The sequence below is a fragment of the Pyrus communis genome, chromosome 1 (assembly GCF_963583255.1).
Source record: "Pyrus communis chromosome 1, drPyrComm1.1, whole genome shotgun sequence".
NCBI lineage: Eukaryota > Viridiplantae > Streptophyta > Magnoliopsida > Rosales > Rosaceae > Pyrus > Pyrus communis.
Window position 1 is genome coordinate 42,939,617 of NC_084803.1, and position 136,251 is coordinate 43,075,867.

Genomic DNA, 136,251 nt, shown 5'->3' on the forward strand with positions numbered 1-136,251 from the left:
GACTGTTCATCTTTTCGTCTGATATTAAAGAACTCAATTCTGTTTGCTGCAAATATTTTCAGCAGTTCGTGAAAGTAAGAATCCTGATACAGTTATTTTAACAGAGTTTTTATCATGGTGTTAGCTGGGGAATACATCTGTTTGGTTTTCATGCAGAGATTACAATGTTTTTTTTCTTATACGAATATTATGACAAAGTAAGATATCATAAATAACGAATTCAATGTGTTAGCTTGATATGTATCGTTGGCCCATTCCATACAGTTTAAGCTTTTGGGGATGGTTGTCTAACATTGGGTCATAGTTTTAGTTGCATGAGGTCTTGGGTTGGAAACCAACAATCTACATTTTGCACATGTTTGATCTCAAAGGTGTATTGTAGGCATTTGCCTGTGTCCGCATGAGTGCACGGATCAGGATGGGGTTGTATATGATGGGGGATGGTTGTCTATAAAATCTCATAACCATGTAAAAGTTAGACCACTAGGAGCTTAATGAGATGCAAGGCTTAGGTTAGGATCACCTCACTACAATGAGCTTCCAAATGGAGAGGCTCCTGATTCTTATATGTTAGAACTGTAATCCTGCCTTTATACTGGTGTGGGGGTAGCAGATCTGTGGGGAAGAGTAAGATATTGGGCAGCCTTCTGGGCTTCAGTTTCAAATGAATTTAAGAATTACTCTCTTTCTCACATACTGTGGGATATGTTAGCAGTTGTAAAATGATTTTGGTTGAGGTTGTCCTACTTGTAATCTGATCCTCTGGAGAGATTTTCTTGTTCTGTTCTTGGTGGATTTCTTATCCACTTCTGTGTATTACACTTTTCTTTTTTTAATAAACTGTTATAGTTTCTTCTCAAAAAAAAAAGAACTGTAATCCTGCCAGTTTTCTCCTTGGATGATCACTTATGCTTTGTATTATCATTTCATACTTTTCTAGGCATACGGAAAACTTCGAGCAATGGTGAAATGAATACAGAAATTTTCATGCAACTGGTCAATATGCCAAAAGATGTACAGGTGTGCGAGCTGTCAAATGATGACTTCTGTGAGGTAATATTGTTGTGTCAATTTTCTTGTAAGATGGTGAAAGTTAACTGACTTGGCTTTTCTTTTCAAAGAACAAAACTAAAAAAACTTGGTTCATTAGAATGGCGTTTATGTAGGTCAAGTTTTTTCGTTGAACAAGGTTTGTAAGATATAACATTTAGTTGTTCATGTTTGTTAAGGGCACTTACTTTGACTCTTGTGCATAATTGTCATTCCTTATGAGTCATAGAGATTATTCTTTCTTTTCAAACACAAATTATGGTTACTGTGGCTGAGAACACTTACCCCTATACCCAAGACTAGAGTTAGAGTGTAAACCTCCCCCTGTCCCTACCCTTTCGCCTCCTTTGTGCCAAATAATGAGAAAAACAAATTAAAGGTGCAAACTCAGAAACCAAAATTGCATGAATCAATTAAAGTTACTGCTTTCTATATTTTGCGTGTTTTTCACAGAATGAGCACTCAGTTGGATTGTATGTTATGCAGGAAGAGTGTAAAGATTTACATCAGAGAGTGAAAGAAGGAAAGCTTAAGAGGCCCACTATTGTAAGTTTTTGTTATGCATAATCAATTTAGTGTTTTCTGAAAACTTGTAGATAAATGAAAGCTTACCTTTACAAAAAGTTTTTATTGAACTTGACAAATTTATGCAAATGTTGAATAAGATTTTAACCTATCTAGAATGAAAGAAAGCGGTGGCTTAGGGTAGGTAATTTGGTGACGGGGTCCTTCTTGGAAATGGTCCCGGAGTCTTAATATGGAGAGGGGTTCCCTTTGGCATGCTCTGAGAAGTGAATATAGGTTACATGGTAATACGTTGGGATTCCAAATTAGTAGTCTTCCCTTTTTCCTTTCTTTTTTTTTAAAAGGAGTCCAAATTAGTAGTCAGGGGATCAATTTGTTGCCATGGAAAGATATTGAATATAATTCACTAGTTTGTGAATTATATTGATAATGACATTCAATCTGTGATACATCAAATTGATATTGATAATGACTCAACCAATTTGTCCATTGATTCATTCCAGAATTACAAAGATTCTTACTCTGATGGGTTATGACATTACTCGTTTTCTTCTTTCGTTGTTTTGTGGTGGGAAATGGATAAATATGTATGGTTTTGCAATATTGGGTGGGGGAAGACTGTTATTCATCATTTTCACGTTTTTAAAGACTTTCCAGTTTTCATAGTGTTTTCATGAATAGCATGTGTGTAAATTCTTATTTTCCAGCCTGTTGGGATCGATGTCACTTTTCCTTATATATTTACATTTAAAAACATATTTCTTGTACAAAATCAGATGATCCAACTTGATAAATAATTTAGACAGCCAATTACAAACTGTCTATATCTTTTATTATTTTGTAGTATTTCTGAAAGCATTCGTCTTTCATTTATAAATATATTTAGATCGCCTATATAATTTTTATTTAAACTCAATTAATATAACTTTAAGATAAATTAGATTAGATATAAATTATAAAACAAATACTTCTGCAATACTTGTGTTTGCATAGAGTATTTGATGTATTTCAACTTGTTAATCAGGACTTTCTTGTTTGATAGGTGGAGCTTGAACAGAAGGCTAGATGTCTGCACAAGGATATAATGGAGCGTGTGCGTTTTCTTGCTTTAACCTCTAACAAGAATATCTGTTTTCTATGTTATCATAATTTTGAGATTCCCAATAGTTGAAAGTGTGACTATGGATGCCTCACAAATAAGCTGGGGCATGCTTTGGAAAGATATTGACTTCATATTGTTTTCAGACTGTAATCTATGATTTGAAACTGTAAAAACGCAAATATGTTTTTAACTGTTAGACCAAAAGTCTATTTAGCGGTGCAATAATTTTTTCTGTTTCAGAACACTTGAGAACAGAAACGGTATGAAAAACAAAACACCATCTTTGGAAAGTTTTTCAAAATACCTACTTAGAGAAATAAAATTACAACGTCAAAATGAGCAAAATCAAAGAACAGTAAAAAAAAAAAAAAAAATCACATATAACTGATATAAGTATTATGTTTCTCCCTACTCTCTGTGTACTGTTTTGCCTAATATTTATTTAAAATTCAGCCAAACAGGCTTTATGAAATCTTGTATGGCTTTGTGCTAGGTAACTGTCAGCAACACATCTCTTGTTGTTTATATTTTCTACACTATGCCGTTATGGAGTTTTTGACTATTCAAAAAGTGTCTATTGTGCAATGATCTGTTTTTTCATGTGACTTTCATACTCCAGTATTTGCTCATCTTTCTGTTGTGTGTGGATTTTAACGTTCTTGCTTGCCTTTTGATTTTATGTACTTCTGAATCATCTGGTCAAAAACATCTCAGTGGATTGCTAGAGAGCTGTCTCTGTTGCAAAAGCGCATTGACCAGGCAAATGAAAAAGGATGGAGGAGAGAATATCCTTTCATTGATGTTATTAACAACATAACAAAAAAGTTGGTGTATGACATATGTTGGGAAGGTTTAGGATATTATGATTGTTATAGTATACATGTGTAGTTGTAGAAACCTGGAGATGTAGGGACAAGTTCATATTGTGAAGCAATGTGTTGACAAAATTTACTATGCTAGATAGTTCTTGAATATGGACAGATCTGATATGTTCCTTGGTTCTGTTGCATTTCATTCTTTTTAGATATTTCGTTGTGTAGATTGTCTCGAGCTATTAAGTTTCGCATGTGACCCTTTGTTTTTCAGTGACTAGGAAGTATCAAATGTGCTAGTTGTTATAAAATCTATATTAAGTTGAGATGGAACCAAATGTTTCTAGTCTTAGTTTCTCTCAATTTTACATTTTCAGAAAAGGGTATTGGTTCAGCCCTTTGACTAATCCTACTGCAGTGTCTAGCACATTTCCAGGTCTGGCCTTAATCAAATTGAAATTGTTTACATTGTTAAATTAGAATGTTTGCAACATGAAACAAAAAACGACATTCCTTTGTTCTTTGACCCCCTTGTTCATTAGTTTAGTTTTTTCTTTTCCGTTTTACGCTGGCCATGAGTGGTCGACAGTAGACTCATATAATTTATCCCTATGTACTACTTTATCTAGATAAGAAAATTGTGACCCTTGACCTAAATTTTCTGAATACGCTTGAGCAATACTTGGATAAGAAGCTGCTTCTTGAGAAACCATCAGAACAATTCCGATTAATAAATGAGGTTCCAGAAGTAATTGCAGATATAGAAAAACTTGAACCTACTTCTGAGAACTCTCTAAGCCAGGATCAAACAGAACATGATGGATCGCCTGAATCAGCCCCCAGAGCCAGATGGTCTTCTCAAACTCCCAGAACTGGTCTAGCCAACAGAACTGTCTACCATGCAAAGGGCGGAACAGATCCATCAGGTTTGTTAAGCTTGTAATTTTAAATATTGTTAAGAAGCTTCTCTTGGAACACCGTTGGAACAATCACGATCATTAAATGAGGTTCTGGAAGTGTTCGCAGGTACAGAAAAATTTAAACCTACTCCTGAGAGCTCTCCAAGGAAGGATAAACAAGAATGTGATGGCTTTCCTGCTTCAGCCTTCGAAGGGTCCTCTCCAACTCCAAACACTAATTTAGCCAATGGAACTTTGTGTCTTCCAAATGGAGGAACTGATCCGGCAGGTTTGTTCTAAGCTTCTGTCTCAGAATGATGAGTTCTATATTGTTCACTCGAGTTCATTATTATTTCCACTAATCAACGGGAATATGGACATGCTTGCATGCAGAAACAGCGTTCCTAGATCATGACAAACGTTACCATTTGATTCTTAGTTCTGAAAGTGACAAGTATTGGATGTAACTCTCACAGAATTTTTTAGTATCTTGACAATTTTAGACGTCCTAAAATTCTACTCTTGCTTCGGATTGAGGTTGATGAATATGAAATTGAAATTTATGTCAAATCAACTGTCACTCTGCATAAATATTATTTTTGTTAACCCATTCTGTTTTCGATAAATAGTGTTTTCTCCTTTCTTGCTTTCTGGTCAGTTTCACTTGGTAATGTGATTTGAGTAACTGGCTCTTTGTGAGGGCAACATCTTTTCTAAAAAGAAAGTGATTTCAAGTGTTAACATCAACGTAAGATACTGCATGATACTTTAGTATGTAAGAGTTTTATTGTTGGTATGTAAGTGTGGACACCATTTTGATGCATCTACTACAGAGCATGGTAGTAACATTTCTACCGGGACTGACTTCTGTAAAGTTGATTAGACAATTTCATATTTTGAGTCCAGAAGTTCGAGGTGGCATTCGTCAAAAGGAGCACCAATTCGTTCAAGTGAAGAACAAGTCTCATAAAGTCTTGTTCTCTGAAGAGTTTGAAAAAAGACATCTTGATTTTGCTTCTCAAGGTAAACCTGATGTCGACCTGCAAGAGCCGCACCATTTTAGTTCCCATGTCGATATTAAAAGGCAAAGTGAAGAATGTGTTGAGCAAAAATTGAAAAATGAAAGCACATCCAAAGCTGAGTTAATTGAGCTAAGCGATGATGATGAAGATGTACATGATGAAGTTAAAGCACCTGCATCTGAAGACCCAGATTCTGCACTGTGGCATTGTATGAGTCCTCTTGGTGAAACAAGGGGCCCCTATAAAATGTCATTGTTAAGGCAGTGGAACAATTCAAGTCGTCGTCCATTGAAATTCAAGGTTTGGAAGGAGGGTCAAAGCGAGGAAGAGGCAGTGTTTCTTGATGATGCCGTTCGCCAAAGTCTTCCCAGTACGTAGATGTACTACTTTGTCAGTCTCCCGTGCATCCAAGTTGAAAGGCGGTCGGGTGCCAAGTGATTTTCCAGAGGCTAATAGGTACGAGTTTTTTGAAGAAATAGAAGAAAACTTTCTTTGTGAATTAAACCTTCAGCCTTTAGGGATGAATTAAGCAGACATGATAGGGGGGGGCAATGTAAATAGCAAAAGCAAAAGTTGGGTATATTATGAAATTAAAGGAGTAAAATTAGGAAGAAGGCGATCAAGTGACAATTGATCTTGCATCTTGTTTTGGTTCTAAAAGAAAAGTTACTAATATCCGTACATCGGTTAAAGTTGCATGGAACTTAGGCTCATTTGAAAGTCTTTTGTTTAATGTTTAGTGTGTCTGTAGTGCATCTGTAGTGTTTTCGTGCTTGAGTAGTTCGTCAGTAGTATTCTTGTAGTGCGTTTTTAACAAGTGAGTCTAAAGTTTCTTGGTATTTTGAAAGTCCCTTGTTCAAACGTAGGCTTAAAGTTTGGAATGCGAAACCAAAATTACATCCCAAATTTGCTTCTTCACGAATGTAATGTGGGTTTTAATCCAGTCAGAGGATTTACCTCTCCTTATGGTGGGTGTGTGTGGGGTGGGGCCCATGGGGGAGGGACGGTGTGTGCTTAGCTTCACAATGAGCTAGTATTAATATGGTTCAAATTTGCCTTTAGCTTATCAATGTTAATTAATGAAGAAAAATATCGCAATTATTAAACAATATAATAATAATTTGCCTTTTGATAATCCAAATTGATTCCAAGCAAGCCCAATAATTGATTCTTGGGTTAAGAAGTAACGCAAATCATATTACACAAGCTGACGTGGAACAAGGGGGCCGCAAGGTTAGAATTTTTTATTATCTTATACAAAAAGATCTCCATGATTAGCGGGTAATCAAGGTGGCACAACTGAAAAGTCCATTATATTCCCATCCCATGTGGTGGTTTTTTTTTTTTTTTTAGGGAAACCCCATGGGGTGGTATCAGTCTCTCCATGTAGTTTATATTTGGCCAGATTGGATTATTAGTCTCTGTGGTGATATGATAGGTGGAAGATAGTCTTTGTGGTAAAAGAATTAGGATTTAAGCACCTGTGGTGAAATCTGTTAGGATTTGTGACCAAAATTGAAAATTCCGTCAACTCTTCGTTAATTATTAACACATGAGCTACACATATTTGTAACATCCCACATCGTCCAGGGGAGTGGATCATCTAAGCCTTATATGTATATTCACATCTCTACTTAACATGAGGCCTTTTGGGAGCTCATTGGCTTCGGGTTTCGTAGGAACTCTGAAGTTAAGCGAGTTCGCGCGAGAGCAATCCCATGATGGGTGACTCACTGGGAAGTTTTCATGTGAGTTCCCATAAACAAAACCATGAGGGCGTGGTCGGGGCCCAAAACGGAGAATATCGTGCTACGGTGGAGTCGAGCCTAGAATGCGGTGGGAGCCCAGACCGAGATATGGTATATTAGGCTAAAATGGAACTCTGTTAATTAGTAGCACATGGGGCTACATGTGAGGCTGACTTTATCTTTTTAGTCTCGCATGTGAGCCTTATGTGCTAACATTTAATGGAGAGTTGATGAAGTTTTCAATTTTGGATCTAAATCCTAACATACTTCACGATAAGAATTTAAATCCTAATCTTTTTACCATAGAGATAATCTTCTAACTACTTTATCACCACGAACTAATAATCTAATTAAGCCTTTTTATTTTTCAGATTTTGTTTGTTTTAATACTATAAAGTTGCACTATCGCTAAGCAAATAAGTGGTGGCACTGCAACGACACTAAAATGATGGCACGTTTTGTTGAGAGAGGATCCTCGCCGGATCTTTCAATCACGTTCGTTCATTGTACATCGTGTGGTCAGTTTTCGTTAGGTACTGTTTATATTCAATTTTAAATAAAAAAATTTACAATGATTTTTAACTGCACAATATATGATGAACGGATGTGATTTGAGGATCTGGCGAGGATCCTCACTCCGTTTTGTTGGCCATGTATAATATAAACAATGGTTTGACAGTTTGTTAAGGGTATTCAATTTTGTTTGCACTCGAGATTCTGTGTTAGAATTTTCTTTTTAGTAGTTTAATGTAGATATTTTATAGTTTGTCAAAAAAAAAAAAAATTAAAATCATTGTTGTTCTACTTACCTTAATATTTTCGATTAAAACAACAAAAAACATATGTAGGATGATTCATGCTTGATTGGAAGTCAAGTAATATCTTTTTCTTTCTTTATCATTCTGTTTTTTATCATATATAAAATGATTTATCATGTGATAGATTTGACTTTTATGAAAGGTGAGTTTAGTATTTAGTTATGGTTGACCTATTGTATGACTCAACCCCAAATATCGTTAATATCAAAATATAAATTTGTAACGCATCAATACCAAGTTAGTATTTTATCAACTAATACAATCGTCATTTGATAGTCGACCCCTAACTACTAGAGCGTTGTAAATATTAGGCATCTTGCCCAGTGGAAGAGCTACATCCAGTACCAGACCAATGATTTGAGTGATACACCCCAAGTTTTTTTTTTTTCAAGTGTAGGAACTCTAGGGCCAAAAGTAGTAAGATTTATTCTCATAAATATAATTCATGTGAATATATGTATGGATTAAGTACCTAACCCCCAAACCTTTTAATTTCATTCTAATTTGGTCTCAACATTTTTAAACATTCCAAACAAGTACCAAATATTAAAAATGTCACATTCGTTAAGTCCCAGTTAACTTTTCAAACATTGATTATATTCAAAACGCACCAATTGGGTATATCATCGACAAAATTAATATTAGCTGCCTCAATGTGACATCCCACATCGCCCAGGGGAGTGATCCTTAAATGTATATTCCCATCCCTACCTAGCACGAGGCCTTTTGGGAGCTCACTGGCTTCGGGTTCCGTGGGAACTCCGAAGTTAAGCGAGAAGGGGGCTAGAGCAATCCCATGATGGGTGACCCACTGGGAAGTTGCTCGTGAGTTCCCAAAAACAAAACCGTGAGGGAATGGTAAGCCCAAAGCGGACAATATCGTGCTACGGTGGTGGAGCGGGCCCGGGAAGTGATCCGTCCTGGGCCGGGATGTGACAATTGGTATCAGAGCCTAACCCTGGTCGCGTGTGTGCCGACGAGGACGTCGGGCCCCTAAGGGGGGTGGATTGTGACATCCCACATCGCCCAGGGAAGTGATCCTTAAATGTATATTCCCATCCCTACCTAGCACGAGGCCTTTTGGGAGCTCACTGGCTTCGGGTTCCGTAGGAACTCCGAAGTTAAGCGAGAATGGGGCTTGAGCAATCCCATGATGGGTGACCCACTGGGAAGTTGCTCGTGAGTTCCCAAAAACAAAACCGTGAGGGAATGGTAAGCCCAAAGCGGATAATATCGTGCTACGGTGGTGGAGCGGCACCGGGTCGGGATGTGACAAATTGGTATCAGAGCCTAACCCTGGCCGCGTGTGTGCCGACGAGGACGTCGGGCCCCTAAGGGGGGTGGATTGTGACATCCCACATCGCCCAGGGGAGTGATCCTTAAATGTATATTCCCATCCCTACCTAGCACGAGGCCTTTTGGGAGCTCACTGGCTTCGGGTTCTGTAGGAACTCCGAAGTTAAGCGAGAAGGGGGCTAGAGCAATCCCATGATGGGTGACCCACTGGGAAGTTGCTCGTGAGTTCCCAAAAACAAAACCGTGAGGGAATGGTAAGCCCAAAACGGACAATATCGTGCTACGGTAGTGGAGTCGGGCCCGGGAAGTGGTCCCGCCCGGGCCGGGATGTGACACTCAAAATCTAAATTTCACAAACAGATTATATAATATGGAACCTAATGATCAAATAGGAATTGAATCGAATCGAATCAAATTGAAAATGGACCCAAATTAAAATTACACCAAGAGGACAATCTCTTAATAAAGAAGAGGGTAAAGACATTGGATTCAAAGAGCTTGTTTTTGCTCATATGATTTCCTAATTCGCCTATTCTTGGCTCGTAAAGCTTCTAGTTCTTCTTTGTGGGCAGTGAAAATGGTGGAGGCCGCATCATGGCAATCCATATTATTTCAGCAACTTCCATGAACTTTTTCTCAATGTTGGCGGCTTGATTTGTAGGGTAGAGTCGGTGATTTTGCTTTTGGGTTTGGAGATGATGGCCTAATGGTGGTGGTGTAACCATTTGTTGATGGAGACTATGCTTCCATGACTTTCTATTAATTTTAGAGACAAAGTAAGTCTAGTTAATCTAACAAACTTTTAATTGAAGGTTAATAGATGTGACATTTTCAATAGGTTGGGTACTTGTTTGGAATCTTTAAAAAGGTTGAGACTAATTTGAAATGACAGTAAAAGGTTGAAGAATTTAGATACTTAATCCTATATGTATTTATCACCATCTAACCGTCAAAATGGTACATTGTATTAATGTATATAAATATTATAATTAAATCCCAAAAATTATAGTTTTGTATCAAGTAACTTAATTTCCTAAACTAAAATTCCAAATTTACTTTTGGCTTTCTTTTAATAATAATTCACTTTCTAAGTTGGAGTCTTTCTTTCCAAAGGATATTCGAATTAATCTCTTATGCAATGATTGAAAAGAAAAAAAAAAAGACCGAAATCAAAAGGAAAAAGAGAAGGGAAAGAGAAGACAGAATGATACCTGTTAGAAGCAAGTTAGGGCGAGTATATGGGAAAGTTAGACGAGCGAGTAGAATACGCGAGTGGTGGTGGCCCATTTCCCCTCCACTATCCAAACATTCCAGCGTATATAACACTCTCCCGCGGCTCACGCTTCGGGCTCAACGTCTCTTTCAAGTCGTCATCTTTATTTATTTTTTTTAACAAATGATATTATTTACTTATTAAAAGTAAACTAACATTTTGATTTTATCTCTAATGTAATTTAAAATATTGCTATTTATACACATATTTTAATCTTAAATTTATCATTTGATCATATTGGATAGCATCATCTTTTATGTACCTACAATAAGGGAAAATATTGAGTTTAACCTCATAATGAGCTAGTAATAATATGATTCAATTTCGTTTTTGGCGCTTACAAATGAAGAGAAATATCACTAGAACGTAATACTAAATTGCAAAAAAACTTACTATGTTATTTATTAGCAACACCCTTTCATTAAGGACATATTTTTGCTCATTAGCCTCAAATAATAGTTGTGCTCGCCACCGTATTCTTCATGATTTTTTATTTTGAAATCTATGTAAGAAATAAATCCTAAATTTAAAAATTTAAATTTATACAAAAATAATAAGTGGCGTCGTTACCACTACACAATGCACTCTTTAATTTAAACCCACTTCCATGCCTCTTCTTCACCTCCCTCAGTCTCTCTCCCATCCAAATACACTAATTAATTATGATTATTTATTTATTTATTTATTAATAGTTGGTAATCTGTCTCTGTCTCGTCTTTATCTTCACCTGCGTTTAGAATTGAAACTGGGAAGTGCTGGAAAACGACATCGTGTGGTAGGGGCTTGGCAGTTGGCACCCTCTTTGCATGCGTGCCTTTTGGCATATTACTGTATTCTCGACTTTTGGGTGTCCAAAGACCGACTTTTTTCTTTCGAATTCCTTTCTTTTCTTTCACATTTTGTATTTACAAAACTTCAAGCCCAAACAAACAAAGGAAACAAAACAGAACTTGTCTTTTCAACTTCTTTCTTCTTTTCAAAGTTCCCTGAAAGTTGCAGCGCCAATGATCAATCCTGTAAGCCTCCCTCTCTCCTCTCTCTCTCTCTCTCTCTCTCTTCTCTGATTATCTTTAACTGTTTTCCACCTACCAACTTGATATTTATTGTTTTCGGGTTTAAAGAATTTGGTTTTGTTTTGGAGTTTGAATGCACCCAATCCATTTTTCTTGTGTGCTGTTTGGTTGCTGCGAAAAAAGTAGTCGTTTTGTGCTGTTTGGTTGCTGCGAAAACGTAGCGGTTTGTGCTGTTTGGTTGCTGAGAAAAAAAAAGGAGTTGAAATGGAAGGAAAATGGAAGTCTGGGTTACCCATGAGTTCAATTTTGTACAAGCTATGGAGATAAGAACTTGAATGTTAGCTGCGACTTTTGGTTTGTTATTTTTTTTTCCTGAAAATAAATTATCTGGATGAGGCTTTGTTAATAGAACAAAGAAAAATCTTCAAATTTGAGACGGAGTTATGGTTCTCTGCGATTAAAGTTGTAGACTTACAGCACATTAACTAGAGAATTTATTCGGGATAGCGAAAGTTGTGTTGCTATGTAGAAATTGGAATGGTGAATCGGTTGAATTGTTTTTCTCTGTTTGCTTATTGAGAAGGTTTGGAGGAAACTTACCGTCTGTTGTCTTTTAACTGCCACGAGTTGAATCCCGCATAATTGATGGAAAATTTGCATGTTAAGTATTGACAAGAATTTCTTCGGCTAAGAAATGAATTCTTTTGGAAAATTTGCATGTGAAGTATTGACAAGAATTTCTTCGGCTAAGAAATGAATTCTTTTGCATTGATTTTAGTTTGGATTCTGGACGAATGTTTATGACTACTTGTGCATTGAAATGACTCCTATTTTCGTTCTTCCTTCATCGTGTTCTTTCCTATTTATCCTCTCCTGTCCTGATATCACCAATCAACGCCCTTGATGGGATCAAATGCAATACAGCGTGATTAACTTTTAAGATTACTTTTCTCATTGTTTTTCTCAGGCCTCTACGCTGTCAGACCCAAAGAATAGGTCATTCTACTGCAGTCTCTTCATTGTATCTTCATTGATCTGTGGGGCTTACTTCATCGGTGGTGCATCCATTGCTCAGGAGTACAAGGAAGTATGTCTTTTTGTTCTGCAAGTTGTGTACAGTGTGCACCTTTTACTTCTATATTAACAAAAAAAACAAAGTTCTGATACCTTTTCTGTATTATCTGTTATCAATTAAGTAGTCCCAGAAATCTTTCTTGCAGAAATTAACAAGATGGAAAGTGATCTACAATACACAGAATACAACTTTGCATACATGCAAGGTTTGCGTCTTACTGGGAAGATTAAGTGTTCTTTTTATGGCACTTTAAGTTACTTCTATTGCTGAAAATTTTTCCCCCCTTCATCCTCAGAATCATTGCCAACCTTCAGGGAGTGAGGCATTACCAAGAGGAATTGTTGTCAAAACATCGGACTTGGAAGCGCTGCCTTTATGGGGTTCATCTGTGAAAAATGTATGCTAAGCTATGGCGAGTTCTTGTTGATTGATAAATGATAACGCATACTTATCCTTTGTATGAGAAGCATGACTTTCATGTTGCTAATAAGTGTGTTATCCCGTCTTCCGTGTGCCTTTTATGTATCATTTAATAAGTGAAGGGCATATTAGTATGCTGGAAACATCTTAGTTGGATGACGTGTTTTATTAAACATCACAGTAATTTCAAATATAAAGACAAAGCTCTAAAATGTAATGAACTGTTCAAGTCCCTTTTTTCTTTGCAATATTTTTAGATGCAAATTTTCATCTTACCTTGCTTAGTAACCTTAAGATAATATGGTCCCGTGTGATAATATTTCATTTTCTTAGTTTTAGTTTCACTTTTTGTGTGATATCAGAGGAACAGATATGGGGAAAATGAGGGACGAAGAAGAATGATGGAATGAGAGGAAAATAAATAAAGAAGCATGAATGTAAACAAATCTTAAAACAACTTAGCATTCATTTTATATGCCTTTTGCATTTGTTCTACCTCTCTTTTACCATCATTTATCCAATCTTCTCTATCCCTCATCTTTCCATTTCTACATCTCTTCCAATCTCTCCCAACTTAAAATGGTTGCTTGACTGGATTTGTTGTGTTTTCTATTTCCTTCCGAACAAAATTGCTTGTGGCATCTACTGTCCTCTTAAATTAAACATGCCCTTGCACCTGTTTACTTTGATGTAAATCATTATCTCAAATCAGTACGGAACTTTTTAACATATATGTTTCTTTGCAATAGACTGCAAAATGTTGGAGAATATTTTTTTGGACTTTTCGTGCAAATAAGAAAGCTTGAAATTTCTAGTTTAGGGACACAAATTCTTGCTTCCACCTGGTTCATTCCTATTAGTACTCATTATCTGCCTTGTTAATACATTAAAATGTGTTTGTTTGCGTATATATCTATATATATTTTTCTTTTATTCTTTTCAGGTGTTTATACTGCCTAAAATTTGCAAAATTCTTATTTCAGGAAAACTCAAAACCTTCTAAGAGCTTGCTGGCAATTGCAGTTGGAATAAAGCAGAAAGAGATAGTGGACAAAATTGTCAAAAAGGTAGTGATACATTTGGCTCATACCCTTCACATTAGAATCTTTTCTCCATATTATTCTAAATATCTGCTGTTGTAATGCAGTTTCTATCAAGTGATTTTGTTGTAATGCTTTTTCATTATGACGGTGCGGTGGATAAATGGAGGGATTTACCTTGGAGTGATCATGCCATACACGTGTCTGTGATGAATCAAACAAAATGGTAACGGTTATTCTCTCACATGGTTACTTAAACTATAGCTAGTTACCCTTGGGTGGGAATGCTCTATACGTGTGCGGATTTCACAGCACTGTATGATGACATAGGTGGTTCGCCAAACGTTTCCTGCATCCAGATATAGTTTCGGAGTACAAATATATTTTTCTTTGGGATGAGGACCTTGGAGTTGAGAATTTTGACCCGATGCGGTAAGCATCGTCGCTTAACTTTTTAGAATGATATTGGCATCTGTATAGTGATTACTGATGAATATTGCATATCATTCTTGTCTGCTATGATCCTAAGATAAAATAGACAATATGACACACACATACTTTTATTTTCGGCTTACAAGACTTCTGACTGACATCTGTACGGATAACTTAAAAAAATTCCCATTTGATAATGTTCATGTTGACGGGAATATGGTAATTAAAATGTAGTTAACTGGACTATGAAATGGTGTAATCACAAAGTCATTCAATCAATGTTTGACAGACAAGAAAATAGGAAACTGATTTGATATCACACAGAGATATAATGCATTGTGTTTTGAACATGTCATGCAGATATCTATCCATAATTCAAGAAGAGGGACTGGAAATATCACAGCCAGCACTTGATCCTGACAAGTCAGAGGTGTATCATCCAATCACTGCACGTGTGAAGAATTCAAAAGTGCACAGGTTAGTGTAGGATGTTTTCTGGAAAGTGGATTTCCTTGGTACCTGTAGTGTCTAATGTTGAAGAGACCAATGTAACATAGGACTCTTAGTACTTGGGCTGCATCCTTGCTTTAAACCGATCTCTAAATATACTATAGTCATGAACTTCCAAAATGAGAAAACCTAGAAATTCCAAATTGTATCGTCTCTTTTTATTCCAAATTCTCTCTTCTTTGGTTATCTTATTCAAAACCTAGTATACATAAGTTCATTTGGAGGTTTCAGTTTTGTGGAGTTTTCTTTGTTCTGTTGGAATGACAGTTTTGTAGAGTTAGAGCTACAGTTGACTTTGAGAAGAATGGCCAAACCATATGTATTTGCTTTGTGCTCTTGTACTGTTACCTTATACTCTCTCGCTCGGTTCTTTTGCTTTCTGGCATGGCGACCACTTTTTGGGATTTTGTATTAACTTGTACTTCTCTCAGTATAAGATTTTATTTCGCACTCTAGGATATCAAAGTATACATAGAACTGACTTTGATCCATCTTTGCCTACTTTTTCAACAGACGGTTTTATAAGTACAAAGGCAGTGGAAGGTGTGACGACCATAGCTCTGCTCCTCCTTGTGCAGGGTAAGCAACTGCCTATGCGCTATTCTCTGCGTTGTAACTCTATCAAGCATTACTTTGCTGAAAAGTTTCCTTCGGGTGTTTGGTATGGTCTGTTATAACAGTTGGGTGGAAATGATGGCACCTGTATTTTCAAGAACTGCTTGGCAATGTGTATGGTACATGATCCAGGTACACAACCCCCTACAAAACCAATACCAACCACCACAGCATCATTACTTATTTTTGGTAGTAAACAACAGTATACGACAGAAATATTGATGAGTATGTGCAAATAGATTTCGTTATTTGAGCCCTGGCATTTTTTTAAATAATGGTGATGCTGAATAATCCATGCAAGTTAAACACAAAGGGATGGCTTGTAGTAGAAACAACCATTAATCGGAAAAGAAATATTTTGGAGAATTTGTACTATTTTCGAAGAAGAGAATCTGGTTGATCAGGTCAGTAGCCTTGCTAGCAAGTAAACAGTTACTATGCACTGTATTTCTTCTGAAATTTTGGAAGTCAAATTGGATATGGTGAATCTGTACTATATTTCTATTTGTTCTTTATAGTAATTTGCTTAGAAGAAACTTTATCGTGATTATTCTCTGATTATTTATTATCCCTACAGAATGATTTGGTCCATGCATGGGGCCTGGATGTGCAGCTTGGTTATTGTGCACAAGTAATTTTCCTGCCTCATTGCTTCCATTTTTAATTCTCTTAGTTATTGTTCACAAGTACTTTGTGATAACAGAACGTTTTATCTTTCAGGGAGATCGAACACAAAACGTTGGTGTGGTTGACTCAGAGTATATAGTTCATCTTGGTCTTCCTACGCTTGGTGTCTCAGATGGAAATAAGGCAAGCATCATGGCATCTTGGGTTGTTTAACTATTTAAAATAGTAACGTGGAAGACTTGTCTTGATTGTTATTCCATACATCCATAGCAGATGCAGCATCATTAGTGTGAAATACTTGGATTGATGCAATATGCAGTCTATAAACATTTCAAACATATTATTTATTTTGTTCTAGCAGGATAAGCTCGCCTATGGTCTTGACGCTCCATATTATTTTCTGACCTTTTTCTCTTTCCCATCTATTCCTTTGCATAGGTGACTAATTCCCCAGACCCATCTCAGAAGGGGGACTCGAAAGCATTGGTGTGTTTTGAATTTTTCCTGTACTTGATTGTTTTGTTATTTGGGTCAATGTATTAGATTCTTTATTGACCTATAATGTGAGTTCTAATGTGAGTTCATCATTTGTAATTTCAGGCCCCATCTGCCTCTGATAAAGTCAATGGTAGATCTAAAGTAAGCATTCTTAATTTGTCTAATTTTCGTAGACTGCTCTGTCCTTTTACCATCTCGTATTATCTCCCTCTCCGTGCACACCCACACATTTGCAGATGATGTAAATATTGTGTAAATTCATATACATTGTTTGCGACTACTTATCCGGCGAATGTTATTTGCTGGCAGGTTAGGATGCAGTCCTTTATTGATATGCAGATCTTTAAGGAAAGATGGAGTAATGCAGTAAAGGAGGAAAAATGTTGGGTTGACCCGTATCAACTAACAACAAACTGAAGCGAGCGTAAATCCTATTTATAGGACATCCATCATGCAAAATGCAAGGTTGGTGGCCATTCTTATACACACAACAGAAACCAGAATAGCGTAACTGTGCATACATTTATCGCGTGAGAATATATCGCAATCGGTGTATAGAATTTTGTGGTGAACCAAATTGAACTGCCGACTGACATGGAAGTTGTGATGTGAAATTAACTCACCAATGTTGTGTAGCTGGTGTTGGTGCCTGGTGACACAATGCATTGTTGTATTCCAGGCAGGAACGATTGGACCAGCTTTCGTGTTGTGATCATTGTAAATTTCAGCATATAAAAGGATCTTCCTGTCGATGTGTGTAAACCTATTGATTCATTGATTTTTGAAAACGTGTGTAAGGCGGTTCAGAATAATGTTTAGGGTGAGGGAGGTTGTGAGCTTCTGTTTTGTTCTGCGAATTTGCTGTCTGTTGTGATGCATTTGTGAGTAAAGCCACCTGTTTATCTTTGTTGGTTTCTCTCAATTACAACACAGATACAAGATTATATCTCAATACTGAATGACATGTGCTTTCGAAATACAAAAATGATCTTTAGGGTTGCGTAGCGCCTGTGATAATACGCAGGCTCTTGTACGCGTGGGAGGCAAGTAGAATCCTACCCTAATTACAGTTAAAAATTATATTTCTGTAATACATGTGATAATTACGGATGAATATACACACCACAAACTGGGAAAGCCTGATTGGACAAGTTTGGAACGAAGAAAACCATGGTGAGGTTCATGAAGCGCCTTGTTAAGGAGGTCAGCAGGCTGATTGTAGAAGAAATATAGCAAACTCAATGACTGCCAAGAGCTACATTTTCAAGAACAAAATGCTAATCAAGTTCAATACGATGTATGCGAGCATGATGAACTGGATTTGAAGCAAGGTAAGCGGCATTAAGATCGTATCAGTGCGGTAGCTGGGGCATTCAGGGAAGCTCGAAAATTTGCTTCTCATAGAAACTACAAAATGTTTTTATTGAGGGTGACTCCAAACTTGTCATTGGCACCATACCGGGTCACTCCTCAATTTGACTCTACCTCGGCGGCATGTTTTAACGAAAGCAAATTTCTTAGCGGATGCCATTACAAATGTTTGCTATTCTGTTGGTGAGCACTATTTATGGATTTAAAAAAACTATATACCGTTGTCTGCTAGGAATGCTGTTTTTTTTTAAGACCAAGTTTTCATCCATCTACTTGTACGAACGCGCAATTTCTAGAGGAGCAGAGAACCCACACTACTGTATCTCTCGCTTGTAAACAGAGCCATAACGATTGTTGTCGAATAGGTCAAGGATTCGGGGTGGTAGAGGGATTAGAGACGACGCTTTCATTGCTTTCTTTACCTCTTCGAATTGGACACCATACATGATTTGCATGGCACACCGGTTTATGCGTTGCACCGACTTTATGAACGGCTAGATTGAATGTTTGGATTACAGCATGCAAATCTCACCGTCCATTTGAGCGGTGCATCCCATACACCGGTGACTCATGCACTGTAGAATTTTCGTGCAACGGATCAAAATAAATGTAGCCGATAGCAAGAAAAGTTAAAAACAATCTCTTCCAAAGAAACAAGATACAGGTGCAGCTAAATATGTAAAAACCACCACATATATAGATGTCTTCTGTATATACATCACATAACGACATTCCAACATCGACTTAGTAAACGGAAAATTGTTCCCAACGTTTCAACAAAAGCACGGAACACCAGGACTGGGTTTTCCGGTCCCTTATTGGATTTACTCAACACTGCAACTAGATATACCTATTCTTAGATGGGAGAGTTGCGGTATGGGAAACACCGAGTTCTCGAGGGTTATAAACGTCTAAAAGTCCAGCAGATAAAGAAGCAACTAAACATGACAAAGCTTCTTTATTTGCTCAACCGTGTAAACCACCCGCAAACACAGATTTGGGTTATGACATATTGGCATATAAACATCTAACAAGTCCAAAAGATAAGAGAAGCAAATAAAGTTGAAAAGAAGCTTCACCTAAACTGTGGGACTCCAACGCGTATATATTGGAGCAATCAATATAAGAATAACCCACTTCATGGGAACCAGGGGTCTTGGTTCAGCGGCGGGTCCACAACATTATAACCAACAGGCGCCAAGTGCAAGGGGGAGCCAAATCTTATGTCGACATCTTCGTTGGAATTGTTACCAAATGGAGAATCAAATGCCATCAACTGATCGAACTGAATTTCCGGGGATGAAAAATCTGGATGAAGCATAGGCATGGGGGACTGTTCCGACATGTTCATGTTGTGTCCTATGTCCGGCCCTTGACCATATAAGTTATCATTCATCGGAAATTGAAAGTTAGCCTGCTGCTGATTGCGATCATCTACATCATTTAGGTTTCCAGGATTGCAGTTCTTGTTTTGCTGTATATTACCATCATAGAATGACATAAGCTCGGATATCATTTTCTGCCCATCCTCAGCAATTCCAAGTCCCGAAGAATCAAACCTACCTGACTGGTTCACTGGTTGTTGAATTCCAATTCTCGAAGCATCCAATCTACTTGACTGGTTCACCGGTTGTTGAATTCCAAGTCCCGAAGCATCGAACCTACCTGACAGGTTCACCGGTTGTTGAATTCCAAGTCCCGAAGCATCGAACCTACCTGACTGGTTCACCTGCTGTTGATTTCCAAGTCCCGAAGCATCAAACCCACTTGACTGGTTCACTGGTCGTTGAATTGCTGGTGTTGGTGGTTGAGCAATGGGTAGAGAGAAGCCCACAGGTTTCTCATTGTGAATCTGAAAGCTTGACATTCCCAGAACTTGTGAAGAATTATTCCGGTATGGACAATTCAACTGATGATTGTTTCTTGCAGTTATGTCAAGAAAACCTAGGCGGTAATCATGATACGGGCACTGCAGATATTCGCAGGTGTAATACTTCTGATCTAACATCATTTGTGGCTCGTCAGCCAGCTGCTTCCTCTTCGGACCAAAATCCGAGTTGATCTCGATGAGCTCTCCCTTAACCTGAGGTAACACCTGCCTCTCTCTTTGTCCAGTGGCTCCAATGTTGAAGTGATTAACAAGAGGTTTGCAATCCTCTATTTCAATATTTTCATCATCATCAACCCCTTCAACATCATAATCACTAGTACCACTGATTGCGACAGACTCACTCCCACCAGCAAATGGAGGTGGACATCTATCAGGATATAGCCTCCGGGCCAAAGCTTCCTCCTGGTTTATAATGGCTAGCCAAGTGGCGCTCTCCTTAGCAGTCATTTTGTCCTGCAAACATTTGGACTGACGAACAAGCTTGCGGATCTTTGCAACATCTGGCGACATGTGCTTAATCACAGCCGTGAGAACACCAACCTTCCAAGCCTTCTTCAGATCATGAGGCTTCTTGTATGGGGGAGGACCCTGATCCTGGGAGAGATTTAGTTGAGGCCACCATTCCTCGTTACCAGTAGGCCACCAAGGAGGAGCAACACCCTTCTCCAACGGGAAACGTCTTTGGGGTGGATTGCAGTGCTGCATCAAAGCTGACAAAAGTGAACCAAGAGTGGTGTCTTGGAGCTCCTGTAAGGTGTGAGGAGTGGATGCCACTGCACCGAAGTCTTCATTCTTCCCAGGGATTGAATGATCTGCCTGGTACTTAGCAATCGCAGCCGGGCCATTACGATCAAATCTTACTTTTTCCTTCCACCATGCTCGCAGATTGTCAGAGGCGCCACTCACTGGTTTTCCTTTTTCAGGGATAATTCCATAAACAAAACCCTGAGCTTTGCAAACTTCCATCATTTTCAGCATATATTTCAGGATTCCATCTTGTGCCCGTGACATCTTCTTCCTCCGCGCTTGTTCCTGTGATTGACGCTGTCTTGCATTATCAACTCCTTCCCTTCCCTTAGTTTGTTCTTTCAGCCTCTTCAATCGCATTCGATCTCTCCACATCCTCTTCTCGAGCTCATCAACATCCATTTCTTCATCACTATAATCCTCCTCCACAGTTGCCTCTTGTTCATGTTCTGGAGCTGCATCCCCTTCCCCAGATGGAGCCAAAAGATAGTCAAGATTACCAGAGAAACCTAACTCCTCAAAGATCCCCATTTAGCACCGACACAAACCACGTCAACTTCTCCGCCCTTCTCTCACTATTAAAAAGATTTCCAATCTTGCGCACAGTACTTAGCTTTAAAACTTCTAAGAGCCAAGATTTGCCACTCAACCAGGAAACGTAAAGAAAATCAAAGCTTCTGCAAATGAAATAAATTACAAAAAACTCAGTTCAATCCAAAATTGTAGCAAATCATAGATCAGGTACAATGAACTAGCAGTAATGACTTTAATTCAATGAACGTTTTAAGTTTACGAGGGAAAGTTATAACTTCATAAATACGGCTAATCACAAATATAATACCCTAAAGAAATCAGAATCACTACCATATATTAGATGGGTATCAATCCAGCAACTAATCCAAGCAAGCAAACAAGGGAACGTAACGGATCTCCTTGTTTTCACATTCAGAATGAAAAAGGAAATAAAAGAACCAAAAGATAATCCCAACACATGGCCCTCATCACTACAAGCAACAAAAGATGTGATTCTCGAATAACCCAGAAAAAACGAGAAAACAACAAAATGAAGAAAAATATATGATATCCACCAGGGTCACGAAAATCGCGAGGTAGTAGCAATAAAAACCAAATTTAAGTAACACGTAATACCCTTCAACTGCAAACGGACTAAAGCTGAAAGAACAGAGCCAAGCACCTACAGATCTACTATCATCCAGATTCATTTTCTTCACAATGACACATTATTAACGAGTATTGACAGCACCAAGTTTCGGGTTTTTAATTATTGTTTACACAAACTGATACAGCTCATAACGCCGGTTTACAGCAAATATACCACCTATCAAAGCAACCTGATTCACTTACTAATCCATTTTCATCATTTAATATAAACCCGGAAATTCAACGGATCTATCAATCGAGATCCAAACATATCATTTCCAAATTTTGCAAAACAAAATATTAAAACACAACGAAATAAAACCCTGGAAATAAAAATCAAACAGAAAATTAAAAACTATAGTAAACAACAAGGAACACCAAACAAAACCCAGAGAGAATCTATTACATATACCTGGAAATGACCAAGAGAAGAACCCTAGAGTGTAAGATACAGTAGAAGCAAACAGATCAACCATAAAATACCTTGAAAAGTCACAAAATTGAGAACAAAAATATTTATTTATTAATTAAGCAGATAAGAACAGATTAACCTAAACAATAAACAGAACAATCAGATATGGAAAAAAAACTAGTACTTAATAAAAAACATAAATAAATAAAAAAGTAGAACATGAAGGTACCTGATTGATTGATATCATGTGTTTGTAGGAGGCATTGGAGCTCCTTAAGCACTCTCTGATTGCTCAGACAGAGAGAAATGAGAGAAAATTTTCTTTTCTTTTAGTGGTCAGAGGAGAGAGAAGAAGATAGAGTGGCGGCCACCAGCTGGCTGTGGGGACAAGGATATCAGGAGAAGCAAGCAACGGTGACCTATTTAACTAGGGTTAGGTTACGTTTTAACCGCGGTTGATGCGTGGGGTAATCTCTTGTTTTTTGGATATGGAATAAATGAAGGGGTAATTGATTTCATTTTTGTTTGTTTGGGTTGCATCTTCAGAGAAATGTCAAAAAATCCATTCAGTAATAACAGTAAAATAAAAAGACAATACTAATGTTTTCTAATCGAAATGTCAATTTATAAGTAAATTTATACGTAGCATAACGTGAAATAACAGCAAAACTTTAGAATTTATGAGAGTGTCACATGGCCATGAAATTTGATATGCCGAGTCATATTTTTGAATTTGGATATAATAGTTTACAACATTCACTAGGATATAGAATAATTATTTAGAAAATTACGTAGTTTTCTTTAGAAATGTTTATTTTATTGAGGTACACATCATTAGTGTACAACCTCTTTTTTTTTTTTTTTTTTTTGTAAAACAATATTATCTATACTAAGACCATCTCCAACCTTTGGGGATAAAACTTAAAAATTTAAGCCAAAAAATTTTAAGTCATAACCTATAAAAGAACAAGAAGAGGAAACGGAAAGAAAAAGAAGACGAAAACGATGAGGAAAAGGAAAGAATGAAAAATAATAAAAGTTTCCGGTTTTCAAGGCGTCAAAATGGTCTCCTTCGTTTGGGAGTCTCTAAGTTGATGTGAGTGATGGGGACTATGGGTGGAGGGGAGGGGTCACACCTCACACGTGGTGCTTTATGAAATGGGGAAGGATGCATGCACCTCTTCATAATTGTCTCTTTATGATTTCTGACCTCAACTCTCAATTGCTATATAGGGTTTTGACCGGTTTTGGTGCTCCAAAGTTCAAAGTGGGACACCAACCCAAATAAAATCATAAATAAAAGAGAAAGGATTTCGGGGATGATACCAATGTGCATGGTTTGATTAAGGGATGCCTGGCATGGCTTCCTAGTAGTTTTATTATGGGAATTGGATCCTCTCTTGAGCAAAGGCTTGGGATCCTCTTGACCTAATAACATGGGTCGTTGGATTTTGATTCAACGGCTATAAACAGAGGACCTTTCTAAAAGTTATAATAATTTTAGTCGTTGGATCAAAATCCAGTGCCCCATGTTAGTGGGTCAAAAGGATCCTGAGCCTTTGCTCAGGAGAGGATCCAATTCCTTTATTATGAACCACCCAACCCACTATGTGGGATTTCTACTTTTTTTTTCTAAATTAGATATAATCATTTAAAATGTCTTAAGTTATATGGCATATATGCTTAATGTGTTTTTAAATTTTAGACTTGTTGGATACTTTTTTTGTATTTTATTATTCTTTTATTATCTTATTCATGAATTTCATACAAGTATAATTTTTTATGTGTCAATATGCACTTATTTACAAGATATACAGGAAATTTACCTAAATCCGCCTATGCACCTGTCTAGATCCCATCTAGCCGCCTAGGCACTAGGCGCCAACCCACCGCCCGACTAGCAGCTAGCATTTTTTAGAACCTTGGTTAGAAGTGATTTTTCGTCTAAAAAAAGTTAGAAGTGATGCTAGTGCGTATTTTTTTGTTATTGATGTCTCTTGATGATATCAAGCAACATATTTTTAAATTAAAAAAAAAAAAAAAAAAGGTTTTCTAAATATTCACCTTTGAGTTTGGATGGATTGGACAAGGATCCTCTCCGGATCTTTTTTGTGGGGATCCTGGAATCAATCAATCATGTCTGTTCATCGTATATCGTGCGGTCAATTTTCGATAGGTGCTATTTATATTTAATTTAAAAATAAAATTTAAAAATAATTTCTAACCGCATGATGTACGATGAGCGACACGATTAATTGATCATTCAAATCCCCACAAAGAGAATCCTATTCCAGATTTTTATACTATCTTAAGTTCTGTCAAAATGAGTCATGTAAAAAAGACTATTACTACAATTGAATTAAAGTTGATAGACCATTGCTCCAATTGGATTAAAATTGAGAAACAATTTCTCCAATTGAGTTAAAGTTAAGAGACCATTACAATTTTCTTATTTCATTTTTCATATTTGTCATTTAGTTTAGCCTTATGCGCTTGGCATTGACTTTTTTTAACAAAAAAAAATCATAAATGCACGTTTTGATTACTATTGCATGGCCAGCAAATAGTCTTATCTGATATACTTGCGAGCATAGAACTCAATGAAACACATTATTATGAGGTCAATCTTGGATTTATATGGCTATTAGATCCGTCCAAAGGTCAATTTTGAGAGACAACGAATAAGGCACCAGAAATGTCAACGTTGTAGTTAATGTCATCCGTATAATCGTATTCATTAGATAAGATACTGTCAATGTAACGTTGATTTTTAAAATTAATACATTTTTAGTACTAGAACGTCAATTTATTTTTTGAACAAAGAATAAATATTTGTCAAATAATAAATTTGTTAAATTAGATGTTAGATTAAAAAATCAATGAGATTCAAACCCCCTGTGATAGAGAACCACTTGCACTAGCACGTCCATGTTAAGTTGTTAATATAACACAGGTCGACTTTTAGCGGGTCAATTTCAAAAAGCCTACTCATTATAGAAGCTTGGGAGGGCCGGAAGGACCCATGAGTTGAGCCCACAGTCCACGAGGTGTCAATTCCCCATACTCAGCAGCAATCGAGAAAAACTTGTGCGAGACTCAACGTGCCATTTTCAATAGCACTACGATTCAATCAAAATTTGACATGTGATTAAATTTAAGTAAAATATCTTATTTACATAAAAACTAAAAAAATATTATTTTCGACATTAAAACAAATAAAACAAAAACACACATCCAAAGTTCATCCACAGGAAAAGCATGGAAGATAAACTTTTATATGGGTTGATGTTGATCAATTTCCTAAGTAAGGGATTAATTGGAATTGTATAGACTTTGGTCATGAAAACAATTACATATAATCGAATTCATATTCGTTTTTTTTTTTTTTTCAATGATGAATCATTTTCTACAAACACAAAACATTTCTCCTTTATTTTTCAAAGAATTAGACTAACCATGACAGGAAAATCTATAAGAATGGAAAATATAAAGCTTATTACCTCAAATTTTAGTCAAACGATACCGACATCCGCGCGGGAGAGTGAATTCTCAGATGATAGAGGATTACTTTAGTTGGGTGATTGGAGTCTACTTTTAATTTTACTAATTTTTATAATATATTTTTAATTTTTATGTAATTATGAAATCTTTAAAGGGTAACATAACTCTGAAATCATAATTAAAAATCTTACCATATGTTAAATTTTGATTGAGTCATAGTGCCATTAGGCATTATCCAATGGCAAGTTGAGTCCACACAAGTTTTTCTCGCAGCAATCAGTACTGGTTTGGTACTAAGGTGTTTTTATAAAAAAAATGGGTATAAAAAAAACTGGGCTCAAAAAAATGTTTGGTAAATACTTTAAAATAGCTTATTTTCACAGTTTTGGATGAAAAAAGTTGAAAACGTGAAGCAGCAAAAATGAACTTATTCTCACAGTAGAGCAAAAACAGTTTTTTTTTTCAATGCACATCAATACCAAACCAATCAGCACATCACCAGCTGTAGAGATTTCTCTAAGGGCGTGTTTACGTATCCGTAATCGGAATGAGAGTGTGGAATTGAATTCCGATTACGGAGTACTCCAGTATTTACTAAACATGGAGGGATCAAAAAAGCAGTGAGGCCCACACAAATTTTGGAATTCAATTCCTTGTATTGGTGGATTCCCTAGATATAGGTGGTAATCTAATTCCTGATTGTTTGGGCAATCGGAATGACACTTTTGTTCCTTTTATGCCCTCACTTACTTTTTTTATTTCCAAGACTATCCTTTATAAACCTATTAAAGTATATAAAATATTTGATTTGGGACAAGGGCATTTTAATAATCATACTAGTTTACATTCCGATTATGCTGAATTAGTAAACCGCTTTATGAAATTCTATTTCGATTCCAGAACATTTAAGTAAACAGCTTCAACAGGAATCTGATTCTGACTTCTCCTCAATTCAATTCCTCCTCAATTCAATTCCTCATATTTTCATTACTGTTACGTAAACTCTCCATAAATTCCAAAACGAACCCCAAACAAACCAACTATTTTCTCTTCCCTCCACCTTCCCACTCTCCGACTCATACAGCATTTCTTGGTCTACACACGATGAAGTGAATTGGGTCGGGTCTTCCACCAATGTCCGAAGAAGAAGATGATGAGAAAACCCATGGCCGTCATCTGCCACCCACCTGAGCCTTCCTCTTCCTCCTCCTGAAACCCTTTTATTCCGTTTCCTCCCCCGCCACCGCTCCTCTTCCCCTCTCCCCCGAACCGCACGATCTCTCCACCTAGCTCTTCTCCCTTCTCTCCCGCCCCAATTGGCAGCGCCACCCTTCCCTAAAAAAACTTGCCCCCTCCATATCCCCTTCCCATGTCTCCTCCGTCTTCGCTCTCAAACTCGACCCCCAAACGGCCCTCGGATTCTTCAACTGGATTGCCCTTAAACCCGGATACAAGCACACTGTCCAGTGCCATTCTTCCCTCCTCAACATTCTCCTTCCCAATGGGTTTCTCCAGGTCGCGCAAAAGATCCGAATTTCCATGATTAAGGCTTCCAGTTCCCCTCAAGATGCCGTTTTTGTGCTCGAATATTTGCGGGCATTGAATGGCGCCGAAGAGTTCGAGTTTAAGCTCACCCTCAGGTGCTACAATTTTCTTCTAATGTCATTGTCTAGGTTTTCCCTGTTTCAAGATTTGAAAGCTCTGTACTTGGAGATGTTAGACGATATGGTTTCGCCAAATCTGCATACTTTTAATACCATGATCAATGCTTACTGTAAATTGGGTAATGTGGCTGAGGCAGACTTGTATTTCAGTAAGATAGGGCAGGCGGGTTTGCACCCCGATACGTTTACCTAAACTTCTCTGATACTGGGGCATTGCTGGAATAAGGATGTGGATAGCGGTTGTAGTGTTTTCAAGCTAATGCCACAAAAGGGTTGTCAAAGAAATGAGGTTTCCTATACTAATTTGATTCATGGGTTTTGTGAGGCTGATCGGATCGATGAGGCTCTCAAGTTGTTTTCTCAAATGGGGGAGGATAATTGTTTTCCGACTGTGCGTACATTTACAGTTCCTATTTGCGCCTTGTGTAAATTGGGAAGGAAAATAGAAGCTATGAATCTGTTTAAAGAGATGATGGAAATGGGTTGTGAACCAAATGTTCATACTTATACCGTGCTCATTGATAGCATGTGTAAGGAAAATAAGCTTGATAAGGCAAGAAACTTGCTAAACAAGATGTTGGAGAAAAGGTTGGTTCCTAATGTTGTCACGTACAACGCAATGATTGATGGGTACTGCAAGGAGGGAGCAGCTGAGGCTGCACTTGGTATTTTGGCTTTGATGGAATCGAGTAATTGTTTTCCAAATGCTCGGACGTACAATGAATTGATTTGTGGATTTTGTAAAAGGAAAAATATACACCAGGCAATGGCACTGCTTGGTAAGATGCTTGATTGGAAACTCTCACCAAGCCTATATACATATAACTCATTAATCCATGGGCAGTGTGAAATAGGTCATTTGGAGAGTGCTTATAGGCTGCTTAATTTGATGAAAGAAAGTGGTTTGGTTCCTGACCAATGGTCTTACAATTCTCTCATAGACACACTCTGTAAGAAGGGGAGACTGGAAGAAGCTCATGCCCTGTTTGATTCTCTCAAAGAGAAAGGCATAAAGTTGAATGACGTGATCTTTACTGCTTTGATTGATGGTTATTGCACGGTTGGGAAAATCGACGATGCCCATTCTTTGTTTGATAGAATGCTTGCAGAAGACTGTTTGCCGAACTCATACACTTACAATACCTTGATAGATGTGTTGTGCAAAGAAGGAAGACTGAAGGAAGCATTATCACTGGTAGAAAAGATGGTAAGTATTGGTGTGAAAGCTACAGTTCATACTTATACAATTCTAATTAAACAAATGTTGAAGGAAGGGGACTTTGACCATGCTCATGGGCTTTTAAACCAGATGGTTAGTTCTGGCAATCATCCTGACCTATTTACTTACACCACCTTTGTTCATGCATATTGCGGCATAGGAGATGTAGAAGAGGCAGAGAAATTGATGATTAAGATGAATGAAGAAGGAATTGTAGCAGATTCGTTGACTTACACATTACTAATTGATGGATATGGACGCATGGGATTAATTGATTGTGCATTTGATGTTCTTAAGCGCATGTTTGATGCTTCTTGTGATCCTTCGCATTATACCTATTCCTTTCTGATCAAACATTTTTCAATGAAAAGTTGACAGAGACAAGGAATAATATAGTGGGAATGGATTTGATCTCAAATGTCTCCTTAATTGATGTTGCTGATGTGTGGAAGATATTGGATTTTGACATTGCTTTAGACCTTTTTGAAAAAATGACTGGACATGGTTGTGCACCCAGTACCAACACTAATGACAAACTTATAGTAGGTCTTTGCAAAGAGAGGCGCTTGGAAGAAGCCCAGAAGTTATACAGTCATATGAAAGAGAGGGAAGTTTCTCCCAGTGAGGATATTTATAATTCTCTTCTTAACTGTTGCTGTACATTGCAAAAGTATGGAGAGGCAGCAATCTTGGTGGATGCGATGATTGAGGGTGGTTATTTACCGACATTGGAGTCCTCCACGTTGCTTGTATGTGGGCTTCTTGATGAAGAGAAGAGTGAGAAGGCAAAAGCAGTTTTTTGTACTTTGCTTCATTGCAAATATAATTACGATGAAGTAGCTTGGAAAGTTCTCTTTGATGGTTTACTTAAGAGGGGTCTTGGCAATATATGCTCTGAGCTCGTAAGCATCATGGAGAAGATGGGTTGCCGGCTTCATCCTCAGACATATTCAATGTTGATTGAGGGAATCGATAGTCTGTAAAACTGCTGGATTTTTTTTTCTTCTGGGATTTAATTCTTTATCTGTGAGCACTACTGCAAGCAAAGTGATTTTAAACCTTATATTCCCAGAGATCTGGTAAGCACTGTGAATTGTGAATACAGAGTGTTCACACTATAAGATGCCACAAAGCTCATTATTTATGTCTCGGGAGAATATGATGCTGGATTTGTAGTCTTTATTTGCGCTGTGAATGTACCGTCTCTTCAGTGAGCGCATATATGTTTCTCTGGGACGAGGACCTCAGCATTGAGGATTTTGACTCAAAATGGTCAGTATAACCAGTACAATCTGGTAAAACGTTCTTAGCATCTATGTGGTAACTGCTGTTATATTTCACTGTTTTGGCTGATTTGATTTTTTAGATAACTGATGCATGAAATAGCCAGAGACTTATGCATCCTTATTTCCTGCTCACTAGCCAGTAGCCACTAGGTACTAACTGCAAATTGGGAATTGGAAATATTAGAATTTTATGCTTTTGTTTGATGTGGGTGCACAAGAAGTTAAGACCTAAAATGGTGGAATGTCAAATAACAGTTTCAAAGCCATTCGGCCAACGCTTTATATAAAAGAAAATTGGGCACTGGCTTTACATTTGACACATAGACAAATGTGAATGTACATTTAGGCATGATAAATTTCCCACACAAAATTAGAAGGGGGATATTGAAAGGTGTTTGATGTATAAAAGTGATGGTGAAAGTACAAATCCTTTGCTGCTTCAGTTTCAACTTCACCATGCTTGGCAAATATTTGTTTTGGGAGGTAACTGATTGCTTATTTTGTGCTGGCAGGACGATCTCAGCTTTGGCGCTGATGTTCGATGTTGTTCACTCTTCATTCCATGTATTCGTTTGCACAAGTGAGTAAATTAGTAATGCCCTTCCTCCTCAGAAAAAGATTCGAAAACATGTGTGCTTGAATTCTTTGTTAATTTGTTTTCTTGCATTGACAATGGAAACGCGTCATCTTTTTGTAATTTCAAACAGTCTCGGTCCCTTTAAAGTCAATAATAGGCCAAAAGTAAGCCTATCATTTTCTTCCAGTGCAACCACTTATCTAGTTAGTGTGACTTATCGGGTTGGTAGGATGCTGGTCCTGTATTGCAATGAAGATCGCGTGCGGTAAAAGGGGTTAGCAGTGTTTGTTTGCCCCATGCATATGCCAACTATATTAGCAAACCAAATGCAAGAATGCAAGGTCGGTGGTCGCCATTCTTATACTCATCAGAAAACAGAAATCAGTACTGTACGGCTGTGATTGTGCGTGCAGATTATCGGGCGCAGAACCAGCTGAGCTGGGGGAGCTTGGACGGAATTGGCTGGTATTTATTCGATCGTACAGCCTTACCTGCTGACATGATATATCTCAAACAATGTATAGTATTTTCCTGATGATTTCAGACAGCTGATGACAAATATTTCAAGTAAAGGACGACGTATGGTTCCCACGTAATGCAATCCCGTTTAAAAAGATTGTCCAGTAGAGGACGTATGGTTGTACATTTCTTCAGGTAAATTATTAGTGTTCATCAAATTGCATTTGTGTATACAGCAACCTCATTATCTCTGCTCCTACAAGCTTTCGTTTCTTTCTATTTGCAACGGGTTCGATTTGTGCGTGTCATCCTCATCCTTGTAGTTGTTTCGACCCCACCCCGACTCATGAGGACATCACCAATCTGGAAGCTGAATCAGATTGGTTGTTGGCTAATTAAAGCAAACTAATTGGTAATCATACTACTAATTCTCAACAAACTGGATTTGGATGTGGCTTACACCAAGAAACCAAAGTTGATGGAGGCGATCATTAACGAGACATTGCTTCAAATTCCCAAGCATAAAGTGGCAGCAATGAGAGAGGAAGTCATAAGATTGATTCCGAGAGTGATATATGCAGATCCAAGGGCATCCAGATTGGAGACAGTTGAAGATGCATTCGAAATAGCAGTTAAGTGAGTGCTTGGCAAAGTACAGAAAACTAGGAAGGACATGAAAGAGGGTAGAGATCCTGGTAATGCTTTCTGGGAAACAAACCCTACTGAATTCGATATGCCTAAGCTCGGGATGAGGGGAAGAAAATTTAAACAGAAGTATAACTGAGTGTTTATTAATAAGCGACAATCGTGTTACAATGCAGGTATTTCCAAAAGTTAAATCACATTTGAATTTGGAATTAGCTTTCTCTACATTTATGTAGTACCTTCCCTTACCTAATTGTATACCAGAAAAGAATGTAGAGTGATGAATGATTACTTTTATCCGCCATCGAGGTCCTTAGCATGAGCAAGCATACATTAGGTTACAATGTTGGCAAACCTGTCTCCTGTTTGGAACTTCAGGACCTCGGTTTCCACACCAGCAATTAGCTACTGGGGCTAATTAATCAAACCTTACAGCGAGCCGATTTAGCTGCTACTTTGCTTTGCATCGCGGATGTGGAACATAAGCTGCAAGATATGCAACTTCAGACCAATCATAGAAATAGAGCAGACACACGCACTACGATATATATACAATTGTCTGCTTATGTAAATGTTCGAGTTTAGAGTATATATCAGAAACAAAACTGAACGAAATCCTGAAACGTCATTTTGATACAAGATAAATATAAGCCCAAAATACATAAGAAAATATCTGGATTCCTGATGACTAGGTTCCATTATATTTAGGCATGCGAAGAAATCGTGAAAATAAACTATAAAATAAATTTTTTTTATGCATTTTCCATCTCAAAACTTCACATTGTGCCTTAACTCTGCAAAACTAATTCTTAAAGGCGACATATTTAAACTTCACCGTTAAAGAAATAAGCAGATAATTGAGACATTACCTTTGTCCCTACATAAAATGTCAAAAGCATGCCTGCCAAAACGGGAAGCCCTGTACAAAGAATATCATCAGTCCCCTCAGAAGCAGCATTGTATAAGGATAACAAGAAACCTCAGGAAATGAAATTTCAAGTTACCTTCTCGTTGAAGGAATTGAGAAATCAACCAACTAATCCCAGATGGTCCAATAACAAAACCAACAAGGTTTGCTACCTGCATAAACATTGAATGCTTGTATTGTTAGCATTTACGAATTCTTGTAAACACATAAGGTGATTTCCAGTTTGCAATACCCACTAGTTTGGCAAATGCATATAACACAATACATTTTTAAGTGCTAGGACACTGAAACCAGTGGGATGTGCAAAAGAACCATTGCAAAAATGAAAATGTTAGGCTACCCTTCGCTCTTTAAACGCATATGTTTCAATAAACTGTCACTGTAAAAAAGGCCTTATGTGGCTTGAATCATTTAGCCTTTCAAAAGAGAAAAAGGTAGACAAATTTTGCAAAGGGAAGGAAAAGACTACTAAATGTTTATATTTGACAAGTGGAGAATTTCAGATATATAAGCATCATCAAATTAGTCTGAAAAAAATAGAGCAAAATGACCTTATTATTACTTCCATTTCACTCAAGTAAAAGTGCAAATATCTAAATTCAATACCAGCATCAACAGGAATATAAAAATAGTTATGATTGGTATATGCTTTAATCAAATACAGGATACAGACCATGAGACAAGTGATAGTAACTGCACCAGCAACCGCACTAAGTTCACGAACAACAAATTCCCCATGAGTACTCTTAACCTGACAACAAATACATGACAAAATAATTAGTAAGCTCGACAGATAAAAATAAAGGTTAACATACTCCTCTTCTCTTCGTCTCCCTCCCCTTCTCATCAAATAAGCTTCGCATATGTGTAAGTATAAAATAATGAACTACAACGAGAGAAATCACAAAGCAAAAGGGTTGCCAACATGGTCGAGTTCCAGAGCAAGTTTGCGATTTTTCTTACAAAATCTTCAGGGTGCGTTTGTTGCACCGGACTATCTCGGACTGGACTAGCTTTATAGACTCAGTTGGACTGGCTTAGACTAGACTAAGACCTGGTTTGGTACTGAGGTGATTCTGAAAAAAGCTGGTATCAAAAAAAGCTGGGAGCTGTTTTTGTGTTTGGTAATCATTCAGCTTCAGTTTTTTTTTCACAGTTTTGGGTGAAAAAAAGCCAAAAACAAGAAGCTGCAAAACCTAGCTTTGAAAAATCGGCTTTTTTTCACATCTGTTTTGCATAAAAGTTTACCAAACACTATAATACTGTTTTTTTTTTTCAAAAGCACTTTTACAAAAAAGTTTACCAAACACTCTGCTGCTTTATTTCACAGCCGCTTATTCTCACAGCACAGCAGAATCAGCTTTTTTTAAAAGCACAGCAATACCAAACCAGCCCTAAGCTGGATTGACTTAGTGAAGCATTTCGTTTAAAGTCGGACTAAAAAGCATAATTAAGGACAAAAAGGAAAAAATTAGTTTTTGTTAACAAAACTTCCTCCAGAATTTTCTAATGCAAAGAAATTGAACCCAACATCAAAATTTTTCTGTAGAATCCAACTACACCTAGCAACCAAATTTTACATTCTCTCAAAAATGTGATTTGAACCCTCAAATTTTACATTCTCTCAACCCAAAAACAAAACTTTCCAATAAATCAATGGAACCCAAAAGCCTAGCTGAAAACCCATCGAATTTTTCGATTGGGAACTCAACTTTCTATTGAATTAACACTCATATGAATTAGAAGAACCCAGATAAAAATCACATTGATTTTTCGAACTTTCAAACTCATCTTTCCATTGATTTTCAATCTTTCCTCATTTTCCAAATTACCCCTCCAATCCTCTCTCTCTCCCTCCCCCCTCAAACTGTCAAATGTGCCCCAAAAACTTAACCCCTTTTCAGGAAGCCAAACATCTGCTTTCTCGAAAAGAGAGAGAAAGCACTGAAATTTCCACAGAGCTCCAAGACTTGTCGTCAAATTCATTGCGATTTCTCAACTGGGGACTCGAAATTCAACCTGGAAGTGGGCGTCCGCCATGGCCAACCTCTCGATCTGCTTCTCGGCTCGCAGCGTCGGCAGTTTCTCCACCAACACGCCGATTTTTGCTGTAACATCCACCGATAGTGGCGCCGCTTCAGCTGTGAGCTGCAGTTCCCCTCCCCCCCGACTTGGGCCACGAAAGAGCAAGCAACGCGACGCCCTGGTGACAGCGCCATAGAAGAAGCGGGGACTGTATGTCAGTGAGCAAAACTTGGGGATTGGATGTCGGCCTTCCTCTCTAGTCCCCCTTAATACCAAGCGAAAGCTTGGGATTAGATAGCCTGCTTTAGCGAACCCCGGAGGGCCTCGTAATCGAGACGAGTCCCATTTATTTTAGTCCGAGGACATACCAAACATAGTATTATAGTCCTACTTAAGCCAGTCCCTCCTAAGGAGGTGAAACAAACGCACCCTCAAAGTACAAGATTAAGTCCACGATTTTTTTTCCCCTAAAGCTTGAAAGTCAGGGTACATGCTTCAAATTGATTACCATCCAACAAATCAGAAACCCCTAATCCGCAAGCCAACAACAGCTAACTGATTGGGTTTATGGGAGGTACGAGAATTGGGATGATCATCCTCCCATTAGTAAAACCAAACAAAAGAAAAACAGCAAAGGTAATAGGAACAAAGAGGTCACCTGAAATGCATTGGTTGCTGATTTCAGTATCATTTCCGGAATAAAAAATAAGCATGTCAGCCATGCCCACGAAAGAAGCTTCCTAATGCCAAAGATAAAAATTAAGTTAGAATAAGGAACAAATTTCAATAAGGCTCTACTCCCATTTGACAGAAAGCTAAGATGTATTCAATAAGAAAAATTCAACAGCCAGCAACAAGTACCATTCTAGATCATGCCAAATGGCAACAAATGTGAATACAACCCATACATTGAGAAGCTTCCTCCGAGTGCCCCCAAGAGGAATGTACAAATACCTATTGTTTTCATGTCCCAAACAAACATGTCAGAGTTAGAAACAGGATTACAAGAGAAATTCAAAGCACAACAGGTTGAAAGTTTCACCTCACAAGCCATTTGTTGTAGGAAGCATGCCAGTTCTTCCAAAAAGTTTCCAAGTTGTAGCAATTATTTATACACCTCGGCATATTCTCAGGGGCCTCAATGCCACATATCTGCAGTAATTAGAAAAAAAAATCATTGTCCCACTGCAAAGCAATATCAATAATAAAAGATACAACTAATTTATAGTAGACGGACAATCCAGCAGTAAACGCCAAAGTTCAGAAGAAATATAAAAAAAAATATTATTGACATATACACACCAGTGACCAGAACCGGAAATAGCGCCATATCAGAAAAAACTTTAGCCACATGAAGATTAAAACCTGCACCATCATAAGAAAGTAAATCACCTTTACCTAAGCCAAAACAAATAGATGAAGTCACCTAACAACTAGAATGGAAATCCAGACAAAGTGAAACGAAAATACTAAAAGACCCAATTAAAAAAAGGGTCTGATAAAAGTTCACCAAATAAGTTATTATATCTAGGTAAAGTAACCAAGTAAATTTACTTTGCGGCAGACTGCAGAGTGTATGAGTATGGTGAGGAACTTGAAAATACTTGCATAAGCAATTCTTACATCATATCTATGAGGAATGTAAAGATTACAATTTAATGATTGATAGTATTACAAATGAACTTATTACAAATAACAATTTGGGGATTGATTTAACTTTTAATAACTAACTCTCTCATGCATTTTCTTTGCTCAAAGAAGGTTATGGATACCATGTATTTTAAGATATACTTGTTCATTATTTTTTATATTCTCATAAGTAGGAACTATCACATTATTAAACATTTAGTCCATGCACAAAGAGTCCAAGGTAGGTGTGTTTTGTATATTCTGGAATTAATTACTACATTACCACCTCAAATTAAAAGTACATTATGCTGCTTCATAGTGTATTTCAATCATATAAAAAGCTTGAGATAGTAAAATTCTAATCATCAAAGACCTTGATACTGTAGGATCATCTCTTACCCCATATCCAATAATAAACACATCCATAGGGTATAACTCTTTCCACATGCCACTAATAGGTACAGAAAAAGAGAACCTAGTTAATATCCAAAAGATAGAATACACACATGCATGGGTGTGCGGGCAGACACACATACACGATACAGGGTGTATCTTTAACTAGATACTCACCTGATTGCAAACGCATTGTAATAAAAAAGATGTGTCATTAATTCCATCAGAAGAAGACTGAACACCCAGCGCAAACCATACCAAGCAATGTCTTTAGCTGAAAAGTTATTTTGAGGAACATCCAACTGAAAGAACATTGCAATAAAGGTAAATACTGAGACTCTGTAGAACAAACAAGCACGGACTATCATCTCCAACAATATGGGAAGCACGTCCAGTGCACTTGGCAATCCATAAATGACCAAATATTTCAAATTATTAAAAAAAAAAAAACAGTACCAATATTGAAAGTGACAGACCTGTGAGGCAAATGCATTGAAGCTTACAATCGGCCCAGTAAGATAAAGAGGTGCATACACCAAATAAGCAAGGTAAGTCGTAAAGGCATACATGTCATTCTGGACACCTCTCTCCTGAGTATAACAAACACATTTATGAACACATGGAAAATCCATTTGGATGAAAGTTGATTTAAGGATCCACCAACTGCAATAATACTAGGCTCGCACTTAAGTAGAAGGCATAAGCTAACCTGTAAAACATGGTAACAAGTTTTCCCTGATTTACAAATATTGCAACGCTGAATGTGTTTCTGCATACAAGACCAAGAAACATTAGCACTTTGTAAATAGCTAAAGTGCAAAGTATTAAATCCTTGACAATAATCGGCATGCATGAATAAGCAGAGAAAATCCATCAGAATGAACTAGAAATCACCAAGATTCACAGTAATTACATTAAACAAAAGAGGGTTGCTGAAAGTATGTTAATGGATACTGGCACATGAATTGGCCTAAGAATTTGTAGTTAATACTACACTAAATTCTGTTAACATAGTAACTGGCAAGCCTGTGAAGGACAATGTTAAAGTACCATTGAGTGCAACCACAGAAAACTAACTAGATATCAACTTCAAAAGCAAGCTGCAGAGCAAGAACATTGAAAACATGCAGGGTTGAGTGATGTGAAAGTAATAACCACTCTTGACTCTCATCCATAGAACAAGCTGGAAAGAAAAATACCATAAAGTTCTAAAACAAAAAGTAACACAAGTTTTTTATTATTTCAGTTTCAGGCCACAATCATAGGTGGGCTGGAGACTAACCTCTAAGTCAAACCAGTTTGGCATATACAAAGAGGCCTAATAGGCTTTCAGAGGAAAAAATTAATCTCCTAAAAGGGTTTTAATGTATTAATTACATGGTGTATTTTAGGTTCATTGTTTTGGAGTCTCATATTCAATGTCTTTGAGTCTCTTATTGTCACATGATTAGGTGTTGTGAATTTTCTTTTAGGATTTCAAAGTGTATTAGCTGTGAGGCTAGATTTTTTTCTAATTTCTATGTAAAGTGAATCCAATACACCAATGGTTTTTGCCAAAGGCCAGAGAGTGATCCCAGATCACTCTTTTCTTCCTTTCTCTTACTAGTGTCCCGCATCACCACCATAACCAGAAGCGTTGGACGGTTAGTAATATCGTTTCCATGTAGACTCCGTGACAAAGTAATCCTATAAAATACATGCTAGAAAAAAAAGGGGGAGGGACAGAACAGAGAAGATAGCATACAGATCACAGCTCAAAGGAACACAAATACCTTATGGTCAAAACGAGAATCTCGATGTGCCCAATGGTAATCATAGCCAAAGCTTATCATCCGCAAAACAACTGTCACAAACAACCAGAATAAGAGATAAAAAAAAATATCACAAATATATACTAAAGTATAAAAGCAGGTTGCAACATAGATTTGTGGCTACATGGTAGATTTGTGTCTACATAGGTATGCACGTATTTCATGAAAGGTCATATGCACATGATATGGAAAAGAAGATGAATACACAGTAATGAAAGTATGATAACTGGAATTAAAATGTCAAAACAATAATGAGGAAAGCACAATACCAAAGTTAAAGCAAATGTGCCATCTAAAGGTGCCCCGAAAGTTGTCCAAATATGCCCAGCGTTGCCTACATAATAATATGCAGAACCAGTAAGCAGATATATCACAATTTATCTGTTAAGTACCCAATGAAGTGCTAAATGGCCTAGCCCAGCCAACAAAACTCACCCAATTATGGAGAATGAATATCCTTCATAAACACGATTGCACAGAAGAAAGAATATGTTGAAAATCCAAAATACAAAAGGGAAGTACTTTGTTCGTGCAAATATCTGCAAAAACACAAGTCCAGTAATGTATGGCAAGAACTCAAAACAGTAGTGCATAACTCTAACAAAGAAAGAAGCAAAATGAACTATTGGAATAGACTCAAAAACAGTAGCCCATATGATGAATCTGGTAAATCATACAAGAAGTTTGCAATTATAAATTTTTTTTTTTTTTGTGGGGTTGGAACTAGAATATTTCCATCAAAGCCCCAGTAAATTTTTATTTTTTATAAGAAACACAAAATTTATTAAAATGAGAAAGAATGTAATTGTATATAATAAGCTTAAACAGTTAACATTTGAGCAATAAGGTACAATGCAGAACTTTTAACTCCTAGAAGCACAATGAGTATGATGGCATAAAGTGCACAAACCATCAACTGTTACGCCAACAATACATAAAAAACAAGTTTTGACCTTTTAAGCCTAAAAATGTTGGAAAACAAATTCTTCACAAGAAATCACGTTGTTTTGGAAGCTGACCAATATTCTTTATGTATTCATAACACATACTTTAGACTTTATGTAGGACCTGTATATATCAGAAAACAAACCTAATTCAAGAAAAATATTGCAATACAAATATAAACAGAAAAAAGATTAACGATAATGTGATAAACAAGAAGGGAACTATTATTGGCAGTCGGCACCCCAAAAATCTAATTGTACACTCCTCATAAGAGTATTTTTCTTTCTAAATATAGAAAGTGTGGAGTGCACTTTTAGATTTTTGGAGTGACAATAACAACTCCCTAAAAGAAAATGCATTGCATTATGTATCCAAGCATGAATGGAGCTCACCTTTACCAAAAGAAAATTCATTGAAGCGATTGCAAGGATAAATATAATGCTTGCAAAAACAACGGAAGTCAGATAACTGCACCTCCTACAAAAGAGCATATAATCCAAGTACAGTTATGAAGGTAAGACATACCAGGCTTCATGCAGATATGCTAGGTATGTGAAAGAAATCAAAATCCAAATAATGGACATCCCTCTTGCTTTTAAATGAAAGCTTGTCCTCAGCAAATTAGCAATCAACGTGAACATTGTGAAAACACCAGTAAGAACAGGAAAATTTCCTCGAAAGTTTCTCCATTGAGCATCAGAAACATCCTAAGCAGAAAAAAGAAAGGTGCTTTTCAGGTAAGAACAGGAATATCAGAGAATAAAACTTGTATCGTTTTGTTAGAATTTTCAGTACATCCAATGTTTTTAACACCATGGTACTGCAGTAAATCAACACACGAACAAGAGTCATATATAGAAACGGAGTAATGCTTCTGGAATTTGAAAATCTATCTGCTAGTGATAACTTCTGCCTCAATCTAATTCACATTTCCAGCCTCAGGAAACTTTCCAAAGGTTGAGCATTAATGTGCTCTGATCCCCTATTTTCCAAACCATTATTTCCAAAGATAATAATTGCGAAGGAATAGAATTTACGTACAAACATACATCATACACACACACACACACACGTTATATATATATATATATATATATATATATATATATATTCAAACACCATGCCATTTGAAGGGCACCACTGGCCCTTCGGGCAACACTCTAAATTTCGTCCAACTCCTTGTTTAGCCAGCTCAAAACTCAAGAGCTAAACGCTAATCCCTAAAACCCGACTCCACACCACAAACAACTAATCGAAAAACTTAAAAAAGAAACCGGGAAACACACACACACACACACACACACACAGAACTAAACCGCCCGAACAGCGGCATGTCACAGTCCACTTCAGAATTTACATATACAGAACAGTTAAACTGCACCAGAGCACTTTCCCAATTATCTGAAGTAGAATTTCCGACGTTATTTTTGAACAAAAAAAACTGAATTTATAAAAAGAAAATAAAAAGTAATGAAATTGAAGGAAGAAACCCACGTTGAGGCGATGAGGAATGAGCCATCCAGGGCGCAAACCGAAGAGCTTAGCATGATGATCTGCGTATCAGAAAAATGGGTTTTCAATAAATAAATAAAGACAAAGAAGAAAATAGATGAAGAAATGGATGATACCGCACCGCGCGAGAGTTGGAGGGATCGATGGATGATGAAGGCATAGAAAGCAGCTGCGTAGAGAATGAGAAATCCCACCTCTCCTTTCAACAACTTCATAGCTGCTGCTGCTGCTTCTGCTTCCTCTCTCCTGAATTTCAAAATTTGATTTTGTTGTGTGGTTTGATCTTGGTGACCAACAACGGCACCATCTCTCTCGTTTCTGATCTGCTCTCTCTGTTTTGTTTAAAGGGGACAGTTGAAGTCCTTCTACTGCCACCTAATAGTAAAAGAGATCTTATAATGCCGATAATTACCAGTCTGCCACTATTTCACTACCAAAATTCGGAAATTCTTACACGAGAAAATTGTAGTAATGATTTCTCAATTAAAAATTCGTGATCATTGGTGCTCTAACTCATCAAAATGTGTAGTTATGATAATTTTCCTCAACTCTTTTAAAACTTTCGTTAAAATAAGTCATGTGTTACGCGTGAGGCTGAATCAAGGGTCAAATATAGAAATCTGAGAAAAATTATAACAATGTTTTTTCAACTTTTACCCGATTTGAGAAATGGTCACTTAGTAATTTTGAGAAATGCTCCAATTGAGTTACTGTTGAGAAATCATTTCTACCATTTTCTCTTATAGGGACTTTCATTTACACGCTCAATTTTGAAAGAAACATTTCAATGTGTCGGGAATACGATCTGAAACACAAAAATTCTACAAAGCGAGTGGTTTTTATTTACATTAGCAAGTGCCCACACACACTGTATAAAGAATTTCATTTTATTTTATATATTTATTATGAAATGGGATTAGTTTTTAAAATTCTAAAAAAAAAAAAATTAGTTATGAAAATTGAAATAACGATGAGAACTTTCTTGGAATACTTTTTGTTTTTCACTTTATTTTTTGTTTAATTTTTAAATAGAACATGTTATACTCATTTGGTTGTGAGGAGTCAAATTTATGTTCATGTAATTACTAAATTTATCCTATTTTCTTATTTGAGTTCAATTTTGGTAAGGAAGTTAAAATGGTAATTTTATAGTATTTTGATTGTTGTTGAATATTTATTTTAAGAAAAATCAATGAAAATAGTTTGAAAATTTTGAGTTTTAACGATAAAGATCAAATAAATAATACAAGGATTAACTTTTTAGTGTAAAAATATAAATTTTCGTTCAAATTAATAGTATTAATAACTTTTCGTTAAAATTTCTATTATTTTAATAGGCAGGTTAGATTAGGGGTGGAAAAAATTCCCAAAAATTCTGAACCGAACCGAAAAAATCCCGATCCCAAACCAAAAATTTCCCAAACCGAAATTCCCGAAATTTTTGGGATGCTATCCCGAACCGATCCCAAAATTTCGGTATGGGATTCGGGATTGGTTTCTCGATATTTCGGGAATCCCATACCGAACCGAAAATATATAATATTAATTATTATATATATATTATTCTTTTATAATTGATGCTAGTAGTTTCTAATTCATGCTCTGCAACCTGGAATGCCCTACACCTTGCATATTTTTCATGTTTTGTTTGATATTCATGTGGATTTTATTATTGCTGCTGCCATGGCTGATGATTTTAGAAGGCTTGATTCTTTTGTCTCTCAACATATTGCAAAAAGGGTTTAATTAATTTGAATTTTGACTATGATAAAAATAGTCAGGCATGCCAGTGTTCAATTAAATGGTAGTGTGAATGAAATGAAATTCCTAGTTCATGAATGTGTTCTTGAATTATATATTTGAAGAACAATTCATAATTTCATATTTCAATTTGGGATTCCCAATTTGTCCCAAAATCCCGAAAATATTTCGGGATTCCTGAAATTTGGGATTCCCGAAAATTTGGTTTGGGATTGGTCTTCAAATTCCCGTCCCGAAAAATTTTGATTTGGAATTCGGGATACTAGTTTCGGTATGGTATCCCATACCGAACCATCCCTAGGTTAGATAGAGGGTGGGTGTGCCTAGCAAATGAACGGGTTCAGTTAGTAGACCTCGTCTTCCTTCTTCATTAGTATAAAAGACGCTCACAGTCCGGGACACACAGATACTGATTGAAGGAGCTGGGGAGAGAAAGAAAGCGCCAGCCTCTCCCTCGGTATGTACAAAAGCGCGCGGATTATATCTCCAACAACCCTAAAACCCTAATCCCTCGAATCCCATATCTGAGACTTTGACAATTTTGATTGATCGATTCGAAATTCTTTTGATTTTTGAGAAATTTTGTGCCCGCCAATCGCGAACAACAACAAGAAGATGTCGTCGTCGTCGTCCAGGCGAGTCGTGAAGCGTGTAAAATACAAGGATGCAGTAAAAAACCCTGGCACTCCCGGCGTTTTAACTATGGTGCCCTATTTTTACTTATTTCTTCAAGTTTTTCTCTCATTCGATCGCATTGTTTTTCGCGTTTCACTAATTACTGCTGTTGTTATTCTGCAAATTTGTATTATTTTCTACGATTGCTGATAGATGGTTAAGATTTATGGGATCAGGGACATAGTTCAAAATTTCTTACATTTAAGGACATAGTGGATGAGGATAAGCTTGCAAATCATGCACCAACAGTTGGGTTGTATTAATGAGTTTTGTCCTCGGTTGTAAGGATACCTTTGCTACAAGTTTTGAGCCAAGATATAGTTTTTGCTGGGGTCTATACGTCAAACTTCCCTAAATATGCGGCAATCGGATTTCATTGGTTTAATGTCGTTTTTGTGAATATGTTGGTCTGTGTAGGTTGAGAACAGGTTTTTGTTCAAGCCAAACGATCCCACGTCTGCCAGAATGCTTGATGTGGAGTTTAGACATATTAAAGGTACTCGTCATATTTGCAGCGGATTTATTTCTATGAAGCAAACACCTTGTTGATCATTATTTTGCTTCTTTTTTTGAAAAGTCTTAGTACTCCTAACTAAAAGACCCATATCTTTGCTAATCTTGATATTCAATCATTTAATTTCTCTGGATTATGTGCTCGCTATTGGAGGTGTTTTTTAAATTCCTTTTTCTTGTTCTTGCTCATGAACTTTCAGGTCACAAAAACACTAAGGAGGGATCCAAGCAACCACCTTTGCTTAATCTCAGCAGCAGCAGTCGTGAGGTTTTCTTTTAGTTGTAATTTATGTTACATCCTACCACAATTTATAGCTTCTCTGATGCAGTTTCTTAATTCTTTGTTGACGGGATTCTTGCAACTGTGATGCTCCAGGGTATAAGTTACATTTTTGAGTTTCAAAGTTATCCCGATCTTCATGAATGCCGAGATTTTGTAGGTAAATCCCAATCACATCCAGAACATGTATGAAATTTTATGATGATTGTGTCCAAAGGCTTATTTTCACATTTCTCTTTTGCTCTATATTGCTTCTTGTTGTTATAAATGTTTAATCTTGCGTGGACTGCATCGTAAGAGATAGCCAGTATCCATTGTATTTCTTTAGAAACCACTCAATGACTCATTCATCTGCAAATCTAACATTCTGCTGATTAATTCAACTTCTGTTTCTAGTTGAATTTTGTGAGTTTTCCATGCAAATACTGCCTGTAGATGCGGCCGTGGGAGGAGGACTGTTTTAATGCCTTTACCTTTTTTTAGTTATCTACAAGATTCTACATAACATTCAGTTGCCAACAGTTGTTTTTTATGCCACTGCTTTCCTTACGAGCTTTGTCCACTGAAACTTATTTTGTTTTGTTCTTGTTAGATTATTTGACTTTTCTGTCTGGGTGTGTTTTAGTTAATTATTTACTCTTAGATTGTGCTATTTGGTGTCTTTGAATAGGCAATGCCCTATCTAAGGCTACAGAAACTGCAAAAACTGCTTCTGAGAGAGATGGAGTTACATTCCCTGATGAACAACTCAGTGCAGCAGAAATGGAGCTCCGTATGAAGTTATTGCAAGAAGACAGGTAGCTTTGTCTCCTCCCGATCAGATAGCAAACACCAGCATTTCACATTTTGTAGCGCCATGGAATAGTTTTGGATTAATTTTATTTCCTTATAGAGATGTTTTATTTTTAATAATTCTTTGGCTGAACTATAATATGGGTTTTTACTTTCATCTTAATGCAATAGAATCTCAGCAGGAAAGAATTAGGATAACGCACCCTTTCTACAAGTTCACATGTTTTTATTTTCTATTTTGTACCATATTACATAATACAGTTTTCTAGTCATAGACTTTTGCCCAGAATAAACTACTAAAGATTGTTAATGACAAAGTAAATCTGATGATAGCTATTTAAGAATCAGGACAATACACACCACCAACTCGTATGTTGTTTATACAAGATTGCCACTTGTCTTTATTTTCTATGTACTTCTTCTATAATAATTCTTACATTCTCCTAGTCATAACTTACCCCTAGAATCAACTTTTAATGAAAAATGTTGAAATAAATTATATAAATCTAATGACGGCTAGTGAAGAATCATGAAAGCACTCCATCAAGTCGTAGATTGTAAGTTCCCACCTGTTTTTCTAGTCAAATGTTTTCCCCCAAAACCAATTAATAACAGTTAATGTTGAAATAATTTAATGTAGATTCTGATTAGTTTGATTCCTAGCATTGATTGGGTACAACTCATACTCACTTAAAGACCAAACCTGGATGGACTCCACTTTCAACATGCTTCAGTCCCTTTTCAGTTTCAGATTGCTGAATTCAAGCATTTGGTTGATTTCTTGTCTTTTCTGCAAACAATTTGGTCCCGTGGTGTTTTCGACGAACCATCTCCTTCTTAGGTTTTTTTGGCTCGTCAAAGTGTCCTGGTTGGTTTAGGATTGTTTTAGGGAAAATTAGAGGTATACCGATTCTTGTCCTAGAGGGTTTAGGAAAGAATTTCAGTTTTCCTTACGTTATGTTTGGATGATGGAAATAAACTTGGGATTTTGACAAAAGTCAGATTTTATAAATTGGTATGCACCAATTCCCTTGTTTGGATTCATAAACATAGAAATTTGGAATTCCCACATGGAAAAAGAACTAGGAATTTGGGACCTCCAATTCCCAAGTTTAAATTCTATGTAGGTAGGTGTCATTTCCCAATTTTCATGAGTGAGAGTTTAAAAATAACAATTTCCGTATTCAAAATCCATTTTTCTTTTAGGTTACCCAAACAAGTAAATTCACAAATTCTAGATAACAAAATTCCGTCATTTCAATTTCCGTCATTTTAAAATTCTTTAGTAATCTTAAATTTCCTCATCCAAACATATCGTTATTCAATTTAGGTTTGGATTTCTAGAAGTCATTTTGGATTTGGATAAGTGTATTTTCCTAATCCACTTAGAATAGGAATTCAATTAGCCTTGTGACATGTAAGCCGAACCTATGCCTATAAATAGGTTGCGGCAAGGCATAAATCTGTGTGAGAAAAAACTGTGACAGCCGAGACAAGAGAGAGAGAGAGATTAGTTCTAGGGTTTTGCAAAAGTTCTGTAATTCTCTATTATTAATCAAAGGAGCAGCGATTTCTCTACCTAGAGAAATCAGAAATCACAACTGGATGTAGGCAAAAGTTCTGCCAAACCAGTATAAGTCTTGTGTGTTTCTAAGTTTTCTATATTTGCTAGTTTAGTCTATTGTTGGTTACATTAAAGAACAAGGTCTAGTGTGTGGTTTTTTCAACACTCCTGGTACAAGCAGTCCACCAAAAAAAAAAAAAAGAAAAAAAAAAAGCAACTCCACATGAACAAAAATATCCAACTATCATGTTGCCTTGTTCTGTCTACAAGTTATTTCCTTGGCCTTTGTTTTCTAGGTGGAAATTTGGACGGTAATGATAGTAATAAAATCTTGTAATTTATGTTTATGATGAGCTGAGGTTTTGAGAAGGGATGTTGCAATTTCTTGTTACTAGATTGTTTGCTCCTGAGCTTTCTGTGTATAACTACTGTTTTAAGTCACTAAATTTTACTCTTCACAGTGAATTGCAGAAACTTCATATGCAGTTTGTAATCAGTGGTGTCTTGACAGAATCTGAGTTCTGGGCAACTAGGAAGGTGAGATACCGTAATGAAGACAGATTCTTATTCATGTTTGTATAAGTTGTGTTTAGTTTTTATTTTCAACTGCAAGCCTATACATAGTGTTGGTTCCCCTCTCCACCCACAGTACTACACTGACAATTGAAACAAATTTAGGAGAAAGTGTATGGTGGTTACTGTGACATTTCTGCCTTTCCAAATTTATTGCAGAAGTTGCTTGATGGAGATAGCCGTACAAAGCCAAAACAACGGGTTGGTTTTAAAAATTCAATGATTTTGGACACCAAACCTACAAGTGACGGTCGGGTAGAACATTGAACTCTCTCTCTCTCTCTGATCCATGATTTGTTTGTTCTTGCCAATAGTTACAGCTGGCACCTCCTTGATGACATTTTAATAGAACTAATTTGTGGATAATAAAGGGTTCCTTTAGTTATCCATAACTTTTTCATATCATCAACTTGTGGTGCTGAAACTAACTATTTTTGTTTTTTTGTTTTGGGAATTGTCCAGATGAACAAGGTTACATTTAATTTCACTCCAGAGATTAAATATCAGGCATGGTTATCCATTTTTCACTTCTTTGAGATAATACTTCTTTCATTTCCAACAAATACAAGTACTCTGAATGATAGTTTAGCTATCCATATTGAAAACCTCTCTTTGGCGCTTACACTTAAAGTTTTTGTTACACTGCTTTTCAGATCTTTGCTCTCAAACCAGCTGTTCACCAGGCATTTCTTAAACTAGTGCCCAGTAAGGTAGTGAGGATATCCAAACAATTCCTTACATAACCACACTATTCCATGTTAGTCATCACTCTTAGTTGTTTGCGGATGATAAACTGAAATTGAGTAGTTTGTTATTGGCTTTCTTACTTCGCACAAAGCATGTTTTTCTAGCTTTTCCTGTTTATAATTCCAGATGACAGAAAAAGACTTCTGGACAAAATATTTCAGAGCTGAATTCCTCCACAGTACCAAGAATGCCGCTACAATTGCAGCAGAAGCTGCCGAGGATGAGGAACTGGCAATTTTTTTAAAGGAGGATGAAATAGTGGCAAGGGAAGCTCGTCAGAAGGTGCTCTTAAAAAAATTGTTTCCTTTGCCCTCTAAGTCTTGATTTACCTTGGATGCTGCTGGTGCATTTGTTTATATTCTTATTTTTATGCCTTTCTGTTTTTCTAGATTCGACGGGTTGATCCAACTTTGGATATGGAAGCTGACCAAGGGGATGATTATACACATCTTCCTGTATGTTTTCTAGAACCTTTCTTGAGTCTCTGATTTTAGTAGCCTCTATGTTTGCACAAAGGCAGCCTTCTAATTTTCTTCTTACCCCCAAATTGTATGGTCGTTTGTCATATGATTTGCAGTCATAGACGTGGTACATTGGAGAAACATTCCTCAGCAGTTCCCCTATTTCATATTGATATTCAGAATACCCACTTATGCCTTTGATCCACAATGAATTTTTTTTCTTATCATCCTTAACGTCGTCTCTATGATGCCATAAAGTTGATTTCATTTTTTTCCGTGTCTGATCTGGTTGATATGTCTTAAAAATCAGGATCATGGGATTTTTCGTGATGGTAGCAAAGACATCACTGAACTGCAGAATGAGCAGTACAGGAGGACTTTATTGCAAGACCTTAACAGGCAAGGGGCTGTTGTTCTTCAAGGAAGAACTGTCGGTTAGAGTTTCTCCTGAATCTATTCTATTTTCATTCCTATAATTAATAAATGTCGTGAACCACTTCTATCTACTTGCATTAAGTATAAATGATTTTGGTGTTGTTTGATTAACTGGCTGAGCTATATTTTTCATCTATTATTTAGTAGATAACTTTGAACCTGACTGCAGATGGGGATTTAGAAGATCCAGAAAATGTTGCAGAGGCACTTATGCGGTCAAGACAGGGTTAGCATTGTCTTTTGTTCCCCCCTTTGGTTTATTCATTGGGATTTTTTATCCATGCCACTCTCCCCTCAATATTTCATCTTTTATCTTTCACCGGTTGTTTTTGCAGAGCCTGAAGAGAGTGCTGTGCAGGAGAGACTTGATAGGATTACTCGGATGAATGAGATAGATGACCTTAGAGAGCCTCACGATCATCCTGTTGCTCAATTATGTATTAAGGTTCACCTTGACATCATTCTTCCAACAGGCCAACGGTTTTAATGCAGAAGTTGCACTCTTTTTGTTTTCTTCTGACGCTGCAGATCTTTCATTTTTTCTGAAAACAGGATCCTCGAGACTACTTTGACACGCAACAAGCTAATGCACTTAAAACTTTGGATGACTCACGAATTGGAACTGAACAGAAAAAATGCAGCATGACTACTGAGGAAGCATATGGCTCATTGAGGGAGTCTATATCTAAAATTAAGAGCATTGGATTGAAAAATTCCACAGTTGAACCAGAAATTGCTCTTACGGTAATATAAGTGGCTGGTCTTTATGATATGTACAGTTATAAAAATGTATACTTCAACTGCCAGAAATTTTACCGCCCATTTCTGCGGTGTAGGTTCTTAATGGGCTGACTCAGAATATTTCAAGTACCAAGTATCAACTTGGAAAGAATCCTCGGGAGAGTATTCTGGACAGTTTGCCGAGCAGAACGAAAGAGGAACTGCTGCATGTAAGTGAATAACACTCGTTTATTTTCTATATACTATTAGCTGCTTTGTAAGTAAAGTATTATAGTGGAAGTTAACTGCGGCTGGCTCTGTTCTCTTTGACATAGAGTTGATTAAGTTGCATTAGGTTTTGTTTACTTCACAGTTCTTATTTGATTTATGGGTACGTTCTTATTCCAGCATTGGATGTCCATTCAAGAATTACTGAGGCATTTTTGGTCTTCATATCCAATTACGACAGCTTATCTTTCTACAAAGGTTAGCTCTGTTTCCTTTATGCTTTACGAAAATCATTACTCATTAACATCACTGTTTGAATCTCTTCAACATGGGTTTTTTTTTTTTAAATTATTTTTGTTCTTTGTGGATTCATTAAATTATTCACACAGGTAGGCAAACTGAAAGATGCCATGTCACAAATCTATCGACAGCTAGAGGTATCATTCCTGCTATTTTATTTTTTTTCTCATTTGTTTTGTTTCCAGGCTATTTAAACATAACCCACATGCATTTTCTAAGCATATGAAACACCATTTTGTGGTTTATAAAAATAGTTGTCAGAAGTTCAAAGCTATAACCAATTTTGGTCTCCTTTAGTGTCATTATTGACGTTGAGCTGTTTTAAATTTTTCATGTGGAATGTGGAGTAATTTTATAGTAACTGCTGAAACCATCCCACTAGTGTTGTCTGCCTCATCTATTCTAGGTTCCTTCACCTCAAAAGTGGTTAGTTCTCTTGGTGCCTTCTTTGCCTCGTGGCTAACACAGTTACACAGTATCATCCTCTATTAAATCCGATCTCCATATAGCTTTCTGACAATCAGTTGGGGATCTTCTGTGAATGTGTCTTAAACCAAACTGCCTGTCAATGGCAACCTGGGTGTACGGTGGATCTTCATTGGAGTGGATAGATGGAAAGAGATTTGGAGGAGAGAGACATTGGTTTCTTATTGGAGGATTTGATGCATAATTTAATTTACTGCTTTGACCGCTCTGAGATTCTTAGCTAGTGGTCCACCTTCGCAGTTCAACATCTTAGTTCTGTTTCATGAAAAAGGGTGTAGGAAAAACAGAAAGAAAAAAAAAAAATATCATTTTGGTTATCTTTCGAAACTCTCGTTTTTGTTTTTCATATATGCAATATTGATTTCATGTTTATATCCCGCATTGTAATCAGGCTTGATTGTTTTGAAAGAAGGTTTAGGATCTACTTGGTTCACGTATCGGTTGAAATTTTCCAGGAGATAAAGGAATCAGACTTCCGGCACCAGGTTTCACTCCTTGTTCGTCCAATGCATCAGGTCAAGACCTTGCTTCCATTTTTAGTTTTAGCTTTAAGTGAATGAATTAATAAATTTGAATATGAATGTGAAGAAACAATCTTGTTTATAGGATTTTTACAACGTGTTATCGATGACAGAGTAAGTTGGAAACTCTCTAATGCTTTATACGATCAACCTTTTGTAACATGCTTTGCTGCTTGTTCTGTCGGCCAAGTGCGCTCTTTCTGTTTTGTGTATTCTTTCAGCAAAAAAGAGTATTGTCTTAAGGAACCAATCCACTTGCGCTAAACTATTTACTTTAGTGTTTATATTTGATTGTTTTGGTTGCGGTTAGTGGCCTTTATCTATAGGCTCTTGATTGTTTTGGTTATATTTGATTATTTATAGGCCCTTATCTATAGGCTCTTGATTGGTAGTGGCCTTTAGTGTTTATATTTGATTGTTCTGGTTGCGGTTAGTGTTTATATAATGATTATTTTGGTGCAGGCTCTTGATGCGGCCTTTCAACATTATGAATCTGACTTGCAGAAAAGAGCTGCAAGGAGTGCAGAGATGCCAAATGGAAATGCGTAGGAGAAAGTTTGCCCTTGATTGGTTCACTCAATGTCCCGCGTTTTATCTTGTTGCGATCGTATACTGCATCCAATCAATTTTGCTATGAGGTTGTGCTAGATTGACGAGGTTTTTTTGACGTTGTAAAATATACATTGATGTTCTTGAGTATTGACCAATTGTGTCCAATTGTTCAGTAGAGGAGTCAACAATTGGGTGGAAGTATTCTTGTATGGACTAGCGGCTTCTACGCAGCATTATGTGTTGCTTCTAATAACATACATTTTTCTCTCCGCCCTGTTGACTCCAAGTTTGCATTTGCAGTAGCCTACTCGGTGGCACTAGTAAGTACACAAATTATTCGGGAAGGTTTTTTTTTTACCAAGGCTCACTGCAGTAATGTGAAGATTAAAATTTAGGATGTGCTTATGTTTCTTTCTTTATTTTTTTCTTTTGATTAGAAAGACAACTTTCATTACAATTAAAACTAGTACAAGGCCCAAAAAAATGGGTAAACAACTACATGTAAAGTAAAAGGCCCAAGTAAAATAAGAGTAGCGATCCAAGATACAACAAGAGGCCCATACAAGCTTAGGCCTGAAGGCAATAAAAAATAGACAATAAAAAACCCTAATCTCCAGCAGCAAAGACCACATCGTTGCCCCGGTCACATCCTCGAAGGCGGCCAAACTCCGAATCGATAAAGTAGACACCAGATCTAAGTCCCCTTATGAACCCCTGCAAATATATACAAACAAAGTAATATGTGGGAAGAGGGTGAGGCTAAGGGGTATGTAAATACCCAACACTTAGCCTCAATGGAGATCCGGCATGCTGGTTGGATGAGGGGAAGTGAGGGCAGGAAGTGGAAATGATATCCAATTTTTGCAAGCCGATCCAAGCACATGGTGGGATGGGGATGAAGTATTGCAACTAGGGAGGTGGGAGGTGGGAAGAAGGGAAATAAAAGACAAAAAAACAGTAAAAGCAGGCAAAAAAAGGCCAGATAAGAGGCAAGAAGCCCTAGATAGTTGAGACTCGGCTCAAGGAAAACTGGGATTAAACTCAAGGGAGAACCAAGAATTAAAAAGGAAGGGAGAAAACTGGAAAAGATGAAGGAAGATGAGAAGGGAAGCAGGGAGGGGGAGGAGATGACGGGGGAAAGAAACTAGGGAAAGTGCAAAGAAAGGAGAACCTGAGAAAACCCGGGAGGAAAAGGAGAAGAGGGAGGAAACGAATAAAGGAAGGAAGGAGGGAGGGAGGATGCCTCCGACACCTAAGCCAAAGGCTAAGGTCGGTGCGAAATTGCTGGGAGTCTTTCACAAAGGGAAGTTTAGAGAAAGAAGAGGGGAGACTTTTTGTCTGCGTAATTCGTCCATGCTTATGTTTCTTTTATTATATTTCTTTGTTTCATCCTATGATAATGTTCAAGTAGCATATCTTTTGATTATGATGTTTACATTTGAGTTTTGAATAGGCTAATTTGGTCTTTTACTTTTGGGTGAGAAGGCGAGGCTAAAGCCTCTAAAATTGCAAGATGACATTGTTAACACTCAAAATTGTAAGGTTAACAAACTTAATTAAATAGCATAAGATGGGCGATGGGCTAAAATTAAATAGATTCAAATAAATAAGTGGTTCATTCTTCAAATCGGGCTACGTCCATTATATTACTCTTAATAAATTGATTTCAAGACTAAATAGCACTTGGCTAATACATTCACTCTATTTTCTCCGATTCGTCCGACCCCCATTATGGAGATCTTTACCTGCCCCTTGAGACCTCTCAAACCGATATTTAATGTTCTAACTACTTGTTCTATCTTTCTGACCACTTTTCACCTATTTGCCCAAGTTTCTGTCAACGAAGTGACGTTCTGGCAATCAAAAGGCAAACCCTTCAAGGGCCAAGTGCCTCGAGCATCCCGTTCAGACCTTGGTTAATCTGCCTTACCGAGCAATGTCTCGATTGCCCTTATGTCCCATCCTAGGTCTTTACCATTGTCTGCACGTCGCTGAATAGTCTAAGTAGCACAGTTCAATTCTTGGAGATCTGTGCCATAAAGTTGTCAACACTCCCACATGATCTTAGTCGGGTAGTCCTTATTTCGTCTCGGATGGTAGGGCTGGCTCTCTCCGAATTCCTTGGGCCTTGGGTTTTCTGGCCTTTCCTTAGGCTTATGTCCGTGGGTGGGCCTAACTGGGCCCATCGTTAACAAACACGAAGCCTTGAAACATCTAAAACATCATCGTCCAAAAGAAACCTAATACAATAAGGGGGGCCACTTCCTAGGTCAGTAAGGCGGTCTGCCACCTTGTAATTCTTAAGAAGATGCACAACTACATATTCCAGCAAAATGTGATTGTGGACTCATTTGGAAAATCACTTGAAAATGTCTTTAACATGTGCCCCTTTCATAAAGCAGTTCAAGGGTTTTTTTGAACACATAAGAATTAAAAAAAAAAAAAAAAAATTCTAAACATAATTAAAAGTATTTTTAGTGTTTGAAAGCGTTTTTTGTTATTTTTAAAAGCACTTCCAAATAGCCTTAACTAGGTGTGGGCACTTGAACCCAAAAACCGAAACCGAAACCGAAACCGAAACACGAACCAAATTGAACAGCACTGAACGGTTTGGGTTTGCGGTTTCAAAATGGTTTCGGTTTGAAACTGAACCGAATGAAGGAAAAACGGTTTGGTTTCGGTTCCGGCCATCTGAAACCGAACCGAAATTGAAACCACATAAATTTATTAAATGTTAAATTCTAATTGATTATTTCATTGAGTCCATACATTTAGCTCAATCCAAGGGGAGAGGTTTCGTGATAAATCAAAAGCGTAGCTTTGGAAGAAACACTAGTCAAAGAAGCCAAACTAGTACACTGAATTCAGATAATCTAACTCCTGAAGAGCGAAGAAAAGAGTACTTAATCCCAGGGTTGTCAAAGCTAGAAGGATTGAGCATTGAGCTATCCAATGTGAAGAAAGCAGTAACCATAGAGTATGACAACTTCATCCACATGTGCTTTGCTCTGCTCTAGGCAATCGTGTTGGCGAAATCAAGAAGCCTTTGGTAGAGAGTAGCAATGCCGAGAGAGAAGGGTTTGCAAGAAAAATGAAGCGGTTTTTGGAGGAATGTGAGGCGGAGCTCACAGTGGTGAGAGACGAGCAAACTAGGGTTATGGAGCTTGTGAGGAAAACAACCGAGTACTACCAAGCTTCGAGAGACAAAGGAGCTACACCATTTAGCTTTTTGTTATTGTGAAAGATTTTCTAGACGAGGTTACCCTTGTTTGTGCAGAAATTTCAAGTAAACTATAGAAGAAAAGTTGTACCGTAGAAGAGAATTGAAATGTATATAAAAAAAAAATGAAATGAGATACAACTAGTAACCATAATACTTTTTTCAAACAATGAAATCGTACCAAAACCGTTTAAAACCAAACCAAACCGAACTAAATGGTTTGGTTTCAATTCGATTTTAACCTCAAAATCGTACCGAACCAAACCGCAAAAACTTGCGGTTTTGATTTTGGTTTCACTCAAAACTGCACTAAACCGAACAGTGCCCACCCCTGACCTTAACTGGAAAAATACATTCTTTCGCCAAAAAATAAAATAAAAAGCATCTGGGCTCCGTGGGCAAGTTTGCAATTCAGCCCAACTAGTCTATGTCTAATGCTCTGGTCTGGCCCAAACGTGAAAGGACAGTTTTTTTTTTGGTCGGAGCATAACGCGCGCAGGGCAAAAGCAGATAACCACCAAACCCCTTCTTCCTTCTTCCACCTTCATTTCCCAGATTCCTAGGGTTTAAGCATTTGCACCTCTCTCACAGTCACAGTCTCACAGCCATGTCAATCTACCGCCTGCTCCTCCGCTCTCTCCGCCGCCCTTCCACCCCAACAACCCTACCCCTAACCCAATCCCTCTCCTCTCTCCACCTCCACAACCCTAGCCATAACATTCCTCTCCATCTCACCACCCCCACGCGCACCTTCGCCTTCTCCTCCGCCGAAGAAGCCGCCGCTGAGCGCCGACGCCGCAAGCGCCGCCTCCGCATCGAGCCCCCGCTCAACGCCCTCCGTCGGGACTCACGCCCCCCTCCTCCACGGGACCCGAACGCCCCCCGCCTACCTGACACCACCTCCGCCCTCGTCGGTCCCCGCCTCAACCTCCACAACCGCGTCCAGTCGCTCATCCGCGCGGGAGACTTGGACGCGGCCTCCGAGGTTGCGCGCCGCTCGGTTTTCTCCAACACTCGCCCCACCGTCTTCACCTGCAATGCCATTGTGGCTGCAATGTACCGCGCCAAGAGGTATAATGACGCTATTGCCCTCTTCCACTTCTTCTTCAATCAATCAAACATTGTTCCTAACATTGTATCGTATAATAATTTGATTAATACTCACTGCGACGAGGGCCGTGTCGATGTGGGCCTGGAGATTTATCGGCATATAATTGCAAATTGCCCCTACAGTCCCTCGCCCGTGACATACCGGCATTTGACTAAAGGGTTGGTCGATGCTGGAAGGATAGGTGAGGGTGTGGACTTGTTGAGGGAGATGTTGAATAAGGGCCACGGAGCGGATTCTTTGGTTTATAATAATTTGATTAAGGGGTTCTTACATTTGGAGAATATGGAGAAGGCTGTTGAGCTTTTTGATGAGCTTAAAGAGAGATGTCTGGTTTATGATGGGGTCGTGAATTCAACGTTTATGGATTGGTTTTTCAACCAGGGGAAAGAGAGGGAGGCGATGGAATCATACAAGTCCTTGCTTGATAGGCAGTTTAGGATGGTCCCGGCAACTTGTAATGTTCTCTTGGAGGTATTGCTTAAGCATGGGAAGAAGAAGGAAGCCTGGGATTTGTTCGATCAGATGTTGGATAATCACACCCCGCCAAACTTCCAGGCTGTGAATTCGGATACATTTAACATTATGGTTAATGAGTGTTTTAAGCTTGGAAAGTGCGATGAGGCGATTGCCACCTTCAAGAAGGTGGGGACAAAGGTGAATTCAAAGCCATTTTCTATGGACGTTGCGGGGTATAACAATATCATTGCTAGATATTGTGACAATGGGATGTTGCCGGAGGCTGAGACACTGTTTGCAGAATTGTCCTCAAAGTCATTGACCCCGGATGTCACGACTCATAGGACGCTGATTGATGCGTACTTGAAAGTAGAGAGGATAGATGATGCTCTTAAGATATTTAGCAGGATGGTGGAGGTTGGTCTGCGAGTGGTTGCTAGTCTTGGTAATACGGTGTTCGATGAATTGATTAAGAACGGGAAGGTAGTAGACTGTGCGCAGATTTTGAAGAAAATGGGAGAAAAAGAACCAAAACCGGATGCCAGTTTTTATGAAGCTGTGATCAAGGGGCTTTGCAACGAAGATGCGCTTGATACAGGCCGTGATTTATTGGAAGAGATGGTGAGGTATGGCATTGGTATTCCTCCAGCATTACAGCAGTTTGTAAACGAGGTTTTTGGAGAAGCTGGGCGTGGTGAAGAGATTCAGAGAGTATTAAATACAAATAGGCGAGGATACCAACCACTACCTAGAGAGGCACCACCTCGGCAATTCCAACCAAGATCGCCTCAAATGGCAGGACAGGAGCCTCCGTCAGGACCTTCCCAAATGGCAGGACAATATCGTCCGTCTTTGGCACCGCCCCAAATGACTAGACAATATCAGCCGCCATCTGGAACGTATCAGCCGCCTTCTGGACCCTATCAAATGACTGGAACTTATCAATCACCACCAACACCTCCACAGATGGCTACAAGCCAGCACCCCACAGCTCAATCCCCTCAAATGACTGGACAGTATTACTCTCCATCAGGAGCCTCCCAAACGGCAGTACCACGCCACCCTCCGTCTGTACTCCCTCATGTGACAGCTTCGTACCCGCCATCTGAAGCTTTTCAGAGCCTAGGACCACAGCGCCCTCTGTCAGAACCTGCTCAAGGGACAGGATCTCACCAATCACCATCAGAACCCCCACAAAATACAGAACAGGTGGCAGCTGCTTGGTCCTTAGATATCAAGTGATTGATAGAGATGCCGGCAATTTTGTCTTGATTGTTAAGTTGGCCAATGCTACATTGAACTTACGTTAAGTGTCTCTCCATGCTGCAAGCTTAAAGCGTTCAATTGGGTGTATAAGGGGCTCTCGTGACTGAATTCTCTTTTATATGCTCTATAGCGATTAATAGGATAAGTTATTTATTCTTGTGCTCGGCCATCTTTATGGTTGTTAAAGATTACTTTGACTTATATGAAAATTACCATTCAATTATCAAGTTGTGCATGTTAAATATGGGTTGAGATTCACACCTTAAAGATGCACGGTAGGTGAATACATCCTAGTGAATGGTTCGGTTTGGTAGTTTGATTGTTGTTCTTCAAACCGGTTCCTTGTGGTGACTTGCATTTTTGCACCATTTGGCACTGCCCCAGCTTTAGTTTTTCAGGGGACTATGCTCGGTTGAAATCAATTTCTCCCCCCCATTGCTTATATATTTAATTGTTGTCTATACATTCTATTGTGTTCTTATACAGTCTTGTTTCATTATTTTTTATTGATAGAAGAAAATTAGTGACTCTGTTATGGTTCTTCATTCTACATCATTTTCAGTATTTTGTTTTGAATCAGTATGTCTGTGTATATTTCATTTTTGCTCCCATTGACTTAGCTCCTTTTTAGTCGACTATGTATTTGTATTTGTATTCAGGCAAGTACTTGGCCTTGGTTTGAGAGATGAAAAATCATAAAAGACCGTCTTATCTCTTACTTTCCGAGCAGGACTTGTTAATTAACTTGTATTGAGTAATGTTTCATTTTTCGCTTCTTTCCTTTGTTTATATGTGCCTGCTAGTTACCTACAATATACTATATATTTGATGTTTTACATTCCATATAGCCAGGCGACTCAATGTCTGGTGTACGTACGTATACACGAATTAATGCATACTATTTGAAATTCTATGACTGCTGTAGAATAATGCACTGTGGGTTGTGTTTCATATGCGTATAATTCTAGGAATGCAATGCATCCTCTCGTCTTGAGCAGTTGGGCTAACGGTTAGGGTTGGGGGATCATTTCAATTTTCTTATGAGAGAGCATTACAGGTACGTATGATACTCCCCCCTTGCTGCAGTCTAATGTTGGAACACAATATCTAGCTTGGATTACAGGTAAAACAGGATTAGGGCTTCCTGCCAAGACTTGATGGGAGTTTCCGGTAAGCACCCGCTGTCACTGTGCCAGGATCAGGGGTTCACTGCAGTCTAATGTCATCGTCATGTTGCCGGAGCAACAGACAGTCTCCGCACTGCTGCTGGTTAGTCCACTGTATTCTTCTCCAAAGCCGCTTCTTCTTCCCCCATTTTCTTCCAAATAAGTCGGGATCCCAGCCCTCGGCCTCTCCAGTCCAAACCCAATCCCAAGCCCAAGAAATTCGGAGTTGTTAAATTCTGAAAAATGTAGTGGGAATGTCAGCCAAGATTCTGAGATGTATTGCCTTTCCTTGGACTGAGATTTTGGTTTCCATTGTTGTTCAGATCTTGCTTGTACGAGTGTTTTTGTAAATGTGAACTTAGAAAAGCAGATATCTGAATTGAAACGCTTGCTGACACTCTCTAATACATGTAAATTCCACATACAGATATAAGCCCCGTCTCCAATACATGTAAATTCCACATACAGATATAAGCCCCGTCTTTTACATGAGTGTGTCATAAAATGTCAATTTTGTGCCTACAATAGAACAAGAATAATAAGTCAAATTACATGTACAGTCGCTGTAGTTTCACGAGTATCTAACTTTTGTATCGAATACGAATATGCTCACTCCCATTGGTTGTTATTTGATTTCACCAAGACAACACAAGCCAAAACTCGAGGCTTTCTCCAATGTTCATCAAAAGTGCATATTTAAGTTACATATTATAACAATTATTTAGTACTATGGTCTAGTGGTATTCCTCTTCATTTGTAAGTTAGATGTTTTAAGTTCGATTCTCGTTAAAAACGAATTTAAACCACATTAGTGTTAATCCATTATGAGGTGTAGCCTACCCTCTTCCCCTTAAGGTAAATAATATTGTTTGTTGAAAAAAAAAAAAAGTCACACACTACTTTAGTCTAAAGTAGGAAATCCAAATACACTGTTCAACTGAACAGTGTTTTTGGCCCAATTTCACTTTATTTACAAAATTGCCACTGTCTTTTCTTTCCGCCCCCTCCGACTCTCTCTCCGTGTTCAACTGAACAGTGATTTGGGGAAATTTCGGTTTATTTACAAAATTGCCACAACCTTTTTTGGGCTGCTTGTGGAAATGTGATCCCATGTTTTGATTGGTTAAAATAATTAAGAGATAAAAAAGAGTGGAGAATTAGTGTCAAGAGTAGTGATGGAAAAAATGAGGAAAAAAAGACAGATGTGGAAGAAAGGGAGGACTGGAAATCGAGGAAAGTGAAGAGAAAAAAAAAAAAAATGGGGGTTAAGTGAGCAGCCAAAAGAGAAAAAATGAGGAAAAAAAGGCTTCATGTGGGGATTTGGCAAAAGAGAAAAGCAAGAGAAGGGAGACAGAGGAGGAACAAGGTGTGGTTTTGTTGTTGGTTTTATCCAAATTTTTGATTTGGAATTTGCTTTGAACTTACGTGTTATTAGTTTAGTCTAATTTAGTGTTGGTTTATCTAGGTTTGTGGCTAATTTAATGTTAATGTTGATCTAGACGTTTATCTAGGTTTGCACCACTGTTTGTTCTCGGTTTCTGTATGTAGTTTTGGTAGAATTGGACTCTTCTTTTTAACTTAATTAAAGTGTGCGAGACTTAATTGAATGAAAGTTTAGTTTGGTTTGATCATGATGAGGTGTTTGACGTTGGGTGTATCATCCTTTGGCCAATGGAAATGTGTAATTCCCATCTTCCGGTGATAAGCTTTTAGGATTTGTGGTTCATAAAGATCATTCACTGTATAGAAGCATTATGATTTCTGGGCTTTGATGTTTCATTTAGTTTTGTTATGTTTGGAATACAAGTTTTTCAAATGGTTTGGTTCTTCTTGGGCCGTGCTATGCAAGAAGGTAAAGAATTTTAACTAAGGGTTCATCCAAGAGCTCTGTGTGTTTACCGTTAAGTACGGTGTTCATCGATCTCAACTTTTAATTTGTTTCTCAATTTTTTTTATAGTTTTGGATTTGTAAAAACCCTTGATTGAATTGGATACTACCATGGTCCCTTACAGGAGAACAAAGCTTCCATTTTTTTTCTTAAAATTTTAGTTTTTGTTATTTTTTTTTTCAGAGGAACTCAGGTGGTAGCTGTATGACTAATTAGCTACAAAAGTTATATATTCTTATGAGTATGCTATGGATGCTGGTTTGCTATGTCACTTTTTGGGATGAAATTACTATAAATACACAGGAAAAATTGGATTGATATTATTGGTCTTGTTATAATAAAACGGTTAAATTATTTGATTTAACGGAATCTAACGATTGTTGTTCCATTGTGTAACTTAAATACGCAATTAATGTGCATCGGAGAAAATTCAAGCCAAATACATTTAACTTTAACTTTTGTATAATATATCTATAACTTTTGTATAATATATTGATGATTTCCTTCCGAATTTTGAGAACTAACTCGTTCTCTCAACTCAGTGACGGAGAGAACCAAGTCAATAATATCTCTATATCAAAAACTACCTGCCTGTACATTTTTGCATTTGGGACAAAATCGACTCGAGTCCTACCAAAATTCTCCGCTGAAAAAGCCGGAAATTCTCAATATTCCATCACCGCCGCGGCGAGCTTGAGCAGAGGCTCCAATGCAGTTGGTGCAAACTTCCGAGCAAATAGGTAACATATGGATTTCATCTCCGCATTGTACTGACACGGCGCTCCATTATTCCTTATCCACCGCAGGAAATCTTCTGTAATATTGTCTCCTTCGTACGTTGTAGGGTGCGGACCTCGCAGTGACCAGTCAACCCATGTCACAGTCCGATTCGAATTCAGCGACCCTTGGAGCATGTTGATGTAAGTAGGCAGGTAATGCTCATCCGGGAAGCATGCAGGCAAACAATAGTTGCTGAAGATTGTGTAATACTTTGTTTCCGAAACTATATATACAGATAACGCACGGCTAAGTTCAAACCACTGCGACCCTTTCCTCCACTGACGCAGTGTAATATCGGGAAACATATTGCGCCTGTAACGCCCACGGCCATAACGCCCAGGATCATCGTATGACTCGACATAGCTATGGTTTGAAGCAACGAGATACTCGTAGACAGTAGTGAAATTATAGATCGGGATGCAGCTCTCCGAGAGAAGAACAAAGCGCTCATTGGAGAGGTCAAGCAAAGCATTCGCTAGAAGGCGCCTCTCTGCATCAAGCAACGTTAGTGTCCCCCATGAAACCGGCTGCAGAGAAGAAAATTTTTAAAGGTAAGCATCAGGTAACTCATTAAGAACGTAGACCATACTATCTTCGCGAATGATAGATGCACACAAAATAATAGTAAATGCTTCATACTCTCAGGCCTTTTTCTTCATCTCAGATTACTCGATAATTCAGAACAATCTCGGGGTACAAGTTTAAGACAAATCTAAGTGATCTAACAATACCGTATACTGCTACCTAACTGATACGTGGACATTACGCGCATTGAAACTCTCTTAAACTACGAAGAAGGAATTACAACACCATGCTAAAACTTAGTGTTACGACGACAAACAAGTAAATCTACTGTAAGGATCACGAAGAGGAAATAGCAAGACATGGATTCAGAAAAAAGAAGTTTTGCACCAAAGCAATAATGATTCATAGCACTTCAATTGAGGCTACTTGTACCTGACTGGGGATTTGGCGTAGATAAAAAGGAGAGGTGGTAGATACATTGAGCTTATAACCCGGAATCACGTGGACGTAAATTGAGAAATACTTGTCATGGCCCTGAAAGAACCTCTCCCACAATGGCAGCAAGGGCAAGGGTCCTCTAGTCAAAAACATGAAAGCCACTTTAGGCACTCTCTCGAATGGAAACTCTCGCTTTCTCGGCACCATTGAAGCTCTCCAAAAGAGCTCATCATCAGACAGACCGTGTGTCAAATTCTTCGGCTGAAGAAACGTCTCCATACTCATGCAATCAACCTTGTCACTAACTGGCACAATTGTACAATTCTTCTCCTCGTGCGGCTTATTGGCGGAGAGGTGATTGATAAGCGAATAATTCTCAGTTTGGGAACCAAAATACCGGTTCATATGCGCCCTCGTTGCTAATCCTATAACGACCCCCATAACAAAAACTATCAAGAACGAGAGAATCTGCAAGAGTTTGAGCAAACCAGTGTTCTTCTCGTAGTCTTCTCTGCCTCTTGCCATGGCTTTCCAGTTTCCAGAAAATAAATTCAAATCCAAATTCCCAGTCTAAATTCTCAGTACCATTTATGTAATATATGAACACACAAACACTTCAATTCTGGAGAATCAGCAATGATTTATAACTGAAACTGTGAACAAATAGTGCCTCAAACCACAATTGGAAAATCAAAGGAATATAACAAAACTCAAAGTCCTTTGGGTACCTCTAACTCAATCGATGAATGATGGATGATGAAGATATCATCCAAAAACTATAAACATCCAGGGGAAAATTCTGGGGAGGAAGTAGATGAAGCAGAGAGATTTGATTTGGTGGTGAGAAGAACATAGAGAGTGGTTCAGAAGGAAGATGTGAGAGAGTTTGAAGACAAGGACCTCACAAACCGGAGCATATACAAAGTGGGGTTGGTGATGGATTTTGACTGGGAGACGAGAGAGAGGGGGGGAGCGTGTACTTTGTGGGCTGACTCTGATTGAATCCGAGTGCTTTGTTTGTTTGTTTGTTTACGATTGAAAGAAAGAAAAACAGCGCCAGCAAAGTGGAAAGTGGAAACTTGAAAGTTGAAAGTTGGATATCAGGATTTGGATTTCCACAAATCCTCAACCCCACGGATACTCAGTTTTTCATGACGTGCGCATGTCCACTATAAACCCCCTATTTATTTTTATTTATTTTTTTTTTTTTAACAAACGGTATTGTCTATACTTGTAAGAATCGAATTTAAGACCGTAATACTAAGTGACTTATTTATTTTATTTTGAATAAGGTGTTTTGTTCAAAATTACCAAACATTGTACAAATTACAAAAAGCAGCTTAAAACAGTCCAATCGAAACTTAAACGTGAATATCAAGAAACAAATCTTTACATTTAAAAAAAGAAAAAAAAACGTGTTGGGTAAACACGACAACAAGGCATAAACATACAGAGAAACACGTCTCGCCTCTTCAATCCCATATGTCAATACATATAGCAAGCATCAAGTTAGACGTAGTCCGCTAATTTAATAGGGCTCAATTTATGGAAACTTTATAAAGAAAATCGCGCGTAACAAAATTTGGGTAGGAAAAATAGCATTACATATCACTTGTGAAGTTGTAATTTGACATTATTTCATATCACTTAAATCTTGATCGAAATATGGATGATAAAAGAATCGAATTGCATTGTGACACAATCAAATTGCATAGTAACTACAATCGAAATTCCATTGAGTATCATGATTATTTCACATATATTTCTATCTAATTCAGATAATCATGACATACTGCTAAATGTAACGCATGATTTTTGGTTCTATATTTGGAGTAGCTGCTGGGTTTGTTTTGGGTGAGGAAGGACCTATGGTTCACAGGTCACACCGGCGCTTGCATAGGCTCTTTGCTTGGACAGGGTGGCTCTCGCAAGATCTGTTGCCCCTGGTAAAGTGATTCCCACGCGACCTATCCCTCTTCTCTTCGAGACCCTTGATTCTTTCTTGCATCACTTGGAGTTATCGGAGGCCCTTTTGGAGGATTTGGACATTCAGGAGGAAGAGATGGAGATGTATCTTGATCTCCACCCCCTTACTAATACCTCACCATACACCGTAGTTGAAACAATGTCCCTTCCTAAAGCTGCTATTTTCTTTCGGGAGCTTGGCTTCAGGCACGTGCTGGTAGTGTCTTAATTCGACAAAAGGGTATGTTTCTCTCTGTTAACTATTCAATATGCATGTGTCTAGTGCTTGGTGATTATTACACCGATGAAAAAGAAGGTGAAATGCCAACTTACTGATAGTTTAGCGTTGTAACATTTAAGAGTCAATCGTATTTTCATTTATGGATTACTGTGATACACAAGTTTTATTAGTTTCTATTAGCTATTGTGATGTAAGATCTCTTGAGTTTCTGAAGCTGGGAAACGCAGGTAGCTCCAGCTGCCCGGCCGCCGTTGTCTCCACCTCCATCATCAATTCGATTGGAGAAATTCAATAGCAAAAACAAAACGGCAAATTGAAAATAGAAACGAAACCACAACATGCAAATCTTTTGAAACAAAAAAACAGATCGAACGAGAAAGAGAGCGTTTTATACTGCTAGGGGAAATTGAGCTCCAGATGCTCGATGCTGAGAAGCTCGCTCATGCTTATCGGATCCGATCGATTCAATTGATTCGAAAAATGGTGGAATTCGAATTGAATCGAAAACGAAAACAGAGATTGGGTTGAGAGATGAGAAAGGAAGAGAGAGAGAGATTTGATTGGTTCGATTGCAAAAATGGAATATTGTTTCCGTGCAAAGGAGAGATCGGGAAAGGAAGAGAGCGTTTAAACATGCAAAGGTTTGCCGTCAGGGGCAAAATTGGGAACTCATTGCTTAAGCCGGTCTCATTGGGCTGGTTTGACGTTGGATTTGTTTTAGCCATTAAATAAAATTATTAAAGTGCTTTTGGTTAAAATTCAATGTTTTGAAACTTTTTTCATTAGTTTCTTTTAATAATTTTGTTATAGGGGAGCGGAGACAGAAATCCAATGGCTGACTTGGAAGAAGAGAGTTGCTTGTAGACAGTTGTTGAACTTTTATTGTAGAATATTGGTTTAAAATGTTGTTTCTCTTTCTTGTAAAGTACTACGTAAATTACTTTGTTTAGTGTAATGTTTTCGTTCAACACTTTCACCTGTTGCAGATAGCATTAGAAGCTCAGGTTGCAGATATCTTTACCAAATGCTTATATAATCCTAGTTTTTTTTTTTTACAAAACTACAACAATCATGGGCTAGGAATCCCCAGTTAAGAGAATCTAAGTTAAGCCTTACATATCGAGTGCATGTGTTATAGGGCTGATTTAGTATTGCTGTGCTTTGAAAAAAAACTGATTCTGTTGTGTTGTGAGAATAAGCGGCTGTGAAATAAAGCAGCAGAGTGTTTGGTAAACTTTTTTGTAAAAGTGCTTTTGAAAAGAAAAAAAAACAGTATTATAGTGTTTGGTAAACTTTTATGTAAAACAGATGTGAAAAAAAACCGATTTTTCAAAGCTGGGTTTTGCAGCTTCTTGTTTTTGGCTTTTTTTCACCCAAAACTGTGAAAAAAAGCTGAAGCTGAATGTTTACCAAACACAAAAACAGCTCCCAGCTTTTTTTGATACCAGCTTTTTTCAGAATCACCTCAGTACCAAACCAGGTCATAGTCTTATGCTACATGACTCGGGTAATTTACAAAACAAAGTTGAATTGACCTCGATCTTGCAGTCGGTAAACAATCCATGCTTCGAAATTGTTTTAGGTCAAATTTAAACGCGCACACATACGAATATACGTTCAAAACTATTCCATTCAACAAATCTGGTAAAAAAGATGAGATGAATGTTAACAAAGTACATCATTAATAGCATAAAAGCTTTATATTCTATAACAAGCACTTTATACTTTTTTTAAGTATAACGTGCTTGTTATAGAATATAAAGCTTCTATGCTATTAATGATGAAGTTTTTCCTTAAATTCTCATTCTTGCAGAAGAGAATGCTTTGAATGTGTTTTATTCTTCTCATTTAGAGGTATATATAATCATATACAATCTTACTGTAAACAGGAAAAAATAATTACAATATAATTACAAGACAATCTCCTAAACTAGGAAACCCAAGATTAAAGGGATCCCGAAATAATAGGAAATTTATACAAAGTCAACACCTGCTGTGTCCTTAAAATTTGGTTCAAACCCTTGACGATTTAATTTATGGTTCTTCAGGTGTGCTTTTAGATTTGGGGTTGACTGCTGCAATATTTTTGCCATGTTAAATTAGTATGGCAAAAGTATTACTAAACGTGGATTTGTTTTCGTTTCGGTGTTTGTTGGCGTACATACTACGCCAATACATTAAACATACGAACGGTGGTTGCTAGGAAGCAGCAACCCAATACATTAAACATAGGAACAGTGGTTGCTCGGAAGCAGCGCTGGGGAAGGGGGATTCAATAAAGAATATTGGAACAAACAATGATTTTATTTTGTCACTAGAATTTTGTTTCTTGCGTTTTCGGAAATAAAGAAAAGAAAAGGGATGGATGTCAATTTGAAAACCAGCTAGTGACCCTCCTAGAGACAAGAGACTCCCGTGAAGAGCGGCTTCTTTGCTTCTTCCCACTTGCCTCTATTCATACCACCCAAATCTACCAAACTCGTCTACTCCCCCCAAACGAATAGGATCCTCTTCGGATCCTTTGTGAGAATCCGGATGATCAATCAATTGTTTCTATTTACCGTATATCGTGCAGTTAAAAATTTAAACTTTTTATTTAAAATTCAATATAAATAGTATTTAACGAAAACTGACCCCACAGTATATAATGAACAGATACGATTGATTGATCCTCAAATCATCACAAAAAGGATCATGAGAGAATCCTCGTCCCTCTCAAAAGATTTCTCACTACAGAACTAATCGAAATATACCATCATCTTGGCATCCATAGCCTCAGAGAGGGAGGAAATCGCCGCCGAAATGGCAGAGATCGACGATTCCAAAGTAGCAATCCGAGCATCCATGGTCGAGAATCGGATTGTACCTTAGAGCATAAAGGGACGGAAACCCATGATCAAATTGGATGATACCAATGGTACCACAAGATTCTACTTTAGAGCATCTCCAATGGAGTTCCTATATAGAGACAACCATCGTATAAAATGAGTATAAAAAAATACATGGACAAAATGAATCTTCAATGGATCGGAAAGTGAGTCCCTAAAGTATATGGACTCGCCGGATCCTTGGTGTATGTACCCAAATTTAGGGACTCTATAGGAAGTGAAATAGTGAATCCAATATGACAATTTAAGTAGAAAAGTAGGCGTGGATTCTAGTCTCATTGCTTTGTCTTTTTTTTTTTTTTTTAATGGAGGGTCCAGATTGATTTTTGCTTTTCAAATTTTTTTACCATTAAAAAATCAACGGTTCTAATTAAATAACCGTTTCAATTTAGGTTACTCTCTCATGTTGTTCTTTCATCATTCCTATAAGCATCAAATTATCCAACCAAAACTTACCACAACTTAATCTCCTATTCTCAGTTTACTTGTACTCAATTCACTCATTCCGTTTTTGTGAAAGAAAAAAAAATTGGTACCGGAATTTGATTTTTACTTTTGGTTAAAATGTTCACAAAAATATTTTAGTAGAACGTAATGTTAAATTAATTCAAAAAATGTTAACATAAACAAAAAATATGCACCTAATCACATTATCACATAAAATTGTACAAAGTTCAAATTTAGGTATTCTGTTATAATAAGACTCCTGTTGAAAACAATATTCCTTTAGGAACAATAAGATTCTATTTCAATCTCTAAATAAATACTCAAAAATAGTGGTAGAAGTCTCGAACCAATTGTGCAGATGAGCTCCCAATTGTTTTCGTAAAATAATGTTTAATTGAAAATGACCATTGGCACACAAAGGCCACAAATGGCTGAATGTAACCACCCCAAACAAATATCCTTAATTACCAGCGACAGAAACATTGATAAACTAATAAATTTTCTGATTGTGACTATGCTAATCACAAACACATAACATGGACGGCTAATATCAATTGATCTATAGGGTCCTCACAGAAAGGATTTTCATCCGCCTCGCTCGACTCCCACCTCCCACACCGAACAAAGCGGATCCAGTTTGTCTCCTACTTTCCGAATCCAACCCTACACGACAAACACAACACGCTAATACAAACAGTATGCGCAGTACGCCCCTTCCCCTCTCTTACCCAACCCCCTCCCTCTCCCTCCTGCGCACCTCACTGTTCCATCGCCGCCATATTCTCCGCCACCAAAAACACACGTTTGAAAATCCGACAAAATCTGCCTGACTTTTTATTTATTTATTTTTTTCAAGTAAGTTGATGGATTCAGATAAACCCAGCAGCTTATTTCTGGGTAAGGCGATGAAGCCCACGTGGACATCTCTGCTTTTCGTACTCACCATCATGGTTGTCCTTTCCTACCAAAATTTCTCGACGAGGTCGAGGCTTCCGACATGGGTCGGGTCGATTTGGCCAACTGGAGGATCCGAAACCCGATCGGATGCCCCGGCCAGCAGCTGTGCCGGGTTCTTCGGGGATGTGCCGAAGCGGAAGGTGGTGATGTCCATCGAAGCTTTCGGTGGCGTTGGCGACGGAACCACCTCCAACACGGAAGCGTTTAGGAGGGCGATACTCCACATGCAGGCTTTCCGTAATACCGGTGGGTCCCAGTTGAATGTCCCCAAGGGAAGATGGCTGACGGGGAGTTTTAACCTCACCAGTAATTTCACGCTTTTTCTTGAACACGGCGCTGTAATTCTTGGCTCCCAGGTAAACTAGTCTCTGTTTTTGCTTTGTTTGTATAACTAATTTATCCTGCGGAATATTTGAAGGGGTATTTTCATTGGGCGGTTATTCATTTCCATTTGGTGAGGACGAATACAATAACGGTTGATTTGTGTCATTTTTATTCGTAGGATCCAAAGCAATGGCCTGTAATTGAGCCATTGCCTTCTTATGGAAGAGGGAGAGAGAGGTTAGGAGGAAGACATATAAGCCTTGTTCATGGGGATGGTCTCACAAATGTTGTCATTACAGGTACCGAAAAAACCCTTCATTTATTTTCTTATTCATTTGAGTTGGCCAAGTAGTTGTACCAGTCTTTAATTTAAAAGTTAATAGATTATTAATTTTGGTGGACATAAAAGCTTTCCATCAAGGAGGTATTAAGCTTAAACAAGGTGGTGGGTCGACTTACTGATGAGTTTCTTGATAGCAACTAACTCACGTTTTATGAATTGTTTTTTGGATCCTGATGTTTGTATGCAATGAATTAGTTTAGTTCAATTTGTTTGTTGCCATCACTATCAGGTTTCCAAAATTTCTGTCCTCTCTTTGCTACATAATTTTTTTTTGTAATTATATTTTCCGGAGGGTGCTTTGTGAATGATTATTTGGGTCCTTTCAGGTCATAACGGGACGGTTGACGGTCAGGGAAAAATGTGGTGGGAACTATGGTGGAACAGAACATTGGAGCACACCAGAGGTCACCTCCTTGAAATAAAAAACTCTCGCAACATTCTCATCTCTAACCTCACCTTCCGCAATTCTCCTTTTTGGACCATCCATCCTGTTTACTGCAGGTCTACATCCCCTGCCCTTTTCCTCTTCGTTCTTGTTTTTTTCTACTTGTTTCTATTCAAGTTAATGCTAATCTGTAGTTGATTGGAAATCCAAAACGATAAGATTATGTTATAAGCTCATTATTATGTGTTTGTTTCAGTAACGTTGTTATCAAGGACATGACAATCTTGGCCCCCCTTAACGCTCCTAATACTGATGGTATAGACCCAGGTATGCTCCTCTTCTTTCAATTTAACGTAACATCTATGTATCCAAATTATTTATAAAATTTAACATTGAGAAAAGTATGTTTCCTTTTTTATGCATATAAGTTGTGCATGATGTTTATAAGTCATGTATGTTCTTGTTCTTCCAATTTAGCACGACATGATTCATCTAAAGTCTAAACTAATCAAAGAAGTTGGCTTTGCCACCATGTAACAGGAAAGATAAACAAAAACCTAATTCAAGAAGTTAATGTAAAGAAGCATGTCTCTTTAGAAAATTTAACTTGTATTTTGTGTTTCAGATTCCAGTACTAATGTGTGCATTGAAGACTGTTACATAGAGAGTGGCGACGATCTTGTAGCAGTGAAAAGTGGGTGGGATCACTATGGAATCAAAATAGCTCGTCCAAGCTCAAACATAATAATTAGAAGAGTTAATGGCACCACTCCAACTTGCTCTGGAGTGGGAATAGGTAGTGAGATGTCTGGTGGGATTTCAAATATCACCATTGAGGATTTGCATGTTTGGGATTCCGCAGCTGGGGTGCGGATTAAATCTGATAAGGGTAGAGGGGGTTACATAGCGAATGTTAGTATAAGTAACTTAATGATGGAAAGGGTGAAGATACCCATAAGGTTTAGTAGAGGGGCGAATGATCACCCGGATAAAGGATGGGATCCCAAAGCTGTTCCCCATGTAAAGGGGATTTTTATTAGTAATGTGCTGAGTTTGAATTCAACAAAAGCCCCAGAATTGAAGGGCATTGAGGGGGCATCATTTGAAAGGATATGCTTTAAGAATGTCACAGTACTTGGTCTGGCTCCATCTGCAGCGTGGCGTTGTGAATTTGTTTCGGGTTTTGCAGATGGGGTATTTCCAGTGCCATGTCCTCAGATGGAGGATATGGACTCGTTTGGCTCTTGTATGCAGCGGTGAGTTTCTTTGGATGGCTTTTGGGTACATTTTTGAAGATACAAGGTCTAAGTTTGGAGGGTGAAGTCGAATTACTCTGCAGAAGTTGGGTCTGCTTTTGGAAATGAATGCGAAGCACATTGCGGAGATGGGCATAATCAGCTCGGGCATTTTGTAAGTGAGATGTCTAGCTGCTGGTGTTCAATTTGCACATAGAGATGCAGTTTTCTTGTGTATTGGATCCGTTGTGCACAAGCTAGATGGGTGATCACCAGACTTTACTGACTGTTTCGTTGCCGTGGTCTTTAATTATTAACCTCGAGAATGATTATTTATTTGTAACTGTTGCCCGCGGTGGTGCTACACATACATACTCAGAAAGTACAGATGATAGCGATGGTGAAAACCGGAGATAAAGCTGAACTTGATAGAAATGATACAGGGGTAATGTAACATTGTTTTGTGAACTTCATATTCATTTCGTTTATGATTGATTTATGTTAAGAATTTACAAGATATGTGAGTGTATATCCAGTTCATCTATCTTTCAAGATACCAGGTATTCCACCAAAGATGAAGGATCGTCGAAGCTTTTCAATTAACAAGAAACTAATCTAGATAGATACATACAATATTGCATATTTGATGCGTACATTGTATGGTTTAAGGTGGAGAGAAAATAAATAGATTTGGACGGATGGTTGGTTGTCCCCTTTGTCTGGGTGATCACCATTTCCAGAAAACATTGGAACCACACTTGTACTTGTCCTTGCCTTCGCACTCTAAACTCAGATCATCAGAGAGAAATGGTACTTTCTGCATCCATGCATACAGGCGTACATACACACACCAAGTTTAATTAATTAACCAAATTCACTAAACATTGGTGAAACCGAAGAATTTCAGCTCGCTAAATCGATTAAATAAAATAAAACTAATTGTAATTAAACTGTATTTAAGCAAGTTAATAGTGAGTTTGAAGATACCTTTTGCTTGGCGAGATCTTGGCAGCCAGTGAAGTTCTCTGGGAACTTGCATGATCCAAATTGAACAGTGAATGCTCTTGCAAAGTTTGCACCGCTCGTTGCCAGCCTCTTCTTGTCATTCAGTTCCTATAAATATAGATACAACAATATAATTGATATACATAATCAAATATATTATACATACATATACACGCACACATGTATCTATATATGTCTGTTTACAGAGGATGTAGCTAGTTGTAGTTACCTTGTTGGCTTTGCTTTTTTCGAGGTAATCATCAATGACACCGGCATTGGCAGCGGAGTTGGACGAAACAGCGGTGAAAGCAACGGCCGCCAGGGAGAGCAGCGCGGCCCTTCTTCCAGCAGCTGCTTGACTATTTTGTGTGCTAGGCTGTTGGGTCCTGATTGCTACTACTTTGGTCTGAGCTGCTGATTCAACTGAAGGCATGCAAGTCGTCTTTGCTTTTGCAAGTTCAGATATTCTGGGGCCGGAGACGGCATAGTTGCATGCCAACACACTAGAGTTCATCGCTGCCATTTGTTCCTCTCCTAGTTTCCTCTATAGTTTTTGAGGAGAAGAATGTAATCCGGATGTATGATAAGGAGTGATTGTGGTGGGATCGTGGCGGATAAGGTGAGATTGCGTTGCTCACATCCTATTGGCAAGCTTTGCACTTTCATGCGTCTGCTACTAGTTTGGGTCATTATTTGGACTTGGTTTGTGTGGTGGCTTTGTGTTCTGGACCCACTTTAATTCTACATTTTTTGTGTGTGCGAAGTTGACAACATTATATACATTATTATTGGAAGATATGCGTTGAACCGTATAATGTGTTTCACATAATAATTTCGTGTTAAACTCAACGTCCACAAGATTCGAAACTTAAAACCTCTTCCTTAAAATAAGATTGGAAATTAGAAAATCACATCTTATTCTTGGTGTCAGTACGCTTCTCCTCCTAACAATACAGTGAGCAAGAAAGGAACTAAACATGTTTTTGGTGACGGAGACATAACCCTAACACAATATCCACAAATTTGGAATACTAGGTAAGTACTTTGTCATAAAGAAATTCACTATAACTCTAATGTAAAACTCCCTAATGTCGAAGGAGTTAACATTTGAAATCTAACTTAAGATTCGTAAAGTAATTTTTTGTAATTTTATTAGGTGTTGTTGTAGTTGGAGTGATTTTATTGAATACTATCAGACATTTAGTGTCATTATGGACCTTAAAAATTACACAAGACTAACGTGGCTTGCAAGCCGTAAATCTAAAACCTAACTATTTTCTTTAGAAATCTGGTGTGAATGCAGACGCGCCAATACGCGGCCGAATGGACAAGCATATACTTTGTTCTATATATTCCTCTCGACCAGATCACTCTACCCCTATGGAAACCTTTATCAGACAGTTACCCCACGGTCGAGCCATCGACCCGAATAATGAAGATACCTCTTTCATGGATCAAATCTGGGACAACGTGCTGAAGATGCGTGCGTCGATAAAGAACTTCCGGAAAAGTTTACGATTCAAGGAGCGGGCAAGACTGTCCAGACTACAGGATCATAGGAAAAATATCAAAGATACTCACCAATTTCGAAAACCCGCCCATCCAGGCACCACCAAGAATGGCTGGCCAAGGTCTAAGCATGCTGACCTGAGAAATTGCTCCAAAAGCACGCCGTGGGAAGCCATAGAGAACCCAAGGTCTACTCCAAATCCAATGCTCGGGAAGAAAACTTTTTCACAGGGTCAACCGCACAGCACTTTCAACCATTCTATTTCAACTATATATCCTTTAGTGCTTTCGTCAAAGATCACCACACACAAATGAGTCATAAAACATGCCTTATCGCACGTTAAAATGCGGTCAAGTGCTTAATATATAGGCAGGCAGTGTCAAGTAGGCGATATTCTTTTACATGAGAGACAGAACGACTTTACATTTTTTTTTTTGAGAAGTATGTCTTTAATGTAAATGAATTTTGCCCACCTATAGAGTATGACTAAAATGTCCAAAAATCTATATCGTTAATTTTCTTTCTTAAAAGGAGAAACAACCCAAAGTTATTTCACCTTCAATCGGCAGTGTAAACCCAAGCAAACAAGAAAATAACAACATGCACGTCAAAACATGAAAATAAATCAAACCCTTAGAAACGCAATGGACAGAACGTAATGCAATGTTGTGGAATGGAAAGGCTTTGGAGCCTTCGGAAATGCACTGTAAAGTGCAGACTTGGCTACATGAATTCCATAAATGGCATGGGCCGAGGAAGAACACCAACGTGGTCACTAGGCAGCCATGGAAGCCCCCAGAAAATGGGTGGATTAAAAGTAATTTTGATGCGGCATGGGATGAACAGTTAGAGATTGGAGGAGTGAGGGTAGTGATATGGAACCACAAAGGGGAATTCATGGCTGCAGTAGCAATGAGAGTTGAGGGAATTGGTTCTCCATTGTTGGCGGAGATTATGGCAGCAAGGGAAGCAGTGATTTTTTCTCAACACCAGCAGACTACAGACGTGGAAGTTGAAGGGGATGCTCTGATGGTGACCACGACACTTCAACATGAGGGCCTAAAGGATTCATCTCCTTTTGGGCACATTATTGCAAATACTAGACAGATTTTAAGTGGTTTTTCTCAGTGCAAGGTTACATTTGGCCAATGCTCGACGAACAAGATGGCACACAGGTTGGCTAGATTGGGTTTAGCCCTTGATAATCCGGTAGTTTGGTTCAAGGAACCTTTTGATGTAATAATAGACCTTTTAATTGAGGATAGTAATCGTATGTAATCTCTAGTGATGCGGGACGCTCTTTTTCCCTTTGTCTGGATTGAAATTTCCGACAAGATTTTTATCGAGACCCACTGTATGCATCTCATCCTATTTGTACGTATTAATTTTCTATCAATGAATATCGTAACTTCACCTAAAAAGCCATTTTTCCGTTTCTCAGAAAATTGAAATTTCAGACAGTATTGCACAAACACACAAACCTACATAAGTTTAACCATAAAGCAAGCATATGCCTAACAAAATTACCCAAATGAAAGATCGTACGTTTTACAACTTTTGGGGGCGCGTGGCTAGATCATGGTGCAGGTGGAGTGTGCTGGAGCCCAGTCCTTCAAAATAAATATACGAAATTGGACGTCAAATTATAAACAAAGAAGAGCAAAAAAATTGTGTAGTCAATTACACTTACACAGGACACACTAAAACTAAGATTACTCATCTATACTTTCAAATAATTTATAGCATTCTCGAGTATTGAATGCTCCGTCATGTAGAGCTTTTAAATTTAATCCAATGATTGTAAAAAATAATCTAAAGAATTTAAGTGACAGATTATTCAGTATTCTTTAACTTTAGGGAGTGTTCTTAACTTTAGGGTTTAGGGTAACCCCGACCCTATACTTTTTCTCAGTTTTATTTTAAGACCACACGTGTTAAGAGACACAAAACTCTTAAAATACGCAATAAAAATTGATAGCCATCAAATTAAACTTTTAGAAAATGAAAGAAAAAAGTCAAATTATTACCAGTCATAGAATTGTAATCAAAACATAAATCAGCAGCAATTTGATCTGAAAAAGACCTGAAAATTTTACAACAAACAAATTTAACCAAATGTTTCAAATTGTAAGATATAAGATTAATAACAACTTTATAAACTACGGATCTTAAGCATGTCTAATGGAGTAGGTAAATGAGTAGCTAAATTTCTTTTGATAAGCCATACAGGCAAAATCTAGAGTAGTCAATTGAGTAAGCAAACTTTGCCTACTCCTTTAGAGTAGACAACATTGGAGAGATGTTTTTGTGTAGCAGGAATTCGTCGAGTACATCAAATGTCGTGATTGCATTGAAGAAGAAAATTCTAACAATTTATGTTATGAAACTTGATGTACCTGAACGTGTTTCGGTACACTAAAAAATTTCTTGCAACATTGCCTACTTTTACATGTGTAGGCAAAACTAGAACTCAAATACATATTTATAATAAAGTATTCTGTGTGAGGGGAAGATGCAAAAAAAGATATAAGTAAATATCAAATGTGAAAGACAATAATAAAATAAAACTTTGCCTATTTAGTTTGCTTATCCTATAGGACTGACATATTATTTTATGAGGCAATTTAGTAAGCAACTTGCCATATCAATTACTATGGTAAATTTTTACCAATTACATTTGCTTACACCATTAAAAATGATTATGGGGCATCGGATACCTGGAAGGTTCAAACCCGAACCAGATGTTGTGGGGGGTTGTGGACTTGGTGAGGGAGCCATTGGTGGACAAGCAGTGAAATCGTCTGTGCCTGAAAAATAAAAACACAAAACAGTAAGAAAAAAAACACCCAAACTCTAGAAACTTGACCTCAGAATCAGCTTTTGCACCACCAAATTCAAGAAAGAAAAAAAAGTTGAGAGATTTAGTAAATTCAAGAAAATTAAAAATAATAAATAATTACAATCAAATATTACCTTGGTGGTGGGGGTTCAACGGAGAAAAGATGGTTGTGGGGTTTAGCTAGGAAGAGGAGGTCGTGTCTGGTGGTGGTGATCAGTGGCATTAGATGAAGTGTTGCATACAGAGATTGTGTGAGCTTGTTTACCTACCCTATATACAAGGTTCTAAAAGATGCTAGGTGCTAGTCGGGTGACAGGTGCTTAGGCGAACTAGGCGGATTTAAGTAAATCTGTTATATTTTATATAAATAAGTGTCTGTTTATACTTAAAAATATATATAATTATATCATAAATTACAAAATAGAATGACATATATATTATGAAGTAATGAAACATATTGAAAACATGGGGAACAAGCATATAATGTGTTCATTTAAGTATTAAAAAAGTCTCTAACAATTTATTATAAAAAAATGCAAAATGAAAGTTATCTATTGGTTGTCTAAGTGAGTTGCAACCTAGGCGGGTGTCTAGGTGGGTTTGGGCGGGCTAGGTGGGTGCCTAGGAGGTCTAGGCGCCCTTTCTAAATTTTTCAAATGCCTAGGCATTAATCGGAGCGCTGTCCAACCGCCTAGTGCCTAAATGGCGCTAGACGGAGATTTTTAGAACAGTGCTTACATATCTATAAACTAGTGTGTGCATGTGTGTGTGTATATATATGTATGTATTTTTTTTACATGAAATATAATAGGCAACAAGTTGTGCAAGTTCTTGCGTATTATATTTACAAGAGTAATCAATTCATCCTATTAAAAACTAGACAAACTTTTCCCTTTCGTATCATCTTATGAAGAGTAACTTCCACAAGTCGTTTCTTATAGGTACATTGTCGACAACTATTATAAAACAGAATTAAAAAGAGAAACAAACGTATTATAACTAGATAGAAGAAAAAAAAAGTGAGATGAGGGAGAAACTAGGAGAATAGAGATTGTACTATTTCCTTGGGGAAAAATCCCTATTTGTGCTAATTACATGAGTACGGTAAAAGGTATTAACCTTAAATACTCATCAGACAAGTACATCTATAATCAACAAATGATCATATATCCCTAATCAATAACTTGATTAAGGCGATCCGTATTTACCACAAAGGGGGCATTTTTCATGTGTAGAAAACTTATTTATTATTATAGGAGCGACAACATACATGAAACTCATTATCCACGTAGCAATTAAAGAATGCCGCCATTTGAGGATTTAGGTTTTGAACCTAGTGTTTGGTGCTGCCCTTTGAGGGTTTGGTGTTGCCCTTTGAAGAATTATGTTTAGAAGCCGAGTGGGAATTACCTTTAAGAAGATTCTTCCACCAGTGAGCTGAGAGTTTGTAATGTCTTTTGAGTCCGTTTTTGTAATCCACATAGATGATACCGAATCTCACAGTGTAACCGTTAGTCCATTCAAAGTTGTCAAGCAATGACCACGCAAAGAACCCTTTCACATTAGCGCCGTTCCTGCTCAATCAAATGTTAGATAAAATCATGTTCGTGAAATTATGGGTCAAGAAATGAGAACAAATCAAATCTTTACTTAATTTTGTCAAGCAATCACTTACTTAATGGCTTCTTGAACGTAATAAAGATGCGCATCGTAATATTTAATTCTTTCTTTGTCAATGAGAGCTTCCTCAAGTGATAATTTGGGATCATTTGCCTCGTCAACTCCTACAAAAAAAAAAAATGTGATGTTTATTTAGTTTCATGTGGAAATATAAATGGCAATACGTGTATATATGTATATATGATTTGACATAACTACCGTAACTACCATTTTCTGTGATGTAAATAATTGGATTTTTATACTTCATCTTTGTGTAAGTTAACAGTTCTTGAAGTCCTTGTGGATAAATATAAAGCCAATTTGAAGCAGCCTGCAACCAACCATATGAAATTATGTGAGCTACAACATGATAGGTAAGAGGGTTTATAAATTTAATATATATTATTTTCATTTTTTTGAAAAGGGATGTAACTGGTGGCAAACTATGGTTATCCACTCATTAGGCCTGGAGGAGGCTAACTGGAACTTACAAATTACCCATAATCACGATTAAGCAGATTCACAACTTACGAAGTATCGAACATAGGACTTCCCTTTTTTTTTCTCCTTTAAGGGAGCTACTGTTCACATTTTTCTATTCTGCTATTTGTTGTGGTTGTTTAAGTTTAATATATGAATTAATCGTATATATAGTAGACCTACCATTGGACCGATGGGGACTCCATTGCGGTTGTCTGCCACAATAATATTCATTTGTCAAAGTCTTGTTAGTGTGCTTTAATTCAAAAAATTATCGGAAGCTAATTAAAATTTTAATAAATTAATTACTCACTTAATGATTCGACGTTGGCGTCGGTTGACTGGCTTGGCTGCTTTACAGACTTATTGGCAGTAACATCTTTTGCATAAGACGATGAGTAGTAATTCAATCCAACAAAGTCATATGAACCTTTTAGCATTTTGGATTGCTCTTTGGTGAAGTTGGGCAATCGATTTCCAACTAGGCGTTGCATACTCTTTGGATACCGACCCCATGTCACCGGATCCATAAACCTATATTTAAATAAAGAATTTTAAACATATATTAAGCAAGTATTAAAAAATGTGAATTGTAAATCAAGTTATCTAATTAGTTTAACTGCTTTAGTAATCTAATTATTTAGAAGAGCGTAAGTACCATCCATACGAAAAATCAAGTGCTCTAAGTGCAGCTTCTTTATCTTCCGTTGAATTAGAAAATGGAACGGACCAACCTGAGTTAAGCGTTATTCCGATCACGCCCTTTTGTGTAGCCTGTGCATGCATGCATATTCAATATTAACATTTGATTATATGGATATATGTATGTGTGTGTGTGTGTGTATAAGCGGCCACCCCAAGTCAAGAAGGCTCCCCGCTTTGCGAGAGTTGGAAGAAAACCGCTTATCATGCACAACCTTACTCTTGCTTTGCAAAGAGACTGATTTCACGACTTGAACTCATGACCCTTTTGGTCATAAAGATGCAACCTTTTAGTTGCATCAAGGCTCACACTCGTATATGTTTATAGAGATATATATATATATATATATATATATATATATATATATATATCTATATATATATGTAACTTACTTGATACTTGTCTCTGTACACATTTACAGCAGCTGCATGAGCTAGAAGTTGGTGATGTGCCGACAAATATGGCTCCGTCGCCGAATTCCCACCCTCTTTGCATTTTGTATGGTTAGAGCATCGGCCTGGAGCAAATGCTCCAACTGTATAACCTTGGACGCTATAAGTTTGAGGCTCATTTAACGTGATCCAGTGCTTAATTTTGTCACCAAACTCTTTAAAGCAGAGATCTGCAAAGTCCCTAAAATCGCTCCTATATGAAATAAAATGTTTGGTTAAATTTTGAACTCTTAATTAATTGAGCATTTCACGAGTTTATAAGTGCTGAGGAAGTTCTTTCACTTACACACTGTTAGGGCTTAAGAAGCCAAGGTACTGATCCTCCAATGTCTGGGGAAAATCCCAATGAAAAAGTGTCACGAAGGGCTTTATACCTGCAATATTTAAAAGTTAATACAATACAGAAATAAAAATGATCAGTAATTAGTAATTTCTTATTCTTTGTGGGTCAAATTAGTCTCAAAAGGGTCATGGGCATAACCATTGGCTTGAAGCTCATTGAGGAGATTTTTGTAATAATTTAGTCCTTCCTTGTTCACTCCCCCACTTATCGTTCCATCTGATAAAAAAGTTTCGGGGAGAAAGAAAAACAATGTAGTACATTAGAAGAACAAAAATACAACAACAATCAAGTTTTATCTCACTAAATAAGATCAGTTGTATCATGTATGAATTCTAAAACATCATTGTGCTTGATTTTACATCAAGTCTTCCGCTTTTGCGGTCATATTTATATTATATAATTAATTAAAACAATAGTCAATTTATTACATTATATTAATTGTCTTACTAGGTAACAAGCGAGACCATGAGATTGAAAATCTGTAAAAATCCCAACCCATATCCTTGAGAATCCCAACATCTTCCTGTAACATGTCGAAAGAACCTTGTTATTTTTCTTGTACTCAAATTCTTATAATTAGTCTTCACTGCTACATTCTTCAAAAAGAATTAAAGGTAAAAAAAGTGTGACTTATACCTTATAGCGATGATATGAATCAACAGCCACATCTCCATTGCTGCGATCTGTTATCTTATCTGAATTATTTTATTTGTACATAAAATATGTAAGCACCTTATAAACTGATTGGAAGCAAACCTATTTGATGAAAACAATTTAGATTTTTAGCGTTTAAATCTAATTTGCTCGGTAAAACATTTAAATAAAAACAAAAAACCTAATTGCAAAATACACTCTTGAAACTTGGATCAGTCACTTTACAAATGAGTTTTTATTACAAATGGTCCCTAAGATGATCAAACTCATCATTTTGGTCTCTCGCTTTCAAAATCAATTAATATTATCCCTGACATTCGCTATCCCACATCAATTTGATCATTCCGTTAAGATTTCGTCAACTCTTCTGTTAATTTGTATGTGGAACCCACAATCCAATGAAATGGTGACACGTGGATTACACAAAATAAGGGGTTTTGTTGCAAATGGTCCTTGCCAATGATCCAACTCCTCATTTTGGTCCTTGATTTTCAAAAATCAATAAATTTGGTCCTTGATTTTTAAATCTTAAAAAAAATAGTTTCTTGTAGGTAATCCACATAGCGCCATATGATTGGATTAGTGAGACAAAAAATATTGAAGAAAGTTTAACGGAAGGATTAAATTGACGTTCGGTATTGAAAGTAGAGATCAAATTTATCGATTTTTAAAACTCAAGGACCAAAATGAGGAGTTGGATCAATGTCAGGGACCATTTGCGATAAAAATTCTTATGTTGTGTAATCCATGTGTCACTAATTCATTAGATTTGTGGGTCCCACTTACAAACTAACAGAATATCAGGAACGACATTGATTTTAACAGAATGACGAAATTGATGTGTAGTAGTGAATGTCAGGAACGACATTGATTGATTTTGAAAGTGAGAGACCAAAATGATGATTTAAAAAAATTCGCATAAAACTTTAGATTAACTTGATATTTGGTAGAAAATATGCAAGTTGTCTTTGATTTCCGCTATGTTAATGTTGTATGGAAGAAGAGGAGTATGAAAAGTAAAATAATTCACATACCTGGGTATTTGTGAGTGAATGTATCCCAAATACATGGTCCTCTACCCCCTTCCTTTGCAGCACCTTCAAACTAATAGAATTCCCGAACACACAACAAATTAAACCCAGCATTCTAGTGAGAATTAATTAACCTTGAAAGAAAAAAAAAATTATATATATAGAGGTGCGTTACGTACCTGGTAAGCCGCTCCGGCAGACCCGAATATGAAATCGGGGGGAAAACTGCTCCGGTTGACGATGTGATGAGCGTCGCATGAAGCATAGTCTTTAGGATGATTTTGCTTGGCAGATTTACTAGTTGTGACTGTACAGCCAAGAACAAGCAGGAGGATGAAACCTAACTTAATCATGATGTTTTGATGCTGATTTTTAATTTTGTTAAAATTTGAATTCTAGGGTTAGTTATTGGCCCTTTATATATACACATAATATTTCTAGCGGAAAAAATCATGATAGGACTGAAAGACTAAATTTGGATATGTATTGTCCGTCTTTTTTGGTCTAAAGAAAGATCTTATTAAACTCCAATAGAAACAAATATTATCTGTCAAGCCAGTTTTAGGATTATATTTATCATCATCGATCACCCTTCCGTTCCATGTTTAATCCGTATATATATTTGACTCCAATAAGAAGCGGTCAATCCATGCATACGGAAAGATTTGTTTTCCAGTTGACGATGTTCAACCTTCTGTTTTAGACTCAATAGAATAACGGATATGATTTGACGAACTGCTAAGGAAACCTAACAAATTAAAGATTAAAAACATTTTCACATTGGATAAAACAGGATAATTGTAAGTATTTGATTTTTCTGGCGACATGTCTTTTTTATTTTTTGTCTTGCTTTGATAAAGATGTCTAGCTTTTGAAATTTTAAGATTATTCATGGTTATTTTGACATGCAATTAAACATCTTCCTACAGCCTTGCAATTATATTTAATATACCTTTTAATTCCTGAATAATATATCAAAAATCCTAAAATCTGATATATAAATTTGTAGAATTCAATTTTAATAAAAAGTCTTTCAAATTACACATGAAAAGTGATATATGCTCTTCCTTACAGGCTTACACCAATGCGTTGAAGAATTTTCTATTGTACCATCATTGAAATTTCTGTCCTATCATGACAGAAATTTCACTCTACTTTTCCTTCTATATTTACTAGTGATTTAGCAGTTTTTCAATGATTATTTAGATATGTGCACTCAAATTCAATCATGTTTACAATTATTAATAGAAGAAACTATCCATCTATTTGTTTGGAGGCCTTTCTATTTGTTGTTGGTAACGTGTACTTTATATTTCTTGCTATTATTTGGTAAGTTCATATTTCTTTTTGTATGTATTATTTGGTAAACCCTAAACCCTACTTGTACAAGAACATTATGCCAATAAATTATTATATACCTTCCTTGAAAGGTCCAGAATCATGTGATAGTTCCATCACAAGCTCAACCTGCATGTAGCAAGTACTTTTTATGAAACGAAAATGAAACGAAAAATATAATTTAAAAAACACTAAGGGATAAATTACTAGAACGATTCTAAAGCACAAATAAATTGGAGTAACAAAATAACAAATAATTCGTCCGAAACAAGAATCAATTTAGGATGCCATTGGCACCTAAATACAGAAATTATAAGTGCAATCATCTGAGTTGATTCACGCCCTACAAAGTTCTCTATGGCCTTCCTGAAACCGTCATCAATCAGATAATGGCAGCTAGCTGTAAGTTGTTACGGGCAGATTGCCTGTGATATCATAAAAACCATAATAAAAGAAATTTTTATGTATGTTGTAGACCTATTAGATTAGGAATGTGTTTGTATAAATCCTAGTGTATCTAGGGATATGTTGGAATATTCTCTAGGGTTAGATATTATCCTCTCAGAGTTGTAATCCTATTAGAGTAAGGAATTAACCTTCTCTACTACTATAAATAAAGACACAATTGGGTGGAATAGAACATACCTCCCAATTACACATATCTCTCTTCTCTCTATGTGCCGCACCCCCTATCATTCTCACAATGGGGTGAAATAGAACACACCTCACAATTACACATATCTCTCTTCTCTCTATCTGCCGTGCACCCTATCACTCTCACAATGTGGTGGAATAGAACACACCTCACAATTGTTCAGTAAATTATGTCTACAACACATTATCAGCACGCTCTTGACGTTGTGCTAACAAGAGTTTGATCTTCAATCAAGGGAGTATTACGTCTTAATCATTTTTTTTTATGATTAATTTATTATTTTATTGAATTGATCTACATGCTATTAATTCAATTTAATTTTTCTGTGTTGAACGTGATACAATGCATTGGATATGCAATTCCAGCTTTCTGAGAAGGATCTTCTACAAATTGAAAGGCTTTTGTTGTTTTCTACCAATTATGTACGCTTAAAATAAAGGAAGAAATTTGAAACGACCATGAAGCATGAAAACATTCCCCATGATGCATAAACCCCCTACATTTATATTTTCCTTCCGATATATATATTGTATATGTTTCATATATTTGTCAATATATATATACACACACACACACGTTTCATGCATTACGCAATTTTTGTTATGTGGAATATGTGAGTCAAAGAATCGAAAGAAATTAGAAGCAATTAGGGTTTTTCAAACCCGATAAATTTCGAACAAGAATTTAAAATTTATGGGAAATTTTCGGCGGAGCCACGGCCTAGGGTTTTGAATGTTGCTGGGCCCGCAACCCTATAAAGTAGTATACCAGCATTTGTTTGCTGGCCTCTCTCATGGTCCAGCTTGCGCCAGACCAAGCCAGCAGGTGCTGGGCTTGTCGGTGCACTCGGCCCAAATTAGCCAGCCAGTATTTACTTGCTGGGCTTGCATTGCATCAACCAGAAGCCAGGGAAAGCTGGTCTTCCTTCACGCTAATGCCCAAATCCAGCAAGCCTATCACTGATCGGCTTTGCCCTCCTTCCCTGGCCCAATGACTTACCTTCTTGTTGGGCTGTTGTGCAGCCATATAATGGAGCCCAAAGGCCTGCAGCTTGCTGTAGGGCGGTGACCCATTGCAGTCAGCAATTACATGTTGGGCTGCGTACCTTTTTTGACTGGATGCCGTATTTTGGCGTCCTCTACTTCTTAATCATACCCAAATATTTTTGCGATATTTTTGGTTAACACTAATTAAGCTATAATTCACTTGTCACTTGGTCCGTCGCCAATTGAATCTAATAAGACCTGCAAGTCATTATTTTGCTTCCACATTCGACCTTGTATGTCCCCGATCTATTGAATTAATTAAAAGTGACCAATAATCTATTAATATGACAAGAAATCCAAAATTATTGGTCTGAAACTCACTTTTGGACATTAATGATTCAATATTTTAATTCTCTTCTTTGAACAATTGACATCCATTCGTAGTCCCGAAGCGCTCACACTTGAGTTCCTGAAGAAACTCAAATCCACTACACTTAAATCAGTATATTGTATTATGTGTTCTTATAGAAACCTATCTTTTATGTATGTCTACTCTTTGGTGCAATAAGTAAAAACTTGTATAAATCTAAATTCAGATGTGGTTTCCCATCAAGGAATAATTAAAGGATAGACAAGACACTTCCAGCGTTGGTTGGAGCTAGGGGACAGGCCACCAAACAAGCCTGAGAGCCCCGCCTATTGACTCTAGCATGTGGGAGCTCAAGGGACAAGGCAGGCCCGAGCACTAGGGCTGTCATGAATTGCCAGCTCGCGAGCTTGAAGGCTATCTGACTCAAGGTTGACGTCAGCCAGACGTCAACCCTTTTTTTTATATTTTTCTGTCAGACGCGTGCACTGCACCCGTGCGTAGGGGCGCGTCACCCAACATGTTTTCAACGAATGGGGCTCGCGGCGCAGTTTCAAATTTTTACCGTTGGGAAGCCACGTGGCTTCCCATGGTCCATTGGATCTCAACGGCAAGAAAATGTGGACTGTCAGATTTGTAACGGTAAAAAAAATAAAAAAAAATCTTATTTAATATCAACCGTTGGATCTGAGGTCAACGGTTGATATTATTCTCCTTTATAAATAAAAAAAATAGTTTTAAAATTCATAAATGTTACCGTTGTGCCATGTGGCATAATCTGGAGTGTTGGAATTCAATTTTTTTTTAAATCTAACGGCAGAGATTAATTAGTTGAATAAAAAAAAATTAAAAATTTGTAAAAAATGAATAAAAATCCAAATTTTTTTTTTTTTTAAATATTGTTTTTACTTTTCTATAAATATCTTCTCATTATCATACCTTACACCACAATTTCATATTTTCTCAACTACCTTCAACCACATTTCTATCTTTCTCTCAAAGTTTCAATCCAATTTTTTTTCAACAAAATGACTACTGATGCAGGTACGAATTGGACGCTTCTTGAAGATATTGCGTTGTGTACTAGCTAGGTTGAAGTTACTCATAATTCATTTACGGGTAATGAGATGCAGTTACGAGAAATGTGGAGTCTTATTCATATCAATTATCTTGAGAAAATGGGTGGGAAAAGAACCAACGAATCGATGTCCAGTCGTTGGAAATTACTTAGCCAATCGTTTAGTATGTGGAGAGACGCCTTAGCACAAGCCAGTACTAATATTCGAAGTAGGGAAAATTACGCGGATCAGATAACAATATATTATTTATTTGTTTGTACTATACCCAAATTTACATTATAATTATTTTTTTGTATTATTTATTTGTTACATACTTTCATTATAATTATTTGTTTGTATTATTTATTTGTCCTACTTTCATTATAATTATTTGTTTGTATTATTTATTAATTACCTACTTTCCTTATAATTTTTTGTTTGTATTATTTATTTATTACCTAATTTCATTATAATTATTTCTTATCCTACATTGTGTAGCAACTTCAAACACAAGCTTGGTATGGTATCAAAACCAAAACAAAAAATAAATCATTCAACCGGTGGGAATGTTGGAATATTGTTAAAGATTGTCCTAAATTCAAAGTTGTGCATATCGGTCCAGAAGTTTTCATGAACAACACCCCTCTACACTCTACACCTGATCATGGCTCGCATGTTCATAAAGATGAAGTAGAAGAAGTGCCCGAAACACCCCCCTGAACAAGCATCGGGATCAACCCGTTATCCAATTAGGACTTAAGGTAAGAAGACTTCAAAGAGAAAAGGGAGTGCTTCGAAGAATGATTATGCAAAGTATATAGAACAACTTGCTCGCCAAGGTGAATTGACTTTGGCATGGGAAATGACGAAATTTGAGGCTAATAAGGCTAGAGAGAAGGCAAATGCTGCAGCTGTTGAGAGAGCATTTCAAGCTAATGAGAGAGAAAGATAGCTACTTAGGCAAGAAAGGGAACAGGTTAGAGAAGAAAGAATGACTCAACGAGATCGTGACATTATGAACACGCCTTTAGAAGGGAAGTCTCCAAATTCTAAATATTTTGGGAAGTCGGAGAAAGCGGATGTGGTGCAAAGGAGGCGTGCAAGAGAAGCGAGAGCAAGAAGAGATGGTCCTAGCACGACAAGAGAAGAACATCCTAGTACCACAAATTGGTTAAGTGATGATGAATAGAGTACTTTTTGTAATTGGAGCCCATAATTTTCCAATCACTTTGAGTTGTAATTTCTTGTTATTGAATAGAGTACTTTATGTTGTTTCCAATTTATTGATTTTAGTACTTTATTTAATTTGGTAATTTATTTATATTAAGAGAATCTTTATTCAAAAGACATTTAAACACACCAAATAAAATTACATAAACATACCTAATAACAAAATACTCACTAAATGAACTAAAAGAAACTCACTAAAATTAAATAAACACACCAAATGAACTAAAAGAAACTCATTAAATGAACTAAAAGAAACACACTAAATGAACTTAAGTATCTTGAGCTTGTTTCAATTCCCACTAGTGCTCTATCAAATCAATTTGCCAGGCATTGTGCATATATGGCCTTTGAAGTGCAGTATATCGTTGAATGATCAATTCATTGTAACGACCATCCCTTTCTAATGCCTCATGTTGCACGGGTTCTTCGGTGGCGTCATGAGCACAATATATACGTGTTCTTGAATTGTTCATTGTTAACTTTTCGGATAATGACATGTGGCGCAACGAGAACGATTAAAAATCTTATCCGAAATTACAAATAAAATTATTTTGTATTATTTTATAAATAAATAAAATACTAATATTTTATTGCATATTGTCAGGGCTATTGAAGTGCAACAGTGGAGATGCAAAAGGCGATTACTGTTCATTAAGGGCAGTTACTGTTCACTGGGTGGATAACATAATGTATTGCCTGGGAGGAGAGTTCTCATGCTGGAATTGCTCTAATTGCCTTCACAGCATTTCCAATTGCTTCCACGTTTCCAAATATTAAAGATGAATGGTCATTAAAAAGCATTTTTTTGCTAAATATAATAGAGTTGAAAGTCTAAATGATATGTGCTAATAAAATGACATAACGAAATAAAAATAACAAGACCTGGTGGTAATGGCATGCTTCAAAATGCGAACTTGGATAGTAAGCTCTAGGATGACATCCCAATAGGTGTCCATATAACATATCTCCTCCTATAAGATTCAGACCTCCAATAACCAGCTCATCCCCTTCTTCAGCAACAATAAGTAGTACATGGTCTCCCATCTTTTCCCCCATTTGGTTAAAAAATTCCCTAGTCAGGTATGAAGTACCTCACCTGTGGATGCAAGTGAAATATTAAACAACTTCACGACAAAAAGCAAAACGACTCGGAAACTTATATGTTAATAAGTTTTCACATTAATGTATAGCACAAAAATCTGATTTATGGCATATAAACTCAGAAACATCTTGAAAACATGGCTAAGGAAAAAGATATATGAGGAACCAACTTGTTATCAGTGGTGTTCCGGGACAAGTTGCAGAAGCAATCCCAGTGTCTAGCCATGGTCAGGCTTATTGTTCTAACTGTCTTCTGTAACATAAAGTGTCATGAATCAACTAGAATTCCATAACAGAAAACAACAAGAGTGGAACTTTCTGCATATCTTTTTATCGAGTGTTGATGTGAACTATTTTGGATGGTTTTAGAAAGAAAATAAAAGCTTTGTGTATTCCCAAAGTATTGTTAGAAAATCTTTTCTCACATAGAAGAAAATTCATTGAACAGTTTATCACAAGATGTAAAGACTAATACTCTTAACCAAGTGATCTAAAACCCTCATTAGAAATGTTTAGTTTAGGGTTTAGGATTTTGATGAGCTATATAGGAAAAATCAAGCTCTAACGGAGTAGCCAATTGAATAGCCAAACTTTGTCTATTTGGTAAAAGACAATAATAAAATAAAATTGTCTATTTGGCTTGCCAACTCTATAGGTGTGACACAATTTTTTTTTTTGGAAAATACCTTAAAATGGGACAATTTCTTAATCTTGAGACAAAAACAGGACAAACTGGTTATGCATAAGTCATGCACACCATGCATAAAACCGAAATTACTAAAATACCCACATATAAATGGGTTATTTCCTCCTATTTTCTAATTTCTCTCTCTCTCTCTCTCTCTCTCTCTCTTCTCTCATTTTCTCCCTCACACTCTCTCTCCCTTCTCATTGTGCACACACGGTGTACTGTCATCCCGACCAATATTGTCCAAATCGAAGCCACCACCAATTTCATCTCATCCTCACGAGTCCAAAACACCTAACCTTGTCACGACTCTCATCCCCAACCGTTGAGATTGAAACTCAAGCAGGCCGTGAGTTTTACGGCCATTTTTCGGCAACATAACAAACAACTGAGGCTCAAGAACACCACCACTGGACTCGCATCGAGGGTGGGAACAAAGCCCAATCATTAAATGTTGATGTTTTGTTGGATGAAGTTTTCATGATTTGCTCATTGTATGTACACGACGTGCAAATGATATGCTCACATATCTGAGCCAACCCACAAAGCCAGAGCTCACATCTCTCTTTTTGAAATCAGAAAACTGAAGTCATCACATGTGACGTCACCACCATATACACTATATGCACACCACTTGCACATCATATGTACGATACAATTACATGATATGCACAGAACTGAAGATCGAGCAACAAGCTGCTCACCACATAACATACGTGCATCATAACTAGTGAACATTCTCACTTCTCATATTAAGATGTAGCCATACACACCATATGCACACCACATGCACATTACAGAAAAATTTTCACAAATTTCTACAATTGGACACTTGAACCATAAATTGTTCTATCCTAGTTTTGTAGCATGTCAAAACTTGAAATTTATTCCACAACCCATAGGCCCAACATGAAACACAAACCCTAATTTAACTTCTAAGTATTAATTCATCTTACAAACAACCCATTTATTCAATAAATCATTGATGAAGGAACTTGGAACTAAACACCCTACCTTACTATGCATGCTGAAGCTTCAGTCATCGGAAAAAATGGAAATTTCCGTCCAAAACAGAAAATATGGTACAAAAGTTAACTCTCTTCTCACCCCTCTCTCGTATCCATTTGTTAGAAATCAGAGGTATGAGGTCTACCCAAAACCCAGCTCACTATTCTCACATCTCTTTGGACTTCACTCTCTTCGAAATCAGATGAATTAATACTTAGAAGTTAAATTAGGGTTTGTATTTCATGTTGCGGTCTATGGGTTGCGGAATAAAATTCAAGTTTTGACATGGTACAAAATTGGGATGAAACAATTTATGGTTCAAGTGTCCAATTGCAGAAATTTGTGAAATTTTTTCCATAATGTGCATTTGGTGTGCATGGCTACATCCTAATATGAGAAGCAAGAATGTTTACTAATTGTGATGCACATATGGTGTGCCTCGAAATTTAGCGAGTATGACTACAACCTTGTTGGCCTCAGCGAAAAACAAAATTAAGAAAAAACTTAGAGGACATTAAGGATCATGCGTGTCCATGAAATAACGACAACGAGTATCATGTTTTCCACGTGCACGGTTAAGCGGTGATTGATATACGTACCAAGACTTTTCAAGCTGCCATTATAACCTTATATACGTAACAATTATGTTTTATTTGTATCCACTATACCAATAGGTCATGCCGTCAAAGTTTCTCATTAATGCAAAAGGCATCTCATTGCTCGATCTTCAATTTTGTGCATATCATGTGCATGTACTGTACAAATGATTTGCATGTGGTGTGCATATAGTGTATATGGTGGTGACATCACAGGTGATGACATCATTTTTCTAATTTCGAAAAGAAAGCTGTGAGCTCTGGGTTTTTGGGTTGGCTCAGATCTGTGAGCATATCATGTGCATGTCGTGTATATACAATGAGCAAATCCTGTAAAATTCATCCAACAAAACACCAACATTTAATGACTGAGCTTTGTTCCCACCCTTGATGCGAGTCCAGTGGTGGTGGTCTCGAGCCTCAGTTGTTTGCCTTGTTGCCGAAAAATGGTCAAAAAACTCGCGGCGTGCTTGAGTTTCGATCCCAACGATCAGGGATGAGATTCGTGACAAGGGTAGGTGTTTTGGACTCGTGTGGACGAGATGAAATTGGTAGTGGCTTCGATTTGGACGGTGTGGGTAGGGATGACAGTGCACTGTGTGTGTACAGTGAGAAGGGGAGAAAGAGTGAGTGAAGGAGAAAGTGAGAGAAGAGAGGGAGGGAGGGAGAGACAGAGTAGAGAGAGAATGAAATCAGAAAATGGGAGGAAATAACCCATTTATATACAAGGGCAATTAAGTCATTTTAGGAGTAGGAAAAATCATATTTTTGTCCAATTGTTGTGCTTGGCGTGTGCATGGCGTGTGTATAATCGAAATGCTCTATCCAAGATTAAGAAATTGTCCTATTTCTGAGTATTTTCCTTTTTTTAGTCAATTTAGTAAGTGACTTTGTACATCAACTATTATAGTATAGTTTTATCTATATTATATTTGCCTACACCATTAGAAGTGCTTAGGTGCATTGGGTATCTGGAAGATTCAAACCCGAACCAGATGTTGTGGAGGGTTGTGGACTTGGTGAAGGAGCCGTTGGTTCATAAGCAATGTAATTGTTTGTGCCTGAAAAAAACAAAAACAGAAACAAAACACAAAATAATAAAAATAAATAAATAAATAAAAACAACGCCCAAACTTAGTGTTGGCCTTGAGGGTAGTCTATATAGGCACCCGCATAGGACCTCCACTTCAGAGGGGGCCTCAATTTTTTTTTAATAATGTAAATATATAATTAGGAGGTTCCGGATTTAAGGCTCCAAGCTGATGAGTTTTCTTGACTGTGGTCACGGTGAAGTTCCTCATAGCCTCTCTGAGCCTTGAAGTGATGGATAACCATAGCTTGCCACCACAGTTGAATTTAGGTTGATTGTAAATGGAATTAGGATTTTCGAATCCATGTTCCCTCTAGGAATTTAGGATTTGATCGTTTAATTAATTAGAAGATGAAGTCTAGTGTTTTGATGAGTGCCAATTTCAAAGCTTCTCAATTGCAGATGAACTATCTTGATCAAATCTTATCATTGACCAATTATGTCACAAGAAATATTGAATGAGTTTGCTATTTTGTTAATTGAAAAAGAATTGGTTGAAAATTTTGATTAAGTAAACTTAATTAGTACATTTGCACCTAAAAACACGACACGTGTAATATGTAAGTAATGTTTCCATACGTTTCTTCTATTGTTATTAATTTTTTATGATATTTGATATAGAAATAGATTTTTTTTTTCATGTATTCATGTCATATTTTTTATACATATCAATGTACAAATGGTCAAGTTTCAGAAAACTCTAGAACCCCACGTTGAAAACTCGACTAGAGTCCCCAATTTCTCAGGGCCGGCCCTGCCCAAACTGTGTAGAAATTTGACCTCAAAATCAGCACCTGCACCACCAAATTCAAGAAAAGTTAAACTTAAAAATAAATAATCCAATATTACCTTGGTGGTGGTGGTTCAACGGAGAAAAATGGTTGTGGGGTTCAGCTAGGAAGAGGAGGTCGTGTCTGGTGGTGATCGTGGAATTAGATGGAGTGTTGCTTAGAGGATTGTGTGAGCTTGTTTTCCTCCCCTTTAAAACTATAGCTAGTGTTTATTTACATGAAGTATAATAGGCAACGACTTGTGCAAGTTCTTGCCTATTATATTTACAACAGCACACCAATTTATTCTATTCAATAATTAGATAACAACTACCACTTAATACTACGGTCTAATATCATTTCTCTTCACTTGTAAGTGAGATAGATTTGATTCTCGCTAAAAACGAATTTGAACACATTATTATGCCTAGGCTATTATGAGGCTTAGCTCATTATTACGGTCTAGTGCTGAAACCGTATTATAACATTGACACGAGAAAAAAAAAAAAAAAAAGTTGAGAGCATCTCCAATAGAGATGTAAAAAAAACACAAGTGCCAAATGTTCATATAATGGTTGACATGGCAATGTTAAATTCTCTTCCAACCCATATTTTTTTTTGTTATAAAGGATATATGTAGGACCCATTTTTAAAAAGAAATCAATTAAAATAAAATTTCAAGATTTATAATTGGTGCACTAATGAGACTCACAAAATAAAAAAATTAAAAAAAATAATTAACATCACATTTTCTCATATGTCAAATTTGACATCAAAATATTCATATGTTAATTCACGTAGAATTGAGAAATCAATTGGAGCTTCTTCGTACCTTCAAATTTGATTGTGTGACATTCCATTTAAGTTTTGAAATCTCCTTCGGAGATGGTCTGAGATTAAGAGAGAAACTAGGAGAATGGAGATTATATTATTTCCTTGGGGAAACCCTTATTTGTGCTAATTACATGAGTTCAATAGAAGGTATGAACGTTAATTACTCATGAAACAAATGCATCTTAATCAACTAATTATCATATCCCTAATCACTAACTTGATTGAGGCATCCTCCGTATCTACCATTTAGAACAAAGGGAGCATTTTTTTTCCCTTTGTTAAAAACTTATTTATTATTATAGAAACGGCAACATACGTGAAACTCATTATCCATGTAGCAATTAAAGGATGTCGCCCTTTGAGGATTTAGGTTTTGAACCCAAGTTTTTGGTGGTGCCCTTTGAGGGTTTGGTGTTGCTCTTTGAGGAATCATGTTTAGGACCCGAGCGGGAAAGAAGATTCTTCCACCAACGAGCTGAGAGTTTGTAATGCCTTTTGAGCCCGTTTTTGTAATCCACATAAATGATACCGAATCTCACAGTGTAACCGTTAGCCCATTCAAAGTTGTCAAGCAAGGACCACGCAAAGAACCCTTTCACATTAATGCCCTTCCTGCTCAATCAAATGTTAGATACAATCATGTTCGTGAAATTATTGGTCAAGAAATGAGAACAAAAATCAAATCTTTGCTTAATTTTGTCAAGCAATCACTTACTTAATGGCTTCTTGAACGTAATAAAGATGCGCATCGTAATATTTAATTCTTTCTTTGTCGATGAGAGCTTCCTCAAGTGATAATTTGGGATCATTTGCCTCGTCAACTCCTACAAAAAAAAATGTGATGTTTGTTTAGTTTCATGTGGAAATATAAATGGCAATAAGTGTATGTATGTATATATGATTTGACATTTTTAACGAAACTAAAATTATTGAAATCACACAACTAATACGTAGAACCGTAATTACCATTTTCTGTGATGTAAATAACTGGATTTTTATACTTTCTCTTTGTGTAACTTAATAGTTCTAGAAGTCCTTGAGGATAAACATAAAGCCAATTTGAAGCAGCCTGAAACCAACCATGTCAAAGTTGTGTGAGCTGCAACATAATATGAGGTAAGAGGATTTATAAGTATAATATTATTTATGTGTAAATAATATCGTTTTTGTTAAAATATATATATATATATATATATATATATATATATATATATATATATATATATGAACTTGTTATATATATAGTAGACGTACCATTGGACCAATGAGGACTCCATTGCGGTTGTCTGCCACAATAATATTCATTTTTCAAAGTCTTGTTAGTGGTGCTTTAATTAAAAAAATTATATATCGGAAGCTAAAAATTTTAACTAAATTTACTCACTTAATGATTCGACCTTGGCGTCGGTTGACTGGCTTGGCTGTGCAGCCTTAACAGGAACATCTTTTGCATAAGAAGATGAGTAGTAATTCAATCCAATAAAGTCATATGAACCTTTTAGCATATTGGATTGCTCTTCGGTGAACTTGGGCAATCGACTTCCAACTAGCTTTACCATATGCTTTGGATATCGCCCCCTTGTCAACGGATCCATAAACCTATAATTAAATCGAAATTTTCAAATATATATTAAGCAAGTTTAAAAAAATGTGAATTGTAAATCATGTGATTTAATTGTTTAACTTCTTTAGTGATCTAATTATTTAGAAGTGCGTACGTACCAGCCATACGAAAAATCAAGTGCTCGCATTGCAGCACCTTTATCCTCCATAGAATCAGAAAGGGGCACAGACCAACCGGAGTTAAGTGCTATTCCGATCACGCCCTTTTGCGTAGCCTGTGCATGCATGCATATTTAATACTAACATTTGAATATATAATATATGTACGTTTGTGTATATATACATGTATATATTTAAAACTTACCTGATACTTGTCTCTATACACTTTTACAGCAGCTGCATGAGCTAGAAGTTGGTGATACGCTGCTAAATATGGCTCTGTCGCCGAATTTCCACCCTCTTTGCATTTTGTATGGTTAGAGCATCGGCCTGGAGCGAATGCTCCGACAGTATAACCTTGGACGCTATAAGTTTGAGGCTCATTTAACGTGATCCAGTGTTTTACTTTGTCACCAAATTCTTTAAAGCAGAGGTCTGCATAGTCCCGAAAATGACTCCTACATATAAGATAAAATGTTTGATTCAATTTTGAACTTTAATTAATTAAGCATTTCACGAGTTTATAAGTGCTAAGGAAGTTGTTTCACTTACACACTGTTAGGGCTTAAGAAGCCACGGTACTCATCTTCCAAAGCCTGGGGAAAATCCCAATGAAAGAGTGTCACGAAGGGCTTTATGCCTGCAATATATAAAAATTAAAACAATATTACAGAAATGAAAAAATAAAAAAATAATTAGTAATATATTTTTCTTTTTGGGTAAAATTAGGCGCAGAGGAGTCATGGGCATAACCATTGGCTTGAAGCTCATTGAGGAGGTTTTTGTAATAGTTTAGTCCTTCCATGTTCACTCCCCCACTTAGCTTTCCATCTGATCCAAACGTTTTGGGGAGAAAGAACAACAATGTAATTGCATTAGAAGCATAGTAATCATCACCATATTTATTTTTTTTATTTTTTTTAAAGGAGACAACTAGTGGCATATCATAGTTATTTTGTAACCATAATCAAGTAGATTGACAACTTATAAAGTATCAAACTCAGAACCTCCCTTTTTCTTTTTAGGGAGAAGCTGTTCGAACTTTTCCACAAGGCAACTTGTTGGGGTTATGATATATATTAATATAATTAAATAAAACAATAGTAATTTACAGATTTTTACTATATTGATTGTCTTACTAGGTAACAAGCGAGACCATGAGATTGAAAATCTGTAAAAATCCCAACCCATATCCTTGAGAATCCCAACATCTTCCTGCAACATGTCGAAAGGACTTGTTATTTTTCTTGCCCTCAAATTCTTATAATTAATCTTCTTTGCTAAATTCTTCAAAAAGAATTAAAGGTTAAAAAAGTGTGACATATACCTTAATGCGATGATATGAATCAACAGCCACATCTCCATTGCTGCGGTCCGTTATTTTATCTGAATTGTTTTATTTGTCCATAAAATATGTAAGTATCTTATAAACCGATTCGGAGCAAACCTTTTTTTATCAAAACAATTTAGCTTTTGAGCTTTGCTCTGTAGAACATTTAAATAAAACAAAAAACCTAATTGCAAAATACACTCCTGAAACTTGGAGTCACTTTAAAAAAAAAAAAGATGATTTAAAAAAAATCACATAAAATTTTACTTTTAACTAGATATTTGGTAGAAATAAGTGCTAGTTCTATCTTTGGTTATCACTATGTTAATTTTGTATGGAAGAAGATGGGTATGAGAAATAAAATAATTCAAATACCTGGATATTTGTGAGCGAATGTATCCCAAACAGATGGTCCTCTACCCCCTTCCTTTGCAGCACCTTCAAACTAATAAAATTCCCATAACAGACAATAAATTAAACCCATCAACCTAATTAGAAATAATTAACCTTGAAATAAAATATGTATATAGAGATGCGGACCTGGTAAGCTGCTCCGGCAGCCCCGAACATGAAATCGGGTGGAAAACTGGTCCGGTTGAAGTTCTGATAAGCATCAGATGAAGCATAAGGTTTAGGAGGCTCTGGCTTGGCACTAATTGTGACTGCACAGCCAAGAACGAGCAGGAGGATGAAACCTAACTTAATCATTTTGATGGTGATTTTTTTATTTGAATTCTAGGGTTAGCTATTGCCCTTTATATATACACATATTTTGTAGTGGACAAGAATCGTGATAGGATATCGAAAGACTTAATTTAGACATATGCATGTATTTATGTAATGATGCCAGTTTTAGGATTTGTTTTAATTTGACTCCAATAAGAGCGGTCATTCCGTTGCATACGGAAAGATTTGTTTTACTTTTGACCATGTTCAACCTAGAAACATCACATATGGTTAACGAACTGTTAGGGAAACCTAACAAATTAACGATTCAAAACATTGTAATATTGAATAGAACAGGATAAATGGAAGTGTTTGATTTTGCCGGTGACATGTCTGTTTCTTTTTTTTGTCTTGTTTTGATTCAGATGCCTAGTTTTTGAAATTTTAAGATTAAATATTTAATATGCCTTTTAATTCTTAGATAATATATCAAAAATCCTAATTAAAAGCCTGTAGATAAATACTGTAGTATTCAATTTCAATAAAATAAAATAAAAGTCTTCCAAATTATACATGAAACATGATATATGCACTTCCTTCTATATTTGCTAATGATCTAGTGGTTTTTCAAAAAAAATTTCGAAAACAGTATGATATTCATTGATAAGGTAATAGAATACATACAATTGAGGATAAGGTGCATACAATCAGCCTCGATAAAAACATTATCGGGGATTTCAACCCAATCTACACTACTACGTTTAACTATTTACGCGACGAACAAAAGTTGGTCGCGTAAAGTGTCATTCCGTTGCACAAACATCTACGTGAAGAAAGACTTTGCCCGACAAACAATAGCATTGGTGCAAAAACGCGGCGCGACAGTTTAGCCTTTGTCGCATAAAATACCAGGATATAAACGTGGGACAACTAATATTCATCTGTCGAAACTTTGCGCAAAGAAACCTTGTTAGTCACTAGAATTTTGCAAGACAAAGGTTTTCGTCACGCAAAAATAAATTTTTTTTTAATTTAATTTTTTGTTCTGGTTTTTAAATTTTGTAATAAAATTAAATTGCAATTAAAAAATGTAATGAAGAGAAAAATAATTTATTTAAATAAATATAAATGTATGTACAAGGAAAATGTTTAAAAAGTAAGAGAGTAAAAAAATTAAGAAAATAATGTGGCGTAATCTACGGGGTCGTCATTTGAAGGCGGTTGGAAGGTCTCGAGGTTGGGGACGGGCTTAGAGGTCAAAGGGGCAGAGTTGTGGGCATGTTCGGGTTGGAAGGGCTCGGATGTCGACAACGAACGAAGATCCGGGAGACGAATGCCAGACTAACTGAGGGCCTGTACAATCTGTGACATTTGACTCTTATACGAGGCGAGCTCAGTCCTAAGGTCGGCCACCTCTGTTGTTAAAGCTGTTGTTTGACTCCTTGATTGCGATGATGAATACGCTCTAGGTTCTTATTGCAGGGCATTCCCCATCTCCCTACAATACATCCCCGGCCTCCGCCTGAGAGTCTGATCCAAGGTCTCTGTAAGGATTTGAAACCCACATCCTCTGGGGGATCCACAGACTCGAGCGAAGTCTCGGGAGGAAGTTGGGAGGCAGACTCTTCTCCATCATCATCACCTGTGTAATATAACATGAAAATATTAATAATAAAATTCAAATAATAACCATGGTACTTGAATGCGTAAGATAGTAATTACAATTGAAGAATACTTACATGAAGTGACTCGGCCAACTCATCCCCGGGTCGAACATAAACATCACTGAAGACATCGATCTCCGGGAATTTTGAACCCCCTGAATAGAACAAGATACGAAAATTGTTAGTACGAAAAAAAAATATTATTGACATATTAAAAATTGAATATGAAAAACTTTATAATTACCTGCCGTTGTGCCTCCATCTATATGAGAAGGGCCTCAAACCGGAATGGTGAAGAAGAGTCTTCTTCTCCCGAATGCTTTTGTTGGCTTTCGCCTTTTTCTGTTATATAAAAAACAGACATATTAGTACTAATTTAAATGAAATATAAAAAATGTACCGCATAGCTGGGCTTTTGAAAATGACTGCAAAGCCACACCTAATTATCTTCTCGGTCCTTAAACTCCTTCGGGCAACCCTCCTCAACAGCGACCTGCAGATCATCAATGTCTCAAAATATTGATGCAGGTCGCTCTTCCACTGACACGCCCCGATCCCGATATTCGCCGAACACCAAGGTAGGTACATGTTAGCCGACACCCGAAGGTGACACAAACCATTTAGAATGCATGAGAACAAGAATTAAATAGGACTTATTAATTTAATTATGATTAATATGCAATTGAGAAACGTGTTCAGAGCATACAACTAACTATAACACAAAAATAAATAATATAAAATTGAATGAATAAAAGAATGGTACGCCTTGATTCTAAGTCCTAAAGGGGCGCAAAACAAACATGAGTGGACCAAGTTGATATATATATATATACACACACAAACTAAAACAGTTATCTACATATTAACCCCCAGAGTTTTATGAAAACTAATAGCATAATATGAAATAGGTTTCTCTGAAAACGCTAGTATGCCATAAAAAATCTCATAAAGCATATCTCGTATATAGTGTGCTAAATAGTGGTATCCAAATATAATATCTCCTAGCCGAATGCCAGCACCATGTCTCTCGACCTGAAGCCAGAGATTATTTTCTCCTAGCCCATTGCCAGCTCCATGTCCTTCGGCCCAAAGCCAGGGATTATTTCTCCTGGCCTGTAGCCAACACCAGAACCTCGCCCTAGGCGGAATAGTGATCACTAGATACGCACAAAAAATTGAACATAATCTTTCCAAACATAGGTACATATATCTCAAAATCATCTTCATAGTATAAAGTCATCCATCATCTGTACTATAAAGAAGTGCGTAAAAGCATGTTCTAAATAGTATATCGTCATCCATTATACACCCTACAAGAACATGGGTTCAATAGAAAATATGGTATTCTGAAATATTCTAAGTAAGCATAATATCTCATAAAACGTAATCATTAAATCATGTTTTTTCATGTATGCATTGCTACTATTAAAACATGCATTTTAGAAGGGGTCCACTCAAAGATATTTCGCTGTCGGATTTTTAGGGAAAATACATGAACATAAACACGGAAGCTAATCGCAAAAAGTCATAAACCCAGAAATACAAACAAAGTTGCAGAACACGAGAAAGAAAGAACACCTAGAGAGTGGAATTGGCGCATATCTTGCTGTAAATGCGGTGGTGCATGGTGCTTGGTTTTTCTTTTCACAGAGTTGCCGAACAAAAGAAAGAAAGAGCACCTCGAGAGTGGAATTGGCACACATCTTGCTATAAATGACTACGTTATGTGGTTTTTGCATAATGACAGCGATGGAGTTGCGTTGCGAGATTAGAAAGAAAAATGAAATGTTTCGAATGTCAGGAATAAAGGGAGAGACAGAATGGCAGAGAGATCCATAAATGAAGAGATATTCAACGGACAAAGACTTGCCGTCAGGGGCAAAATTGTAAACTCAATGTTTGGGCCATTTTAATTGAACTGGTTTAGTGTTGGATATGTCCTAACCATTAAATAAAGTTATTATAGCTTTTGGTTAACGTTCAAAGTTTTCAAACATTTTTCATTAATTTTCCTTTATATCTATAACTAGTATATGTCACTTAGTACTACGGTCCAGTAGTATTCTCTTCGCTTGTAAACAAGAGTTTTTAGATTCGATTCTCGCCAAAGACAAATTTGAACCACATTATGACTAGCCCATTGTGAGCTAAGCCGACCCCCTCCCCTTAGTGTAGATAATATCATTTGTTCAAAAAAACAAAAAAAAAACTAGTATGTGTGTGTTATATATATTTACATAAAGTACAATGGGCAACGACTTGTGCAAGTTCTTGCCCATTATATTTACACAATAACTTGCCATTTTATTCTATTCAATAACTAGACAACAGCTTTTCCTCTTCATATCATCAGGAAGAGTGACTTGCACAAGTTGTTGTTTATACGTAATCGTCGACAAATATTAAAATACAATTTTAAAGAAAAAACAATGTGCTAATAACGTATTATGAAAATAGACACAAGAAAAAAAAAGGTTGAGATGAAGAAAGAAACTAGGAGAATGGAGAAATTGTATTATTACATGAGTAGAGTAGAAGGTATTAAACCTTAATTACTCGTAAATAAAATAATAATAATAATAAATCCTAATCAACTAATTATCATATCCCTAATCACTAATTTGAGTGAGGCATCCTCCGTATTTTCTATTTACAATCAAGGGAGCTTCTTTTCCCCGTGTAAAAAACTTATTCATTATTATAAGAATGACAATATATATGAAACTCATTATCCACATAGCAATTAAAGGATGTCGCCCTTTGAGGATTTAGGTTTGTGGCCCTTTGAGGATTTAGGTTTTGAACCCGAGTTTTTGATGCTGCCCTTTGAGGAATTATGTTTAGAACCCGAGTGGGAATTACCTTTAAGAAGATTCTTCCACCAACGAGCTGAGAGTTTGTAATGTCTTTTTTGTCCGTTTTTAAAATCCACATATATGATACCAAACCTGACAGTGTAACCGTTAGCCCATTCAAAGTTGTCAAGCAAAGCCCACGCAAAGAACCCTTTCACATTAACGCCCTTCCTGCTCAATCAAATGTTAGATACAATCATGTTCGTCCAAGAAATGAGAACAAATAAAATCTTTTCTTTTGTTAAATCACTTACCTAATGGCTTCTTGAACATAATAAAGATGCTCATCGTAATATTTAATTCTTTGATTGTCGAGGAGAGCTTCCTCGAGTGATAATTTGGGATCATTTGCCTCGTCAACTCCTGCAAAAAAATAAAAAAAAATAAAAAAATAATTGTGATGTTTATTTAGTTTCATGCGGAAATATAAATGGCAATACGTGTACGTATGTATATATGATTTGACATTAATTACCATTTTCTGTGATGTAAATAACTGGATTTTTATACTTTTTCCTTGTGTAAGTTAATAGATCTAGAAGTCCTCGTGGATAAATATAAAGCCAATCTGAAGCGGCCTGAAACCAAGCATGTAAAGTTGTGTGAGCTACAACATAATATGAGGTAAGAGGGTTTAAAAGTTTAATATGTAATGAACTTGTTGTATATATAGGAGACGTACCATTGGACCAATGGGGACTCCATTGCGGTTGTCTGCCACAATAATATTCATTTTTCAAAGTCTTGTTAGTGGTGCTTTAATTAAAAAAATTATATATCGGAAGCTAAAAATTTTGACTAAATTTACTCACTTAATGATTCGACCTTAGCGTCGGTTGACTGGCTTGGCTGTGCAGCCTGAACAGGAACATCTTTTGCATAAGACGATGAGTAGTAATTCAACCCAATAAAATCACACGAACCCTTTAGCATATTGGATTGCTCTTTGGTGAACTTGGGCAATCGACTTCCAATTAGGGTTTGCATAATCTTTGGATATCGACCCTTTGTCACTGGATTCATATACCTATAATTAAATCGAAATTTTCAAATATATATTAAGCAAGTTTAAAAGAAAAAGAAAAAAAAAGAAAGTGAATTGTAAATCAAGTGGTCTAATAGTTTAATTGGTTTAGTGATCAAATTATTTAGAAGAGCGTATGTACCATCCATATGAAAAATCAAGTGCTCTAATTGCAGCTGCTTTATCTTCTGTTGAATTAGAAAATGGAACAGACCAACCTGAGTTAACTGTTATTCCGATCAGGCCCTTTTGTGAAGCCTGTGCATGCATGCATATTCAATATTAATATTTGATTATATGTAATATGTACTTGTGTGTGTGTACATATATGTATATATATTTAAAACTTACCTGGTACTTTTCTCTATACACTTTTACAGCGGCTGCATGAGCTATAAGTTGGTGATGCGCGGCCAAATATGGCTCCGTTGCCGAGTTTCCACCCTCTTTGCATTTTGTATGGTTAGAGCATCGGCCTGGAGCAAATGCTCCGACTGAATAACCTTGGACGCTATAAGTTTGAGGCTCATTTAACGTGATCCAGTGCTTAACTTTGTCACCAAATTCTTTAAAGCAAAGTTCTGCGAAGTCCACAAAATGACTCCTATATATGAAATAAAATGTTTAATTAAATTTTGAACTCTAAATTAAGCATTTCACGAGTTTATAAGTGCTGATCAGGAAGTTATTATTTCACTTACACACTGGTAGGGCTTAAGAAGCCAAGATACTCATCCTCCAAAGCCTGGGGAAAATCCCAATGAAAGAGTGTCACAAAGGGTTTTATACCTGCAATATTTAAAAATTAATACATTACAGAAATGAAAAATGAACAGTAATTAGTATTATCTTTTTCTTTTTGGGTAAAATTAGTCGCAAAGGAGTCATGGGGATAACCATTGGCTTGAAGCTCATTGAGGAGGTTTTGGTAATATTTTAGTCCTTCCTTGTTCACTCCCCCACTTAGCTTACCATCTGATCAAAAAGTTTTGGGGAGAAAGAAAAACAATGTAATTGCATTATTAAAAGCGTAATAATCATCATATTTATAGTACATAATTTTAAAACAATAGTCAAATAGAGATTTTTAATATCCCATATTGATTGTCTTACTAGGTAACAACCGAGACCATGAGATGGAAAATCTGTAAAAATCCCAACCCATATCCTTGAGAATCCCAACATCTTCCTGTAACATTTCAAAAGAACCTTGTTATTTTTCTTTTACTCAAATTCTTATAAGGGTTATTTTGGTTCCGGTCCCTAATCAATCTAATTGTTAGACTGAAATCTTATTTGTTTAAATATTTTGATCGAGGTCCTTAGCCTCATTTAAGAGATTTAACTCATGCATTTATGCATTTAATGTCCCACAAATTATGAAATTTAAACAAATTCAAAAATATTTTTAATTATAATAAATACTTAAAAATCAATTTTAGAGTAATATTGTTCTTCACAAAAATTATAGCAAAAAATAATAATGTACCCACATAATTATTAACATATTTAAAAAAAATAACTATTGATATATTTTAAAACATAAAATAAATACATATAATTAGCATGGGTACATTTAGCAAAATTAAAATTGAGTACAAATAAATTAAAAAATATGGGTACAAATACAAATAAGAGTTTAAAAAATATGGGTGCAAAAAGGAATTAATATATGGGTACAAATTAAAACTGAAAAGAAAATTGGTACAAATTTAAAAAAAAAAAATTGCAAATTAAAAATGGGTACAAACTAAAAATAAAAATATATGATAAAAAATTTAGTCATAGATATAAATATAACAAATGTAACGTTTCTAATACTAAATGAATATATTTAGAAATAAAAAAAATATTTTATCATTGAAATAATTAATGATGTTTATTAAAATGCAAGAACGTTGATCAAAAATTGAAAAGTAATAAAGTTTTAATCAATGGAGTAGGAAAAATAGAGATGGGAACCTAATTTTTCCTTCTTATAAATTAATAATCTTCAATGCTACATTCTTTAAAACGAATTAAGGGTAAAAAGAAGTGTGACTTAGGTATACCTTATATCGATGATATGAATCAGCAGCCACATCTCCATTGCTGCGGTCCGTTATCTTATCTGAATTATTTTATTTATCCATAAAAAATGTAAGTATCTTATAAACTAATTGGGAGCACTGCTGCTATAGTCACTCACCTATCTTATTTTCCCACTCATCTGAAGTTGATTTGTCATCCATGTTTTAGTTCTTATTAGCAACCTTTTGATTTTGAGCGGATAAATCTAATTTGTTTAGTAAAACATTAAAAAAAAAAAAAAAAAAAAAACTAATTGCTAAATACATTCCTGAAGTTTGGAGTCACATAAAAAAAGTTGATTTAAAAAAAAAAAAATCACCTAAAATTTTACATTAACTAGATATTTGGTAGAAATTAATGCAAGTTCTGTCGTTTATTTTCGCTACGTTAAAGTTGTACGGAAGAAGAGGGGTACGAAAAGTAAAATAATTAAGATACCTGGATATTTGTGAGTGAATGTATCCCAAACACATGGTCCTCTACCCCCTTCTTTTGCAGCACCTTCAAACTAATAAAATTCCCAAACACACAACAAATTAAACCCATCATTCTAATGAGAATTAATTAACCTTGAAAGAAAATATGTACATATATAGGTGATGAGTTACGTACCTGAAAAGCCGCTCCGGCAGATCCGAATATGAAACCAGGGGGAAAACTGCTCCGGTTGAAGACGTGATGAACGTCACTTGAAGCATAATCTTTATGCTTTGGCTTTGGCTTGGCAGTTGCGACTGCATAGCCAAGAACAATGAGGAGGATGAAACCTAACTTAATCATTTGATGGTGATTTTTTTTTTTTTAAATTTGAATTCTAGGGTTGGCTATTAGCCCTTTATATCTACAGATAATTTTCTAGGGGAAAAGAATGGTGATCAGACTGAAAGACTAAATTTAGACATACGTATCTATGTATGTAATGATGCCAGTTTTAGGAATGTGTTTATCACCCTCCATTCCATGTTTAATCCGTATATAAATTCGGCTCCAGTAAGAAGCGGTCAATGCGTACGGAAAGATTGTTCTACTGTTGACGATGTTCAAACTTCCACCGAGAATCAAATAAAAAGAACGGATATAGTTAACAAACTATTGGGAAAACGTAACATATTAACGATTAAAAACATTTTAACATTGGATAAACAGGATAAAATGGATAAAAGGCAAAAAGAGTGAAGCTTTCATAATACCTAAATTGCCCTTCTTCTATTAGTGTTTGAAAATAAAAACAAAAATAACCCATATAGATATAGTGTGATGAGGAAATTCTGTTGTAGGCCCTATTTAAATGGAGAATTATAGAGAGATTGAGAGAGAGGGCGGCAAGCATAGAGAGAATTGAGCGTATTCAAGGTGCGATTTCTCATTTCATTATGCCTTTATTTATAGTAGTAGGGAAAATAAATTTCTTATCTAATAAAATCAGATAACTATCTAAAAGATATGGTAAAATCCCATAAGAGTTTATCAGGATTTACACAATAGAAAACTTTATTTTAATCCTTAAAAAAGTTGAGTACTAGAATATAATCTGTGTAAGATCAAAATCCAATTGCCGTACGTGATACATTTAATTATCTTATTTATTAATTATATTTTGATGTTTTATTTCTCTTTTTCTTCCTATTCTTAATGTATTAATTAGGTTTAAATTTAATTTTCATTTTATTCAACTTAATATGTTTTGATGTCTACATTAACTAGTTTTTTTATATAAATATATTCCTTTACAATTTGTATATTCTTTAGGTACATTAATTTTCTGATACAATTTGTATGTTCTTCATTTTGGTACATTAATTTTTTTTTTGATGTATCTGGGTATATTCTTCGATACAAATATATAAGTACATTAATTTAATATAATACATTTCAGTATTGACATTTAAGTATATTAATTCAATATAATATATTTCGGTACATACATTTCGATATTGACATGTAAGTACATTAATTCAATATAATACATTAATGATCACCTCACACTAAGTCAGAGCATTCATCCAAAACAGGCCAATCATATGATGATTGTATACAAAAACCCTAAAACAAAAATCGAAATTGCGAGACAGAAAGAATAGTTCCTCCAGTTGTGATTTAGCAAGTGAAAATGAGGAGGGTATTTGCCAAGAAATGGGGAAGGCCTGCACTAGCTCATTGCAGCTACTGCCATGGCTGACGCCCGCGCACTTTCGTCTCTCCTTCTCTCTCTCTCAAGTTCTGATAGCTGAGGAGCAACCGTCTTTCATGCGAATCACGCCACGTTGCAAAAAAATTCTCTCTAATATCAAACCATGCCAAAAAAAAAAACATTAGAATCCATCTTTGCTCACAGTTACCGTTAAATGCCGATTTCGAAATTCAAGCTAATTTAATGGTAATCAAGTTAGGTGAGTTTCTCTTAGTGGTATTTACTTGTAAGACGTCTTAGGTTCGATTTTTATTAAAATTAAATTTAAACTACATTATTGCTAGTTCATTGAAGATTTAGGCCATTCCGTCATCCCCTTAGTATAAATAATATTGTTTGTTAAAAAAAAAAAAATGCAAGATGAGTATCACCCAACAAATTTTTTTTGTTAATTCTTACTTAGGTTTGATCAGTGTTCTAAAAAGTGACCTCAACCATCACGATTAGGTTCAAATTGGATGAAAAATCGGCAAGGGAAATAGGCAGAGCTTAGGCGGCTGCCTGGATGGTCTAGGCGGTCCAAGGCGAAGCCTAGGCGGCTCTCGATGTGATGTGAATCTCGACTACAATAAGATAGCCATATTTGCAGACCTTGCTATCGGTGTTAGTTGCAAGGTTCAAAGCCTGCAAAGTCCCCTTGTGAAGAATAAGAAACTAAAAAGTTAGAGCATCTCCAATGGAGATGTCAAAAGATAAATGTCAAATATTGATTTGATGGCTGATATAGCAATGTTAGATTTTCTCTTTTTCCAATCGATATTTTTTTTGTTATAAATGATATTTGTTTGACCAATTTTAAAAAGAAATCAATTAAAATAAATTTTCAAGATCTATAATGAGTGCATTAATGGAATCCACATAATAAAATAATTAAAAATTATTTGACCTCACCTTTTTTTAGAGTTTCACCAAAGTAGATGTCAAAACTGCAACATAGACATACAACAGTAAAAAATGGCAGCAAACTCTCTCCAACCGAGCATTCAATTTCTTATGTGGCGCTGAGTCATTTGAAGGTAAGGCCTTTTGCTATCAAATTTGACAGCACATGTTAAATTTATTAAATGATTTTTTAATAGACTAATGTAATATATAATAAATGTTGTTATGTTTTTTTTTTAATATTTGATTGGTTGCCTTAATCATTGGACTCTACAAAAAGATAACATTTTTATTAAATGGCGTTCATTATTTAAACATATCAGGTGGAACAAAGCAAAATGTCAAATTGCCACATAAGTTATCAAACATCATTTTGATGTTTAAAATTGGGCATCTCCTTTGGAGATGCTCTCATATATCAAATTTGACATATGAAAATTCATATATCAATCCACATAAGATTGACATATCGATTGGAGTTTACTCTTGCCTTTAAATTTGATTACATGGTTTTCCATTTAGGATTTGACATCTCCTTTAGAGATGGTCTTAAAATCTAATTTTTTCACTTAGCTGCATGACACTATTTAAAGGATTTTCTTTGAGTTTTGTTTACACTTTACACGTGGCAGCAGTTACTGCCATTCGGTTCGTTGTTCCCCTAAAAAAATGGAAAGAGATCCTCTTCGGATTTCTTCCTCCAAAACCCACGGATCAAGTGATCTAAACCCTTGAAATTTAATCCAACCGCTAAAAACATAGAAGTTAGCAAAAACTTTTAAAAGTTATAATAATTTTTTGCCGTTATATCAAATTTCAAGGGTCCGAATCACTTGATCCGTGGGATTTGGAGGAAGAGATCCGGAGAGGATCTCTTTCCCAAAAAATTCTCATTGAATCCTAATCTTACATTAATTCAAATACCTTCCACCACACCGTTTATATTAATGTATTTTATAATTATATATTTTTTTTAATTTTGATGGTACACACTTTCATATAAATACACACGCTAAATTCTTTTGTTTTATCATAAATATTATGTTATCTATATATATATATATATATATATATATATATATATAAAGAGAAGGCCAATTTGGTGAAGTATTCAAAAATGTCAAAAAAACCTCTTTGTTTTCTTCACAATTGAAATCCAAAAAAAGGAAAAAAAATGAGGACAAACTGGTAAAAAAAATAACTGAATAAAAAAATTGTACTTCAAGAAAAAAAATCAAAGTAAAAAGTAAATACATGCTGAAAAAGATGTACAAAGAATAAACACGAACCAGTTGACAATTTTCTTTTCTCTGTAGGATCCCCACGATCTGGACTGAGTTTAGTGGGAGGTTCAACAGTAACTACCCATACCCCACTAATATTTAGAGATGAATAATCGGAAGGAAATCAATTTTCGTTTTCAGCATATTAGTGTGTGGTTTCTATTCGTTCCAAACATAAAAGGATTGAAAAAAACAGTCACAGATGTCGTTCTTTGTTTTTACCGTTTTGGGTTTTGTGCTCTGCATGCAAGGGGCTATTCAAAATCAGGTACCCCACTTTTTGAATTATGTATTAATTTTGTTTGTTGCATTGATTTCAAATGGAATTTTGATTCAGACAAATTAGATCGGAGAAAAAAAATTCCACAGTTGAACCTGAGCCCGTACCCGAATATTGAGCAGTACAGTTCCGATTTCTTAAGGTTTCAGATATCCACACAACACACAATCTATTGGCATCAATCTAGAAATGCCCACGGCCATGTGAGTTGTAATTGTTCTTCTTAAAGTTTTATATATACAAATTTGAAGTTTAACTTCAAATTTATTCACTATATACTGTAATTCTTCAGTGATTAGAGATTCTAAAATTTTAGAACATGGAGATTTTTAAATCCTCTCAATCAAAAAAGGATTGAAAAGTATTTTTGATTCAGACAAATTATAGCATGTTTATCATCTTAATATAACACAAATTATAGCATGTTTATCATCTTAATATTATAATAAGAGGCTCAATAGGTTACCACATGATTTTCTAAGGCTTTTCCTCAACTGGGTTCTTTGCTTTCTTTCTTTCGTTTCAAGATTTGGTTGAATTGGTTAAAAAACAATGCAGGTACTCAAGGTTCTGTTCGGAATCATTGTTGAGTTTCTGAACTTTCATCTCTGGTTTCTGATTAATTTCTCAATTGGGATTATTTCTTACCAATTTCCTTTGAGATTCGTGCGTTTGTTTGTTAAGGCTCTGTTTCTTCGTTTTTATAGGAAATGAAACTGCTCTCTTCCTTTTCTTGACACCCACGTTGATAGCATTTATCTTCAAGAGTTAAAGGTGAGGTCTCATCTACATTCAGTCCCTCATCAATAATTTGTTTGCTATCCCTTTTGTAAATTTTTATTTCAATGGATTTTGTTTTTTGTTTTTTTTACATAAGAACGTGAACATTATTAAGGTATCTTATCTACGAATATTTATTCTATATGTATCCTCATAAACTTAGTTTATCTTTATCGCTTTCCTCACTACATTAGGGGAGCCTCATGATCCTTATTATCGTTAAAAACATATGTGTGATACATTTATCATTAAGACTTAGATCTTATCCAACAATTCTACATTCAAATTCCAGCCAATAACTGGAATCCCCAATCTAACCAACTCAACATACATGTCTACAAAAATAGAACAAATTATAGTTTTAATCAACTCATCTTTAGCAGATTTTGGTAAAATAAAGTGTTCAAAGAGAATCAAATATGTAGTGAACTGTATTTTGTAGTATTGTAAGGATAAGATGATACATATGCCTCCGTTTTTTCTCAACAAGAAACTAAGATTGTATGATGCAGTTGAATATGGCAACATGAATGCAACATAAAGAAGAGAGACAAATAAAGAATGGAGGGTAAATACATTAGCTCCCTTATGTTCTGTTGGTTGGTACTTTTCTCCTATTTTTCATTTCTTTTTTATGGACGAATACATATCCATCATTCCTATATAGAACAACTATGTATTTCATGTATCACCATTCTCTTTGCTTGAAATCTTATTTGGATGGTCCTGCTTCTGTTCGAAGTTCTTTCTTATATGATGAATGATTTCCTTGCCTATGTTATGTTTCATTGCACTCTAGCGTTATGTGTACGAAAACACACAACTTTTTTTTTTCTTTCTACCTCAAGTGACAAATTTGTAAACAACCATTAATTGAAAAAAAAAATCATGTTGTTGTTAGAGTAAATTTATAAATATGGAGAATAATCCGAATGATGACTTTGAGGTACGACTTGAATCGTTTCCTTAAAGTGTTATTTGCCCCCACTCGAATGAGTTTGCTAAAGGGTTCTTGGCAAGTCACTTCCAGGATACAACAAAATATGAAATATTCGATTAGCAAAACCGAATTGTATTCCCTTAGAAATAACTAGAAAAAAATTGTATAAATGTGATGGAGAGAGAAAAGAGAGCAAAGAAATTGTGTATACAAATTTCTGAATGAATAATTTTCTACTAATATCACCAATATATATAAGGAGAATTACACCCATTCGACACATCCTTTGATTTGAGTATGTCTTTTCACCATGGGATACAACACATTGCAGCAGTATATCCAATGGATATATCTGATACAAAACACCTATTACCCAAAGGTCATATATGTTATAAAGACAAATTTGGTTTTCTTCCTTTTCAAATTTCATATGGTGACACATGTGTCTTTGTAAATGTAATTCTATTGTGTATATGACATGCAGTAAACAATGCTTCACCCCATAAATATTTTGGAGTATTAGCATTAATCATCATAGAATTAATCATTTCGGTGAGTGTTCTATTTTTTTTCTTTCTGCCAAACAATTTTGTTGTGGTGTATAAGGTGCAGTTATTTGATGTATAACACCATGCTCTTCACAAAAATTATCAAATTCATGTGAAAAATATTCACTACCTCTATCACTATGAAGGCATTTAATTTTCCTTCTTTTTTGGTTTTCAACTTCAGCTTTATAGCACTTAAAACACTCAAGGGCTTCATCTTTATTAGACAATAAATAAACATAAGTGAATTTAGAACAATCATCTATAAATTTGATAAAATATATTATTCATCCTCTTGTTAAAACACCATTAAATTCACATATGTCAGAATGTATTAAGTCTAATAAATTTGTATTTCTTTAAACAGTTGGAAAAGGTTTCTTAGTCATTTTTGCTTGGATGCATATTTCACGTTTATCATTATAATCATTATTGCAAGCAATTAAACCAAATGTGCGCATGTATTTTAAAGATCTAAAATTTATATGTGCTAAACGTAAATGCCATAAATGAGAGGAAGATTCAACAATATAAGCAGAAGAATTCACTTTATTATTAATACTTAGTTTGAATATCTCATCACAAGAGTACCCCTTCCCAACAAACATTTTATTTTTCGACATTATTAACTTGTCGGACTTTATAATAGTCTTTATACCGTTCTTACAGAATAAATTTGCAGACACAAAATTCTTTCTAATTTCTGGAACATGCAGTACATTAAGTAACGTCAATTTCTTTCCAGAAGTAAATTGAAGTTCAATGGTTCCTTTTCCTAGAACTTTGGCAGAATTATGATTCCCCATTAAAACGTTTTGATTGTTCGTTGATGTTTCATATGTCATGAATTGTGCCTTATCATTGCACACATGTATAGTAGCTCCTGATTCGAGCTACCAATCAGAGGATTTTATTGCCGCTGTCATATTTAGTTCTGTAATCATGCTAATATGCATCAATGATACCATTGCAACAATGTTATCAATTCCAGAGTTTTCCACCATATTTACGCTATTGGTCATATTGGCATATTCCTCGCTTTTCTGTGTCTACAATCACGAATGTAATGGCTTTTCTTTCCACAATGGTAGCAGACACCATTTGCATTCTTTTGATTGTTGGGTTTCTTAAACTTCCCTTTGTCAATTTTGACCTTGAATTTCTTTTTGCATTTGTTTCCTTCAACAATATGAAGTTTGGAGAAATCTTGATTTGCAAAATTCTTATCACGATTTCGAGTTTCTTCTTCAATTTGAATACCCTTTTGCAAATCCTCCAAACTAATATCTTCCACCATGTGTAGAAGTTTCTTTCTATAATTATTCCATATTTGGGGTAATTTTGCCAAGACCAATACGTTCCATGTTTGGAATAACTATTTTAAGTTCACGAAGTTTTGAAACCAAGACCAATAATTTATGAGCTTGGTATAGGATGAGTTTATTATCAAACATAGTGAACTCATAATATTTGAACATTAAAAATTTATCGTTACCTTTTTTCTCTGTTGTGTACTTGTGTTCAAGTGCTTCCCAAATTTCCTTCGGAGATTGAATGTGTGTGTACAGGTCATATAAGCGATCGGATAATGTGCCCAAGATGTGTCCTCTACATACCAATTCATCTTCTTCACGTTTCTTTCGATCGGCAACTATTTTATCCGTGTCTTTGTCACTTGGTTCACCAATAGGCTGCAATTTCGAGTCCAACACATATATGACATTTAAAACAGTAAGCATGAAACGTATTTTGTCCTTCCATCGAGTGAAGTTTGATCCTTTAAATTTGTTTAGCTTGCAGACATCTTGATTGATAATCTTCAAATTCATGTTATCGGACTTGTTCTCCATGACGAAAATAACATTTTAAGATTGTTAGAGTAAATTTATAATTATGGAGAATAATCTGAATGATGACTTTGAGGTACAACTTAAATCGTTTCCTTAAAGTGTTATTTGTTCCCACTCAGATGAGTTTGCTAAAGGGTTCTTGGCAAGTCACTTCCAGGATACAACAAATTATGAAATATTCGATTAGCAAAACCGAATTGTATTCCCTTAGAAATAACTAGAAATAAATTGTATGAATGTGATGGAGAGAGAAAAGAGAGCAAAGAAATTGTGTAGACAACAAATTTCTGAATGAATCATTTTCTACTAATATCACCAATATATATAGGGAGAATTACACCCGTTCGACACATCCTTTGATTTGAGTATGTCTTTTCACCATGGGATACAACACATTGCAGCAGTATATCCAATGGATATATCTGATACAAAACAACTATTACCCAAGGGTCATATATGCTATAAGCATGCGGTTAGATACCCGGTCAATGGGTATGTCTGTTAGCCATAATGAAAAGCTACATGGCTTTTCTCGAAAAGATGTAATTATTGGGCAAAGAACCCAAATCTTTTCTGCTAACTCAAAACGCACGCATATACATATGCCTACTTTATATATATATATATATATTCTTGAAATATTCTACAGTTGTTTTCATGGTCTGACCTAAAATGAATTTGTATTAAATTAAAAGCTAAAATTTGCACGCCACTTAAATTGGCACAAATTCAGCATTTGTACTTGGCTCCAAGAACCTACTTTGACCTAATTTTTTTAGAAGATAATTGTTATAGGCACTTCAAATTCTTTATTCTACACTTCAAACCTTCTATATTTAGAAAGAAAAATACATTTGTTAGGAGTGTAGAATGAGATTTTTGGAGTGCCAATAACACTTCCCTTTTAGAAATACCCTGTGTTTTTACAAACCAAAAGCTAAAGGAGGGACATCAAACTGAAACCAATTTTCGTGCTTCTCAATTTTAGTTTTTTTAAATTCTTCCTTTGAAATCTTCATTGTGCGTTTTTAAATTTTGGTCAAATTATGAGTTTCAAATTTGATTATCTTAATGTGCTATAAGTATGCTATGGGAGCCACCCCGTTGTCTTATTTTCTCACCCATGTTATATTTACACCCACTATAAAAAGTTAAGAAATTAAAATGTTATTTTCCCACCCACTATTATTCCTAAAATAACCCTTAATATATATAATTAGAGATAAAAAGTCACAGAGCTATGCTTCAATTATACGATGTCAACAAATCAAGATGACCCACATAAAATTATCTTTTACCTCTTCGATGAAAACATAATCATCTACTTCTTCCATAGAAACATCATATTCTAAGTTCATTCTTTTTGTTTTCTCTAAATGAAAGAAGATGAGAAAGATGAGTTAAGGTTTAAGGGAGACAAGTCGTCTAAACATAGCGTGAGAGTTATCACGCCCGAACTTTTCTTTTTTATTTTTTATTAAAAAATAAATAATGCAAAATGGGGTAACTAAGGTCCTTATTAGTCATTTTACAAATTGACAAATTTGTAATTAAAATTTTCATAAAAATGTGGGTGGGAAGATAAGACATTGGGGTGGGAATAACAGCTCTCTTTAAAAAACATATTTGTTTTCATTATCAGGATATTTACAAGAATACCCACAAAAAATGAAGAAGGAACTACCTATTGATATGATCCCAAACAGACGTGTCTCTATTTTTACACCGAGTTGGGAGTATCTGTCAGAATAAAAACTACTGATCTAAGCCAACTGATTCTCAAAGAGTGGAAAAAGAAGAAGCATGAGCAGTATGTATTCTGAATTCTTTATTAAATTTGTTACAAGAAATTATAACATTATGTATACCTTCAATATATAGGTGGCACATGAAAAAGGCTATAAAAGAATTAAAATCTTCAACAACTACTCTTATCATACGTATTTGGAATAAAGTGCAACAAATTAGGTATAACACCATTTCTTACCTATTTATTTTTAATGGCATTCTCTATATCATTCTACAAATTAATTATCTCAAAGTATAAAATTAACAAAAAAAATCTACAAATTAATTATCTCAAATTATAAAAAAAAAACAATTTATGGGTACATGAAAAAGATTAATAGTGACCAAACAACTTTTCTAAATACGGTAAGTCTTCTCTTATTTTCATAGGGAAGTAACTATAAATTCAAATTGCATTCAATTTTCAAATAGAAATAAAATTGCATTTTTTGTCAGTTTTACAAACATCACACCCATCTCAAAGTACAAAGGTTGAAGTACATGATTAAGGTAACATTTCTTAATATTTAATTTTGTAAACATGATTACAATTTGTTACCTCAAACTTGACAAATGATTTATCTTTAAGTATTCTAAAAGTAACTAGAGTAAAAGTATTGTCATGAGAAAATTGTCAAAGTTAAAGGTATTTAGGTTAAATTGCTTACAACCTTTATATTTGGGATTGTGCATTATAGTTAGACTTCTTATGTTATCATCACTGCATGCAGATTAACCATAAAAATCTAAAGCATCAAGTAGCAAATGGGTGGCAAGCGTGTCTTTAATTTCATAGACGCTATGTTTACATATGTATATGTTGTCCATATTTTGCTTTACTTCATAAAGTAGGAGTTCATCCCTAATTAGCCTATAACTTTGACTGAAAACTTATGAATATGAAAATTTTGATTTAAGGACATTAAATGTTATCAGCATGTATTTAGAAATGAAATTACATGTCATATTTTCAGATTTTTTTAATTGTTTATGTTTTCCCATTTTATCTTCGTTGTTGTTTTAAAGGAAAAAATAGTAAAAATTGTATGACAGATTACTCACATATGTGCAAATTGGATGTAATATATGCTGCTAAATTCTTCAACGAACATGGCAATATGACAATATGGCATACATAACGATAACACCATTATCATAGTAAACGAAAATGAAATCCACCATTTTTAATCCCTTATTGACTAAGGAACCCAACTCTTGATTTTCTTCTTGTACAATATATATGGGTAAAACAATACTAATGGGTATAAGAGAATTCTAACTACACTAATGAACTTTATTTTTTTTGTTAATCAATAATTACCAAAGTGATAATAATGACCAAGCATAGTTTAGTTCGTGAAACCAAATTCTATCAGCCAAACAAAAAAAATGACACCATAATAATCAACAAGCAAAAAAAAAAAAAAAAAAATATATATATATATATATATATATATATATATATGGAATGGTTATGGTGCAATTCATAAATTTCATTTTTTTCTATACAATGAGCGGGTGCAAAAAGACTAAGCTAGATGATTGAAAATAATAAGAAATTGTTGTGATGGACACACAGCCACAATTTATAAAATAATCACTTAAGAAATATAAGAATATCTAAAACAACACATCTTTGGGGCGAGTAGCACCCGTGAAGCAAAAATGTCTCTCGCACGCACGTTAGTGCATGCGGAGAGGCGTAAATTAATAGTTATTATAGTACTTATGATTAATGTATTGTTTTATTTGTATTTTATCTTTCTTAAATTTCCAATGCAAGTATAATTTTTTACATTTGTACGAAATATGCTAAATTCACTTGAATCCACCTAGCCCGCCTAGGCCCTAGGCCCCAGCACATTGCCCGACTAGCACTTAACGATTTTTAGAACCTTGGGTTTGATTCTCACCAAAGGCGAATTTGAACCACATTATTGCTAGCCGATTGTGAGGCTTAGCCCACTCCTTACTCCCTTAGAGCACTTCCACCCTTAAATGGTGTCTCTGGGTTATAGGCAACTCAATCCCCAAGTGAACAATTGCCTTTAGTAAATAGTAACTGTCAAAGTGCATCTCCACCGCTAACTGAATAGCCCAGGCTATTGGTATTAAAGTATATTTATTATTTTTTAGTAAAATAATTAAAGATTTTTTTTTTAATTTTAGATATGATGTTTAACCAAAGGTTATGTAAATTTTTTTGTATTTTTAATATATTTTTTTACCATTTTTTATAATTTTTTTAGTAATTTAAAATTATGACTAATGTAACCGTGACGTCTGCCTGGTATTTACATAGCACAGGCACTGCCGCGCTGGGCGTGTCGATTTGAGCTTGGAGGAGAAGTCGGGCTCTTCTGGAGCCCAGTGAATTGGTGTGGGCTGGAGCTGGTTTTTTGGGGAGGGGGATCCTAAGGCTCATCGCCCAGGGGATGTGGCTGGTCGGCTGGAGCTGTTTATTTTTGTTTCTTTATTCGCCTTTTCCATCCCCCAAGCCCCAAGAGCTTCCTCCCTTCACGTCTCTAGGGGTGGGCATTTGAACCCAAAAACAGAAACCGAATCATGAACCAAATCTAACTGCATCAAACGGTTTGATTTTGCGATTTCAAAACAATTTCGATTTGAAATCAAACCGAATGAAGGAAAAACGGTTTAGTTTCGATTCTGGCCATCTGAAACAAAAATCGCATAACTTTATTAAATGTCAAATTCTAATTGGTAATTTCATTGAATCCACACATTTAGTATGGACTCAAACACATAGTAACATGGCCACGTAATCTCTATCTTTTCTTTCTTCTGGTCTGGACTGCTCAACTTTAATCATCTAACTCTCTCCCTCGGTCACGGTCTCCACTTTCCAGACACTCTCTCTCTCTCTCTCTCGGTCTCCCCTCCGGCCTCCCCTTCATTCCAGCTCCTAGCCTCTAGAGTTCAGAGTGCTATAATATGGTAAGAACTAAGATTTATAACTTGTTTTAATTAAATTTACTTATATATTTGAGATTAATTTTAGGGTTAGGTTTTGGGTTGGGTTTTGAATCAAAAGGGGATTTGAGTCTTCCATTCTAAGAGATTGAGCTCGCTCGCTCTCTGTTTTCAGTGATTAAATGGTGCTGAGCAGATTTGGAGGATTGGTTAAAGGGCTTGGAGTTGCCAGGAGAAGGCCATTTGCAACCTGCTCTTCCTCTTCCTCTTCCTCCTCCTCCACCGCCGCCGGTGATGGAACGATTGTTCGTGGCACTGGTAGCAAATAATTGAACCTCTACTCTGCCATCAACCAAGCGCTCTACGTCGCCTTGGAAACTGATCCTCGGTCAGCACTTTCTTTCTTCAATTCTACCTGTTGTATCTGCTTGCTTGCTTCATAATTTGGACTGAATTCGATCTGCAGTGTTTTTAATCGTTTTCTGAATTGGGTTTGCTCTGCATTCATTCAACTATTCTCGTTAATTGAATCGTATGTGATTGTGATGTGATCTTATCTCTTCTATCAGATGGTAATTTTGCTTTCGGTCTATCGACTCCACTGTAAACAATTATATATCCACTGCACACACCTACACGAATTGAATCCACCCCCTTGATTAAGGAGATATTCGCATTACTTTGGGCTGTATGTTGATTTCAATCCCTGCATCATGATTTGAACTCTCTTGAACTTAAGATTGAATGTGTATTGCATGCTTGGTTGCTGACTACAATAAATAATGCTGCATTTGGGCTATCGAAGGACTTGTTTTTAATGTTAAAAGTCAAGACTTGTTACTTGTTTATTAAATCTGGTGTAGCTTTCAATTCAAACTATTTGTTTGTTCACCTTCAAATACTTGTGGAGATCTAGTCAGAAATTAGTTGTCACTCAAACACCAAAACTTTTTTATTGAATTGGATGAAATGAGATACAACTAGGTAACCATAATAGCTTTTTCAAACAATGAAACCAAACCAAAACCGTTTAAAACCAAACTGAACTGAACCAAACGGTTTGGTTTCATTTCGGTTTTAGCCTCAAAACCGCACCGAACCAAACGCAAAAACTTGCAGTTTTGGTTTTGGTTTCACTCAAAACCGCACCAATCCGAACCGCGCCCACCCCTACTTGTCTCTTTTGTTTCCGCCAACCCTTTAAACCCAAGTCTGCCCCCTCTTTTCCTTTTTTATTTTACTTCCAAAAAGTCCCTACCACCTCCTGCCACCGGCTCTTCCAAATCCTTGGTCGCCCTTCTGATCTGAACCGCCACAACCCATTTCTCTATCTCACTGAACCTACCCACCACCACGACAACCATCGCCTTCCTACAACTTGACGGCAGATCAATGCGCACAGCTCAAATGATTTCGAATTGAGTTCTCCTTCCAAAGCCCTTGCCCTGCCTTTTGTTCAAATGTTGAGCAACCTTTTTTCCTAAATTCAGGCCTGAAATGAAGTGGTAGAAAATGGAGTCAGCACTGGCTGAAGCAGCGGCAAAAGAAGGAGAAGGAGTAGGAGGAGGTATTGTGCCCAGAACAGAGCCTTTGGGAGCAGAGAAAGGGATGACGAATAGGAAGGAGAAGAGGAAAGTGATGAAGAAGATGAAGAGAAAGCAGACGAGGAAGGAGATGGCACTTAAAGAGCGAGAGGAACATGACGCCATTCTCAACGATCCTCTAGAGCTTGCGAAGATTACGATGATCGAGCAAGAGGAGGCCAAGCGGTCGGAAAGAGAAAGGAAGATTTTCGAGGAGCGAGAGAAGGCGTGGATGGAAGCCATGGAGGTTAAGAGGAAGAAACAAATCGAAGAAGAAGAAGAGGAAGAACGAAGAAGAATCAAGGCTCTTGAGGAAGAAGACGAATTGCGGAATGAACAGGTTGTTTTTTGTTTATCAATCTTTATGCTTTGGACTGCAACTTTTGAATTTTGATTACGTAAATTAGCAGCATAATTTTGTAGTTCATTGATTTGTTTGTTCAATTTGTGTTTGAGAATGTGCTTGAAATATGATAAACAGAAATACTTGGTTGAATTAGTGATGAAATGTAGCTCAGGAAGAACAGTATTGCTGAATATATTAATTATTGTCTTGCTAAATATATTAGTTATTTAGTTGTCATTTGCTTTCTGGATTCTAATTATCCTTTTTCGTACCAGTGCTTTAATTATGTTACATGTACGATTTCCTTTTGTTTATTTTTGGTTGAGTTGTTTAGTGAAGATAGCATCATTTGTACGCCTGTTTTGTGGAGTAGTGGTCCTTTTATATGGGTGCAAGATGCTTATGTTGTCAGTTGATATGATAGCTTCATGCCCGTGGTAAGAGGCGTGGTCTTTGATTTGGAAACGAAAGTATAGTGTTTGTGAAATGAAGGTTGTTAATGTTTGGTCAGCCCTTCTGCTATATTTGACGGGTAAGGTATATGCATTGTCTACTTGAAGTAGGACAGTTTAAAATGCTATTTACAGGGCATATCAACTCCTTCTTAGCATTATGGTTCAAATTTCTTTTGGTTTGGAAATAGTTTGGGAGGAAATATACTTATTGCCTTAAAAATGGATTTTCACTATTGCTTGGGGTACATATGGCAGGTCGAAAATGCAAATGACGGTAATGAGGTTGATGAGTGGGACTATGAAGAAGGACCTGCTGAAATCATCTGGCAAGGAAATGAGATCATTCTCAAGAAGAAAAGGGTCAAGATTCCTAAGAAAAACACAGACCAAGAAAGTAGAAAGAAGGTGTGCAACATGAATCTGGAACTTTGTTTAGATATATTGTAGGATAGATTATCCTACAGATAAGTTTCATTTTTGGTTTTACCGATGAGTTTAATCGTAGAGGTTGTCATTTGTTTTACAGGATTCTGATAGGCCTACATCAAATCCTCTCCCTCCACAATCTAAAGCTTTTTCTGATTATAAAAGTTCATCAATGTCAGCACAGCAGCTGATCGAGAGTGTTGCTCAACAAGTACCACATTTTGGAACTGAGCAGGTATTCCTCTGTCGTCTCATTATTGCCCTTATTACCCATTTACGTGTTGATAACTCTTTAGTCTTTATATCTCTGACAATACTTCTTATATTTCATGTGTTGATGCTGCTATTTTGATCAGCAGTGAAGATCACTGTCTATAATCCTTAAGTTATGTACTTTTATATATGACAGGATAAAGCTCATTGCCCTTTCCATTTGAAAACTGGAGCTTGTCGGTTTGGTCAGCGTTGTAGCAGAGTCCATTTCTGTCCTGATAAATCTTCCACACTGCTTATCAAGAACATGTACAATGGTCCAGGCCTTGCTTGGGAGCAGGATGAGGGGCTCGAGGTCTGTTAATGCTGTCATGCCTTCCTGTGATTCTTGTATCCTATTTCTGACTTTGGGGGTCTTCATATCCTTCTCTAATCTGTGAAACCTTTGGTTTATTGTTCCTAATCCTACTATGTTAAGTAGGCATATCCGACATCAAATGAACCTTTTTTTCCCCTGTCGTTTGTGGTTGTTTTCAAGCATCAATCATCATAAATTATTGTGTCATTTTTTTGAGCTGTTATTTGTTTGAGGTTTTGCATTTGATTGCATACCATGTGTCCTAGTTCAGGAATGTGGCTTAGTTCATTTTTTATTCTGTTCATTTGTGAAATGTACTCTTCTTCTTTGACTTGATTGATCAGAGATTCATTTGCGATATTCACTTTGGTGGGGATTCAAGCTTTCGGCCTTGGTTCAGTTGGAATCAAAGATACCCCAATAGTGTATCCTTCCTTGCTGGCAATAGTAACTTGTTACCAAATAACGTATCCCTTGTTTTCTTATTCTTATTACCATTTATGGCATAAGTTTTCTTTCCTATTTATTTCTTCTTTAGACCTATATTAACCAAGTGTGTGTTGACGTGTATCTCTACACATGTGGTCTCATGCTTTGGAAGTAACTTTTATTCTAATTGCAAACATAACGTTTTATCAATTAAAAGAAAGCTGAGTTACAAGAAAATATTTATTTTTTAAGGGATGTTATAGTTGTCTTTCATCATGAATTTTCTTTTATTTTATGCCAGTGAGAGATATTATGCTTCAGTGTCCATATTGAGATTTGTTTTTTTTCTTCTGTGTTCAATTGTATAATAAGTTCATGAGTTTACTGTAGTAATCCTGCAAGTTTTCTTCATTAACAACTCGTAGTTTGTTGGGCAACATATATATTATGCTTCAGTGTCCATATTGAGATTTGTTTTTTTTTCTTCTGTGTTCAATTGTATAATAAGTTCATGAGTTTACTGTAGTAATCCTACAAGTTTTCTTCCTTAACAACTCGTAGTTTGTTGGGCAATATATCTGTTGTGGGAGGTGTTAAAGCTGTCTGGTATCACATCTTACATCCCACAGTTTGTGATGGTTGGCTACAACTTTTAGAATTATCTGAATGCAGTTAACTCTTCTTCCACTCTAAACATGTCAAAGGCAAATGAAATGAAAATAACAAAGAATCTTTTATGAAAATTGAGTTGCTTATCTTTTCCACAATCAGAATCTGAAGAACATAAATAATTCAGTTGGAGTTTGTATCATTATGATCTTTATTATTAAGCATTATAATGAACTGACAATCATTGTTTTTTATGTGGTTGCCATACATCTCTGTTAATTGCCTTTTGTTTCTGGCTGCTGGTGTGCTTCTTGTTAACTAATTGTAAATTTTTGTTTGATAAAATTCTTTCTTTTCACGGCAAAAAAATAGGTACAAATTATATAATAGCTTTTCTTATTGGCAGAATGTTTGGTTAGAAATGGAAAACTTTTCTTATTTTGATGATATAGTTACCAATTTTCCGTTTACAGTTTTTCTCTAAGATTCTATTGTATCAGGTAGATCTTTGAGTGTCACCATGTTGTGTTATGTTTTCCTTCATTTATCTTTAGGTATATATTTGCATGTACGATGCTATTTTTTGTTAGTTGACATATGCTACAAGTTAGAACCTTGAAAACAAATTAAGGCAGTTCTAGTTTGTCCCTGTAATTCTTTTAAAATAACTATTTAAGGTACCGGATGGATTTTGCTTCTATATATTTGATGGTGACATATGCTTTAGTGAGTGAACTTGAACTCATCAACGTTGATATTCAAGTCAATTACACCTTTTTATAATGCAAAGTTGCAATATTGTTCATTTTTTTAAACAGTCATTCTTAGTGTCTTTAAACAGTTGCCATACCTTTCTGAACACGCTGATGTTTCCGTGTTGTTTTGGTGGAGGATGTATGGCTCACCTGTTTTATATCTTGACAAAATTTAATATTGGGACAGGCCAGTTGCGTCTTTCTATTTTAGTATATGCTGATGATATAATTTTCCTGGTTTCATATTGCTTTCCTCTTTTCAGTATACTGATGAGGAGGTGGAGCGCTGCTTTGAAGAATTTTATGAGGATGTGCATACGGAATTCTTGAAGTTTGGAGAAATTATAAATTTCAAGGTTTCTGACAGCTTCTTTGTGATTACCAAAATACTTCATCTGTTTTCAAAAGTAAAAGGGCAATGGACTGAAATTCTAGACTTTGTCTTGTTACTTTCCTATTCACGCCATACAAATTTTCGGTTGGTAATCTTACAGTGACACATGGAGTATCTGTGTCAGGTTTGCAGAAATGGTGCATTCCACTTGCGGGGAAATGTGTACATACACTACAAATCACTGGATTCAGCTGTTGTTGCTTATCAATCTGTTAATGGCCGCTACTTTGCTGGGAAACAGGTGTTGCACTTTCTTTGTATTTGAATGAGTGCTTATGGGGTGTGATGAGGAAAATTTTCGTTTTTGCTACCCTATTGGTTGTTTGCATGTTGGTAGTTTCATGCAAAAGCACCCCTGTCATATCTCTGCCTACCTTGAAGTTTAATTTAATTGATATCTACACAAGTTGTATGATTGCTTCTAATTGCAGCTGGCTATCAGTTTAACTAACCTCCCTGCCTGCTATTTGACTAAACATTTTTGGGATATCCCTTTCTTTCTTGAATCTCTTTATTATATTTCACTTCCGTAAATGCTTAATTCTCTGCATTCTTGGCATCGCTATCTTGAGGGGTGGTTTGTTGACCTAGTTGTTGTTTTTGGCAGATAAGTTGTGAATTTATCAATGTGACCAGATGGAAGGTTGCCATATGTGGGGAATATATGAAGTCGAGGTACAAGGTATTGTCAGTTCCTTCATTTCCCGTTGTCTTCTTTAGTCATACTCTGTATTGGTTTGGTATTGAGGTGCTTTTATAAAAAGTGAGTATCAAAAAAAGTTGAGCTCAAAAAGGTGTTTGGTAAACACTTAAAAACAACTTATTTTCACATTTTTGGGTGAAAAAGCTGAAAACATGAAGCAGCAAAAATGAGCTTATTCTCACAGCACAGCAGAAGCAGTTTTTTTTCAAAGCACATCAATACCAAACCAGCCCTCGGTGTTGGTGTTAAATTTTTTTGTTGTACTTTGTACTTTTCAAATTGAATAAGATTTTACAGAATTTTGTTTTGGAGTAATAAACTAAGTTTTGGCTTTAATATGTCAATTCTAACCTTGAAGTCTGAGGATTCTCTTGTTGATAATCATTCTTGTTTAATGTTGCAGACATGTTCCCGTGGTACAGCCTGCAATTTTATCCACTGTTTCCGCAATCCTGGTGGAGACTATGAATGGGCTGATAGTGACAGACCACCCCCAAAATTTTGGGCGAGAAAAATGGTTGCTTTATTTGGTTATTCTGATGCGGATGATAAACCAATGGTGGAAGAAAATTTTGGACAGTGGAGGAACACTAGCAAGATGTCATTGGGAGATTCTGAGAGGTATGCTTTACTTTAAGCAGCAGCTGTTGAATGTGTTGTCTATAGCACTTGTGAGATCTGTGTTACTGTAGCTGTTGGAATCTAAAACAATAGTTGGCCTGCGTTCTACCAGCACAACTTATCATAGTATTAGATTGGGTATTTTTCATTCAAGTCCCTACAACTGCAACCTCCCAGTTTACGTTGAATTCCATGCAAAATAGCTAGAAAGACAGACGTTGCATGTGAGAGTTTGCATTCTAGTAATTTTGTCTTGTTGTCATGCCTGTATTTACATAGCATAAAAATACCATATATATATATATATATATATATGTCTTGTTCCAACCATATGCAATTATACATCTGAGGCAAGTAAATAATTTTGGTAGAAAGCAGCAGGTGATGGTAACGTGACACTACAACTGCCCACATTCAGGAATTATTTTGTTGTGCTGAATTTTTCCAGGTGCTTGAAGTGCGATATTTTAATTTGGGTGAAGTTTGTATAATCTATAATCTCCTGATTTAATTATTTTATGTATTATGAATTTCTATGAGGGTGTAGTTTTCTGTTAGGTGTTAGATTTAGTGCTCCTTATTTTTGTTGGTCTATTTCATTCAACTCTTCTATACTAGCTTGCATTTTTCTTCGGTTTTTGCTTATAGATAGGTTCTCATAGTTTCCAGATTCATGGCAGGTACGGCTTGCGAAGATCTAGATCTAGAGGGAGGGACAGTGATTCTGGTAGAAGATATGACAATGAAAATAATGTTCTAGAGGGAACATGCCGTCAGAAGCGTACAGGTGATGAGGATCTGTGTGAAGAGAACAAGAACTTAAGAAACTACAACGCTAGGAGGAGCAGAAAGTGGGATACTGAATCTGATGGAGAATTGTTGGAGAGGGAAATAGATAGAGACAGACACCGTGGACATACTAGGCATAGCTCAAGACAGCAAAACAGGGACCATATGAATAAAACCTATGAAACTGAATCTGATGGGGATTTGTCGCAACGGAACAGAATAGCACAGCATGGTACCAGGAAAAGCTCAAGCCAACAGCGGAAAGTAGAATCCCCGGATGAATATAGGGATCGGGAGAACAAAAATCATGAAGTGAATTGGGACTGGTCAGATAGGGACAGAGACAAAGATGCTGCATACCATGACAATGGGAGACATTCTGGGCAAAGGAGGAAAGTGAGATGTCGGGGTGATCATAAGGACATCAATAACAGAGCTCATGATACTGATGGAGAGCGGTCAGACAGCAACATGAAAGGTGATGAGCATCACAGTGGGAGGAAAAGCATGGGACCCTCGTCATACTCCAGCAAAGCTTCTAAATTCTCAAATCACGGGGGAAGAACCACCAGGTCCTATAGTACTGACTTAAGTGATGATCTGTTAGAAAACAATGCAGAAAGGCCCCCTTGTGATGCTAGGAAACGATCAAAACGCTTGGATGAAGTGTCAGATATTTCAGATGATGATAAAGTCCCAACACTAGATAAGAAACATAGGCGTGATCATTTGAGCATAGAGATGAGGGAAGCTGATTCTCTAGTTGAAAATTTGAAATCACGTGGAACCCATGAGTCCAGCAGTGTGGGTCCAGATGATATAAGATTCAACTCTGATGTACTCACGGACAAAGAGGATCGCTGGGAACCCGAAAATAGTTCCGTTGAGAATGGGATATACCATACTTCTAAACGAAAGGCTGGAAGTTCAGAGAGTTGCGATTCTGGCAGGCCAGGTCCATCCAAGGGAAGAGATGAATCAAGTGATTTTGATTCGGAACTCTACTACTACGGTAAAATTGGCCGGGAAAAAGACGAAAAATCTGACAGGGTAACTCATTCCGAACATGGAAAATCAAGGAGAAAGTCTAGAAACAAGGATCGCAAGCTTGACAGTGATAACAGACCACGGCAGGGTAGCAGCCAATCAAGCCACAGGAGACGCTCGAGTGGCTTGGATGATGCCACAGATTCATCCGATGGTGACAGAGAATCTGTAAGGAAACACAAGAGGCACCTTGCAGGTCATAGATCTCGTGATCACAAACGACGTCATTAGAAGAACTAATCATAAAAGCAATAGGTTAGCCCCTGGAGATTCATCTCTAAGAGTTGTTGGAAGTCTGTCCACAAGGAAGAATGTAACTTATTACAAATTTAGCCTGTTTACAGATGTAGGCTGTGAAACTGTGCTCTCTTTTTTATTCAAAGGGGGATAACTGGTGGCAAGCCACGGTTATCCGTCCTTTCCTCCTCTCCCTGGCCACAAGTTTGGCTTCCACACCTGCAGCGGGTTTCAAATCCGAGACCTTCAGTTTTTAGTTTTAAGGAAGTCTCGTAATCCGTCATTTACCACACCGTGTTCTCGTTATTAGTTAGTTGTGAAACCCTGTTCTTATTATATTGGTTCCATGTTATCAGTTAGTTGTGAAACCCTGTTCTTATTATATTGGTTCCATGTTTTCGGTGCAGTTCCAAGGCTCTTATATATGAAGAATATTGTGAGGATATGTGCATTATAGTTGGAAGTTTGGAGAAAATACGATGGAGCCAAAAAAATAAAAAAATTAAGAAAATAAGATCACCCAGAAAAGAAAAATAAAACTACATGTCATTTATTTTTTATATTTATTTATGGGTATTTTTATTAACACCCCATAATCAAAATTTTCTTCTATAATTCCAAATTTACCCTTCATTTAAACCTGCATAAAATAAAACTCTCAGTCCATCACCATTGTTCAGATCCTCGCCTTTTATTTATATTATACTGTTTACATTTTCCCAACATCATTATAATCATCTTTGTACTTATTTTTGTTCTTTTTCTTTTGCATGATATTCATATCAATTTTCGATTTGAGAACTATACCAAGTCCAACCAGGAATTCCCAAGCGAGGATATGAACATTATCCAAAAGAAAAAGTACAAAATTAAGAACAAAGCCCTAATGCGGTAGCGTGAAACCTGGATAATAGGATATGATTTTAATTTCAAGATCATTATCAAAGGCAATTAGCTAGGAATGAACTCCTAATACAGTTTCTAGAAACCTGCAGAAAAAGCTCCTTAGAAAACAGGGTACATGCAATGCTCTTATTGCCTCTCCAAAGGTTCAGATGATCCGAAGTTTCATACTTTGATAGGTTGGTTGGTTGTGAGATTTTTTTTTTTTTTTTTTTTTTTTGGAAGGTTGGGTGGATTTAACAAAAAGAAGGGTAAAACTCCAAAGTACTGCTTACCATTTCTGAAACCTGGCAGGCTTGTCTCAATCCAATGTGCTAAAAGTGATGAAAGTTCTTCTTTTTCCTTTGACGACCCAGTCACATGGGGAGTGATACTTAATTTTCAACGGGTGAAAACTGTTTCAGAAGGTTAGGACACTCAATTGCTTAGAGTCTTTATTCTGATTTGATTTTTCAGGTTGCTAAACAACTCATTCCGTTGTCCAGATGATGCAAGTAGAAAACCCGAAGATGCAAACTACACGGTGGATGTTCTGACAAGATGTGGGGTGAGTCCAAGTGAAGTTGCAAAGAAAACCATCAAAATTATCCCTCTGAAAGAGCCAGGAGAACCTGCTGTTGTCTCCATTTCCATATCTGAGGTAAAATGCCTGATGCTTCTGCTGTTCATTGTGCCTAATTTGGAACCTCATCTGAACTCTGATGATGTACTGAATGCTGATGATTTATATTGGTTATGTAACTGTAACCAATGTTCCTCATGTTTCTGACGCAGTGATTCACGGGGCAAAGTGACCTTATTAATATTCTCTGCAAATTTCTGCTGCTGTTTTTGATAAGATTTAAATTTGTATACGAGTCATTATGGCAATTCTTTAAGGGGTCATTTTCAATTCTGTACTATGTAGAGTATTAATTTTGTTTATCACTTACCCAAAAGCTTGTTATTTTGCCGACTTATATTTTCTGAACAGATAAATAGTATGAGTGAACTTTGTATGGTCGTTCCTAAGGATCTTTTGCCACTACCAGCTCAAGAAAACACACTGAAGAGAGTTGTTGAAACTCTGTCAAGATTTGATAAAGGAAAGATTCCTTTACTCGATCCCGAAGAAGATATGAAGGTATGCTACTGCAGTAGTGCAATTTGACTTTTAGTTTTTCTTTTATTATTTTCGTTTTAAAATTCTGTGTTACTAATTTCAACTGGATTTGCCGTTCTTCAGATTGAAAGTAGTTCATACAAAAAGGTGTCTCGTAGGATGGAGGCTTTAGAGAACCTGTTTGACAGGCATGAAGTTGCAAGAACTCCACTTATAGAGCAAAAGCTCAAGGTTTTTCATATGAAGCAGGATTTGGCCGCCAAGATCAAATCAATTAAGAAAACAATGTGCTCTTCCACTGCATTGGCTTTTAAAGATGAACTGAAGGCAAGAAAACGGGTCCTTCGGAGGCTAGGGTAATGAATTCTCGTCCCTCATTTTCTATTGTAACCATAAAGTTCTTTTTTAATTTTTTGCTTTTAAACGAGGAATTCCATCACTTTGATGCCTTAGATATAAATACTAAAATAATTTGAGTGGATTGAAATGCAGATATGTTACGAAGGATGATGTTGTGGAATTGAAGGGTAAAGTTGCTTGTGAAATCAGTAGTGCAGAGGAGTTGACCCTGACTGAGCTCATGTTCAATGGGGCTTTCAAGGCCATAAAAGTGGAAGAGATGGTTTCTCTTCTCTCATGTTTTGTGTGGCAGGAGAAGCTTAAGGAAGCTATAAAACCAAGGGAACAGCTTGACCTGCTATTTTCACAATTACAAGATACAGCTCGGAGGGTTGCTGATGTTCAGCTTGAGTGCAAGGTAAAAGACTGGCTTCCTTTCTGGTACAGTTGAATATTTATTCTACCAGCTTCTGTGATCAGCTTGTATATCATCATTCTACCAGAGATTCGTCTTTAACACCTTAAAAGTAGAATGAGTTCAAATTTTCTAAAGACATTCAAACAATATGGTATGCATGCATATTCTGCAGTAAAATTCAGTTAGAAGCTCAGATTCGATTCATTGTAAATTATCATTACCACCAAGAGATTCCGACGCATAGACTAAATGAAATGGGCAAGAGTTGCATCATTTGCACCATCTCTCTAATAGAGGTAGGGTCTGCCAACACATGTGAGTCCTATCTCTATTAGAGAGAGGGTACAAATATGTGGTAAGAGTTGCATTTTTGTACAAATTTCTCCGGTCATTTCTCAGTGTACATATATTGATCGGTCCTGCTGGTTATCTTGGTCTAAATTGGCTCAACTCTGTGTAGAACATGTGCTTGAATTTCTTTACACTATCGCTGTATAGGTGATTTTAACCGTCCATTAAAATGTTTTGTATTATATACACTACAGGTCGAAATTGATGTTGACAGCTTTGTGGGTTCATTTCGGCCTGATATTATGGAGGCTGTGTATGCATGGGCGGAAGGGTCCAAATTCTACGAGATCATGTCAGCTACACCTGTCTTTGAAGGCAGTTTGATCAGGGCAATTAGGAGATTAGAGGAGGTCCTTCAGCAACTTATACAAGCAGCTAAGTCTGTTGGGAAAACTGAGCTTGAATCAAAATTCGAGGAGGCTGTTTCGAATATCAAGAGGGACATTGTCTTTGCAGCTTCCCTATACTTGTAAAGGGAGTTTAGAAGTTGGAGGAGGGGGTTCGAACGATTCATGCAGGAAGACTGCAAGTGGATGCATTTCATTTTCCGAGCAAGAGAGAGATGGTGGTTGTCGATTAAGTCATGGAACGAGCATCCTATAAAATTTTGTCCTCAACATGTACATATTGTTTCCAGTGTAGACTGTCGTTTTTTATTTTTCATTTTTGAGTTGATCCCGTCATTTTTTTTTCTTTCGGATTATGTTATCCTACGAGGAGCGGTTCCCTGTAATTTGCCGATGTAACCATTACCATGTAGGAAAACATACAGAATTGCTGCCAAGACCGAAACATTATACGATACAAATTTTTGCACGAGCTTTCTAATTTCTATGACATGTATAATGCCATGTGCACGTCCAAATTGACATACGATACCATTTCAGAAATGCTGTTCTGCCAGTCTGCCTTGTACAATAATTCAACTGAGATATTCCACTACTGCAGGATTACTTCACGAATGCAAAAACACGGACTGAAGCAGTGAAGTAAACGGATGCCGAAGCCAAGAACACAATTCAGGACCCAAGTGGCGGAGGCGGCAGCATAAAATCTCTCCCTCGTTGGTTTGGGCGTTTGTTGGCTTGGAACTGGATCATGATGGTGATAGGCAAACTCTGGAGCAGGCTGGACTGGAGGTGCCAAAGGAGTCTCGTAGATGTAGTCAGCATCCAACCATGATGGTAAGGGTGGAGCCGAGGGTTGGGTTGAGGAGGAGTATGAGCAGCAATAGTGGCCGGGTGGTGGCAGTGGTGGTCGTTGAGGTGGTGGGGGAGGATAATAGGGTTGGTGGAGAGTCTTCCTTTTTCTCTTTTTTTTCTTGACCAAAACTTGAGCTTCTTCACAGTTGTAATCATTTATTCTCTTTTGACTGCAAGCAGTTGAAGGCCGGTGGAAGTCGGAATTTCGGTGAGAGCAGGAGGAATTGATAAGTTTGTCGGGAGGTTTGATAATTTGGTAATGGCATTTTCAATTTGGGTTATTGGGTTCTCAGCATCACAACTTCCTGAAGGATGATCAGATCGATTGAGATTTGATGGTTCCGAATGTCGGTCAGATTCGGCATCAAATGATGAAACTGGTATAATATCCCCCAACTATCCAGATGCCTCTTCTAAATTAGAATTTTCAAGAAGCTGAATTCCGAACAGCCTACAGCCATTCCCAGTGCTGTGTCTCCTTCCTCACCCTCAAATCTCATCTTAAACCTCATCCCAACAGATAGCTTCTGACTGCGAGCTTCAACGTACTTGTTGACACTTACAAGGAACTCGGATCGACTTGTTCTGGCACAAATGGACCCAGCAAATAATTTTTTGTCAGGAATCAGGATAAATTTAAGAAATAAAGCAAATGACCCAACTACCCATTAATTTATTAGGAGATGTCTTATTCCTCCAACAAGGTAGGTATATTCTAACAGAGTAACATCAATACAAGAAATAACCCAACCAACTAGGCTGCCAACCATTTTAAAATATACTCCAACAGAAGAAAATATCAGCACCAATAACAAAACTCTTTAATATATTTAGGGACAGTTCGATAACTATTTCATTTTTTTAGTTTTTAGTTTTCATTCTTGTTTTAAAGATAGAGGACAAGAACAAGAGAGGACGAGAGATATACAAGAGTGGAGAAAGAAAGGAAGGGGGCAGAGATGTAGAAGAAATGTAGACGGATGGTTGCACAAAATGAAAACTAAAAAAATCATAAATTGTTTTAAATTGTTTCTACTTTCAAGATTTTGTTTTCATTTATTCGTCTTTTTGCTTCCCCTCCCTCCCACCATCTTCTTATCCATCATTTCCCCATATCTCAGGTACAAAAGTGAAAACTAAAAACAAAATTGTTATCAAATAGTTTTCGCCTAAACACCATCATTCACACGTACAAAATCAGAGTGCAAAATATAAGAAATAGTCTGAGAAATTACACATAATAAGACTACAAGGACATTGGTAACAAATAAGATACGATACGAACTCATTTGACTCCATATAAAGCAAAATAGACTAGACCTTGGCATGTAGAGTACAGAAAATAGTGTCCCAGTTGCAATGGCATGAGATGCAGCAGCCAGAACTCCAAGATGCATGCTGTGACTAGAAATAACACAAGACGGCTCCTTACTCCAACACGCAGCTCTCCATTTTCACCTCTGGAACATGCATGTAAAACCACACATAATGAATGTGACGTAGACAAAATGCAATTTTACGAAGATTCCTAGCTAAAGCAATTGCAATGAAAAATACACAAGTGCTGAAAATATGTGCCGAAAATGCCATTCATTTCCATGCAAATCCGTTGCAACCAATTCTTGCCATGGAGGCTGCTGAGACATATCCTGAAAAAATTGAAAATCAAGCAATGCATAGAGACGAGCCAACCCCTACCAGGCCAGTGGTGGCAGACAATCATCAGCATGCCACCACCAAGTGGATAATTAATATTATTTGGCAATCCTATTCATCCTAAGTGTCTCGGTTAGTCGCATTTCAGGCACAATCTCGAAAACAACCAGGCCATAAACTAGTAAAAATTAACGGCACAAATAAATCAATGAACTACATATAGTGAATCAATTTAAATTGGAACAACTCTTCATTCCTCAGCAAACAAACAAACAAATACAATTATGAATACGAATACAAATACAAATATACAAATACATAACAGAAATCCAAAATCCAAATCCAAATCCAAAATCCAAAATCACAAATCACAAATCTCAAACTAGCGTCTAATTTATCAAATATATTGTTCGACAAAAAATATAAAGAAATAGAAGTCTTGAATTGAATAAAGAGAGCTTCATGGATGGTACAATTGTCAATTAGTATATTATTACAAATTAAGTAGTTTTTTAAGTTTATGATTATATAGTTTGCAAATCTAATAATAGATAGGTAACATTTTATTTTTGTAGTAGGTTGGTAGTTGTTTTGTAAAGATTGTGACTGTGGAACTAAAAAACGGATCGTGTAATCCAACATCTTTTTATGTACTCAAATGAAAATGGGCATGTCTAGAAACTTTGGTGCTACCCTCGTGCGAAAATCAAGCGAGACGCAAAAAATACAATTTAGCATGCTATCTTTTAGAGAAATCAACCGCTTGCCCCTAATAAAAAGTTACCAAACGGAAAAAGTATAGGTGTTAGTAAGAAACAATATAACATTTTTACACTAAAAAAGTTTGTCGCTTCGTTTGGCGTGATAAAAATTGATGGAATGAATGATTAGACGAAGAATATAAAAAATCCAACGGTGTGTGGGTGAATTTAGATGATCATAAAAAATTGAGAGTGGATTAATTGGCTTTAAAATAAAAATTGAGGGGCAAATCAATAAATACTCCAAATGTTTAAAATTCTTTAACTCCATAGCCCGTGGAATGCGGAATACATGCAAACGCAATAGCGCGCACGACTTCAGTCCAATCATCACCATCATCATCTATTTAAAACCCAAGAGGCATCACACATACTGCAAAGAACAAAACGAACTGAACTGAGAGAGACAGAGAGAGCTAGAGAGAGAGCTGCTGTGTATTTCTACAACATAATCACGTAATCTTTTCTTTTCTTACGCATTTAATTTCAAATTTTTTCTCAGATTCATCTGCATTTTAAGTAGTTAAAGAAAGCTTTGATTTGATTTCTCAAATGTTAATTTGTGCTCTGTATTGTATTGTTAGTGCTCTGCTGGTGTTTAATTCCACCGATTCATAGTTTAAAAAGTTTAATATTAAAATATTTTGATTTGATAGGAAATGCTTTGTGCTATGCTGGTTTTAATTCCAACTACTTATAGTTTAAATAGCTTAATTTTTTGATCTCTCCATATAAAAATACTGATTTGTGCTCTGTATTGCTACTGCTGCTAGTGTTTAATTCGAACTGATTTATTTTAAATGCTGATTTGTGCTCTGTATTGCTACTACTGGTGTTTAATTCGAACTGACTTATTTTTGTTTGGCTTGGCAGAATGCCTACAAATAAGTCAGTTCAAATTAAAAAAACAGCAGCAGTAGCAATACAGAGCACAAATCAGCATTTAAAATAAGTTAGTTCGAATTAAACACCAGCAGCAGTAGCAATAAAAAGCACAAATTAACATTTTTATATGGAGAGATACAAAAATTAAGGTAAACTATAAATCGTTGGAATTAAACACCAGCATGACACAAAGCATTTTCTATCAAATCAAAATATTCTAATATTAAGTTTTTTAAACTATGAGAAATCAAATCAAAGCTTTCTTTAACTACTTAAAATGTAGATGAATCTGAGCAAAAACTTGAAATTAAATGTGTAAAAAAAGAAAAGCTTACGTGATTACTTTGTAGAAATACACAGCAGCTCTCTCTTTAACTTTCTCTCTCTTAAGCTTTCTCTCTCTAGCTCTCTCCCTCTAAGCTCTGTCTAACTTTCTCTCTAAGCTTTCTCTCTCTAGCTCTCTCCCTCTAGGCTTTCTCTCTCTAGCTCTCTCTTAGAGTTTGCATTGCTCCTTGCAGTATGTGTGATGCCTTTTGGGTTTTAAATAGATGATGATGGTGAAGATCGGACTAAAGTTGTGCGCGCTATTGTGTGTGCGTGTATTAGACCTGTAAACGGATCGTGTTTATAGAGCTTGGGTCAGGTTCAATCCTACCTGTTAATTTAACGGATCATCTAAACTCAACTTGTTAAGCTAACGGATCATCTGAACCCAACCAATTAAGCTAACGAGTCACATGTTTCAGCCCTTAACAATTCAGCAGAAACCCACCAAATTTCAGCCAAAATACAAGTCTTGTAAGCTCTAAAATTAATCAGATTTGAACTCACAAATCAACCCAATTAGGCAATAACTATATGAATACACGCACACAAAGCCAGACTTTTTGTAATATTACAATTATATAAAGTAAAACCTGGGAAGGAACAAAGGGTTGGATGAAGGATTGGAGGCCTGAGATGTCCCAGAGAAGAGAGGGGAGAGAAAGAGATTGTTTGGAAAAAGGATTGGATGAATCTCTCCCTTTTTAGCGTTTCTTTAAGGGAGGTGTTTTTCTGTAGCTTATAAATTGTGCTCAGAGTGAGAAAGAAGAGCGATCACCCAAAATGAAATTACACAAAAGTTCATAATAACGAATGGTAAGAGGTTTCGCGGTTAATCCAAAATGATCCGTTATTTAATAAGTGAACCATTCGATCTGTTTATCACTCATCCGAATACTAATTTAAATGATCGAGTCGGGTTAACGGATCGGGTTGAAAATGCCAGGTC

General features: G+C 36.4%; 14 protein-coding genes and 2 pseudogenes across 20 annotated transcripts in view; 9 read left to right on the forward strand and 7 right to left on the reverse strand.

Moving 5' to 3' along the window:
• Positions 1-6,200, forward strand: part of LOC137747128 (uncharacterized protein At5g08430-like) — an 11,456-nt gene extending 5,256 nt beyond the window's left edge. For both annotated transcript variants that reach the window (XM_068487157.1, XM_068487151.1), the window contains 7 exons: positions 941-1,053; positions 1,537-1,596; positions 2,618-2,668; positions 3,392-3,462; positions 4,159-4,415; positions 4,516-4,677; positions 5,295-6,200. In XM_068487157.1, the coding sequence (XP_068343258.1) occupies positions 941-1,053; positions 1,537-1,596; positions 2,618-2,668; positions 3,392-3,462; positions 4,159-4,415; positions 4,516-4,677; positions 5,295-5,788 (1,208 nt within the window). In that variant the 3' untranslated portion in view covers positions 5,789-6,200. The remainder of the gene's footprint in view (positions 1-940; positions 1,054-1,536; positions 1,597-2,617; positions 2,669-3,391; positions 3,463-4,158; positions 4,416-4,515; positions 4,678-5,294) is intronic.
• A 5,211-nt stretch (positions 6,201-11,411) lies between these two features.
• Positions 11,412-17,982, forward strand: LOC137748264 (uncharacterized). The gene is made up of 15 exons (XM_068488393.1): positions 11,412-11,561; positions 12,526-12,645; positions 12,779-12,838; positions 12,929-13,030; positions 14,037-14,120; positions 14,201-14,319; positions 14,424-14,525; positions 14,886-15,002; positions 15,549-15,614; positions 15,716-15,782; positions 16,228-16,281; positions 16,371-16,460; positions 16,716-16,763; positions 16,878-16,916; positions 17,085-17,982. Exons 1-15 carry the CDS (start codon positions 11,550-11,552, stop codon positions 17,190-17,192), a joined length of 1,188 nt encoding a protein of 395 aa, XP_068344494.1. The 5' UTR covers positions 11,412-11,549; the 3' UTR covers positions 17,193-17,982.
• An 841-nt stretch (positions 17,983-18,823) lies between these two features.
• LOC137713582 (ETHYLENE INSENSITIVE 3-like 1 protein) lies at positions 18,824-22,718 on the reverse strand. Of its 3 annotated transcripts, XM_068452917.1 has the most exons (3): positions 22,587-22,718; positions 19,761-21,461; positions 18,824-19,709 (listed from the first exon to the last, which is right to left on the reverse strand). In XM_068452917.1, exons 2-3 carry the CDS (start codon positions 21,313-21,315, stop codon positions 19,285-19,287), a joined length of 1,980 nt encoding a protein of 659 aa, XP_068309018.1. In that variant the 5' UTR covers positions 21,316-21,461; positions 22,587-22,718; the 3' UTR covers positions 18,824-19,284. The 3 variants fall into 3 exon arrangements, with proteins under 3 accessions (XP_068309018.1, XP_068309001.1, XP_068309009.1); XM_068452900.1 differs by having other exon boundaries at positions 18,824-21,461; XM_068452908.1 differs by lacking the exon at positions 22,587-22,718 and adding an exon at positions 22,358-22,511 and having other exon boundaries at positions 18,824-21,461.
• Positions 22,719-26,872: 4,154 nt separating this feature from the next.
• Positions 26,873-30,325, forward strand: LOC137708327 (pentatricopeptide repeat-containing protein At5g65560-like; annotated as a pseudogene).
• A 1,510-nt stretch (positions 30,326-31,835) lies between these two features.
• Positions 31,836-41,272, reverse strand: LOC137738173 (membrane-bound O-acyltransferase gup1-like). Its single transcript, XM_068477801.1, has 19 exons — positions 41,073-41,272; positions 40,934-40,992; positions 39,965-40,146; positions 39,832-39,880; positions 38,930-39,033; positions 38,764-38,828; positions 38,456-38,526; positions 37,393-37,452; positions 37,160-37,273; positions 36,861-36,985; positions 36,690-36,741; positions 35,964-36,026; positions 35,704-35,813; positions 35,523-35,615; positions 35,320-35,401; positions 33,310-33,387; positions 32,713-32,788; positions 32,578-32,627; positions 31,836-32,194 (listed from the first exon to the last, which is right to left on the reverse strand). Exons 1-19 carry the CDS (start codon positions 41,164-41,166, stop codon positions 32,153-32,155), a joined length of 1,569 nt encoding a protein of 522 aa, XP_068333902.1. The 5' UTR covers positions 41,167-41,272; the 3' UTR covers positions 31,836-32,152.
• Positions 41,273-43,069: 1,797 nt separating this feature from the next.
• LOC137713632 (general transcription and DNA repair factor IIH subunit TFB1-3-like) lies at positions 43,070-51,825 on the forward strand. 3 transcript variants are annotated; one of them, XR_011065323.1, is made up of 20 exons: positions 43,070-43,417; positions 43,805-43,883; positions 44,101-44,168; positions 44,277-44,340; positions 44,851-44,977; positions 46,998-47,073; positions 47,269-47,364; positions 47,572-47,616; positions 47,763-47,819; positions 47,983-48,138; positions 48,246-48,311; positions 48,628-48,751; positions 48,922-48,978; positions 49,088-49,197; positions 49,305-49,496; positions 49,589-49,702; positions 49,881-49,958; positions 50,090-50,137; positions 50,878-51,001; positions 51,470-51,825. XR_011065323.1 is itself a non-coding variant. In XM_068452960.1 (20 exons), exons 1-20 carry the CDS (start codon positions 43,328-43,330, stop codon positions 51,554-51,556), a joined length of 1,794 nt encoding a protein of 597 aa, XP_068309061.1. In that variant the 5' UTR covers positions 43,071-43,327; the 3' UTR covers positions 51,557-51,825. The 3 variants fall into 3 exon arrangements, 1 of the variants encoding a protein (XP_068309061.1); XR_011065324.1 differs by having other exon boundaries at positions 50,899-51,001; positions 51,470-51,558; XM_068452960.1 differs by having other exon boundaries at positions 43,071-43,417; positions 50,942-51,001.
• A 3,475-nt stretch (positions 51,826-55,300) lies between these two features.
• LOC137739722 (pentatricopeptide repeat-containing protein At1g10270-like) lies at positions 55,301-59,204 on the forward strand. Its single transcript, XM_068479407.1, has 2 exons — positions 55,301-57,555; positions 58,724-59,204. Exons 1-2 carry the CDS (start codon positions 55,387-55,389, stop codon positions 58,748-58,750), a joined length of 2,196 nt encoding a protein of 731 aa, XP_068335508.1. The 5' UTR covers positions 55,301-55,386; the 3' UTR covers positions 58,751-59,204.
• Positions 59,205-61,328: 2,124 nt separating this feature from the next.
• LOC137715298 (glycosyltransferase BC10-like) lies at positions 61,329-63,340 on the reverse strand. Its single transcript, XM_068454576.1, has 2 exons — positions 62,405-63,340; positions 61,329-61,974 (listed from the first exon to the last, which is right to left on the reverse strand). The coding sequence occupies exons 1-2, from the start codon at positions 62,933-62,935 to the stop codon at positions 61,333-61,335; spliced, it is 1,173 nt and encodes a 390-aa protein (XP_068310677.1). The 5' UTR covers positions 62,936-63,340; the 3' UTR covers positions 61,329-61,332.
• A 5,048-nt stretch (positions 63,341-68,388) lies between these two features.
• LOC137713650 (probable polygalacturonase) lies at positions 68,389-71,712 on the forward strand. Its single transcript, XM_068452977.1, has 5 exons — positions 68,389-69,264; positions 69,411-69,531; positions 69,902-70,076; positions 70,217-70,287; positions 70,586-71,712. The coding sequence occupies exons 1-5, from the start codon at positions 68,815-68,817 to the stop codon at positions 71,218-71,220; spliced, it is 1,452 nt and encodes a 483-aa protein (XP_068309078.1). The 5' UTR covers positions 68,389-68,814; the 3' UTR covers positions 71,221-71,712.
• A 46-nt stretch (positions 71,713-71,758) lies between these two features.
• On the reverse strand, positions 71,759-72,848 carry LOC137713659 (photosystem I reaction center subunit N, chloroplastic-like). Its single transcript, XM_068452989.1, has 3 exons — positions 72,430-72,848; positions 72,183-72,308; positions 71,759-72,012 (listed from the first exon to the last, which is right to left on the reverse strand). Exons 1-3 carry the CDS (start codon positions 72,721-72,723, stop codon positions 71,923-71,925), a joined length of 510 nt encoding a protein of 169 aa, XP_068309090.1. The 5' UTR covers positions 72,724-72,848; the 3' UTR covers positions 71,759-71,922.
• A 1,525-nt stretch (positions 72,849-74,373) lies between these two features.
• Positions 74,374-74,988, forward strand: LOC137728307 (uncharacterized). The gene has a single exon (XM_068467131.1). It carries the CDS (start codon positions 74,374-74,376, stop codon positions 74,986-74,988), a length of 615 nt encoding a protein of 204 aa, XP_068323232.1.
• Positions 74,989-77,844: 2,856 nt separating this feature from the next.
• On the reverse strand, positions 77,845-82,224 carry LOC137713668 (beta-glucosidase 24-like; annotated as a pseudogene).
• An 11,354-nt stretch (positions 82,225-93,578) lies between these two features.
• On the reverse strand, positions 93,579-97,378 carry LOC137737884 (beta-glucosidase 24-like). Its single transcript, XM_068477461.1, has 13 exons — positions 97,185-97,378; positions 97,020-97,089; positions 96,642-96,700; positions 96,454-96,529; positions 96,068-96,145; positions 95,867-95,954; positions 95,520-95,772; positions 95,315-95,430; positions 94,977-95,191; positions 94,847-94,878; positions 94,559-94,661; positions 94,308-94,416; positions 93,579-94,204 (listed from the first exon to the last, which is right to left on the reverse strand). The coding sequence occupies exons 1-13, from the start codon at positions 97,350-97,352 to the stop codon at positions 93,934-93,936; spliced, it is 1,638 nt and encodes a 545-aa protein (XP_068333562.1). The 5' UTR covers positions 97,353-97,378; the 3' UTR covers positions 93,579-93,933.
• Positions 97,379-101,476: 4,098 nt separating this feature from the next.
• Positions 101,477-105,703, reverse strand: LOC137747149 (beta-glucosidase 13-like). Its single transcript, XM_068487182.1, has 13 exons — positions 105,536-105,703; positions 105,362-105,431; positions 104,905-104,963; positions 103,967-104,042; positions 103,751-103,828; positions 103,555-103,642; positions 103,205-103,457; positions 102,996-103,111; positions 102,642-102,856; positions 102,512-102,543; positions 102,305-102,407; positions 102,084-102,192; positions 101,477-102,000 (listed from the first exon to the last, which is right to left on the reverse strand). Exons 1-13 carry the CDS (start codon positions 105,701-105,703, stop codon positions 101,718-101,720), a joined length of 1,650 nt encoding a protein of 549 aa, XP_068343283.1. The 3' UTR covers positions 101,477-101,717.
• Positions 105,704-118,248: 12,545 nt separating this feature from the next.
• On the forward strand, positions 118,249-127,699 carry LOC137713687 (zinc finger CCCH domain-containing protein 5-like). 2 transcript variants are annotated; one of them, XM_068453022.1, is made up of 11 exons: positions 118,249-118,420; positions 118,572-118,784; positions 119,887-120,319; positions 121,036-121,185; positions 121,307-121,441; positions 121,616-121,774; positions 123,834-123,926; positions 124,089-124,205; positions 124,572-124,646; positions 125,071-125,288; positions 125,969-127,699. In XM_068453022.1, exons 3-11 carry the CDS (start codon positions 119,909-119,911, stop codon positions 127,353-127,355), a joined length of 2,745 nt encoding a protein of 914 aa, XP_068309123.1. In that variant the 5' UTR covers positions 118,249-118,420; positions 118,572-118,784; positions 119,887-119,908; the 3' UTR covers positions 127,356-127,699. The 2 variants fall into 2 exon arrangements, with proteins under 2 accessions (XP_068309123.1, XP_068309131.1); XM_068453030.1 differs by lacking the exon at positions 118,249-118,420 and having other exon boundaries at positions 118,433-118,784.
• Positions 127,700-128,247: 548 nt separating this feature from the next.
• On the forward strand, positions 128,248-131,206 carry LOC137728315 (DExH-box ATP-dependent RNA helicase DExH9-like). The gene is made up of 7 exons (XM_068467137.1): positions 128,248-128,252; positions 128,490-128,671; positions 128,750-128,904; positions 129,238-129,387; positions 129,490-129,722; positions 129,859-130,123; positions 130,669-131,206. The coding sequence occupies exons 1-7, from the start codon at positions 128,248-128,250 to the stop codon at positions 130,945-130,947; spliced, it is 1,269 nt and encodes a 422-aa protein (XP_068323238.1). The 3' UTR covers positions 130,948-131,206.
• Positions 131,207-136,251: the final 5,045 nt, after the last annotated feature.

Excerpts from the sequence above, each read along its gene's own strand:
- LOC137728315 (XM_068467137.1), top strand. Across the intron at positions 129,723-129,858 it reads CGGGTCCTTCGGAGGCTAGG|ATATGTTACGAAGGATGATG; the intron begins GTAATGAATTCT and ends ATTGAAATGCAG. Across the intron at positions 130,124-130,668 it reads ATGTTCAGCTTGAGTGCAAG|GTCGAAATTGATGTTGACAG; the intron begins GTAAAAGACTGG and ends TATACACTACAG.
- LOC137738173 (XM_068477801.1), bottom strand. The coding sequence starts at position 41,166 with ATGAAGTTGTTGAAAGGAGAGGTGGGATTTCTCATTCTCTACGCAGCT. Across the intron at positions 38,527-38,763 it reads GCACATTTGCTTTAACTTTG|TTGTTTTGCGGATGATAAGC; the intron begins GTATTGTGCTTT and ends TGTTTGTGACAG. Across the intron at positions 36,027-36,689 it reads TGTTTATTATTGGATATGGG|GTTTTAATCTTCATGTGGCT; the intron begins GTAAGAGATGAT and ends ATGATGGTGCAG.
- LOC137728307 (XM_068467131.1), top strand. The coding sequence starts at position 74,374 with ATGTTGTGGAATGGAAAGGCTTTGGAGCCTTCGGAAATGCACTGTAAA.
- LOC137713659 (XM_068452989.1), bottom strand. The coding sequence starts at position 72,723 with ATGGCAGCGATGAACTCTAGTGTGTTGGCATGCAACTATGCCGTCTCC. Across the intron at positions 72,309-72,429 it reads AAAAAAGCAAAGCCAACAAG|GAACTGAATGACAAGAAGAG; the intron begins GTAACTACAACT and ends CTATATTTATAG. Across the intron at positions 72,013-72,182 it reads AAGATCTCGCCAAGCAAAAG|AAAGTACCATTTCTCTCTGA; the intron begins GTATCTTCAAAC and ends GCATGGATGCAG.
- LOC137737884 (XM_068477461.1), bottom strand. The coding sequence starts at position 97,352 with ATGATTAAGTTAGGTTTCATCCTCCTGCTCGTTCTTGGCTGTGCAGTC. Across the intron at positions 94,879-94,976 it reads CGCCAAGGTCGAATCATTAA|ACAACCGCAATGGAGTCCTC; the intron begins GTGAGTAAATTT and ends TTATTGTGGCAG. Across the intron at positions 94,205-94,307 it reads TACGTTCAAGAAGCCATTAA|GAAGGGCATTAATGTGAAAG; the intron begins GTAAGTGATTGC and ends TTGATTGAGCAG.
- LOC137747149 (XM_068487182.1), bottom strand. The coding sequence starts at position 105,703 with ATGATTAAGTTAGGTTTCATCCTCCTCATTGTTCTTGGCTATGCAGTC. Across the intron at positions 103,829-103,966 it reads ATGGTCTCGGTTGTTACCTA|ATGGTAAGCTAAGTGGGGGA; the intron begins GTAAGACAATCA and ends CTTTTTGATCAG. Across the intron at positions 102,408-102,511 it reads GAGTCCCCATTGGTCCAATG|GCCGCTTCAGATTGGCTTTA; the intron begins GTACGTCTCCTA and ends GCTTGGTTTCAG.
- LOC137713687 (XM_068453022.1), top strand. The coding sequence starts at position 119,909 with ATGGAGTCAGCACTGGCTGAAGCAGCGGCAAAAGAAGGAGAAGGAGTA. Across the intron at positions 123,927-124,088 it reads GAGAAATTATAAATTTCAAG|GTTTGCAGAAATGGTGCATT; the intron begins GTTTCTGACAGC and ends TATCTGTGTCAG. Across the intron at positions 125,289-125,968 it reads TCATTGGGAGATTCTGAGAG|GTACGGCTTGCGAAGATCTA; the intron begins GTATGCTTTACT and ends GATTCATGGCAG.
- LOC137713582 (XM_068452900.1), bottom strand. The coding sequence starts at position 21,315 with ATGGGGATCTTTGAGGAGTTAGGTTTCTCTGGTAATCTTGACTATCTT.
- LOC137715298 (XM_068454576.1), bottom strand. The coding sequence starts at position 62,935 with ATGGCAAGAGGCAGAGAAGACTACGAGAAGAACACTGGTTTGCTCAAA. Across the intron at positions 61,975-62,404 it reads TACGCCAAATCCCCAGTCAG|CCGGTTTCATGGGGGACACT; the intron begins GTACAAGTAGCC and ends TCTTCTCTGCAG.
- LOC137713632 (XM_068452960.1), top strand. The coding sequence starts at position 43,328 with ATGTCGTCGTCGTCGTCCAGGCGAGTCGTGAAGCGTGTAAAATACAAG. Across the intron at positions 44,169-44,276 it reads TCAGCAGCAGCAGTCGTGAG|GGTATAAGTTACATTTTTGA; the intron begins GTTTTCTTTTAG and ends GTGATGCTCCAG. Across the intron at positions 47,820-47,982 it reads TTAAACTAGTGCCCAGTAAG|ATGACAGAAAAAGACTTCTG; the intron begins GTAGTGAGGATA and ends TTATAATTCCAG.
- LOC137748264 (XM_068488393.1), top strand. Across the intron at positions 14,320-14,423 it reads GTGATGAATCAAACAAAATG|GTGGTTCGCCAAACGTTTCC; the intron begins GTAACGGTTATT and ends ATGATGACATAG. Across the intron at positions 16,282-16,370 it reads AGCTTGGTTATTGTGCACAA|GGAGATCGAACACAAAACGT; the intron begins GTAATTTTCCTG and ends TTTATCTTTCAG.
- LOC137739722 (XM_068479407.1), top strand. The coding sequence starts at position 55,387 with ATGTCAATCTACCGCCTGCTCCTCCGCTCTCTCCGCCGCCCTTCCACC. Across the intron at positions 57,556-58,723 it reads CCCCACAAAATACAGAACAG|CTTGGATTACAGGTAAAACA; the intron begins GTGGCAGCTGCT and ends CACAATATCTAG.
- LOC137713650 (XM_068452977.1), top strand. The coding sequence starts at position 68,815 with ATGGATTCAGATAAACCCAGCAGCTTATTTCTGGGTAAGGCGATGAAG. Across the intron at positions 69,265-69,410 it reads CTGTAATTCTTGGCTCCCAG|GATCCAAAGCAATGGCCTGT; the intron begins GTAAACTAGTCT and ends TTTTATTCGTAG. Across the intron at positions 69,532-69,901 it reads CACAAATGTTGTCATTACAG|GTCATAACGGGACGGTTGAC; the intron begins GTACCGAAAAAA and ends GGGTCCTTTCAG.